This window comes from Anopheles funestus, chromosome 3RL, assembly GCF_943734845.2.
Source record: "Anopheles funestus chromosome 3RL, idAnoFuneDA-416_04, whole genome shotgun sequence".
Lineage (NCBI taxonomy): Eukaryota > Metazoa > Arthropoda > Insecta > Diptera > Culicidae > Anopheles > Anopheles funestus.
The window spans coordinates 49,788,028-49,932,206 of NC_064599.1; the positions used below are offsets into that span (position 1 = coordinate 49,788,028).

Below are 144,179 nucleotides of genomic sequence, written 5' to 3' on the forward strand. Positions count from 1 at the left end.
CTAAACTCACCACGGTTCTAACCGTTTTGATCGAATGACAAGATCTACACATTTATGTCGACATTAGAAACCGCAGTGACAGCGGCGGTCGGTGTAAATACCGTTTGTTTACAACATTGCCCCCTGCAGTGAGAAAACCGATCTTTATATCTCACTCAACTTCCTGTCGCTGTCATTAATGTTTTCGTTGTCAATTTTCGCACGCGCTTACTATCGTACTAATCTCTCTCCTCATCGGTAAGTATTTTGCTGTCGATATTTAAATAACGCTAGTTTCGTTGCAGGACGTTTGTAAATGCCGCTAGTAGTTCGAACGCTCGCCTATCTCACTTTACCATCTTCGGCCCTAAATACCGCGATCACACGAGCTTTTGGCCAACTGTTGCGCGGTAAACAGTTATCGATTGCTACTACTGTGTCACCCAGCTGGATTGGCCGCACGTTTTCGAACCACTTCGATCAACGGGTCAACCTAGAAAGATATTCGGCTATCCACCTCTTCCAGAATAAGCCGGCGAAGTGCTGAGCGGCTCGCCAAGCTGATTTCACGACGGCACCACCCTCGGTAAATACGACGGGCGGCTTCGATGGTACGTATGTCAGTAGTCTCGAATTGATGACAACCTCGATTTCGGTGAACGCGGACATCAGGACTTCATCCGTCGGGTTCCGTGGTAAATTGAACTGACCTAGAACCTTCTTTACAGAGCGGAACAACCGCGTGGCAGCCGGCGGGTTGAAGGTCCACTTCATATCCAGGCCAGCAAATTCAGCCATCAGCGCGTCGACATCAACAGCTTGAAGTGCCTCTTCCAGTTCCCGTGCCGAACCGACGAAATTCGAAATCATCTCCCAGGGTTTTCCACGTCGAACAAAACGTCGAATCGCCATGATACAGGAAGCCGCGGTCAGTGAATGAGCCATCTCCAGGTGTTACGCTGACATTCAAGGTACCGGCTAGTCGTCCTCGCATCCTCACTACTTCGTGCGCGTCGAGTACCGGCGAAAGTTTGTAAAACGGGCTGCTTTTCTCCACTCCGCTCTTCCATGGCTGCGATCGGGGTGGCTCCTTTTTCAGGCAACATATCTCGCGTGCATAAACATCGGCTTGTATTCTGCTAAACAGAGTACACTCAGCTTGCGCCAGTTCCTCCTGCGTTAGAGGTCCTCCTAAAAAGATGTGTCTCCGCATGGCACGACGGACGTTAGCAATGAATCTTACCACATATCTTACTGCTCGCAGAAGCCTTTTCCATCTGGAAAAGCGGTTGAATTCTATTAGCTGATCAACGATGCTGTGATGTACCACGTTGGGACGTAGTTCCTCGGCTGTACTCGTAGTAGGTACTTCATACAGCGGCCAGTTCGACTCTGGGTCCCATTGGAAACTCGGCTCGTTGCACCTGCGACTTGGTTTTAGATCCGGTGTTTTTGTCAACTTCAGGATCACGTGGCGTTTCAAGGCTGTAGCTTTGTTACACGGCAAGTGGTTGTCGTCGTATTTCCAGCGTTGTCCTGTTTCGAACCTGTCACCCTGCAGCTTCGTTTCCTTGCTAAGTATCGCCAACGCCTGTTCATCGTGCTTGGATTTGAGAGGACGCGGAAGTTTAATGATACCGAGCGAATCCAGAGAGGGATATGCCTTGACCTCAGCCGTCATCAGATCATCGTTGTTTCCCTCGCATCTGCAAATATGAAAGTTTCTGTGACCTCCAGTCACATTAGCGGTTGCTATTGGACACGGTCCGTATATAATCCACCCCAGGCGCGTTTTTGATGCAATTGGTTCGTTCGTCCTTCCTTCTATACATTTTAGAGATTTTCCCAATCTACAGTTGTCTACACCAATTAGAAGTCGAGGTACAGCATTTGTGTAAGAAGTTAACTGCAAACGTTTCAGGTGTGGGTACGCTGCTTCCAATTGTTGCATATCAATCGACTGTGAGGGTAACGCCAGATTGCTAACGGTGTGCACCTTAGCCAAGTCGTGTACGGGAGCCCCTTTGTACGCACCAGAGATCTGCACCGCTAATTGAACGGAGGCCTTTTCATCTTTTGTTGTATCTCCTGTCCACTTGAGACACAACGGCCGGGACATACCACTCAAACCCAACTCTTCCATCAGACTGTGGTCCATGAAGGTCGACGATGATCCTTCGTCGAGAAACGCGTAGGTGTGAACCACTCTGCCGTCTTTACCACGTACCATTACCGGGACATAACGGAACAAGGTGCGATCATTTGAACCGGAATGTGTTAAACAGTGCTTCTCCGGCGCGTTACTGGTACTCAAGGCCCCATGAAGCAGCTTGTGATGCATCGCCTCGCAGCCGTTCAAACCACAGCGCGTTTTAAGATGGCACCACCCCTTATGACATTTTAAACATTTCCGGCACAATTTACATTCACTTACGTGTTCCTTTCTTGCAGCTACCGTCATCTCGAGGAAACGTTGACAATCAACTAGGCTTGCACACTCTCCCTGGCATGCGGAACATTTAGGTGTAGGAGGAGTGTACTTACCGCTCGGGGCTGTAGCGTACATGTTCATGTGCGTGGTGGTCGGATGACGCTGCTCTGGTCGTGAAGGTTTCCCACTGCGCCGGCGGTCTGTGTCTGACGGTCCGTCAGATCTTACGGGAACCACTCTACTAAGAGCCTCTGCTAGGTCGCTGATCCAACTCCCGAACTCCGTCAACGTTACGCTGGGTAACCGCTGTTGATGTCTCGCCCACTCGAGGTCGTCGACGGCAATTTCGATACCAGCTCCTTCATCAGGACTACGTTGCATGTGTATTCGGGCGAAGTACCGGCGAAAGTTTGTAAAACGGGCTGCTTTTCTCCACTCCGCTCTTCCATGGCTGCGATCGGGGTGGCTCCTTTTTCAGGCAACATATCTCGCGTGCATAAACATCGGCTTGTATTCTGCTAAACAGAGTACACTCAGCTTGCTCAGTGGTTCACACTCGTAGTAGGTACTTCATACAGCGGCCAGTTCGACTCTGGGTCCCATTGGAAACTCGGCTCGTTGCACCTGCGACTTGGTTTTAGATCCGGTGTTTTTGTCAACTTCAGGATCACGTGGCGTTTCAAGGCTGTAGCTTTGTTACACGGCAAGTGGTTGTCGTCGTATTTCCAGCGTTGTCCTGTTTCGAACCTGTCACCCTGCAGCTTCGTTTCCTTGCTAAGTATCGCCAACGCCTGTTCATCGTGCTTGGATTTGAGAGGACGCGGAAGTTTAATGATACCGAGCAAATCCAGAGAGGGATATGCCTTGACCTCAGCCGTCATCAGATCATCGTTGTTTCCCTCGCATCTGCAAATATGAAAGTTTCTGTGACCTCCAGTCACATTAGCGGTTGCTATTGGACACGGTCCGTATATAATCCACCCCAGGCGCGTTTTTGATGCAATTGGTTCGTTCGTCCTTCCTTCTATACATTTTAGAGATTTTCCCAATCTACAGTTGTCTACACCAATTAGAAGTCGAGGTACAGCATTTGTGTAAGAAGTTAACTGCAAACGTTTCAGGTGTGGGTACGCTGCTTCCAATTGTTGCATATCAATCGACTGTGAGGGTAACGCCAGATTGCTAACGGTGTGCACCTTAGCCAAGTCGTGTACGGGAGCCCCTTTGTACGCACCAGAGATCTGCACCGCTAATTGAACGGAGGCCTTTTCATCTTTTGTTGTATCTCCTGTCCACTTGAGACACAACGGCCGGGACATACCACTCAAACCCAACTCTTCCATCAGACTGTGGTCCATGAAGGTCGACGATGATCCTTCGTCGAGAAACGCGTAGGTGTGAACCACTCTGCCGTCTTTACCACGTACCATTACCGGGACATAACGGAACAAGGTGCGATCATTTGAACCGGAATGTGTTAAACAATGCTTCTCCGGCGCGTTACTGGTACTCAAGGCCCCATGAAGCAGCTTGTGATGCATCGCCTCGCAGCCGTTCAAACCACAGAGCGTTTTAAGATGGCACCACCCCTTATGACATTTTAAACATTTCCGGCACAATTTACATTCACTTACGTGTTCCTTTCTTGCAGCTACCGTCATCTCGAGGAAACGTTGACAATCAACTAGGCTTGCACACTCTCCCTGGCATGCGGAACATTTAGGTGTAGGAGGAGTGTACTTACCGCTCGGGGCTGTAGCGTACATGTTCATGTGCGTGGTGGTCGGATGACGCTGCTCTGGTCGTGAAGGTTTCCCACTGCGCCGGCGGTCTGTGTCTGACGGTCCGTCAGATCTTACGGGAACCACTCTACTAAGAGCCTCTGCTAGGTCGCTGATCCAACTCCCGAACTCCGTCAACGTTACGCTGGGTAACCGCTGTTGATGTCTCGCCCACTCGAGGTCGTCGACGGCAATTTCGATACCAGCTCCTTCATCAGGACTACGTTGCATGTGTATTCGGGCAGCCCAGACGCCCTGATGGTCGCACACATGTTTCGTACCGCGAATCCAAAGTCGGCCAAGGTCTCCAGTTTATCAGCTCTTGGTGCTGGCATGCTCCTCACTTTCTCTATCAACGCGTCCACAATCACATCAGGTCTACCGAAGCGCAGCTTGAGTGTGGCTATAGCGTCCTTCAATCCCGATGGCAGCAACAGCAACGAACTCACCGCTTCCAATGCAGCTCCTTTCAACGCTTTTTGCAACCTCATCAGGTTTTCATCGTCGGAATAACCGCAGACCGCCGTAGAGTGCTCGTAGCTTGCAATAAAGAGTGGCCACTGTTCTGCCGATCCTGAGAAGGTAGGCAACTCTCTTCCACTGGCCTTTCGTGCGGCAATTTGGGATTGGCTCAAGAAAGTGTATCCGGAATATCCGAACGTTCCTGCATGTCCATCAGTCAACGGGTGAGTTCCAGGTGCGATCGTGTGTGGATGTGTAAATGCGCTAGGCTGGTGAACGGGTCCCTGAGGCTGTGCGAAGGTGTTGTATCCGCGATCTTGTATGCGGGGTGGTGAAGAGGTGCTGTGTCCGTAAAATTGAGCGTGTGTTTGTGCCGATGTGCCGTGTTGATACTCGTGTCCGAATGGTTGTGCCAAAGTGCTGTGTCCAAAGTTGTTACCGTTTCTGTGCGTCGTCTTGTGCCTGTTGCGAGGATCTCGCGACAGAAGTTCATCGAGCGCGCGTTGCCACTCCCGGAAATCCGGATCACATGGCGTAGTTGCTTCGTATAACGTTGCTGGGTTTCGTGTGGCTGTGGTCGGGTTATCCGCATATCGAGAGCGTTGGACCTTTTCGAAGGATCCGATGGGCCTTTCCGCAGCGTCAGTTGAAACACCATTTTCTTTGTTCAGCAGCCATGCACTCGCCTTTTCCAATTCGGTAGGTGGTTCGCGCGTATCTACTCGACCTATTTTTAATAACTCCAGCTCACGCTCGCGGAGTTCCACTAAACGTTGTTGCACTTCGATTTTAAAACGATCAAGCTCAAGCTGCTTCCTTCGTAGTTCCTGCTCGGAGGTCATTAACCAGCTAGGGGTCACTGTCCGAAGAGTGTTCGCCATCGCTGAGTTGGATGCGCCATCATTGACGCCTCCCGCGAAGTCCGGTTGTGTATGATCGTTTTGTGCGTTTGCCGATTTCTGGTTAGGGAGTGGCCGGGCTATCTGCGGTGTCACGTTCGGCGTACCGACGTTCGTGTATCTTACCGGAAAATATCCCCACGGGGTTTGCATAGTTTGCTCGCCTCGGTGGCTTAGCCTCCCTTCGCTCTGGGGCGATCCTTCGACGGCCACGGGTACTTGAGCTGAACACGATGGCGTCGTATTCACCGCGACTACGTTGTCGTGCTCTGCCGGCCGGTCAATCGAGGGTGTTTCATGGCCCTCTCGCTGGCTCGTCATACGCCCGTCTTGCACCGTCAGATCGTCGTGTTCCATCTCGCGATTCACCTTTTACACTCGCGCGCACTGATCACAATTGCACTCCCGAAACTTTACTCGCGTTCGCGATTATCCCCGGTGGATAATACTTACACCTTTTAGCGGAATTTGTAGAAGCGCGCCCGAAATTAGTAGTTCGAAGCAAATAAGTTGCGAATAACGAATCTTACTAATTTTTTGGAATTTTAGAGTTTCCAAACTAATTTTTTGGAATGTAGCAAAACGCGGCTTTTTCAGACTTTCTTTAGGAACGCTATTGCGAACCAAAAAATTAGTTGCTTTATTCCTTGCCGATTTTCTACAAAAGAGCTTCGTTGTTTGTGATCCCGCCCATTTTATAAGTTTTTTCGCAAACCTAAACTCACCACGGTTCTAACCGTTTTGATCGAATGACAAGATCTACACATTTATGTCGACATTAGAAACCGCAGTGACAGCGGCGGTCGGTGTAAATACCGTTTGTTTACAACACTACCCTTACCCGAAGGACGAGGTGGTGCCAGCCACTTGAACCACTAAAAAAAGTAGAGACTCCTTACATATGCACTCATAGTATGCAACTCAGGAAGATGAGTGGTATGTCGATGACCGACAAGCAAAGGCAATGACCGAGGCATTGAGGGGCGCGCTAACGACAAGGAGCGTTTGTAGCGAAGAATCATCCGACACAAGACCTTAATTTTTTTAATGTTCTTGGTTCAAGACAACTGCTCGTTAAAAAAGTTTAATAAAGTGAATCGTATTAAAAAACACGAATTCCTAGTCGGATTAATTGTTGTCCTGTTGCGTTTGCAACACAATGTATGTGTGATTATTACAAATTGTCATGAACTATTAAATAGTTGGCTAAATGCAAACGGATTAGTAACAGTTGGTTACGCGTTCTCGCTGATATTCCACGAAGCTCTGTCAGAACATGCGATCTTCTCTCTCCATCATATCATATTTATACTCCTAACATCTCGATGGAATGAGAGGACAATCGTTGGTTCAAGCTCGATTACCTTTTTCAGCACTCGAAACCTGCTGGTAAGGATTTCGAATGCCATCTCAACAGTTCTTCGAGCTCACGAATGTCTTTCGTTGAAATTTTGTTCTAACGAACCTGCTTCATTTATACCGGCGAACGGTCGAATACAATATTGGGTGAAAGCGAATGCTTTATCACCCAACATAAAATAAGGGATTGGCACTGAAGGTGGATCCGAAGGCAATACCGCAGGCTCTGGAATATTCAGCAAATTATGTTTCATAAGGCTATGTTAAGGATTAAGCTAGCATCGAACTGAAGGAGTCAAGTAGAAACGATAAACGCCGCTCACGAGCGATCCCGAGTGCGTATCGGGTTAAGAATAGAATTAAGATAGAAGCTAAGAATAAATTAGTATTGTAAAAGAAACGAAACCCCACGATCGCCAATTTAATTCCTCGCCTACCTTTTTTCGCACAGGCTAAATAACGGAGTGTGACGTAAAACACCACCATCCGAAATTCGTCCTTTCGCTCCAACGTCAACGAACATGAAATTACAATTACTATCAACAACTGCTAGCAGTACAATACTGAAAAATTGTTTGTAGTTAAAATATTCCGTGCCGCTGTTGCGTGGAGCTTTTATTTCCACATGTTTGCCGTCTATAGCGCCAATAGCACGCGGCAAATTCCATTTTGTACGGAATTGTTCCCAAACTTTTAACCAATCCTCTGTCAATGATGGGAGCTGCGAAAAGTAATGAAAAGTAGTTAAGCGAATACAATCATCTGCTCGTGGAACAACACCGCCACTAGGACCATCAACGCAACGCGATGCTCCAACAGTTTCGGTATGCTTGGTTAGGCTTATACGTCATATTACTGATTAAACTCAGATGCTAATGACACTTTTGTTTTTATTTTACTCTCAAGAATTACGAAGTACAGCATTTTCGGGACTATCTAGCGTCCGTGCGAATCCCCCACCAGAGTTACCATCGCACTCCCAACCTGTGAAACATTCGTCTAGACGTTTGCCAACTCCACCGCCACACGTTGATTATCCTCGTCAACACGCGCGAGGCCCAAAACGTCGTTGGGAAGAAGCCAACCTCGCCTACAACGAGCAAGTGTTGAAGTTGTTGGAAAAGGTTTCTTCAGCTACGAAAAGGCTCACCAGCCAGACGGAGGGAGATCGATTTTGGCCATGAGTTGGCAATCTGTTGAACGAATGGTAACTCGAAATGAAGCGGATTGCGACGGTAGCTATCCGAAATTGGCGGGAATGGATGCAGCGTGATTGCGAGAAAGCTCCGGCTTAGATGTGACCAGCATATTTGACGATAACGATTAATTCGTTTTATGTTTTGCTTGACGATAACGATTAATTCGTTTTATGTTTTTTGACGATTGCATTGTATTGTTGTATTGTAATATTGTATTATTTATGTTCTAGTATTGTGATCAATCAAATGTGCAATATAAAAATGAAATTTATCCTTCTCCTTTCCTTAACGTTATTTTTGTTATACACAATACTTTAAGTTGCTAAAATCTGTTTAGTAACGCAAGTGATACCTTTTATCATACCTTAATATAATCTTGAAGCAATTGGACCAACGAATCGCAAACCTCAGGAATAAATTATGAGATTGACTGTGCAGAAACCTATAATTGAAAATTGAAAATGAATAAAATAGAAAATAAATTATTTTACCACGTAGGATAGTCAGTCCTTACTACGGGGAGACGGTCCGGAGAAATAGGAGAGACCCAAAATGAATGAAATGTTATTTATAAATATTAAATTAAATGTGCTTTTCTTACCCGGTAAGCATACTCAATGCTCTTATAGTCATCTCCTGCACAAAGAAACCTGACCTTATAATAAATTTATCCCTGGCTGTAATTGCATCACGCATGAAGGTGTCTAGTTTCAGGATCTTTGGCCTAACGAGCGAGAGTAAATATTCAAAATCTCGCCTCGACATCCTCATGAAGTTTACGATCGTATTGTCGAGCTCTTCTTCCAAAATTGTATTTAGCTTGACTATTTCTTTCGAGTAACATCGGTCGCATCCAAATGCGACCTCTATACCGGTGTAGTTGGAGCAAGTGCAATGTAACAAACGATCCCCACGCCTCTGTCCAGTTTAAAAGAGCAACTCTCGATTGCATTGTCGTTGTGCTATTGAAGAATAATAATATTCACATAATACGTAGCAACACATATACTGACTTCAATATAATTTGACCTTACTTTTATTTATTGGTTCTCAACCGAAATTATAAGTTTGTTTGCATTTCAACTGACGTCTACATTGGAGTCTTATCCTGTTGGTTATAGTTATTTTACGGGATGGGCAGATACGGTGTTTAAACCGAAGTTGTTAAAGCATGTGAAACTCCCTCCAGTTCATTGCTATTATGTTTCAAAAAAATATATACATAATATATCTTCTTCTTCTTCTTTTCTGGCCTGTTCACGGTCGAGTACGTCGCGTAGACATGGCCTGGTCGCCAATCCGTTTCCAGGAAACTCGGTCCAGGGCTGCAGTCCTCCATCCACGGCTGCATACGATCTCCGATAGGTTTGACTCCACCTGATCCAGCCAACGAGCTCGCTGTGCTCCTCTCCGCCTCGTGCCGAACGGATCGCTGACGAGCACCTTCCTCGTGAGGCATGAGTCCGGCATTCTCATCACGTGCCCCAGCCATCGTATCCTTCCGGCTTTGACCACCGTCAGGATATCTGCACCGCCAAACAGCTCAGCTAGCTCGTGGTTCATTCTCCTTCTCCACACGCCCTGCTCGCACACACCGCCAAAGATAGTCCTTAGCACCTGCCGTTCGAAAATAGCGAGTGCATTGACATCCTCCGTTAGCAAGGTCCAGGACTCGTACCCGTAGAGGATTACCGGACGTATCAGTGTGCGATATATCGTACATTTCGTGTGTTGCTGGAGCCTTCTGGATCGCAGGAGTTTGTGGTGTCCGTAGTAGGCACGATTTTCCTGAATAATGCGCCTTCGGATTTCGCTGTTCATGTTGTTGTCCGAAGTTTCGATCGTACCAAGATAGCAGAACTCCTCTACCACCTCGAGATCGTCGCCGTCAACTGATACTCTGCTCCCGAGTCGGGTTCTATCACGGTCAGAGCCTCCGGCAAGCAGGTACTTTGTCTTCCTCGCATTGATCCTCAATCCAATTCTGTATTGTTAAATCAACACCCAGAATTAAGAAACTTGACACGGCTATGGAACCAAAAGCAACAAATAAGAAAAAAGAAAGCAAAACGCTGGTTATTGTCCCTAAAGTAGATCAATCTTGTTGTTTATAAACAACGGCCCAACGTTTGACAGCCGAAATGAGCGAGCGAAATGAGGAGCGAAATGAACGAGCGAGACGGTTGCTGACAAAGTGTTAGGGATATTCATCCGATCCGAAGGATCGTGATACGGCTCGGATGAACTTCGCCAAAGTGTTACGAACGCGATCGGTAGAATGAAAAAAGAGCATAAAAGTGCGTGAGAAGGGACGCGGGTTCTCTTTTTTCGCCAGAAACAGTGTACAAAGCAACAATATTTTTTTAATATAGATTATAAATTTGTATTATAAGAATTGTTTCTTTTCTTACGGGATCTACTGCTTCGGAAAGAAAGGGCTCGTTGCTGGACGCAACACTTGTGATAAAACAAGAGCTGATTTACGCGCTAAATTGGATCCGAAGAAGCAGCAATTGTCTGAGTTCCGCAATGGTAGGGACGGTCAAGTTTATGTGTTTTATAATTTTGATGACATCAGGAAAGATGTAGAAAACATTTTAGGAGAGGAATATTCGACATCTTCACCACAGGCACGAGTGAAAATAATTGGTATGAGTGAGAAATACTCAGACTCAAATTTAATAGATCTTTTGAAATTCCAAAATGAGGGAATTTCCTGGAAAAAGGTCAAGGTTCTTGGAGTTTTTGAGAGCAAGATCTATAAGTATCAAAAATACAATGCAGTTTTGGAAATCGATAATGAAAGTTCAAAAAACTGTCTGTCAAAACTAGATAAGATCAATGTTGGTTTTGATAGATGTAAATTATCCAGGACCGTTCATGTTTTGCGTTGTTATCGATGTGGTCAATTCAGTCATAAAAGCACCGATTGCAAAAATAAGGAAGCGTGCTCAAAATGCAATGGTGAACATAGAACGTCGGATTGCACATCGTCTATCCTAAAAATGTGTAAACTGTGTGTTGGCTAACACTACCAGGAACCCTAAACTGGACATAAAACACGCGGCCAATGGTTATAATTGTCCGCTGTTTAAAAATCAGTTTGAGAAGAGAATGCAGCTTTCTCAATAGCAAGGGGGGGGGGGGGGTGGATTTAGGACGGTACGGAGAGATTTTATATTTCGATGTGACCGGCCTGTCATCCAACTATGCAATGTTTCGTGAGACGGTAGAAAAAGTCCAACCCTTGTTGGTCTTGATCTCTGAAACTCATGTACCTGAGGCAGAAGCATTCCAACAATTTTATCTGAAAGGTTACAGGGTGGTATCGTGTTTGTGACATTCACGTCACACAGGAGGAGGTGCTGTGTATGTTAGAAGCGACACTGCCATTGATTTCCAATGAATCACTGGAAGGCAATTGGTTTCTTGCCGTAGCAGTTTCTCGGGGTAAACGAGTAGGAAATAATGGGATTTTATATCATTCCCCTAGTGCAAGTGACTCAAGGTTTGTTGAAATTTTAGAAGATTGATTGGACAGATTTGTAGCGGTTTACCGTACGCACGCAACCATACGCATTTATGCCAAATGCATATTGCATACAAGTATGAACGAGGAACGCTCGATCCGCGAGCATAAACTAGACCCGTCGCGGGCCCTTCGTCGTTAAAACGAAGACAACCAATTTATGAACAACTAAGAATTAGGAATAAAATTAACTCTCTTACTTTTGGACCAAGGAACCAACCACACGTAATTGTATCCTATATTCAAAATTCCGCTCGTGACCCCATTTCCCCAAACGGGTGACCCCGACCGTTCGATTGCGCGAATTTTCCATACGAACAAGTGATTTTTTTCAACACGAAAACCACATAGTTTTCGATCGACCGCGACCGTGAAGTATTTTTTCGTATCACTGAATCGACGTGATATTCGCACCATTTACGTGTAACACAATTTGCCCGTACTTTCCGCGACGTGAATTTTATGAAAATGTTCCAGACAACGGTGATGAAACCGAAAGAGGAGGAAACTCAGATCGCTGTAACTCATTCATAAATTAACTTTCGGGATTTCGATTCCGAGGACGTCGAGACGTGGTTCGTCTGTTTAGAAGCAGCATTTTACGTGAATGGGGTCAAGCTAGACCGACACAAATTCAACGCAGTTCTTTCATTCCGTCATCGCGAAATGCAATAAATCGGAAATCTCCGATAAGTGAAACAGGCCGTCATCGAATATTTCAGGCCGACGAAAAACCAGCGTTTAACCAGCCTACTTTTCGGAGTATCATTAGGCGATCGGAAACCAAGTATGCTACTTTCTGAAATGCGTCGTCTTGGTGGAGAAGAATGTTCCGATAATGTCCTTACTAATATTTAGCTCCGTGCTTTGCCAATCACTGCACGTTCCATCATTGTCGCTATGTCTTCTGCCTCATTAAACGATCAAGCCAAGAAAGCAGACAAGATCCTTGAAGCTCCGAGCAGCACACCACCCAGCACAAGCGATACGAGTACAGTTGCATAAGCAACCACAAACACGCTTGAAGCTCGTATCGAAGCTCTCTCACGACGCTTAGATGAGGTTTTACCAGCTGATCGATGCTGCGCTTTCTCTGATCGAAATACAAGTTATGTAATTCGTGGTCGATTACTAACAAAAAAATAATTTTTATTTTATTTTTCTTTTTAATTTATTTGGGAGACACCTTTGCCTGCGACTGTAGCCTAAAGACTGAAGCTTGGTTCCTATCTGGCCCCAATTTATAATAGATTTCCTACGCACTCAGCGTTTTACCACTCAGCCAATCGCGGTCCCTCGATGTCGTCATCCGTAGATCTCGCCATCGACTTCCTGGTGGTTCCTTCGTTCGTTCCTGAGGGCTGTCTTCCGGTTGTGGGGTTGTGCTATCACTTGCTACGATGGCGACCCCACGCTGTACCGTTGAACGTTGCTACCGTGGTGGCGACCTCACGATCGTTGCTACCATGGTGGCGACCCTTCGTTGTAGATCAGGCTGGTAACACGAGTATCCTGTGTCTGCCTGACTTCCGAGGTGGAGCGAATGAGTCGACCGTTGGAATGTGTGACCAACGTCGGTGTTGCATCGTCATGTTAGAACATGTCTGGCTGTGGTATCTGCGTAACGTACACATACATCTTCCCGATCCAGACAGCGACGACACGCATCCGGATCGAGGTAACCATGGGACCAACGAACTCCAAGTTCATCGCGATCACGCACACCATCGAGGGCACCGCGCCGAGGGCTCTGTTGGTTTCACTATCGTCATGGTAACAAGGCCGAAAAGTGTGAGAAAGAGCACCCGAAGGATCCTGCCACTAAGTGCATTTTTTTTCGAAGAGCGTCTGCCGGTTTACTCCCGAAAAAAGTAGCGCGTTTCTCTCTCCGAGTTTCTAGCTATTTTGAATCTCATCTCATCGCCGATAATGATCCCGATAACCCACACACCAGCTATAATCGAACGCCACGCAGAATGAACCACGAATCACACATTACGCACCATCCTTTAGAGAAAGGATGAATCCCACACCGGCACGAAAACTTTTTGCTGCAAACGGTAGCCAGATCGCCACTTATGGCACTAAAAATATCACCCTTGATATAGGACTTAACCAGCAGTTAACCTGGCCTTTCACTATTGCAGATGTTGATTCGCACATAATAGGTGCGGACTTTCTTAAACTCTTCGACCTGCTCGTAGACATTAAACGCGACAAACTGATATCGAACGCAAAAAAAACACAGCATCGCTTTCTGTAGCTGTATGTATTATATTCGGTATTTTCAAACAATTACTAAGAGATTTCAGCGATATTACGGTACTCAATCTGAAGAATCGATCGACAAAATTTAACGTAACACATCAAATCTAAACGAAAGTTCCACCTATTTTTTGCCAACCTCGCAGATTACCGATAGAAAAGTTGAAAGCAGCCCAAACGGAATTTAAATACATGATGGAGCAAGGTATCTGTCAACCTTCTAAAAGCTCATGGGCCAGTCCGTTACACATGGTCAAGAAATCAAATGGGAAGTGGAGACCGTGTGGAGATTACAGAAACCTGAATGCAGCAACCGAACCAGACAGATACCCGATACCACATATCCAAGACTTCGGCAATATTTTACACGGCACAAGCGTATTTTCCTGCATTGATCTTCAAAGAGCTTACCATCAGATTCCTGTTGCGGAACAGGATATACAGAAGACAGCGGTAACCACACCGTTCGGTTTGTTCGAGTTTCGTTACATGACGTTCGGATTAAGAAACGCTGGCCAAACACTACAACGACACCTTCATTCTATTTTTCGCGATCTTATGTTTGTCTTCCCGTATATTGATGATCTATGTATCGCCTCGTCCAATATAGAAGAACACAAAAATCATCTACAAACGGGTTTTCAAGGTTTGCGAGAAAACGGTTTGGCAATCAACGTAGACAAGTGCCAAATAGGTAAATCTTCCGTAATTTTTCTTGATCACACGATCACACCCCAGGGTATCAAACCAAATCCAGCGAAAGTCCAAGTGATCCTCGATTTTCCACGCCCCAAGGTCGCAAAGCAGCTTAAAACGTTCATTGGAACGATAAATTTTTATCGACGTTTTATTCCTCATGCAGCAAACAACCAACAACTCTTGCAACAGATGATTCGTGAGAACGTCAAGAATGATCAAACAACGCTAAAATGGGACGAAAACACCGAAGTAGCTTTTGTGAATTGTAAAAAACTGCGACACTCCAGGCACACCCATCACCCCATGCAAATCTATGTCTACATGTCGACGCTTCGAATGTTGCAGTTGGAGGAGCATTACACCAGGTAACCAACCATAGCCTTGAACCTCTAGCGTTTTTTTTCGAAGAAGCTGACACCAACGATGCAGAAGGCTAGCACATACGATCGCGAGCTATACGCGATGTACGAGCCAGTGCGATTTTAAGGACCTGCTCGAGGCACGTGTGTTGCATTTACCCATTCTACTCCATTCCTCCAAAGATTCTTGGATTTTAGGAGAACAAATGTAATGTCAAATGTAATGAACAAATGTCGGTGACTTCAATATTGATTGGCTAAATATTGAAAAATCTGCCAAGTTGAAAAGCTTGATGGATACAGTAAATATGAAACAAAAAGTAACTGAGGTCACACGTATTGCTAGACAGAGCAGAACATTGATCGATCACGTTTATAGTAGCACGGACTTTATTAAAGTCGCTACTGATCCGTTACTAAAAATAACAGATCATGAAACTCTTGTTTTAAATATTATTGATGAACGCTGTGTGAACAAACTTGCGGAATTCGGATGCTGAATTTTCTTTCTAATAGTTACCGTACGATTGGCGGGATTTTTAAGCGAAGAAGAGGGATTTTGTTTATTTGTTTTTCCTTTTATAACCTTTTCTCTGAGTGCCCACCGAGTGCCACCGGCACTCACAATACGACAGTTGCTGAAACTTGACGAAACCAGCAAACTGTCGGTTTATACCACTATATTGTTATTCTTGTGTAAACATACTCCCCCCCATGACAGAATGTCATAACAAAGGCGAAAGGAACTAGCATGTGGTTTCACCGTCCGCTAACGGCAGTAAGCAGATTTTGTTGATCGGACGAGTGATGATCCCTTTTACCGTTTGTAGTTTTACCACACGTGTGAGCTGGTCCTCTCCAGGATGAATTGCAACGATGCGTGCTAGGGGCCATCGGGTTGTTGGTAAGGATTCATCCAGTAGTATAACCAATCGGCCGGGGAGTATATCGTTGGTTCGGTGATGTCTCATGTTGTCTTTCTGCATTTCCTGCAGATACTCCGTAGCCCAATGCTTCCAGAATCGCTGAACGATTAGCTGCCACCTTTGCAGTTCATCGAGAGTGTACGCCTTCAATTTGGTGTAGTCAGGAACAGGAACTGCGTGCATGGACGTACCGATGAGGAAATGCGCTGGGGTAAGTGCTGCCAGATCATTCGGGTCGTCGGACATAGGCAGTAAGGGTCGGGAGTTCATTGCCGCTTCGATTTGTTGAAGGATAGTGCAATATCCTTCGTATGACAGCCTCGAGCTGCCTAGATGACGATAGAGGTGTCGTTTGGCTGTTTTCACCGCTGCTTCCCATAATCCACCGAAGTGTGGAGCTTTGGGTGGAGTGAAATGCCAAGTGATACCTTTGTTGGCACAATTGGTGGCAATGATGTGCTGCTGCTGTTCGTCGTTCAGCATGTTGACTAGTTCGCTGAGCTCGTGCGCAGCGCCTTCGAAATTCTTTCCGTTGTCTGAGTGTATGTGCGCTGGTAAACCGCGACGGGATGCAAATCGATGTAACGCCGCCAGAAAACCAGCTGTGGTGAGGTCGCCCACCAGCTCTAAGTGGACCGCTTTCGTTGCGAAGCATACAAATACGCACAAGTAGCTTTTAACAGCGGCAGCTCGACGATGTGCTGGTTTCAGATAGAATGGGCCAGCGTAATCCACTCCGGTTACGGAGAACGGCCGGCTGGGAATGACCCGAGGTGGTGGAAGTTGGCCGATTTGTTGCTGTTCGAGTGTAGGATCGTGACGTATGCAACGGAAACAGTTCCGCACGATTTTTTTCACCAAGCACCTTCCGTCTAGTGGCCAATATGCTTCCCTTATTTGCGACAGCAATAATCTTCCGCCGCCATGCATAAGTTGCTCGTGATAGTGGGTTGCAATTAGATGTGCGAATTTGTGCTTCTTAGGAAGTACTATGGGATGCTGGGATTGGTAGGGAAGCTGCGACAGCTTCAATCGTCCTCCTACTCGTATTATTCCTTGCTCATCGAGGAATGGGTTGAGTCGCCGTAGTGGTGATTGTCTTCCTATTGCTTCACCTTTTGCCAATTGCCGTAGCTCCGCTGAAAATGCGTCTTGCTGTGCTAAACGACATAGCACAGTTTTAGCAGCTTCCATGTATTCGGGAGTGATGACTAAAGGTGATGTGAAGTGTGTTGGTGTTCGTTGAGTGCGTGCCTTCTCCTTAGTGTTACGTGTGAAGCGAATGCAGTATGCAACGATGCGCAACAATCGCGTGTAGCTGGAACACAACGTAAACCAAGGGTTAGTGATGGTGTTTACATAGGCAGCACTCACCTGACGAATTTCGAGATTCGTATCTTCAGCTGGTTCAGGATTACAGTTGGGCCAGTTGGATGCGGGTAGTGCTAGCCATTCCGGACCGCAACTCCACAGCTTGCTCTGCAGGAAATCTGCTGCTGACATGCCGCGTGAGACCAGATCGGCAGGGTTAGTTGAGCCGGGAACATGCCTCCACTGACGAGGATGAGTATAATGCTGCACCTCCGATACTCGGTTGCCTACGAACGTTGCCCACGTGTTAGGTGAGGCGCTGATCCACTTTAACGTGACGGTAGAATCGGACCAAAAGAATACTTCTGCTGCGTGTAGTCCCATCGCCTTCTTGACTCGATCGTAAAGATGAGCGCCTAATACTGCAGCACACAGTTCCAGTCGAGGTAGTGTGACACGCTTAAGTGGTGCCACTCGCGACTTGGATGAAAGTAAAGTGGTGCGAACTTCCCCTTGCTCACTTTCGCAACGAACATAAATGCAGGCCCCGTAAGCTGCTTCAGATGCGTCACAGAAGGTGTGTAACTGCAATTTACTACCAGGTAACAGCGCATAGCGATCGATCTTAAAACCGGATATGAGTGGCCAATCTTGCTGAATATTTTCCCATTTCTTGCAGATAGAATCAGGAACAAGATCGTCCCAACCAGCTTTCTGCAACCACAACTCCTGCATCATGATTTTGGCTCGTACGACAATGGGAGAAATCAGGCCAAGCGGATCGAACATGCGGGCTATGTTAGAGAGGATGCTTCTTTTAGTAGGACTTGCTGTGTCGGTGTCGATTGCGGACTCGAATGACAGAACATCATGTTCTGGCTCCCACGAAACTCCAAGAGTCTTTACCGTTTCGTCGGGTATAAACTGTAGCGCTGACTGTGTGCCGATCTGATCCGCAGTTAGACCGGTAAGCACCTCTAATCGGTTTGAAGTCCACTTCCGTAATTCAAAACCACCCCTTGAAAGTAATTCATTTAACTCTACTCGTAGACGCCGAGCGCTTTCGATCGAATCCGCACCGCCTATGAAGTCGTCCACGTAGAAATTGCTCTTCAGAGCGGATGCGGCAACAGGATATGTGGTTCCCTCATCGTTTGCAAGCTGCTGCAGGGTTCGAGTTGCAAGGAAGGATGATGGGGACAACCCATAGGTTACGGTGTTCAGCTCGTAATACTGGATCGGTGAATGCGCATCAAACCGGAAACAAATGCGGGCATACTTCCTATCGTCTGGATGCAGTAGTATTTGGCGGTACATTTTAGCAATGTCTCCAACAACCGCCACCTTATACGTGCGGAATCGTAGAATGATGTCCAACAAATCATCCTGAACTGCAGGGCCGACACATAGCGCTTCGTTGAGCGAGTATCCCGATGATGTTTTCGCTGATCCATCAAACACCACCCCGGTTTTTGTTGTTGTGCTCGAAGCCTTGAATACGGGATGGTGCGGCAGATAATATGCTGATTCGTCGTCAGCTGGAGCTTGTATCAGCGACATGTGCCCTAGCTCTAAATATTCATGCATGAATTCATGGTATGCCGCTTTAATGTGAGAATCGCGTTCTAGGCGCCTTTCGAGCATTGTAAAACGTCGTAGAGCTGATAATTTCGAAAGACCCAGCTTTTCTTCAAAGTCAGGCTGCTTTGGTAAACGAACAATATAACGACCAGTATCGTCTCGTTGTGTTGTATCTTGGTATAATTTTTCGCAATACCTTTCTTCGGGGGAGTAACCATCTCTTATTTGTAATTCTTCCACTTTCCAGAATCGCTCGAGTGATTCCTCAAGCGTGCTCATGCAGACGACGGAAGATGCGTTGGAAGTTTCGGTGTTGTTATTACATGCTGATGCTGAGCCGGTCACGATCCAGCCGAACACACTTTCAATGAGGACAGGAAGGTTATGCGAAATTTTATATTGCGCCCCGCTCTGGAAAAATGCATGATAATGCCGGGCACCGAGGATAAGATCGAGCGGTGCCGACTTATTAAACTGGGGGTCGGCAAGCATAAAATTTGGCGGAATTTGCCACTCGGCGGTGCGCACATCATGTGCTGGCAAATCCCCAATCAAATTGTCCACAATCAAGAAATCAGCATTCAGCTGATATTGGCCCGTTCGGGAGGAAATCTTCGCACGCACCGATTTCCGCACCGGGGTGGAAGAGTGACCCGCACCGATGAGCGTTACGTTGACCGTATCAAGTTTCAACGCTAACCTCTGAGCAAGCCTGGTGCTCATCAAATCAGGCTGCGAGGCACTATCCAATAGTGCTCGCACTGGATGCAGAGTACCATGTGAATCAGCAACGTGTACCACGGCAGTTTGCAGAAAAACATGATCATATGTTTGCTGGCTTGCGTGTGCTGCTACGTGGTGTCTTTGAGTGTTTGTGGCGTGATCGTCTTTGTTCTGTGGATGGCTTACCGGAGCATTTCGCGCAGCTGGCATGGTGTTTGCAGTGGGAAGTGCTCCTTGTGCGTTGTGTGCGTTGTGTGCGTTGTGTAACAGTGTATGGTGTGCTGAGTGACAGTGTCTGCATTTGTATTGCGAGGAGCAATCGCGCGCTCGGTGGTTGTCCCGCAAACAATTTAAGCATAACTTATTGGACATGACCTGTCGATATCGTTCTTCCGGACCCATAGTCATGAATCGCGGACATGCCAGCCGAGTGAGATTCGATTGTTTGTGTGTGAAGTGCGTGTGATTTCCGCTAGAGGGTGCGTCGGTATTGTTTACCATCAGAGTTTCGAGCACTCGCATTCGGCGTTGCAAAAATTGCACCAAGCCTTCGTAGCTTGGATTTTCATTTGTTGATGCAAATTCCTCCCAATCGCGCAACGTTGTTGTAGGCAATTTTGTGCATAGCAAATGTTCTAATACGCTACTCCAAGCATCTGTGTTTTCACCCAAGTGGTTTAGCGTTTTCTTGTGCCGCTCGAACTCATCGACAAGATGGTGAAGGGTTGAAGCACTTTCCCGTTTCATGGTGGCCATTCCGAATAAGGCTTGCAAATGACGCTTTTTTAACAGGTACTCGTTAGAGTAACGCTCCGTCAGTATTTTCCATGCTATTTCATAGTTTGCGGCACTGATGGTGATGGATTCAATAACCTTAGCGGCTTCTCCCTTTAAGGATGCGCGCAAATAGTGGAACTTTTGGATCGGCGGTAGCTCGGGGTTATCATGTATTAAGCCCTCAAAAGTGTCCCTATACGTTAGCCACTGCATGTAATCACCATCGTATTCGGGAAGCGCGATGGTGGGAAGTTTAATGCCTACTAGGGGGCTCGGGCCAGCGTTTGGTGTGGAACTAATGCTTCGCGGAACATGCACCCTTTTAGCCTTTAGCTGGGAATGTGCGCGTATCAAGCGCGGCTCAAAATCATCGCGTAAAGCGGCATTGTGCGCAATTTCTTCTTCGGTGATTGCCAAATCCTCTAGCTGACCTTGGATTTTCTCCAAGTCAATGGATAGCTGGTCGAACTTTGTTATGCGCGTTTCGACCTCGATAGCGTCTCGTTCCGGGAGAAAATCAAGGAGGAACTTCTCGTGGCGATCTAATGAGACCAGCAAAATTGCCCTTCGGGACGATAGAATGACGGCTGACGCTGGCATGATCAGACACGATGGAAATAGCTTCGTCAGCGGTAACGAAAAAACGGGAGTGTTGTGTCGCGATAAAATTTGCGTTATGCGTAGGAAAAAACAGGTCGCGAGAATCCGCAAATTAATAACCAGCAATTCGGCGTATCCTGGTCACGGCACCATGAACAAACTTGCGGAATTCGGATGCTGAATTTTCTTTCTAATAGTTACCGTACGATTGGCGGGATTTTTAAGCGAAGAAGAGGGATTTTGTTTATTTGTTTTTCCTTTTATAACCTTTTCTCTGAGTGCCCACCGAGTGCCACCGGCACTCACAATACGACAGTTGCTGAAACTTGACGAAACCAGCAAACTGTCGGTTTATACCACTATATTGTTATTCTTGTGTAAACACTGTGAAACAGTTCAACGAAAACGTAAAATGCTAGAATAAGTACTCGAAACATGCTCTTTGCATCAATGTGTCAGAAGGTCTTCAGCAGGAAACATCCAATTTGGACGAAGCTGCAGACTTGTTATGGAACATGCAACGAACGTCTTGGTAGAAGGGAAGACAACCGTAACAAGAGACTGTTATGTAAATGATATACTTTACATCTTGCACGTGCTAACCGGAAAAGAGACAAGCCATACAAGCAATTTATTAGAACAAACTCGGCTGACGATTGGTCTGACTATACTAGGCTTAGGAATATACTATAGCAGGAATCTCAAAACAACACATAGCGAATACTTTTTTAATGAGATATCTAAGCACAAAGGTAACAGTAAAGAGCTCTGGAAAGTATTGAAAAGTATGATTAAACCAGATCAGTCACGCGTTTCTATTGTTAGATTTGATAACTTGGTTGAATCGGATGATTCTATCTGTTGTGAACAAACGTTATTTACACCGACCGCCGCTGTCACTGCGGTTTTAATGTCGACATAAATGTAAAGATCTTGGCATTCGATCGGAACAGTTAGAACCGTGGTGAGTTTAGGTTTGCGAAAAAACTTATAAAATGGGCGGGATCACAAACAACGAACCTCTTTTGTAGAAAATCGGCAAGAAATAAAGTTACTAATTTTTTGGTTCGCAATAGCGTTCCTAAAGAAAGTCTGAAAAAAGCCGCGTTTTTCTACACTATCATTAGTAACAAGGTTAATTCGTTTTTTGTAAACAGTGTTTTAAATATACATGAAAAAATTAGTTCTGTCGGCGAGCCTGATTATTTATTGAGAAATAAAACACCTGTCATGGAGTCAGCTTAGCACATAAGTAAATCGTGTAACGCACCCTTTATTATAGTAAGTTAACGAAGTAGTGAGTGCCTGCGCGAGGCACTCAGTTAGGATATATAATTAGTGGCAAATAGTGGGCACGCTCTCTCTCTGTTCGTACGTCGTGGGTAACGCACGTTACCATTACAATAAAACGCGCTCGGAACAAACTAAATCGAGTTTATACGTTTATAACACACCAGAGCACCGATTCAATTTTCAGAAGATTACATTTGAGAAGCTAAAAACGATTTGTGTCAACCTGAATAAAACTGCAGGTATAGGGAATGTGAATTCTCACACAATTCAGGACTGCTTCCACGTAATAGGAGAAAATCTTCTTATAGTGGTTAATGAATCGCTAAAAAGCGGATATTTTCCTAAAGCATGGAATGAGTCATTGGTAATACCTATTCCTAAAGTAATCGGAGCTGTCAATGCGGAGGATTTTCGTCCCATCAACATGCTACATATACTCGAAAAAATTCTTGAAATTGTAGTCAAAGAACAGTTGGTACAATTTCTGAATGCACACGAGTTTTTAATTCGCGAGCAGTCAGGATATCGGCAGGGCCACTCTTGTGAAACTGCTTTGAACCTTGTTCTAGCGAGGTGGAAAGAGTTGATGGAAAAGAAGGAAACGATAATTGCTGTCTTCTTGGATCTTAAACGCCCAATCAGACAAAACGGGCAGAGTCGATACTGAAGTCGGGCCTAGAATGGGGCCCCGTTCTAGCCCCGACTTTAGGCTCACTTTCAGAACAGAACGGGGCTAAAATGAACACGTTTCAAAAGAAATGTGACGTTGCCGTATTTGCAAGGCGAAATTTGAAAAAAAAAATATAGGCGGTTCTTCCCTCTCTCTTTCACGTGGACTGTTTCATTCTCCACAGCTGATTTGAGGAGTTATACAGGGAAACACACATGATAAGCTGCGGAGAGTCCACTTTAGGAAATCGCGCAAGCGAATATGAAAGTAGGGAAGATTGATACGGAAACACCCAATATGTTGGCAAATCTCCTAATAGGAAATCGCGTGCAATCGATATAAAATGTCAGATTGGCGAGGCGGTTTGAATGTTGGGTATATATTTGTCGGTTTGAGAGTTGAAAAATGTAAACAAACATAACCCTACTTTCATATTCGCTTGCAGGATTTCCTAAAGTGGGCTCTCCGCAGCTTATCATGTGCGTTTCCCTGTAACATTGAAGGTGTTGGCTGAGAAGGTCCTCGAACGATACAGCGTGCGAGTCAGTACGACAACGATCGCAAGAGAAATGAAGGGAATTTAATTATTCCTTTAACCGAATCCACAACATACCCGAACGTCGTAACACGGAGAGCACTTTCGAAGAACGGAGATCGTAAGCTGCAACGTTTTACGAAATTTCACTGGAGATTACCGACACGGGCATCATATTCCTGGACGAAGTTGGTTTTGACCTTAGCATGCGGACATCGTAAGGACGATCGCGGAAGGGAACAACTCCTATCGTCGTTGTACCGCACTTGCGATCGGAAAACATTTCGATTATGTGCGCTATGAATAAGTATAGCATAATTCATTACCAGTCGCACAACACGGCTATGAATCGTGAACTATTTAAACAGTTTATTTTAGAGTTGAAAGACATATTAAGGATGCGCGGAATTACTCGTTCGTACATGATTATGGATAACGTGGCATTCCATAAATGTGCAGAGGTAAAAGATGCAATCGACAACGAAGAAGACAGACCAATTTATGTACCTCCCTATTCACCCTTCCTGAACCCGATAGAAAATATGTTCAGCAACCCAAGCGAACCGAGTGGGGCTAAAATGAACAAAATAGCGTGTATCCTGCTCTAATTTGAATATCTTCCTGGCTCGCACTCGTAGAATCATTTTTTGTGAAGTCACGCACTCCCGCTTCTGTTCATTTTGTTGTCATGCTTCTCGTTTTCACCCCTGTTCCGTTCTTGTTTGCACTCACATGCAAGATAGATAGGACAAAATTTGCTTCATCGGTGATTTCATTTTGTGTGTGTATATGCAAAGCTTTGAACAAATTTCCTTCTGTTCTCCATACAAGCTGCATACTGCTTTTTCACCTTTACTCCCGCGATCACCAAATACCTTTCATTTATCTCCCATACAAGCTGTAGCTCCATGATCTTTAAAGCGGTTTGAAGGAAATATGATAAAAAATGCAAATGTTTGTATTACCACAAAATAAGCAGGATATTCATTACGGACATTTAAAAATTATCAACTCACGGGTTGTGCCGACAAACATGCAATAATTAAAATTGAACATGTTTAAGCACAGAATGTTATAAATACAAATACAAGGCGGAACCATTCCCAAAGATGATAAGAAAGCACGGTTTAACTGAAGAAAGCAGCTAAACGGGGGACAGTGATGCTGCGGTGCTAGATGAAGAAATCGATCATCAAAGATTGCAGCGATCAGTAGCGCATACGTTTGCGTATGCGTGTTCCGCTAGTCAAAGATGTGAATCCATTTGCTCAAGCGGCATGATTGTTTAACATTTGACTAGTCAAAACCAAAATGATTGTCCCGATTTGTGTATTTTAACGCAGCAACAATTATTGACAAGATTTTTTGAAATGATGTTTATAACTTCAAACCAAAAACATTTGCAAATTGTATGTAATTGCAGTTACCGACGCAGCGAAACAACAATTGAATAATCAAACCCCTAACCCCGACATTTCAACAACAGAATAACCCACAGAAAAAAATAGATTGCGTCGAGATTCTAACTCAGGCCGGGCATGTTGTAGAAACTTGCAAGGTGTTTCGGTGTGCCTAAAATAAAACTCACTAATAATGATGTTCCGCCATATTGAACCCAACAGCCTGATTGTAACGCCGACGAAACAAATGCAACGGTAATTATCTAATTGAATTAAATATAAGATCGAATCTCTTCCTCACTCATAATTACAGCAGCAGAAAGAAGCTCCCCGGGAATTCCTAAAGATTAATATCTGTCACCGCATTCTAACCAAAACAATGACGCGTTGTTATTCACAACATACTCCCCTCCAGTGCAGCAACCCGGTGCTTCATTTAACGAACGTCATTGTAGACCACGCGGTCTCTAATACTGAACTTTCTCTTTGGTTACCGCTTAATCCATCCGCGTTTCTACGTCTAACACTGCGATTTTAGTAGCGGGTCGTTCGATTGTACCGCTGTTAGTCTGTACCGTCGCGCGTCTATCCTGACCGACTCTTGCCCTAACTATTGCGATTACACGTCCTTTCGGATAGCAACTGCGAGGTCCGTCGATAATCCACACGATGTCGCCGACCGCGATTGGTTCTACTGGTTCGAACCGCTTCGTTCGCCGGGTTAGCGTTGGCAAGTAGTCTTCGGCCCATTTCTTCCAGAATAGCTGCGCGTTACGTTATGCAGCACACCACGATGCCGTCACAGCTACCGGCGAATCATCCAAGAACGCTTCTGGCTTAGCTCCGTCCGAGCTACACGACAGGAGGTGGTTTGGCGTTATCGGAGAATCCATCTCGTCTCCGAGGTATGTACGTCAGTGATCTGAAATAAATAATAATCAGTTCTATTTCCGTTAGGGTTGATGTCAGCTGCTCGTCGCTCGGAGTTTTGGATAAATCCAGGTTGCTTAGCGTCTTCTTGACCGATTGGACCAGACGCTCCCAAGATCCACCAAAGTGAGGCGCGGATGGTGGGTTGAAAATCCAATTCATTACCGGACTCGAAAACCTTTCCATTAACACTTCCGTGTCGTCCTTCAAGGCTCGTCGACGTCCTCGTAGCTCTCGCGCTGCTCCGACGAAATTAGTATCCTGGTCACTGCTGATCTTACGTGGTGATCCACGTCTCGCGATGAATCGGCGGATCGTCAGAATGCAGGAGGCTGTTGTAAGCGAGTGGACCACCTCCAAATGAATCGCTCGCGTTGTCAGGCAGGTGAAGATCGCTCTAGATCGTTTCTCATGGCGACGTCCAACGGTGATACGTATCGGTCCAAAATAGTCCTTCATCTTTTGGGTGATAGCATTCGCTAATTCGGGATCTTTCTCCATCTTTTTCCTTAGGTCCGTATATCTTCTCAAGGCCATGTTTCTGTTACACGGTAGCCGTACGTCGTATTTCCACAGTAACCCCGGCTCTAAACGCTTAGCAATTGTCGCGTTTGCGAACGCGAATCAGAAAAATTTTGCGAAACTCCATATAAAAAAAATTGTGAAAAGTCGCTATACGTGTATTTTCAGCGAAAAATCGCGATTCGAAGCGCGACTTGACGCCATGACAGTTTTCTGTAATAACAAGGTAAACATGGCAATACCAAGGTAAACTAATACAAATTAAAAAATTAAATATTTTGAGTGTTATTAAATATTGTAAATTAAATTAACAAATCGAGTGCTATTTATTTTTTAAAAGTACGCAGGATTTGTATATAATTATTGTGAATGTCAACATTATTTTTAAAACAGAAGAATCGTTGTTAATTCAAAACAAAAATCCCATATCGTGGACAAAGGCTTCAGAAAATAGAAGAAGAAGAAGACAAATGCATGGCTGCATTGTTTATGAATTTATTACTTGTATGTTGAACTTGCTTGAACAATAAAAATTAATTAATAATTAATTAATAATTAATTAAATTAATTAATTAGCAAAAATATTAGAGTTAAAAAAATAGAGTTAAAAAATATTAGATAGTCCACAGCACAGTGTTCGATCCCTTTTGGAAGCTGTGTTGGAATCGTGGTTATGAATAGCTGTATATTGATGGTAGTTTGGAAGCTGTGTTGGAATCGTGGTTATGAATACCTGTATATTGAGGGTACGGTGACGGTCATGAAATGAGAAAAAAGCCATACACGTTTGATTACCCGTATTCGAAGATTTTTACCTTCATGCTACTCGAAACTGCCGATCCCAATTCTCCTGGTTCCCCGGATCCCGGTGTATGACACGGTAGGCAAACACATCTTCGTTCACCTATTTATCTTGTTACAATTCTTTCTGGCTACCGGAAAAAATTATAACAAGATTTTCCAGCGTTAAACACACAAGAAAACAAAACGAAACAAATCTGCAACTGTACTGTTAGCAACAGCCGTTATTTGTATCACAGGAGTTAGCAGCATCCTGCCACGAGCTTTCTTGATGGTCCATTGTTTTGAAACATCGTCACTGGAGTTAAAAAACTTGCCTTTCTCATCAACTTCATCAAAACAATAAATTTACTATTTATTATAATTTTCTTTGTTTAAATTAATTTAATTTAATTCGAAATTAATTTCCCGCTACCGGCCAGATTGAAAACATAAACAAACCTTGCACGAGAAAACTTAAACAACCTTGAAGTCGCGCCGAAAGTCGCAAAATTTTTTGGGAAAACTGTGCTACGATTGTCGCGTTCGCAAACGCGACAATTGCTAAGCATGTAGGCACGGGGTAAGGCTGTTTGGTAACGATAATCCAGCAATCAGGTTTCCGAGGCAAGGATTGCATTGGCCCTTTCATTTTCCTTCGGAATAACGTTCCTTGTGCTACGGATTCCCAGCGATTCAATGGGATAGTGTGTCTTCGATGCGTTGTGTAGATGGTCCCTCGAAACACCATCGCATATGCTCGCATGGTAGCAGCTACGAGCCGCTTCTCCACGTGACGATCCACCGCGTGCCCCAAAAACAGTCCAACCTAGCTTCGTCTTCGTAACGAGCGGCTTTCTACTCCCGCCTTCGGCGTACTTGAGAGGCCTGCCTAGGCACCAGTTGTCCACGCCAATCAAGATACGGGGTCTTGCCTTGTAGTACGAGGCGACAGGCAGTCCCCTCAGATGAATATACCTTGCACTTAGTTCTTCCATGCTTACTGATTGTTCTGGAAGAGATAAAATCGTTAACAGAGTGTACTACTTTTAGATGGAACGCCTTGGACCCTTCGCGCACGCCTGAGATGCTAAGTGCCACACGAACTGAGCCAACCTCCTGACGTGTGATGCCACCCGTCCACCTCAAACTTATTGGATCCGGTCTGCCATCAACATCGAGCTCTTCGATCAAACTATGCTCTATAAATGTCCTGCTTGTGCTTGTGTGTACGTTACATCGTATAGTGTCTTGTGTGGTGTCGTGTTTAGTGCTGTGTGCGTTGCCTGATCTTCCCGTAGTGCTACTTCTCTCGTGCAACAGTGCGTGATGGTGTAATTTGCACCCTTCGATATTACACACCGTCTTTATAAAGCACACACCCCGGTGCGCTGCTAAACATCGTACGCATAAACTCTCGTTTCGGACGTATGCGCGTCGTTCCGACAACGATAACTCCCGGAACATTTCGCAGTCTACCAGTTTGTGCCACGCGTCGTGACATAATTTACACTCACGACTGGTAGATGGTTCGGTTGTGTGTACGGTTACATGCGATTGTCGAGTGTTTGGTGATTCACGGCGATCAAGTATTGGCCCCTTTTTTGATACCTCTACTATTAACCTGGCAGCCGTTGCGATTTCTCCAATCCACTTGCCGAATTCGCTGACGGTAGCCTCTGGCAATTGCACCTTGTACCGTGCCCATTCCAGCAGCCGTTACGGGGGTAATTTCGCCGCCAGCTCGTCGAGTAAGGCGACATCGCAGTCATATTGCCGCAGTCCCGATATTTGAATCGTTGCCCACATTTTCTGCACGCCCTTCCCGAAAACTGCTATGGTCTCCAGATTTTCCGCTCTAGGCGCGGACATTTTTCTCACCTTTTGGATCAGGCTCTCCACGATGAGTCCCGGCCTTCCGTACTCGGACCTGAGAATGTCCAACGCCTTCTGCAGCCCCGAGGGATCTCGGGGTAACAGGTTCTCCTGATCGTCGATGCCGCATGCCGCGGACGATCGCTGGTAGCTGGCATAAAACATCGGCCATTGCTCTGGCACCCCGGAAAAGGTAGGGAGCTCCCTACTGACGATCTTGCGCGCTGCCTTTTGACGGACAGTCAAAATGTCGTCCCCTAGCGTCACGTTCAACGGCTTGGCCATCTGAAACGAAACACCACGCTCACCCGTTGCCGCTTCTCCATATTTCTCTTGCTATCTACGCTGGGCATCACGGTGCGTCGCGAGGGATTTGTTCACAGCGCGACGCCAATCACCATACTCCTGGTCCAGCGCTGCGGCTTGGTCGATGGCCACCGTATGATCGTAGCCTGGTGGTGCGGCGGCCATTGTAGCGTCGAATGGCCGCCAGCGTCGTGGGTTGTCCGCCATCGTGCTACTATTCGGCTGCAACACTCGCGTCCCGTACCCGTCCGGGTTCGAAACTAGGGTTGAAGGGTGATGAACCCGCCGGTCCTCAGTCGCCATTGCAGCTGCAGTCCGCTTTGGCGTCGTCACTCCCAGCCGCTCCGTGTCTTGCAGCCAACCCTCCATCTTGTCCGCCTAACCATCGGGTACACCTTGCAAACTGGGATTGATGCGTTCTCGTTCGCGTGCGAGTTCTCGCCGCTCCAGCTCAAGCTCCCGACGCTCCAACTCAAGTTCTTTCCGCGCCAGCTTGAGCTCTCTGTCATCCAGGCTGGGAAGATTTGTCCTCCACGAACTAATGGACTCTTCGTCCACCGATGGTGTACGAGTTCCCGTACGCCTTTCTGAAGGCTCCTCGAGTGCTTCCGACTGGTACTGCCGCTCCACACTCGCACTTTTAGAGCCTCTTGCTCCTTCCATTCTATCTACAACTTCTTTCACTTTAGGCGAGTCTACAAAAAATCACTTCCCGACTTTTCACTTTTTCGTGGCTTATCGCGCGCGTACCGACACTTTACATACGATCGAACGAATAGCACTTACTTCGCGAGTGACCGAATTGCGTGGATTGTGAACAAGTAAGACTAGTGAATTACGTTCCAGCAATTTGTGGAATGTTGTAAATAATTGCGGTTTTGTAAAGGTTTTGTTGGTTCAGCTATGAGCGACCACAAATTGGTCTTTATTGCCGCGTATTTGGAATGTAAGAGGCCGAAAGCGTGCCTTTTGGCCCCTATTTATACAATTTTCCATTTTCATTAACGGCCATCATTTTCCCAACTTTGTCGAATTTTCACAGCGTTCCGTCCCGGAAACCTGCCGAGGCGATCTGAGGGAAGGAAGTTCCGGTGAACCGGTTGAGGCGATCTGAGGGACGGAAGATCCGGCAAACCCGAAGAGGCGTTCCGAAGGAGGTTCCGGCAAACCTGCCGAGGCGATCCAAGGGAAGGAAGTTCCGGCCAACCGGCCGAGGCAACCCGAAGTCCTGCAGTGTCAGTGTAGTGTTTCGGTGCGGTTAGTGTGATTTCGTAGTAAGTAGTTGAAGTTACAGTATATGTGCGACAAAAAGTGAGTGAAGTGCGACAGGAAGTGAAAAAAGTAAGTGATGCGATTGAAGCCTAAGATGTTTGCAAGCGGTCTACGAGTACGAGGTTAGTAACAAAAAAAAATCATTTTATTATACGACCAAGGATTAGGATAGGGAATAATTGTGAAGGTCTCATTACGCATTCGTTCTTTATTGTTTTACAAACGTTGATTGCCTGAAGACTGTGATTTTTTAACTGGATTTTAATTGGATTTTACCTAGATCAACCTTAATCCAAACAATCATGTCCATTCAGAAACGCACGACTAGGGAGGGGGGTCAAGACCTACTAGCAATGATTATGGACCTCAAGCAACAACTTGAGGATTCAAAGCAACAGCAGCTAGAGACAGAGAAACGTATGAAGGATGTGCAAAGGGGGGCTACTGCAGACGTTGCTAAACTTACGGCCGAACTGATAGAAGTTCGATCATTGTTGAATGACCGTAAGATGGAAGAGAGTGTGTCTAAACCGGAAGCCGTTGAGAGGCTGTCCAATTTTGGAAATTCGGATTTAAATGAAATACTGCGTTTCGTCTCGCAAATCTTGAAAGACGGGCCAAGAAAACCGGTTGTTGGGTTACCGTAGTTCGATGGCAAGTATCAGGACTGGGCCAAGTTTAAAACGGCGTATGACCAAACCAGTCAAAATGAGGGCCTCACTCCAATTGAGAATCTCATAAGACTACAGCGCAGTTTGAAGGGAGATGCTGCGCAGTGTGTTAATCGGCTATTAACCCACAAAATTTTTTGCAAAATCATGGAACGGCTAGAAAGGGAATACGGAAGTCCTGACCTTGTCTACGCCAGACTCCTAAATGATCTGCTAGCGGTGTCCAAGCCGACGCTCGATGAACCTAAGACAGTAATCAATTTTATGAGACTGCTCGAAATAGAATTGCAGGATCACGAGCCCATTGTTTGATTTGTTTTGCTAGTCATAGGACTACAGATTGTAGGCGACGGAAGTGTAAATGAACGATGGGATATAGTAAGGCGCCTACGTATATGCGCCAACTGTTGTCTGCAAGATAATCATGGAGCGTATAATTGTACTTTAGCCCTCAATGCAGAGAATACAATTGTCGAATGAGGCATCATACCATGCTACACCGCCGAGCAACGCGTCCCAAACTAACTTCCTCCGGCACAGTTAATGTTCATAAACGGCTCGCCGAAACCTATTATCAAATATTGCCTGTCACTTTAAGTCACGGTCAACCGACGAGTGAAACATTTGCCTTCCTACATTCCGGAGCATCTGTAAGTCTCCTTCTACAGGAAGAAAAGGAAAAACTCGGTGTGTCAGGTATCAAACGTCCACTTACGATGTCATGGGTTATCACAGGAGGAACCCGAAAGCGAGGTAGTGAATATAAAAATAGAAGGAAAGGAAGGGTCACTTCATAGACTAGACGGAATACGAACGGTCAACCGCATGGATTTGCCGACACAATCCGTGGATATGTCGCAATTGCAATCCCAATATCATCATTTAAGGAACCTAGATATGCCAAACTATCACCAAGCACGACCAACCATTCTACTGGACTTACCTCATGCCCACTTGATATGTGGGTTTCAGAACAGAATAGGTAAGCTTGGGGAACCAACCGCGGTGCAACTAGGCTAGGTTGGACTATCATAGGAGGACAAGATGGAGGACGAAACACAAGACCCATTTTTTCGGCATTTGAAGACGAGAGTAAAGAAGAGCTGTCCATGGATAAAATGATGAAAGAATATTTCAATGCTGATACCTTTGCCAAAGACCAAAGATATTGCCAAAGACGAGGAGAGAGCAATAAAAATAATGGAATCTACAATGAAGAGAAACGAACCGGCATATGAAATAGGGTTGTTGTGGAAATGGGACATTATCAAACTTCCAGAAAGTTAACATCCTCAAGCCTTGCGCCGTTTGGCAAGCTTTGAATCAAAGATGGAGTGTGTTCGTTACTAAGACGTTATAACGAAGATTTTGAACTGACTCAGACGTCACGCGGACGTCTGACGTTAGAAACGCTGAAACGTCAAAACAAAAAAACGTCAAACTAACGTGAGGGAGGAAGGAAGTTTCCGGTGAACCTGGCGGAAGAAACACGCGCTTGTGAACTAAAAAACGTGAATAAAACAACTGAGCTAATCATTGGTCCTTCGAACCGGATTGTTCATACGGCAGTTCAAGTTTCTTAAGTACAATGGCTGAAGCACGTCGGATTAAAGGTTTTAAACAAACCCTAAAAACGCACCGCGCATCGCTTAACGCACTTGCCACGTTCAGCATCGATTACAACCGCGATACTCAAAGTGGTGAAGTGGAAGTGCGCTTTAAACACCTAGAAGCGTTGTGGTCAAAGGTGGAAGCCATCCAAGAACAACTCGATGCAAGCGATGAGGAAGGATACAACGAAAACCTCACCATATATGCAGAGATGGAGCAGCTGTACTACCAAGCATACAGTTTCCTCTCGTCAGAGGTCAAACAACAGGTTAAGCAGCTTCCGGTAACTTCATCTTCCACACCTGCGGTTCCACAGATGCGGCTTCCGAAATTATCACTCCCTGTGTTCGATGGCAAATACGAAAACTGGCTGAACTTTCATGACTCGTTCATGTCAATGGTTCATAACGCGCCAGGGCTGTCAAACATCCAGAGATTTCATTATCTTCGCGTGTCACTAACCAACACGGCCTTACAACTTGTTCAAGGCATAAGCATCAGCGAGGAAAACTACTCCATCGCATGGGAGCTGCTGCTGAAGCATTACAATGATCCTAACAGACTAAAGGCCAAACATGTCGAGCAACTTTTCGAATACACGGCACTGAAGCGAGAGTCGGCTGCAGAACTTCGTACGTTGGTGGAGAAATTTGGAATCAACGTAAAGGTATTGAAGCAGCTTGGTGAACCAACGGAGCATTGGGACACTTTGCTTGTCTTTATGCTGAGCCGCAGTCTCGATCCCAAGACTCGCAGAGATTGGGAAGAACACATTTCTTCGGATGCTAAGATAAGCTTTGCAGAATTAACAAATTTCATCCTACGACGGGCCTTAGTGCTAGACAAGATACCAGCAAAAGCAGAGATTCCAACTCCCAAGAAAGGCATCCAACGTCCACTAGCCAGCAACACCGCTACCAAGTCGTACCGTAAATGTGCATCTTGTGAAGGAGATCATCTCATCTACTCTTGCGTGCAGTTCAGCCAACTACCCTCAGCAGACAAGGAAACCATAGTTCGAAACGGTCAACTATGTCGGAACTGTTTGCGACCCGGGCATGTCTCCAACAACTGCAAATCATCAAGCAATTGCCGTAAGTGTGGTAGTCGTCATCACACTCAATTATGTCATTCTTCTACAGGTTCTTCTGGTGATAACAACCAACATCGTCCTACTTTCGCGAACCGTAACACGAATCCTCCGCCCTCATCATCGAATGCATCGGGTGTCGAGTCGATTAGCTGTACGTCATCAAGTCAATCACACAAGCCAGTGCTGCTTGCTACTGCAGTCGTCATTCTTGTTGACAAAATCGGACGTGAACACATCGGGCGTGCGCTTTTAGATTCCGGAAGCGAGTGCTGTTTTATAACCGAAAGTTTTGCGCAACGCATGAACGTTCGTCGTGAAAGAACATATCTTCCCATATCCGGAATTGGCCACGCATTAACGCAAGCAAAACAAAAATTCACCGCAACATTACGATCGCGCGTAGGTCAATACTCTATTGACACCGAATTTCTTATCCTACCAAAGGTCACTATCGACCTCCCTACCGCTCGCATTGATTGTTCATCATGGAACATACCTCCTAACCTTCATCTAGCAGATCCAGCTTTCTTCACATCAAGAAATATATATCATATTTCTATATCAAATTGATATACTAATAGGTGCAGGAGTATTTTTCGATTTGTTCAAGCTGCCGGGCAGAATAGCACTCGGGCCCAATCTTCCAACGCTTATCAACTCAGAGCTGGGTTGGGTTGTTTCAGGGTTATCTTCTAAATCTGCAGCTGCACAGAACCACACTATCACCGTGAATTTCGCAACGACCAGCATCGTGCAGATTGAAAACATGATTGAAAGATTCTGGTCAATCGAAGAAGACACTCCAAACTCGTCACTTTCAGCTGAAGAAAGAAACTGCGAAGAACACTTTCTACGAAATGTTCAACGTTCTCCAGAGGGACGTTACATCGTACGATTGCCTGTCAAGGAGAAGGTTCTAGACAAGCTAACTGATAATCGTCAGACAGCTATTCGGCGTTTTTATTCCTTACAAGGTCGTCTTAACCAACATCCGGAACTAAAAACCCAATATAAACAATTCATCGACGAATATTCCACTCTTGAGCACATGCAGCGAGTAGACAACATTGAACAGTCTGGAAGAAAGCGATATTATCTTCCTCATCACGCCGTATTACGCGAAGATTCTACTACGACCAAACTGCGTGTAGTGTTTGATGCTTCCTGCGCGACACCAGGTGGGCCGTCATTAAACGACGCATTGATGGTTGGTCCCACCATCCAGGAAGATATACGTTCCATCATATTACGTGCTAGAAAACATCAGGTAATGATCGTAGCGGACATTAAAATGATGTATCGCCAGATATTGGTAGATTCCAGAGACTCATCGCTTCAAATGATAATCTGGAAGCCCGCTCCTGATCAGCCGTTGGAAACACATGAGCTACGTACCGTGACATACGGCACTGCGTGCGCGCCATTTCTAGCTACAAGAACGCTGTTTCAACTAGCAGTCGATGAGGGATCAGCCTTTCCTGAAGCAGCGTCACTCCTTCAAAAGGACTTTTACGTCGACGATCTGTTCTCCGGTGGTTCCTCAGTAGCCGAGGTTATTCAGCTCATCGAACAGCTTACCAAGCTTCTACATAAAGGAGGTTTCGAGCTTCGGAAATGGGCTTCGAATAAGATAACTGCTCTTCATCACATTTCACCTGAAAATCTAGCAATCGATACGTCGGTAGATCTTCATCGAGATCAAGTAATAAAAACATTAGGACTCCACTGGGAACCGAATTCGGATACATTACGCTACAAGATCGAGATACCTTCACCGCTCCAGCCAGCTGTGATTACAAGAAGATCTGTACTATCATCAATAGCACGGTTATTTGACCCTCTTGGATTGGTCGGTCCAGTTATCACTATCGCGAAGATATTTTTGCAACGTCTGTGGACACTCAAATCCGATTCCGGTGTCGTCCTGAATTGGGATAACGAACTACCTGAAGATCAACGGAGGCAATGGATTTGTTTCCAATCCAAGCTGCCTGTCTTAAATCAGCTACGCATCAATCGCTGCATTTTGCTGCCTGAACCCGTTTCTATTCAACTCCACATATTTGCAGACGCGTCCCAGGTGGCGTACGGATCGTGTGCATATCTGCGGTCAACGGATAAAGACGGTTCAATTCAGGTATCATTAATTACCGCTAAGTCACGAGTAGCTCCGCTCAAGGTGCAAAGCATTCCGCGCTTAGAGCTTTGCGGAGCATTGTTAGCTTCAGAAATGTATTCGAAGATACATACAGCATTGGATATCAAGGCCGATTGTTACTTTTGGCTGGACAGCACAGTCGCTTTGAGCTGGATCAAAGAATCTCCATCCAAGTGGAATACGTTCGTCGGTAATCGTGTTTCCAAAATCCAACAAGCAACGAGTGGATGTCATTGGAATCATATCGCCGGTGTGGAAAATCCTGCTGACTGCATTTCTCGAGGCCTATCAGCAGATGTGCTTATCGATTACGAATTATGGTGGCAGGGTCCATCATGGTTGCAGAAACATTCCGATGACTGGCCAAAACCTGCACCTCTCCCTTCTTCATGTCCCGAAATCATGACAGAAGCAAAATCAACAAAACCAACCGCTGTTGGCATGTCTTCTACTACAGAGACTTCATTTATAGATGAGATCATCGAACGTCGCTCATCCTACCAGCAGCTACTCCGAGTAGTAGCATATTGTCGTCGTGTGATTGGCTACAGGCACAAACATTCAACATCCACTGTATCTCAGCTCAGTGTAGATGAGCTTCGAGAAGCTGAACACTACATTGTTCGCACGATTCAGCAGCAATTCTTCAAAAGGGAATGGAATCAACTAAAGGATGGTAGAACTGTGTCATCGAGCTCTCCTCTTAAGTGGTTCAACGTGTTTATATCGTCCAACAACATCATGCGAATCGGTGGTCGCCTTACAAACGCCGCTCTATCGTATGATAGTAAGCACCCGATACTACTTCCCTCATCTCATCGAATTGCTGTGCTGATTATGCGTGAATATCACCTTAAATATCTCCATGCTGCTCCCCAGTTATTGTTAACGCTTGTACGACAAAGATACTGGATCATCGGGGCCAGATCTTTGGCTCGTCACACCGTTCACCAATGCATCATCTGTTGTCGAGCTCGCCCATCCAGAATTCAGCAATTCATGGCTGAGCTTCCGTCATTCAGAGTCACTCCAAGTCGCCCATTTTCAATCGTTGGCGTTGACTATTGGGGTCCGATCACCTTATCTCCACCACATCGACGAGCTGCTCCTGTAAAGGCATTCGTCGCAGTCTTCGTGTGCTTCACTTCAAAGGCCGTACACTTAGAACTGGTTGCCGACCTCAGCACTGCGAAGTTCATTCAGTGTTTTCGCAGATTCGTTTCTCGGCGCGGTTTAAGCTCAGACGTATATAGCGACAACGGGAGAAATTTCGTCGGGGCTGCCAACGAAATCAAGGCCCTTATGTCTAGTAACAGCTTTCGCGAACGAATCATTCAAGAATGCAACTCTCAAGGTATTCGTTGGCACTTTAACCCACCGCGGGCTTCTCATTTCGGTGGGTTGTGGGAGGCTGCAATTAACTCTGCACAGAAACATTTCATCCGAGTTTTAGGAAAAACTACTCTATCGTACGACAACATGCATACGTTGCTGTGCCAGATTGAATGCTGCCTCAACTCTCGACCAATAGTGCCACTTACTGACGATTCTTCCGACTACGAAGTACTGACTCCAGGTCATTTTCTAACGGGCAAGGCTTTAACGGCCTTACCAGATGCTGACTACCAAAACATCCCGATGAATCGACTGAGACAATGGCAGTTGGTCCAACAACTCCATCAACATATGTGGAAACGATGGTCTAACGAATATCTCACTACCCTCCAATCCCGAACAAAGTGGTTGAAGCCTGCTGTAAAGCAATAATTCTTCAAGAAGACAACACTAAACCAATGCACTGGCCAATTGCTCGAATCGTTCAACTACATCCAGGCTCCGACGGGATCACTCGCGTAGTGACAGTTCAAACACCTACCGGACGCTACAAGCGGCCTGTCGCTAAGGTCTGTTTACTACCTGTTACGGACGAGAAGGAAATAGTTCAGAGCTAGTCTGAAAGGGCCAGTATGTTCGTTACTAAGACGTTATAACGAAGATTTTGAACTGACTCAGACGTCACGCGGACGTCTGACGTTAGAAACGCTGAAACGTCAAAACAAAAAAACGTCAAACTAACGTGAGGGAGGAAGGAAGCTTCCGGTGAACCTGGCGGAAGAAACACGCGCTTGTGAACTAAAAAACGTGAATAAAACAACTGAGCTAATCAGAGTGTAATCAGTATTTAAAGGATTGGTTTCATGCTGAAATATCCTCGTATTGTGAAAAAGGATACGCTGCTCCTATCGGATATCATGAAGAGGTACCTCAAAATGGCCGCTGCAACTACATTCCATATTTTACAGTAGTTAACCATAATAAGCAGAATCCTAAACCAAGATTGGTTTTCGACGCTGCTGCGAAAAACAACGGAGTATCACTAAACTCCCAGCTACTATCAGGGCCCGACGCAGTAGCCTCTTTGTCTGGAGTTTTATTACGCTTTAGGGAAAATTCTTTTGGAGTTTCGGGCGATATACGGGAAATGTTCCACAGAGTAAAAATTCGCCGAGAGGATCAATGCGCTCAACGCTTCCTCTATAGGAGGACACCTAAAAAAGGGCTAAAGTTTTCGTGATGAAGATGATGATCTTTGGAGCCACATGCTCACCTGCCTGCGCGCAGTACGTTAAAAATACAAATGCATCATCCTACAAACATATCTATCCTGAGGCAGTAGAGAGCATAGTCAGAAATCATTATGTGGATGACTATTTAGCTAGTTTTACATCAGAGCAAGAGGGAATTAAACACGTTAATGAGGTAATCAAAATTCATGCGAAAGATAATTTCTTTATCAGAAATTTTATCTCCAACTCCGCCCATACTTTAAGGGGCCTACCTAAGGATCGTGTTTCGTAAGAACACAAGTTAGAAATATGTAGCAAATCACAGGAATTCGAAAAGGTTCTTGGGCAGTATTGGGATAGATCGAGTGATACGTTGTATTACTCACTAAAATTTCTCCAGAAAAAGGACACAGAAGTAACGAAAAGGGTGGTTCTGTCTACCACCATGAGAATATACGATCCAATGGGACTGTTAGCCAACTATCTAATTGAATCTAAATTGTTGTTGCAAGATATATGGCGCTTAGGCGTGCAATGGAACGCCAAATTACCCGCCATAGTAAGGAAACGGTGGTATGAATGGTTGCAGAGCTTAAAAGCGTTAAACACTTGGGAAATGCCAAAATGTTACTCTACAGCGTATGACATAAAAACAAGCGAGCTTTACGTTTTTGTAGACGCCTCCGAGCGTGCCTTTGCAGCGGTGGTCTATCTTAAAACTATCCACGCATACGGTGTCGATATTGGATTGGTGGCTGCAAAATCGCGCATAGCGCCTACTAAGCCAATGTTAATACCAAGACTGGAACTACAAGCCGCTGTGTTAGGCGTAAGACTTGTCAAAACAATTAAAAAGGAACTCCGATCAACTATACATGAGGAGATATATTGGTCCGATTCTAAAACCGTGCTCGCATGGTGTTGCGAAGCGTATATCGCAACTCGTTTGTTTACGTAGTATAGCGTAGTATAGCAGCAGGGCCTTACAACAGCGATATCGTTGTAGGGTTTCGCAATGGGGGCGATGGTGGGACAGTGCCCACCATCATTATAGCAGCGGTTAGGATGGCGATGAAGGAAAACCCGATAAATAGGGCCGAAGGACGCGCCTTCGGCCTCTTTTAAGCGCGACAGTAGAGAACGAAACTAATTTGTGATCTCCCCTTTTCTAACTACACCGATAATAAATAGCTAGAAAACAGATCTACATTTTATGATCTCTCTGTGGCTGTAATCATTCACAACATTTCACAAATTAGTTTCGTTCTCTACTGTCGCGCTTAAAAGAGTCGCGATACCGTGCGGAACGAGTCCGATTCAAGAGAGGTCCAGCTGCGGATATCAGGCGCGCATCAGGGAGCAGTGGTGTTTAACATACGAAAGGCGCACACCTTGCAGGACCTGACGTTACCGGCGCAGACGCTACCGATCGCGAAGTTGGTGGAGCTTTATCCGTACCTAAAAGGACTCCCCATTACATCCTATACTAATGTGGTACCGCGTGTTCTGATCGGCATCAACAATATTCACCTGGGTAAGCCGTTACGATGTGTGGAAGGTAATTTCAACGAACCAATCGCCGCCAAGACCAGACTGGGATGGACAGTGTTTGGTCCATGCCGCATACCGACATCCTCGAGCGCCACGACATACCATAACTTTCACCTATGTGTCTGTAATGATAAAAATGATCAGAACCTCAACATGGCGCTTACGGAATACTTCTCTTTGGAGTCCATCGGGGTCAGCGCTCCGCGTAAACTTATGCCGAAAGAGGAAGAACGAGCGAACACAATGTTGAAAACCGGAACGCGCCTACTGGGAGATCGGTACGAGACCTGTTTGCTGTGGAAGTATGACGACGTGCGTCTTCCATGCAACCGCGAGATGGCACTCAAACGTCACATGTGCCTGAAAAGGAAATGCGATAAGGACCCGGGATTAGCTAAGGCAATTAGCGAGAAGATGCGTGAGTACGCAAACAAGGGGTACATTCGACGTGTACCGGAAGAGGAGATCGTAGAAAGGAAGGAAAGGGACTGGTATTTACCAATTTTCCCAGTTTACAACCCGAACAAGCCCGGAAAGCTGCGTATGGTGTTTGACGCTGCTGCACAGGTACACGGGGTGAGCCTGAATACGTTCCTACTAGCCGGTCCGGACCAACTAGTGGGGCTGGTACATGTGTTATATAAGTTCCGGGAGAATCGAATCGCCGTAACGGGAGACATCCGCGAAATGTTCTTCCAGGTAAGAATGAACCCCGCGGACCAACGAAGTCAACTGGTGTTCTGGGATGATGGCAGCAAGCGGAATGGTGAACCTAGCGTGTACGCCGTTTCTGTGATGACCTTTGGTGCAGCTTGCTCGCCTGCTGGGGCACACTTCGTTAAGAACCTGAATGCGGAGAGGTTCGCTGACCGTTTTCCACGAGCAGCGGAATGCATCAAATTCGAGCATTATGTGGACGATATGCTGTCCAGCGTTGAAACCGTGGAGGAGGCAGTTACCCTGGCGGAAGACGTACGATACGTCCATTCGCAGGGCGGGTTCGAGATCCGGAACTGGCTCTCTAATGCCAAGGAGGTCGTGCATAAGCTCCGGTGGGGAGCTAACAACAAAATGTGTGTGGACATGAGTGCAGGACAAGGTACCGAGAAGGTTCTGGGTATGTGGTGGAATACCGAGAGTGATGTGTTTACCTTCCGTATAAATCCGCGCATCGATGAGAAGCTGCTAACGGGTGGTAGACTCCCGACAAGACGCGAAGTGTTGAGCATCCTGATGATGATTTACGACCCTCTAGGACTTATTGGCCATTTCTTAATGTTCCTTAAGATACTCTTGCAGGACCTGTGGAGATCCGGAATCCATTGGGACAAAACCGTTGAAGGCGAAGCTGCAAAGAAATGGTTAAGGTGGACTGGGTTACTACCGGAACTAGAGAAGCTGGCGATAAGGAGATGCTATCGGAACATAACATCATCAGATGTTCCATGCGTGCAATTGCATGTATTTACCGATGCGAGTCAAAACGGGATGGCCGCAGTTGCTTACCTACGTTTCGAGGAAAACAACACAGTGGAGTGCGCGCTGATCGGTTCAAAAACACGTGTGGCCCCACTGAAGCTTCTGTCGATACCGCGTCTGGAGCTTCAAGCAGCCGTGATTGGAGCGCGTTTTGCGGACCACATCGCGAAAACACATCGATTGAGGATCAGCAAGAGGGTTTTCTGGACGGACTCTCGAAACGTCGTGAGCTGGATAAGGTCGGACCACAGGCGTTACACTCCCTTTGTCGCCTTCCGGGTGAGCGAACTTTTGGAACTAACCAGTGTTAACGATTGGCGATGGCTCTCTACTAAGGTTAACGTAGCGGACGACGGAACGAAGTGGCAAGGAGACCCTGGTCTGACATCATCCAGCAGATGGTTCCGTGGTCCAGAGTTCCTGTGGGAAGCAGAAGAAAAATGGCCTACAAATAAAGATAACCCAGGCGAGTCAACGGAGGAAATACACAAGAGCGTATTGCACCATTCTGTAATCCGTAATGCGGTGGTCAACTTCTCCCGGTTTTCACGCTGGAAGAAGTTGTTGAGGACAGTGGGCTACATTCACCGATATGCTGGCAACCTTCGTCGACGAGCTAGGCGAGCTGATAAGGTTGTAGGACCACTGACGCAGGAGGAACTACTGGCGGCTGAGCGGTCACTATACATCTAGGTGCAGTTGGATGGGTTCGCTGGCGATATCAAACGGCTGAAAGGTGATGTGAAGAAGAAGCATCCCTGGAAGAAGGTGGTAAAACGAGATAGCGTACTGTTCAAGTTATCACCTGAAATAGACGGAGAAGGTGTATTAAGGATGCAGGGACGATTAGACAATCGTTCAGCGCTAGGTGCTTCGCTGGGGAAGCCCGTTATCTTACCTAGACGACACCCGGTCACGGATCTGATTATTAAGGACTTCCATGAGCGATATTGTCATCAGAGCCATGGAACGGTGGTGAGCCAACTCCGATCGCGGTACTATATACCGAAGATTTTGGTGGAGTTCAATCGGGTTAGGCGCGGCTGCCAGAGCTGCAAGATTAGGAACGCCGTACCTAATCCACCCCTGATGGGGAACATTCCCCGGCAGAGAATTGCGGTGAACCAGCGAGCGTTCACATACACCGGGCTGGATTATTTCGGACCAATACTCGTGGTCGTGGGACGACATTCCGAGAAGCGCTGGGGAGCGCTATTCACTTGCCTCACGACAAGAGCCATTCACCTCGAATTGGCATACACACTAACGACTGCTTCATGTATTTTAGCGATCCGTCGATTTATCGCCAGAAGAGGTCCTCCTAGGGAAATAATCAGCGATCGGGGCACTAATTTCGTGGGCGCGGCGAGAGAACTCAACATCGCCCTGAAGGATGTGGACGAAGACGCTCTTAAAACGAGATTCAGCGGGCCAGTGCTGAAGTGGAGATTCAACCCGCCGGCAGCACCTCATTTCGGCGGCACTTGGGAGCGTCTTGTGCAATCGGTAAAGAAGATACTGTGCAGTTTCAATTTACCGCGTCTACCAACGGATGAGATATTGATGTCAACGTTAACGGAGGTGGAAATGATGATCAACTCAAGGCCACTTACCTACGTGCCGCTCGACGAGGAATGGGACTGTCCAATAACGCCGAACCACCTGCTACTAGGAAGCCCTGACGGGAGCAAACAAGCCGTTTGTTTGGACGACTCACCGACAGCGATACGGACGTCGTGGGGTGCCCTGCAAGTGAACGCGGATATATTCTGGAAGCGGTGGATTGCAGACTACCTACCAACGCTCACCCGCAGGACGAAATGGTTCCACCCGGTGCCACCGATTAAAGAGGGAGACGTGGTGGTGGTCGTGGATGGGAACCTGCCTCGGAACACTTGGCCGATGGGACGTGTACTAGAAGTGACCCGTGCGAAGGACGGCCAGGTTAGGCGAGCGAAAGTGCGAACGGCAAGCGGGATTTTAGAAAGACCGGCAACGAAATTAGCGGTGCTAGATATTGTAGGGAGCAGTTCTTCTTCTTCTTTAAAGGTGATAGTGATTTTCCTCCTATGTTGGGTTCCCCGAACATAATCAGAGGCTTGACTATCGTTACAAGAGGAAGCCTTTCGGCTTATTTCTCTTTTCGTCTCACAGTTGCTCGGTTGTCATCTCGTCTATATCACAGGGTTTAGGTATCACAGCTTGTAGTTTTCGTTTGTCTTGTATCATGTGTCTATTTTGTTTTGTCTTTGGTTTAGTTTAAGTTTGGTCGTTTAGAGGCTGGCGTCACGTTGGGGGTTACCCTCTTTTCCTACTGCAAAACAGCCTTATTCCAACAGCCAGTACCGTGGGCCGCGCCGTACTCCGCCGTCGTCCACGAGCGCCAAAAGACCCCGGAAAGAGGTACGTGACAAACTGACGTTCGCGCTCCGCCGGCGGACCCCCGCGTGAGACACCCCCGTCCCACCTTGACAAGGACATCAATTTGTCGATTTCATTGTCGGACCCGAATGTCTCCAGCCGGGAGTCCCGCCGTCGGATGGCCGACCCCAGTCGGGCACACCCCAGTCCAGAAACCCGGCAACCCAAGATCCCGCCGTCAGTCCACGCGCCCCACCCCACCCGCCGGAGGAGGAGCCGTCCAAAGGGACGCCCCCCCCGTGACGTCCTTTTTCTCCCGTCTTCGTCTCTCCTCAATCTGGTTGTTTCTGATGTTTTGTATTCTTTGATCTTTTGCTCTGCGTCTATTGTCTCTGAATGTGTCTTTGGTTGTTTTCCTGCATCTATTCTGTTTTTTGCCCTGCAAAAATCAGATAGTTTCGTACTGTCGTGTCATATATTGTTTGTCTGTGTTATGCTTTGTTTTCCGGTAATTAACTTTTGTTTTTCTTTTTTCCTCTTCCTGTTTTCGATTTGATAGATGTAGATGGGGATTTCTTTCTTATTCCTGTCTTTTCCTTACAAAAAGACGGATAAGGTCCCTCCTCCTATCCACTTCTATCCAAACTATTATATTTCTATGTTTTTTGATTGTATGTACTTAATGATTTTTTTAATTGTATCGCCTGATGTTTCTGTCCAATTTTTTTGAAGTTCCATTAGTGTTGGTCTATTGTTGTCTTGAAATTTTCTACAATCAAATATCATGTGCCACCCGTTGTTAGGTACTAGGCATGAGGTACATATTCCATTTTCTTTTATTTTCATAATAGCGAGCCAGTGATCAGAGTAATCGTGCCCCGATATAATCCTGTTGGCTATCCTTATTTGTTTTCCGTTTAGAGCTTTGTTCTTATGCCAGATTTCTTTGGGAAATTCCTTCTGAAAAGCGACGTATGTTTTTCCTTTTGTAAGTGTTGTCTTTTTATACCAGTCTTTTGATTCCTCTGTCATTTGTTTTCTGTATATGTCTATTGCGTCTGTATACCTTATCTTATTTTCTAAAATAATATCACAGATGGTTCCCTTATTTGCTAATTCGTCTGCGACCTCATTCCCTGCTATTCCGATGTGTGACGGAATCCAAGTGATTTTTATATTTGACTTTTCACATATTTTTAATATGTTATAGTTAATTTCTTCTATTATCAGTTCATTCTTCGCTTTTTTTAAGATTTTACATGAGGTTAAGCTATCGGTGTATAAAACCGCATCTTTTAGATTATTTTCTTCTGCTATTTCTAGTGCCTTTCCTATTGCAACTAGTTCTATGGTCGTAATTGAGGCGTTATTTTTTATTCTGAAGTCTCGGTAGATATGAAGGGAGCAGTTAAGTGTACCGCGTGGGTTTTGACAGATCGATAGGAGAAACAAACGTTAGTTGAGTGTAACGCCCGGAGCGCTACACTGGTGGGGAGAATGTTGCGAAGCGTATATCGCAACTCGTTTGTTTACGTTGTAGTATAGCAGCAGGGCCTTACAACAGCGATATCGTTGTAGGGTTTCGCAATGGGGGCGATGGTGGGACAGTGCCCACCATCATTATAGCAGCGGTTAGGATGGCGATGAAGGAAAACCCGATAAATAGGGCCGAAGGACGCGCCTTCGGCCTCTTTTAAGCGCGACAGTAGAGAACGAAACTAATTTGTGATCTCCCCTTTTCTAACTACACCGATAATAAATAGCTAGAAAAACAGATCTACATTTTATGATCTCTCTGTGGCTGTAATCATTCACAACACATGGATTGCATCGGAGCCTCGCAAAATATAAGCAATTCGTAGCCTTACTAATAGGGGAAATATTAAGCCTGAGCAGCGTCAATCAATGGCATTGGGTGGCTTCAGGGGATAATCCCGCAGATGAAGCCACTAAGTTTACCACGACCACTAAACTTACTGGATCAATTTGGAAACATGGTCCTGGTTTCCTGAAAGACCCAACGCTAGTAGCTCCAGAACTCGATTTGGTTACAGTTGAAGAGTGGCGTCCCATTCTTGTTCTAAAAGCCAATGATACGTGAGACTGGTGGTGGTCTATGGTCTATAATTAATGTAGCATGGACCTCCGATTGGAAAAACTAAGAAAATCGTTAGCCATCGGATTATTGTACTTGGAATGGTTAAAATCAAAAGTTAAACATACGCCATTTTCCACCGTGATCGACAAACAACTCCTCGATAGGGCCGAATCTATTCTTTTTCAAAAGGCTCAATGGGAGGGTTTCAATGATGAAATGTGGACCTTAGTTACAGAAGGTGAAGTTAAGCGTCAAAGCCCAATTCGAAATCTAAACCCTACACTTAGTACGGAGGCCGTTCTAAAGGTGAGCGGCAGGTTAAGCGCCAGCCACCATATTGCAGAAACCATAAGGTGCCCAATCATACTCCCCAAGCGCCACAATGTAACTCGTTTGCTCGTGAAGGGCTATCATGAGAAATTCTTTCACAAAAAATTTGAAGCTGCCTTGGCAGCGATTCGACAACGATATTGGGTGATCGATCTTAGGGCCGAACTAAAGCGAGTTAAAGCGAATTACCAATGGTGTAAAAATGAAAGTTCTTGCCTAAAAGGCACAAATGTATTATTATTGGACAACTGCAAATGTGCTAACACGACACCCGTATAGCCGTGAGGCAAGCATGGAGTACTGCACATACATAATCGGTAAGAGTTCAACATTTGTTCGTACTAACCAGCCAATTTGTCCACAGATTCACGAAAAAGATGAGACAACGCGATAGACAGCAATTACCCTACAGAATGAAAAGGAAAGATCCTCTCAAACCAGTGTTGTTGCACAAGAAGCTAACTAGCAAGCTAGCCAGAAGAGAAAAAACCGATTCAATTATATACATAATAAATCTGCTTCACATACGTGTACATTTCATTTTTGGACGCCATGACACATTTTTATGGTCGCGATCAAAGTGGGTAAAGAGACTAGGTGGGCTCATAGGTTTGACGCGGTAGACATGCGGAAAACCAATTAGAAGTTTGTGGGTTCGATTGTGATACGTATATTTTCACTTACACACATAGCACATTCCAAAGGATTCAAACACATACATTGACAAAAAATCGAACCCATAAACGTCAAATTTTAATCCATTTTTCTACAGCGCAGCTGTCAAATCGTTAGGGATAAGACCACCTGATATCTATACCCACTTTGGTCGCGATTGGTCACGAACTTTTTTGAAGACCCCAATCGATGCAGGAAAAGAAATTTGTACGGCGTCAGGTGGACAATTATGGTACCAAGGAATTCAAAACTCTCTGCAGTACCATTTTAGGTAATATTTTGTTTGTGTATGCATTTAATTGACTAAATTATTCAACATTTATCATTATTATATCTTTGTTACATTTTATTACAGAACCCTCATGCCTGCTGTGAATGAGATTTCATTGAATTTGTTCGTAGATGGTCTGCCGCTACATCGCAGTGGACCAACTCAGCTATGGCCGATAATGATCCAGCTGCACGAGTTGCCGGAAGTACCTATCCTGACGATAGGGATATTGTAGGCACGCGGAGCGCAATATAAAAATGCGGTTTTCGTAGTTTTCGCTTTACTTAACAAATCTTGAAAAAAAAGGTCCGCCTTGGTTCTGTTCGCTCCCGTGTCCCTAGCTGTACTGCACGCATACTTAGCCGCGCTCGGCTACGCACTCTGAGTGCCACGCACCTTTCATCCGGGTACTCACGGTCCATTGGATCTTTTCTACTTTTCGCCCCGTTGCAGGGTTTACCTTATGCTTATCGAATTCTAACATCTTCCCGCCCGTGACCAACTAAGTATGGTCACCCGAAACTACCTCCAGTACCGCCAACTTAGCTACTGGTCGGCTATATGTGCCGCTAGAGGTACGCACCCACGCCTGCCTCACACGTCCATGCGCACCCGATATCGTTCGTTCCACGATTCCCCGTCTCCACATGTTCCTCACATTACCGTCTACTACTAGCACTAGGTCACCCACCTTTACCTCACGTACGTTTCCAAACCATTTACACTGCCGCGTAATTACCGGCAAATATTCTTTAATCCATCTGCCCCACATGCCGTCAAGAATGTGTTGCGCCAACTTGTAGTTGCTCTTCAATCCGTCCCTATAGTTCGTGGGCAACACCGGTTGTTGCTTTATACCTGAAGAGCTGCCCAACAAGAAGGTATTCGAGTTCGCGGCGCGGCGCTTCTTGGTTTTCCGGGTCCACGGGAATGTATGTTAGAGGTCGCGTGTTGATCATAGCCTCAGCGTCCAGCAGAACCGTCTCGAACGTCTCATCGTCAAGTGTACTCTTGACCTCCATCACCGTGCAAATCGCCGCCTTTACCGACCGCACCATACGCTCCCACACACCGCCCATGTGTGGAGCACCTGGCGGGTTGAAGGTCCAACGAGTGTTTGCGTTGGTGAAAGTCGCCGCCAGAACTTCGTTGCGCTTTTCGATCTCCTTCTGCAGTTGCCGACTGGCCCCCAGGAAGTTCGTTCCGTTATCGCTAAACATCTCCACCGGAGCACCCCGTCTAGCCACGAATCGTCTGACCGCCATGACACACGACTCGGTCGACAAACTGTGAACTACCTCCAGATGAATGGCACGTATCGTCAAACACGTAAATAGCGCCACCCATCGTTTTTCATTCGCCCTTCCTCGCTTCACCATTACCCGAAATATTCCAGACCCGTGTAGCTAAACGGTCTGATGTATGGGGTTAGCCTCTCCCTTGGTAATGGTGCCATCGGTGGAACCTGTGGCAATGACCGCCGTACCTTACAATACGCACAGTTTCTCATTACTTTGTTTATCAAAGTCCTCAACTTCGGTATCTGGTAGTGTTGCCGCACTTCATTCACTACCGTTTCCTTGTTCGCATGATGAAAGACTCGGTGGTACCGTTCCACTACCAGCTCGGCGAGGTTAGAGGTTCCGGGAAGTATTACAGGATATTTCGCTGAGTAAGGTACGCCCGCCGCTGCCCCTATTCTACCTCTCATTCGTAATACTCCTTCTTCATCCATAAATGGCAATAGTTTGTATATATGACTCTGCTTAGCCACCGTGAGTTTTCCAGACCGTTCGTTGCCATCGACGCCTCGTAGTGTCTGTACTTCGTCCGCATAACAATTTAGTTGGGTTTGCCGCCACAAAATGTTATCCGTCTTAACTAGTTCCTCCTGCCTGAGAACTCCACTTAATGCTGATTCGCCATGCACCCGCCGCCGTAAGTTATCCACGTACCTTACAACCCATCCAACAGTCCTCTGCAATCTTTCCAGTCTACTGAACCGTTCCATTTGAACAGGTAGGCTCTTCGCGTTTGACACCTCTACATGCAGGTCCACTCTTCGTAATTCTTCTGAGGTTTCGTTGTTGGAGCTGCATCGTTGTGTTGGCCACTGCCTCTCGGGGTGGAGTAAGAAAGTTGGTCCCTGGAACCAAATACTGTCCCAATCGCAATTCGACCTTCCCTTCCACTTCGTAGCTTCATCTGCCGGATTGTGATCGGTCGGTACCCATCGCCACTCCTTCGTCGAAGTACTTTCTAAAATTTCGGCTACTCTGTGGGCTACGAACGGTTTATACTTTCTTGGATCCGCCCTTATCCACGCTAGCGCGACAGTACTGTCCGTCCAGAGCACACGTCTTCTAATCCCGAGCGGATGATGGTTTTGCGTATACTGCAGCATTCGAGCACCCAACACGCAAGCTTGCAGTTCCAGTTTGGGTATGGAAAGTGGCTTTAACGGTGCGACCTTGGCCTTCCCACTAACCAGCGTACATTGCGGTTCAACTGCAGCATCGATTATCCGTAGGTACAAGGCACACGCGTAGGCGTACTGACTGGCATCAACGAACACGTGCCATTCGCTGCTTTCGTACATCGTCTTCGATGCATCCGTGAAATAAGCGCGAGGAATCCGAAATTGCCCAATCGCATGAAGCAACTCAATCCACCTGCGCCAGTCTCGCAATTGGGTGTCATTCACCTCCTCATCCCACTGCGTTCCCGATCGCCACAGTTCCTGGATCAATATTTTCCCATGGACCACAAACATCGCTAGCAAACCCCCCCGTTCCGGAATATCTCCTTTACCTCTCTCGACACCTGTCACGCTTCCTCTACCGACTCGAAGCTGTCAATGAAGTCGTCTACGTACGTACTCTGTAAAATTCCCTCCACCGCTCTTGGGAATTGCGCCGAATGATCCCTGGCATTCCTGTTTTTAACATATTGGGCCGTCGCGGGTGAACATGCTGACCCAAACGTTACAACATCTACCATATATGTATCCAACTCATCCGCTGGATCAAACCGCCATAAGAATCTCTGCGCATGCCGATCTTCCTTGCGTATTCTTATCTGTAAGAACATTTCTTTAACGTCCGCACAGGCAGCCACTCCGTACAGACGAAAGCGAAAGAGCACACTCGGTAAAGGCAACAAATCATCCGGTCCCTTCAACAGATGATCGTTAAGCGATCTTAAATGCGCCTTCGCCGCTGCGTCCCAAATTAATCGCACCTTACCGGGTTTATTTGGGTTGGTAACTACCCCTATTGGTAGATACCATACGCGGTTCTCATTACACTGAGCAAGCTCTTGTGTGGTACTCTTGTGAATGTAACCCTACTCGAGCATGTCGTTGATCTGCCGGTGTACTTGCGCCTTCAAAACACTATCCCGCTTCATGCGTTGCTCCAGGCATGCGAACCTACGTTGCGCCATTCCCAAGCTTGGAGGAAGTTCAACCTTGTCGTCTTTCCACAACAATCCTGCTTCAAACCGTTTACGAATGCGAACCGTCGATTCATCTAACAGTCGTTGTGCACGTTGTACATCGGGATGTTGTTCGATGACTGGTGTTACACCCAACTGCTCGATGTCATAAAACCTGCGGATCACATCGTGAATGCTTTCCTGACTGTTGCACTCGCACACATGCATCAACCGTTCGCATTCAGCATCCAAGGATTTGCCGTAAACACACCATCCAAGCCGAGTTTTCGCGGCAACGGGTTCCCCCATCTTTCCTTCTTTGGTCCTGAGAGGCACCGCGAAATGTAAATTGTCCAATCCAATGAGAAGCCTCGGCACCGCATCGCGATATTGTCGAATCGGTAGGTTCTGTAGATGCTTTCCCGTTCCGTCATCCATTTGGAAGGTTTGCCGCGGAAGATTCAGGTTAGATATTGTCCGTACCGAGTTAAGTGCAAACTGTCTTGAAGACCCTGTGGGTCCCACCTTGAGGCTTACACGTCTGGACTAGTGATGGGACATACGATTCATTTCATGGCTCGACCCGGAGTCGGGTGCAACAAAATCGGAATCGATTCCGACCCGTGGGTGCAGCGGGTTCGGCCGACCCGTAAACATAGGTAGGTTCAGTAGTTCCGACCCGAACTCGCTGCACCCACGGGTCGGAGTCGCTTATGGCAGCTTGCACCTACCGGAATTGTTGCACCTACTGGACCTACTGAACCTACTTCGACCCGAGTCCGACCCGAACTCGCTGCACCCACGGGTCGGAGTCGCTTATGGCAGCATGCACCTGCCGGAATCGTTGCACCTACTGGACCTACTGAACCTACTTCGACCCGAGTCCGACCCGAACTCGCTGCACCCACGGGTCGGAGTCGCTTATGGCAGCTTGCACCTACCGGAATCGTTGCACCTACTGGACCTACTTGTATCTACGGGTCGACCCGAACGGGTTCGGGTCGCCTGTGGATGGCTCCGACCCGGTAGGTTCGGGTCGACCCGCACATCACTAGTCTGGACCCCTTTTCAACCCGCGTCGTGTCACCTGTCCATCGCATACAAAGAGGTTCCACCACGCCCTCAACACTCAACTGCACCGCCAAATCCTCGTCCACTAGCGTCACAGACGACCCTTCGTCCAAGAAAGCGAATGTAAATACGTTAGTCGCTGGGCCATACAACATTACCGGAACAATACGAAATAATGCCGTTGAGGACGATGCCACGGACTGATGGTGATTGCTCTCAGCAACAATTCCGCCTTCCAATCTCCCAGCACCACCGCTCGATACCATCTTATCGTGTAACAAAGCATGGTGTCGGTACGTACAGCCATTGATTCCGCACACGGTTTTGTTCCGGCAATTCCGCCAGTTGTGCTTCCCCAAACAACCAAAGCACAACGACAACTCTCGTGCCCTTTGCCATGGGTCCTTCACAGGCAGGGTTTTGAACTTATGGCACGCGGTTAATCCATGGCCTGTGGCATGACACAACAAACAGCTTCCCTCCGACACTACTAACGTTGTATCGCTATCTGATTCCACGTGCGTGTTGACAATACCCCTCTTCCCCTTAAAGGTTCCACGCATTGATGGAGAGTCTATCGTCGTTAATCTAGCAGCATCTTCGGCCAGTTATTCCATATAATCGCTGAACATAACCAGATCGACCGCGTCCTCATCCACTCCTCGAATGTGGTGTGACCAAAGCAACTGCTGGTCCTTTGGCAGCTTGCCTACCACTTCTTCCAGAAGCATCGGATTGGTTAAATGGGCCCGTGCGTCAGCTGCCTCCATGTGGTCCACCATACACTGCACTGCTTCGCCGTATTCGATAAGGGTCTCCAGCTTGTCGACTTGAGGAGGTGGAATCTTGCGTACCTTTGCTATCAGGGTCTTAATGAGAAGCACCGATCTGCCATACCTTGACCTAAGTTTCTCGATGACTCGCGGTACCGCTTCCGGCAACATCAAGCGACTACGCACTGCTTCCAATGCAGGTCCCTTTAAACACTTCTGCAGCCGCAGCATGTTTTCCCAATTTGAATAACTACATTGCCTGGTGGTGTGCTCGTAGTGAGAAATAAATATCGGCCACTCAGCGGGATCACCTGTGAAGGTCGGGAGTTCCTTCGAAACCGTCTTCCGTGCAACTGCTTGTCGAGGAGTAATGTTGGAACTAGAGGTGTGCTTAAAGAATCAGAACCGTACGGTTCGTTCAGTTCATTGCAAAGAACGAACGACCTACGTTCATTTGATCAAGGTACAACAGTTCTTCAGTTCACAGTAGGTCGTTCAACGAATGAGCGACCTACCCGTCGAATTTAAGAACGTCCAGTACTAGTAGGTCGTTCTTCTCGGAAGTTCTTCAGTTCAAAGTAGGTCGTTCAATGAATGAGCGACCTACACGTCGAATTTAAGAACGTCCAGCACTAGTAGGTCGTTCTTCTCGCCAGTTCTTCAGTTCACAGTAGGTCGTTCCACGAATGAACGACCTAGCCGTCGATTTTAATAACGTCCAGTACTAGTAGGTCGTTCTTCTCGCCGTCACACTTTGAGAACGAGATGCATAGATACGCAGAACGTTCTTTCTACCGCAACAAAATATGAACTGCACTATCACGAGAAACTCTAGAAAGACAGAAATACATTGCTAATGAGAAGCTTGTATGCTCTTTCTTTCTTACATTCGCATTGTTCTAGATATCCCAATTTGTGAAAAAAGGACAGGTACATGACACTACATATATGTGCAATTTCAAACACTCAAACAAGTATATTCGTTCGTTGGTTGAGTTAGTATTTTTGACGGTTATTTTAAAAATATTAGAACTTTGAATGTATTGTACCCTTGATATCAAGAATGTTGGTAAGACGGTGTTCGTATTGGTTATATATCTAATTTTGATTTAGTATTTTTGACGGTTATTTTTAAAGTATTAAAAATCTTTAAATGTATTGTAGTCTTGCTATCAAGAACGTTTATAAGACGATGTTCGTATTTGTAATTTGTCAAATGTTTCCTGTATTGAACTTCACTTCGCTTTGAGTCTGTGAACAGTTAACTGTGCATTGAGCTGCGTTGAATTTCTGGATACAAACGAAATAAATTATAGCTACGATACGTTAAAAGGTAATATTATTGAAATAGGATCATAGAAAAGGTTCAAAGGATATAATAAACCAATTTTTCAGATCTGATGGCGCCCATAAATACCACAACCAGCCCTATTTGGGATCATTTTACCCAGGTGGAATCGGGAGCGAAATGCTTTTACTGCCTGAAAGTATTTTCTTTCTCCAAAGGCAGTACTTCTAATTTGAAGCGGCTATTTAAAGTGAACGGAAGAACCACGATTCACGTTCAGTTCATCTAAATGAAAGAACTGGTTCGTTCACGTTCATGTGAAAGAACCGAATTGCCCAAGCCTAGTTGGAACCTTCTTCGCCGTTTTTCACCGCTCTCTCTTTCGGCTGAAAAGAATCAAACTGGGGTGAAAATGTCGAAAATTCCACTTTACCAAACCTTAACAACTCCTCTTCCTCACGCACGAACTTTAGCTGGAGTTCTAGTTCCAACCGCCTTTTTTCCAGATCCTGTCGATGCTTCAGCAGAACCAGCTGCGCTGTTACTTCATCACTGGCAGGATCATTGTTGAGGTTATGAACTGCGTCTCTGGCCTCGTGGGTTGCTCCTTCCAACGTGCTCAACTCGTCAGCTCCTGCGAGCGATAAACGTGCTCGTCGTTTTGAGATCGCCGACGCTGTCTCTTTCTCACCTACAATGTCCACCTTCACTTTGGGCTTAGGAAGGGCTTTCGATGCACATGGTCTGGGCTCGCCCGCTTGCGGTGCTGCTTGCACCTTCAATGCCCCTTGGACGCAATCGTCACAAATCCACGCACGCTGTTGCACGGATTAGACAGATTCTGTTATTCCAACGCATGTAAAGTGCCACCATTTATCACATGCGTCGCACTGCACGTATTGAGTGTCCTCCATTTTTTCACTGCACGCCTCGCAACCACGTTTTTTTGGTCCCATGATTTTTCTCCTGTGGGCACCTTTTTATACGCACAAATGAACTTTTTTTTTTGAAGGCAAAGCTGTAGGCACGCGGAGCGCAATATAAAAATGCGGTTTTCGTAGTTTTCGCTTTATTTAACAAATCTTGAAAAAAAAGGTCCGCCTTGGTTCTGTTCGCTCCCGTGTCCCTAGCTGTACTGCACGCATACTTAGCAGCGCTCGGCTACGCACTCTGAGTGCCACGCACCTTTTATCCGGGTACTCACGGACATCGGATCTTTTCTACTTTTCGCCCCGTTGCAGGGTTTACCTTATGCTTATCGAATTCTAACAGATATATTGTGGCTTGGGGAAACCAAACAACGTGGAAGAGTATTTGAGGCCACTAGCGACGGATTTGACCCACGTTTTGGAGAATGGAATTGTTATCCACAACAAGAAAATCAATGTCATCATAAGAGCGTTCATTGCAGATTCTCCAGCTCGAGCTTTCATCAAAGGTAAGCTGTCTTAGAAGCATGTTTGATTTATATGAAATAAGATTGGAAACAGTGAAGAAAACATAACAACGATATATACATTTTTTCATTTTTAGGAGTTGCCAATTACAATGTTGCAAATGGCTGCATAAAATGCAAAATATTGGGGAAACGCGTAAGAAACAGAATGATTTTTGAAGGAGTAGCAGCCGAAAGGACCGACGCGGAATTCAGAAGCGGAAAATATTCCATTAGGCACCAGAAACAAGATACACCACTTTTAGATGTTCCAGGGTTCGATATGGTGAAAACAATAACAGTAGCTGACGATCTGCATATACTTCACTTAGGAATTATGAAGAGGTTATTGCAAGGATATGTAGAAGGTAGCTTGGAACCAGTTTTGAAATGGACATTAGCAGAACAGAACGAAATATCGTTTATATTAGTTAACACACAATTGCCAGTCGAGATACCTCGAGTAATGAGGTCTCTCAAGTCTTTAGCATATTGGAAGGGGTCCGAATTACGCTCTTTTCTTAACCATATTAGTGTCCCATTCTTCAAAGGGCGAATCCACGATGAGGAATATCACCATTTTAAGCTTTTGTATGTCGGAGTCACTTTACTATCTAGTAAGCATTTTGAGCAATATTGGAGTTTTGCGGCAACCCTATTAGAAAAATTTGTTCTAGAATTTAGTTTGCATTATGATAGGTCTTATATAAACAGTAACGTACATAATCTTCTCCATTTAGCCGCTGATGTACGCGAATTCGGGCCTCTTCCAACTTTATCTTCCTATCCCTTTGAAGGGAAATTACAATTTATAAAAGGATTGGTCAGGACAGGTCATAGAACATTGGCACAAGTAGTCTGTAGACTAACAGAACTTAGAGAACTAGAGGCAAGTAGCAGAAAGGAAAATAAAGATTACCCATTAATAATACATAAAAAAGATGAGGTAAAGTTTCATATTTCAGAAAGATTTTTATTAAGAAAAGGTGATAGGTTGGTTTTTAACAAAAGACAATAAGATCATAAGGTATAAAAGCGTTACTAAAGATCTTGAAGATCATTTATCATTGAAGGGCATCACTTAGCTGAAACGCAGCCACGGTTTAGTTTTCAGACCAGTTCAGAGCTAATTTATAATTTTCAAGGCAGAGCTGCAGATATTCCAAATGATACAGTTAAGATAGACTTAAGTAATGTTAAAGTAAAGCTTGTAGCAATCTCAGTAGATGAAAAAGAAACCTTTTATTTTAGTCCTCTTCTGCACACATTGTTAGAATAGAACATATTAATAAGAATAAGAAAAGAAATATATAAAATATAAATAAAATTCATCACATTATATAAATGCTATAAACATGTTTAATAACATACTAGTTTTGAGAGATCGAAAAATTTTATTCTTCTTTTTTATAATTCATATCACACTTCATATATCTTAAGTTTAAATTTCACAATGGCCATCACAATCGTTTCTTCATTATTTGTGAAACACCATATTCTTAACATAAACGTCCTATCATTCAAAAATATCTGTTTGTGACAGAGGTCGTTTTTTAATTGTGGAAGAATTCCCTGGCTTAATATTATATAACTTTTTAATAAAGAAAATCTTCACATATTCGTCTGTTAGTTGGCTCATTCGGTTTCCTACAACGAATTTAAAAAGGCATAAAACATGTGTATATTTAGATAAGCAAATTTTTGGACCCTGTTTGCCTTGTCCAGTCCAGCTACATGACTTTAAGAAATCCCTATCGAAAAGGAGATCTAGCGAAATTGTTAATCGTTTGTCTATATCAGTAACATCTGTTAGTATGTGTACAATTTGACAAACCATGCCAACCATAAATGTTCCATTTTCCAGCGATTTTTCTAAATCTTTCAAACCTTTTTCGTATTCAATCCTGTCTACGTTAAAACTAAACGGGATGGTATAATCATTTCTAACCACGGTATTCAAAACTACAGAAAGCTGTGGTGCCATCTTTTGTAACATTTTTATGATTATATATATTTTCCTTCTTTCTCTATCATTTTTTTCCATTGAAGAGTATTCTTTTGCTGTTTGTTCTGGTTCCGATACTGGTGCTATTGTAGGTTTTGGTGGAACTGTAGGTTTTGGTGGTAGTGTAGGTTTAAGTGCTATTGAAGGTTTTGGAGCCATTGGAAGTTTGAGAGCAGTATTGGATGTGAGTTTTGGTTTTGGAGGTATAGCAGGTTTCGTGGAAACTAGTGGTTGATGTGGACTAGTGATGTGCGGGTCGACCCGAACCTACCGGGTCGGAGCCATCCACAGGCGACCCGAACCCGTTCGGGTCGACCCGTAGATACAAGTAGGTCCAGTAGGTGCAACGATTCCGGTAGGTGCAAGCTGCCATAAGCGACTCCGACCCGTGGGTGCAGCGAGTTCGGGTCGGACTCGGGTCGAAGTAGGTTCAGTAGGTCCAGTAGGTGCAACGATTCCGGCAGGTGCATGCTGCCATAAGCGACTCCGACCCGTGGGTGCAGCGAGTTCGGGTCGGACTCGGGTCGAAGTAGGTTCAGTAGGTCCAGTAGGTGCAACGATTCCGGTAGGTGCAAGCTGCCATAAGCGACTCCGACCCGTGGGTGCAGCGAGTTCGGGTCGGAACTACTGAACCTACCTATGTTTACGGGTCGGCCGAACCCGCTGCACCCACGGGTCGGAATCGATTCCGATTTTGTTGCACCCGACTCCGGGTCGAGCCATGAAATGAATCGTATGTCCCATCACTAATGTGGACGGTTATGTTCTATTGTTGTACTTGTACTTCCACTAGCGGATATTGAAGAATGGAACGGAGTATTACTATGTAAGAGTGGAGGCGGGGATGAGGATCGGGATATGTTAAGATGAACGGGTCTGGCTGGAACAAGTAGCTTATTTTCCAGTATCTTAACGGAACGAGAAGAAGCTGGTGCAATTGGTATAGCAGGAACTGAAGAATAGTTATCGTGATGATTATCATCGTGATGATTTTTTGCCCCACAATTGTTGTTAACATCCATTCCTAAAAATTGATAAAGTAATTTCATTATATATTGGATATCAACGCTTACTTTCGTAACACACCTGAATAGCCGTATGACTAGGCGGTTGGTGTTACGATTCGAATATCACAATTTCAATTCTAGTTCTCACCGTCTTCAATTTGTTCACAGGAAAAGCCACAGGAGAAAGAAAGAATCGCACAACTATAGAAGGCGGCGAATACCCGAATACGGCGAACATACGTTAGAAAAAGACGACAACAACACAACAGCAACCCGGCGGCGGGCAGACATGCAGACAAAAGACGCGTGGAAGTATGAGCAATTGATGAAGACAGACGGACGGACACGATGAAAAAACACAACTAAACTTTTTTTTGACAGTTTTCCTTCCACCTAAACACATACCTAACAAGGTTCGCCCTGTTTTTTAAACCCAGGGCGCCATGAAAGTCGGCCATTTTGAATTTTAAAATTGAACTTTTTTTGACAGCATTGAATTGAAATCAATTGAATTTGACAGCATTGTCAAACATGATAGTACCGTCCCTCCAAATGCTGAAAAAGAGGGAAAATGGTGAATTTGGCCGTGGTGAATTTGGCCGTGGTGAATTGTTACTTGTGTGTAATCTCTTCTCCGCAGCAGTTCGTGGTGAATTAGGCCGTGGTGAATTGTTACTTGTGTCATATTTGACAGTTCCAAATCTAGTCGAAGTAAAGCCAAGAACAGACGGAACATACTTGTATGCGCAGACAACTGACAGCTCCAATTTTTTTTGATTTCTTGTCGCCGGCTCGTAACCCACATATTTGGGTTACGAGCCGGCGACGCAGTGACGTTCGGCTATCGCCAGAGTTTGTACCTTTATGAGTTGGAGAGTTGAATCACAGCGATACTCCTGGTTTTGAATTTTAGCCGTTATGTATCCGAAAATATTTTTTTTTGCTTTAGCAAGGCGGTATTCAAGGGGATATAACGTTTAGAAAAATTGATTTAGATGTAAACTGTTTACTTTGAATAATACACATACAAAATATTCCTGTACTTATCGACTACTGCGTACTGCGGGATCTTGCTGTATATTCTGCAAGCATATTAATGTCTGATTTTAGCTACGCAAGAATGTTTAAATCACGATTTAATGGTGCTTCTTCTTCTTCTTGGCGTGGCTTCCTCTGAGGTCATGCCGACCATTTCTGGCTTGCGAGACTTATTTTACTACCTAGCTGAATAGTCAGTCCTTGCTACGGGGGAACGGTCCGGAAGGGATTTGATCGCTGGTCCTGCTGTGTAGAGCGGCGCCGTTTATCACATGCACCAACGGGCCAATTTAATGGTGTTGAATGTGTAAAATTTTGTTTTACTAATAATTTTTAACATAATTATTGAAAAATATTAACAAATCGATACCATCATCGAATCCATAAACACCATTATAAACACAACGAAACTTCTTATGATACATGCCCAATCGGACGTTTTGAATGAGTTTCGGCCAAAGGTGCGTCCTATTTTTCGTATACCGAAACGTTTGCCGCTATTTGTTCCGACAATCAGTCGGTTTCGTCCAAACAGCAGGAGGACTGCAGGATTTTTGCTGTCATCGTGCGGATGTCTAGCAAAAAGCTCAACTTCAAAATTAAAGCAAGAAAGCTTGCCACAGCCGTTGCCACATTACTTTTTTACTATGTGTGGCGATCGATCGTCTTTTTTTCTCCTGCTTGCTCCTGCTTATTCTACAATTTGTTCGATTCGCGAGTTCTGTTCTGCGCTGGTGTGTCTTGCATCGCATTCGTTCGTTCGTTCTGCCTATGGCTTGTCGGTTTGTTTCGTTTTGACTAGTGGTATAGGATTTAGACCGTACTATTATTTCAAGGTTAGGGTATCCTCGCGTCATGTGCGCAAGGGTAAGTATGATTAGTCATATACTGGAGTGATATTGCCAGCTCGCCCATGTGTGTTTTCTGCAAAGATAGTACCATAACAAAGATTTCCTACCATAAATATCGGGAATCGATCCCAGACTTACATTTGGAGGCAATTTACCGTGGTGTTTCAAGCGTCCGCGAACCAATGGTACCAACAATTTGGCGCCAAAAGGATTGATACGGACCAGGTTTTGTTTTACGTGCAGTGCCTCGAACGAAGTACCATCAGCTGTTCTGTTATGGTTCTATTGTTGGTGGTGCTTCGTGCGCGATGCATCAACATGTTGTGGACTGATCTGAGCAATAATGATTTTTAGGTTGGTTTTTGTGGTACGAGTGTTTTTATTTTTCAACATAGAATGGCGATCCTCGCACACGGACCGTTTTTACGTAGCTTTAGTTTGACGATTTTACAATGATATTTGTTGAATTATAAACATACCTTTTTTTAGGCTTTCGTGACATGTAATATGCAAAGCCGTACCAGAACATTATCTTGGCTCAAACATATTCTTGGCTCTTGCTTGATACCGAATAGGATCATTACAGATGTCGCGAAGTACATTCATGTACAGTGCACTGTTAAATGTTTCATTGCGTTTCAATTTCTACATGCGCCTTTTATTTAAAGTGCCTGAGCATCTTTCGAACGGCATCGATTGCTGGTAACAAGGGAACGCTAGAGAATGTTCCATGTGTTACGTTCAGCTGTGTTGTGATATGTTTTGTACTTAATATTATTTTTCCAGGAAGTGTCGCTACGGTCGCATCCTACAGAAACAGTTTGGCTCACGGGCTTAGCTGGTGCAATGCAATGCAATGAGCAATTGAATGAAAGGATCGATGGCAAATGAAATGTTGTGATCAGCAACTCTGGCTGGCAAAGACAAGCATTAGAAGAATGTTTCGCGGAACACCGGCCACGCAATCGGTTTGATGTTAAGAGAAATGCAAACAGAATTATTAGGCATATGAAACTGATTAAGCTGTTTATTTTTCACAATACAAAGAAAGCTGCAACGTGTTCCAAAATATGCTATGAAACATAAACATAGCTACATTAACACAACATAGCTGTGTGTAGATATTTCAATTCACAATCAATTCCAATGTTGTTTTAATTGTATTGTTCAGTCTATTATGACTATTATTCCACAACCGTGTGAAGCTGTGGTATGTTCGTCAGAACGTCTTGTCACACATAGTTTGCGCATTATTTCATCGGTTCATCATTTGACGATGGGTCTGAACGACAAGCCATGCATACATTCCTTAAGATAAAAATATCGTTTGAATCATTGGGATCACCATGCATATGCTTCCATTCATATGATACGACGTATACGTCGTATAATCAAATCGGATTCCAACGCCCAAAACGTCTATTAGCTCATAACAAAATCGTGGTAGAAAACAGCAACAGCTTCGACACATGAGCATGAGCTGTTGTTTTATTTTTGTGTGATGCCTTTGTGCATTCGCCTCTCTTAATATGGACTAATAATTATGTTAATAATAATGATAAAAATTAGAAAAGCAAACGTACAGCGATTCATCAGCGATTCTGTATACGATCCCGCGAACAACTCGGGTAGCTTCGATTTGTTGTAAACCAATGCATTTGTTGGTGTTTGGAGCAGTCTGACAACCGCTCGGATTGTACACTTTTGTATCGACGGTAGAACGAGCTTGAGTACGAGCAAGAGGGCATAACCCAAGAGAAGCGAATAGCATGAGAAAACTCATCAGACTCGACTCGAGCTTTCTGACCGTCTTTCGCTCAGTGTCAGTGCGAGCAGGCACGGAATATTTTTTAGAGGGAGACACTTCGGCATTTGCTCCTGTCAAGTCGAAACTGTCTGCTTGGGATGCTTCATGTCATGTGTTAGCTACAGCTATACGAGCGACGCCTCGCCAAGAACAAAAGAAATTCCAAGAAAAACGGTGTCTGTCAGTTGTCGCCGCATACAAGTATGCATTATGTATTCTGGGCTTAAACGATCGCTTCACATTTAACGACTATCAATTCATCCCCGCGGGCAAAATCTTCGTTAAGCGGGCTTCTTACTGGCTCCTTAAAGACGTTAAGAAGCCACTAAGAAGCCGCTTAACGAAGAACTTTTTTGCGCATGTGTTAGTGTGTAGTGCCGCGTAGGTATGGGTGCGTTATTGGCTATGCATAGTGGAAAGTTGTCATCAATTAAAAAGGACATAAAATGAAATGTTTTTTTAAAGTTATTATATTTTTTTATTCACAAATTTCTCGCTTACACTTCACTTGCTGGAAAATGTGGGCAAATGTGTTGGTCTGTAAACAGAAAATAGTTGATATTAGCAATTATTTCATTAAGTTATCTGTAATATTTCGAAGTACGTACTTATGGTGTAAAATTTTGTCCTCTCTGCGTGGTACTTTGTACACTGTGTTTGCGTGGTTTTCTGCGGTCCGTCCAATAAATTTTTCGGATGTACCTGAAATTGTACAAGCGTAATGTAAATAACATTTAATTGATATAATTCATTGTATTAAACGTCTTACCAGACTCTCAGCAGCCATGAAACAGTTTCAGCACCACCTTGTTCCAGAGGCATGCTGGTCAACTTCAGTTGCGATATCGAGTCGTACCAAAAGAGAAACAAAGACAGATACAGTCATTAAGAGCGAAGATGAACGTCAGGTTGATTCTCCTTGTGAGGAGGAATATGTAGATGCAGAAAGCAATAGCAATGACGATTGCGATAACAATGATTACGAACAACCTATCTAAGTAATCGGAAAAAACTAACCTAATCGGAAAAAACAAATGAGTAACAACTTCAAAGTATGATTGACGCCATGCATGTACATATATAACATAAAATTTATATATGTTTGCTGGTGGCTGGCGAGATTCCTGTGTATCGTACTGTTGTTTCTGCTCAAGAAAGTACTGTTAATGTTACTACCTCTGTCGTTGCATGGTAACCGCAGAATGGCCCAGCGCACAGGAAGGGGCATCAGGTTAACGTTCAATAGCACCGAACGCCAGTAACTTCTTTGACATTCAAAAGCATATAATTACATATGTATAATTGTATGTTGTCACTCATAACACTTCATATTTTTAGGACTACCCAGGAGCCACGCACATCCAGGGTGCAATACCAGCACTTGGTAGAAAAGATGTCCCCGACATAGCGCGGTAATGTGTAAGGGAGACCAGACCGCATTCTGGGAGGAAGTGGCCCAATATCTCAACGCCCTTGGACCGCCAATTAGAACGGGTGCAACGTGGAAGAGGGAAAGTTTACTAGTGCAACATAATTCTCTTCATTTTTTTTAAATATTCCCTTTCTGTTTTACAGGCGTGGTTCGACTACAAATGCGCCGTAAAAAAAACGCTGCGCCAGAATCGGGCTTCGTTGTTGGCGACTGGTGGCGGTCCTTTCCATCAAAAGCCCTTGAACGACATCGAGGAAAGGGTAGCCAGCCTCACCATCCTGAAGGCTACAATTCAGGCTACAGGCTAAAATTTAACAAAGAAAACCATGAATTTAACTGTTTGCCATCTGCCTTTTTTTAATCAGAACTTGGCTCTTCCATTCCATACGCAATACACATGTTGTGTAAGATACAACATACGTTCGTATTTTGAGTTGCTTTTACCGGAGTGTAGTGCAACTGTTGAGCACCTAACAAACATCTAAATCTATTTTTAAGCAATCCAATGGTGCGCTCTACTATTTCCCTACCGGTACCAAAAAAAAGAAGTACACACCAAAAGACACAAAACGTTACCTTTACTTACAATAATCGCATTTAAGCAGTAATAACCCTTTCGGTTAAAATGCTGGTCGTAATCGTCCGCCGGTGCAATAATTTTGATGTGTGTACCGTCAACACACATCACAACACCAGGGATGCCACTTTTGGAGAATAAGTATCGTCGCGCATCTTGTTGCTCATTTGGTTCCATCACTAAAGAGATCCATTTGTTTCCAAGGGTTTCTTCCATTACATTCAAGCACTTTGCAAAGGCCACGGAGAAGTAGACTCAGCAATAGCTATGTTGAAATCATTCCGAGTTCCATTTTGATAGCTGCCTTCAGCGAGAAATCGCAGAGTAGCAGTCAAAATTTCTTTTGGTGTAAGCCCTTTTCCCTTAACCGGTGGAAACTTTGGCTCGATCTCCGAAAGAATGTCGAGGAAAATTTGCTTCGACACATGAAAATTTTCTTAAATCTAAAAATAACAACCACGAAATGAAACATGTTTAATACGATTTGCACAAGTGATGGGTTTGTGTAACTCACGCTTGGCTAGTAAGCTGTAAGGGGTCGAAATCACTTCGAAGGAGTCGGCGTTGTTTTGCCAGATCTACCGTTGCTTCTTCTTCACTGCTACTATCGTCACTTACGTAGTAAGAGAAAATCATTATTAATGTTTAAATTTTTTATTTAAACCACAATCTTTTTTCAAGCTAACAGTAACTGGTGGTGGTAACGGAAGTGTTTAGGTTTTTTGTTTTGATTTTGAACAGTTTGACACATCGGTGGTTCCCAGCGGTCAAGCTTTCATGCGTTTCACCTCGTTTCAACCCCTTCCAACCCTCGTTGGCCTATACTTTTGCGTGTCAACACAAGCTATCTCTGTTTTTTCGTTCGTCATGCATGTTCTTGTCTCGCTCTTTTCACACTTTGCCGAAGTTCGACGTGCTCCGCGTTGTGTATTTACACACCGAGCTCATGGAATATCTTTGTGTGTGTAGAAAACCATTCTGACAGCACCGTCACTCTTTGGCCGTCATATTTTGTGTTGCTTTCGAAGTGCAAGGTTTGGTTAGTTGATTGCATAGAATAGGGACATAAAATGGTTATATAAGGTTAAAAATGGCTTCGAATCGAAAGAGCACGCCTTTTTGAAGTGACTGGTTAGTTTAGTTAGGGATATGGAGTTACTTGGAAATAGGGAAGATGCTTGACCAGCGTGCCTCCGGAACAAAGTGGTGCTGAAACTGTTTCATGGCTGCTGAGAGTATGGTAAGGCTTTTAATACAACGAATTATATCAATTACATCTTATTTACATTACGCTTTAAAGATTTCAGCTAACAATTTATTGCCACGGACTGCAGAAAATCACGCAAACACAGTGTACAAAGTATGTTACCACGCAGAGAGGACAAAATGTTACACCAGTTAAGTACGTATTTCGAAATATTACAGAAAACTTATTAAAATAACTGCTAATTTCAACTATTTTCTGTTTACAGACCAACACATTTGCCCACATTTTCCAACAAGTGAAGTGTAAGCGAGAAATTTGTAAATGGAATTATAATAACTTAAAAAAACATTTCATTTTATGTCCTTTTTAATTGATGACAACTTTCCACTATGCATAGCCAATAACGCACCCATACCTACGCGGCACTACCCTGCGGGCAAAATAGCTCGGTTTTAGCATGTTGCCTCTGTTACTCCTACACGAAAAAAATTTGTATTCGTGTAGGAGTAACAGAGGCAGCATGCTAAAACTGAGCTATTTTGCCCGCAGGGTACACACTAACACATGCGCAAAAAAGTTCTTCGTTAAGCGGCTTCTTAATGGCTTCTTAATGTCCTTAAGAAGCCACTAAGAAGGCCGCTTAACGAAGATTTTGCACGCGGGGTTGCTTTGATTCTGTTTTAACGAAAGAAAAAAATTGACGAATCTTGTGTTTAAAAAGAATGGTTAAATGATCCAAATCTAAATTCCGTTTGTCTTGGCTCACTTGTCTTGTCAAAAATCCGTATGTGTATAAAGATTGACCCAGCGGTCAAGCTTTCATGCGTTTCACCTCTTTTCATCCCCTTCCAACCCTCGTTGGCCTATACTTTTGCGTGTCAACACAAGCTATCTCTGTTTTTTCGTTCGTCATGCATGTTCTTGTTTCTCTCTTTTCAAACTTTGCCGAAGTTCGACGTGCTCCGCGTTGTGTATTTACACACCGAGCTCATGGAATATCTTTGTGTGTGTAGAAAACCATTTTGACAGCACCGTGATTCTTCGGCCATCAAATTTTGTTTTGCTTTCGAAGTGCAAGGTTTGGTTAGTTTATTGCATTGAACAGGGACATAAAATGCCTATAAAAGGGTAAAAATGGGTTCGAGTCAAAAGAGCACGCGTTTTTCAAGTGACTGGATAGTTTAGTTAGGGATATGGAGTGAAAAAACACATGGAAATAAGGAGGATGCTTGACCAGCGTGCCTCCGGAACAAAGTGGTGCTGAAACTGTTTCATGGCTGCTGAGAGTCTGGTAAGGCGTTTAATGCAACGAATTATATCAATTACATGTTATTTACATTACGCTTTTACAATTTCAGGTACATCCGAAACAATTTATTGGCACGGACCGCAGGAAACCAAACAGCAAACACAGTGTACAAAGTACCATGCAGAGAGGACAAAATTTTACACTACATAAGTAAGTACTTCGAAATATTACAGAAAACTTATTGAAATAACTGCTAATTTCAACTATTTTCTGTTTACAGACCAACACATTTGCCCGCATTTTTCAGCAAGTGAAGTGTAAGCGAGAAATTTGTGAATAAAATTATAATAATAAAAAAAACATTTCATTTTATGTCCTTTTTAATTGATGACAACTTTCCACTATGCATAGCCCATAACGCACCCATACCTACGCGGCACTACACACTAACACATGCGCAAAAAAGTTCTTCGTTAAGCTGCTTCTTAGTGGCTTCTTAATGTCCTTAAGAAGCCACTAAGAAGCCCGCTTAACGAAGAATTTGACCGCTGGGGATACTCATGTATGGCCTGAAACAAAGCGGACGTTGCTAGAACAAGTGCCTTGATGAAGTATGATTATCGTTCGACCTCAATAGATCAGCCGAAGATCCTTGCGTCTATTACAATAGCAACAGCAGTCTGATAGTTGCTATATATGTCGAAAATAATTTGGTTTTAATATTTTGGTCAGATGCACAGATACATAATAAACTCAAGGCTAAACTCTCGGAAACTTTCTAAATGAAAGATTTAGGCCGAGCTCGCTCATGTGTAGGTATGACGATCACCTATGATGAAGATATGATCAGTATTGATGAAACGAATTACGCAACAGAGATAGTTCATCGTTTTGGCATGCAAAACTGCTATGCAGTGTCTTCACCGTGTGATGCTTCACACAAGTTAACCGCAGTATCAGCTGAAGAAGAAGAGTAAGAAGCTGAAGATGATGTACCATATCGCGAAGCAGTTGGAGCTTTACTTTAGCTGGTACAGGGAACCAGACCGGATTTGGCCTTTGCAGTTAGTAACGTGAGCCGATACAATGATCGCCATGACAGCACCCATTGGTCAGCGGTCAAGAGCATCTTGAGATATCTCAAAGGGACCGTAAATTACAAAATTAGCTATCGTCGTGGAAACGGGTGGATACATCAGCGGCTACGTCGACGCAGATTGGGCCAGCGAACGTGACAGTTGCAAATCATATTCCGGTTACGTCTTTAAGTTAGCCGGAGGAGATGTGTCGTGGTCGTGTAAACGATAGGCTTCAGTCGCAGTTTCCAGTACTGAAGCGGAGTATGTTGCTATGGCTATGCAACAAAAGAGGCGATTTGGTTACTTCGGTTTATTAACCAATACAGAAAGCAGAAGAGTATTAAAATGTACTGTGACAATCAGAGCGCGATGGTAATGGCTAGCAGGGAAGCGTATAGTCCCAGGGCTAAACACATCGATGTAAGCTACCATTTCATTCGCGAACATGTTAGTAGCGGATTAATACAGCTTGAGTACGTTCCATCCGCAAGCAATGTAGCAGACGCGTTAACGAAGGGTGTGAACGGTTCTAAAATGAAGTCCTGTAGAGAAGGATTCAGGATAGACTCTATCGGATAGTTAGGATATGGTATGGCCCGAGTTGGGGTGTTGAATTGTAACGTCCCATAGTCCAATCCCACTAAGGTATACTAATCTTGAGCGCTGTCAAGACTTGCGTTTTTGCGTTAGGCTATGAGACATGAGACCGGAACCTCATGTTTTCCTTTTTACTCGCGCTATAACTCTTGCTGAATAAACATCTAATTACAACAAAATGGCATCCAGTTTTTAACGACCTTTGTTTAATTCTAACGACTGTTACATTTTAACGACTTTTTTTCGCGATCCCGGTTACTATTGACAGTAAGGCACGAAGATTCACAGAGGCGAAAATGGTTTAGCGCGAGGCGATACGGTCGCGCTGTTGTAATATAGCGTTATTACAAGATTAACACAACGTAGGAGAAGGAGCTACAATTCGCGTAACAAAATAATTACAAATTTCTCGCAATTAAGCGGCGTTCCTCGAGTAGCGCGCGAACAGTACACGATTAAAATAAATTTTAAAATACTGAATGCATTATTAAATAAACGTCACAAATGGTATAAACCATTGGTACCAAGAATGTTGCGCGCGAAAGCTGCGCTATCTATGTGCTATTGTATGAATTATTGGCGCTGCGCGGAATTATTTTACAAATAAAAATGTGTCATGTAATGATATGTAGCCAACCCATACGTTTCTTCACCCGCAAATGCGTACATTGTACTAAAATGGCCACGTCATAGAGTGTGTGAAATTGAAAAAAAAATTACACGTCGGTAGTAGGTCGCAGTGAAGCATAGATTTAGGTTTTTTTTTATTACGACAATATACTATATTAATATCATCAAAATGGCTGTAAGTATATGAAATGTGGATTGTTAGATGTCATAATAAGTTTCAAAAACAAATATTCACCCCATTTAAGGATAGTTGCAAAACAACTACCAAACATCTATTTGAGGTTCTTGTATTGCTGATTGAAAAAAAAACGAATGTTGCAGGAGACCGCCATAAGGGAACCAATAAATTTTGGCAGGAAATGACCACGACTCTCAACGATTTGGATACTCCAACTAAAGATGCGGCGGGATGGAAAAAGGTATGTTATTATAAATGAACTATTTTTCCATCAATTGCTCAATAAATCAGCTTTAAAAAAGGATCTGGCACATAACAAAAATGAGTTTAGATCTACAGGGGGAGGGCCGTGCTCAATGCGTTTTCGCATTTCACTCAATTCACTCGAGCAAAAAATTATAAAAGTGTTGGACCTACAACGTTCGATAGTTGGCAATCCAAATGTACCAACTTTGGGTGCTGTACTGCCGGAGGAAAATCGGTCAATTATAAATACGGTAGAATCCGAACCTGCATCTGGATTGCAGAATGAGAGTCTGCAGAAGAAAGAGAAGAAGAACCAAATAAATAATGAAGTAGAAGCAGAAGTAATAGTAGAAGAAGTAGTAGTAGAAGTAGTAGTAGAAGAGCCAAGCTATACTAAATGAACGTCATGGTAAAAAACGAACTATGGCGGAGCAACACTCCGCTTCAGCAATTCAACAGAAGATGTTACTTTTAAAACGGAGAAGCACGAGACAATTAAACAAAGGTTAGAATTAGAAAGAGAAAACTCGATTAAGGAATTTGACCTAAAAAAGCAGAAATTAGAAATGATTAAGGGGTTGACTCAAAACAATAGAATTAGAATATGCTAAGCTAGAAATAGAAAAAACGGCTAATTCAACTAGAAAAAAATCAACTTGTTCGAAATAGGAATCCTTTAGTTTAGGGATGAGCAACCTTTTAGAGCTTCAGACCACATTCAAAATCAAAAACTGGTTGACGGTCCACATTGCAGGATGCATTGATATAGTAATGAATGTAGTAAAGCTGCGTTTATCCGGACTTTTTCGGACTAGATGCAGTGCTGTATTTTTGAAAAGTGAATTAGGATTAAATTAAATTAAATTTGTTTTAGTTTTCAGTGTTGTATTAAGAGGGTAATTTGCACTTTTAATTCTTAATAGATAGATTTGATCTAAAATTTGCTATTGGCTATTCGCGGGCCGCATAAAACCACTTCGAGGGCCGTATGCGGGCCCCAGGTTGGTTATGCCTGCTTTAGTTAATCATAAACATAATAACATACATAATCAATACATAATCAATAAACGAATAAATATATGTGTGCACTAAATCTTGTACATAGGTAAAAAAAAACTCGTCTGACCTGATTCTTCTGCATATATTCAACAAAATGATTTTCAAATAAAACATTAATAATACTGAACCAAAAACAGTTTGTGTTAGCACGGCCTGTAGTGAATTTTTGTTTTTATTAAATGTATATTATTTAATTAAATTTCCTTTAACAGAGCTGCTGTAAAAGAATGTTGTCACTGGAAGTTTTCTTCAATACACATGTTGTGCAAAGCACATAATTGTGCAAATTATTAGTCCACTGGTTGTCGGGTTCATACAGGGTATCCGCAATTTTTTGACACGTTCCCAGATATTTTTGATTTCGTACCACAATTTGAAACGCTTCCCAGAATTTTTTTGATTTCGTCCCACAATCTTTTGAACGCGTTCCAGAAATTTAATATCTGGGAAAGTGTCAAAAAATTGCGGGATACCCTGTGATCGTCCTGACGAGGAAGAGGACATGCCCGGTGTGCAGAGAGCGAGAGAAACGGACCAAAAAATGAAGGGGGAAATGGTACGAAGAGCCATGCAAAAAATGGTCCGAAGGAAGAGATGTTCGGACCATTTCCTATTTGCTAGCATAGGGCAAAAAAGAGAAACGGTCCATTCCTAGCATTCCATTGCAGAGCGCGCTCTCCGTATTTCTGTTGTTGTGTGCGTGTAGGTTCAAGCAGTGATCTTCGGTTCACACGTACGAATGATTTCGAAGAGGATGACGAAAACACGATCTTTCGCTGCACATAGGAATACAGTGCATACGATACGGGCAAACCCCACAAGAAGATGACATCCCCCAGTCATGCAAAAGCGAGTTCATGCGGTCGAGTTTCTTTTGTTCTCATGGTCCCTAACGGGTCTGTTCGGAATCCACCGCGGAGTCCCGGAGGAAGACATTTAGCGACCACACGCACACACTCAAACCGGGTTGGTATATAAAGCCCCGCGTAGCCACGCCCGCTTCAGTCGCCCGCGAGCGTTCGTAGCGTGTGGATCTATGCCGGATTTTAGCAAAAAAAATGAATGAATTCCAGAAAATAAAATCGCCAGGGGGGTTCCTCAAATTCACTCTCTCGTGAGAGCGTGAGAGAATCTTTTTTCCCCATACAACTTCCTTGGAGCTTTTGCTGAAATGATAGAGAACATTGGATTAGAAATTGGTGTAGAAGAAAGTCATGCTTACATTTGCGCCATCCGACCAGTCGTTGAGGGGGTACGTTGTGTACCGTATATAAATGAAGCTGAATGGGAATGGATTTCACTGCACGTATGATGCAAAAAATAATTCTTTCGTGCTTTTAGATATTTTTGGGGAAAAATATTGCATGACAGGTTTGTTTTCTACGGCCGTTCCGATAAAAAATATTAGGCGCTGTTTGGACCTTTTTAACTACCCTCAAGATGTGGCTTTATGGAAAATTTCTATAAACGCACAGAAATACGAGGTAGCTGCTACACAAGCTAATTTTTTCCCATGAGCGTTCAGACAGACGACAGGTAACTAGCACTGTTCGTTGTCGCTACGCGCCTATGCATGCGGAAGGTGTTACTGGTTGTTGTAGACAGGTAATGAACACAGGATGTTATGTAGGTGCGACTAGGGGAAACCGAATACCTTTGATCAGAATTGAGTCATACCACAAAGCATTGCTTAGCCAAGTAATGTTTACCGGCTAAACACCGACTCGCTTACCAGTGATGCGTTCGGGTACATAGGTAAAGAATATGAATGTAACAGGATGCGTCGATTAGGTGTCGAACGATGGGACTACAGGCAGTGAACGATCAATTAAAAAGCTGTTCAGAAGTCCTAAATTTTTCATAACAGTTGTTCATAAGTAGGTCAACACTGTCTTTTACACTTTTATCCAAATCGTATGTTTGAAAGAATTTAAAAATTAAATTTGTGACGCTAAAGCAATCCCCGATATATTTAATCAAATTAACATGGTTAATCATTTGTATAAAAATCTATAAAAATCTTTAAAAGATGCAAAATGTTATTCTTTACAACTTTATAGAACATCATTTTCGTCTAGCTCTTCAACTTTTTTAGTTATTCGATAAAAACCAAAGCCAGTACGTTACGGACGGCCGCGAGGAAATAGCTAAAGCAAGGCATAGAATTGTAGCGAAAAATACCTCGGTTTTGTAATTGAAATATAATACTATTTTATTTAAATATCTCACGGGAAAATCTTGCAACTATTAGCCCAAAGTGAGGTCAACATATTGTAATCGGTGGTTTGTAAATAAATAATGATTTTAATACAAATAAATGAAGAAAAGTGAATGCGCTTTTGCACGCTACGACCACCGCGTACGCTGCGGACGCGTTGCTTTCCACATGGACTCATTCACCGGCATTAAACATTCACCCGCAAGGATCGTGCAAGCGCCCGTACACTGCGAGGGCTAGCGTTGCTTTCCACATGGACGCCGTGATGGATTACGACAGGATTCCACATGGACTCGAAAGCTTCCATATTCATCCGCCAGGATCGTGTATGCGCCCGTACGCTGCGAGCAATCCCGATGCGTTCCACATGGATTCCACATCGACCCGCGTCACGCCCCTAGGATCGTGCAGGCGCTCGTACGCTGTGTACACGCATGGTGTCTTTGAATGTGTTAGTGCGTATCGACGCGCGATCTCAACACGCATTCTCGCTTTAGCAGGATGATCGTTAGTTAGGTAGAGGGAGAAAGGGCTAATTGGGATCGCCAGCGTACCGTGTATATGCGTATGTGCACGTTTTTTATCTCACTTCGCCTGTAGGCCAGAACATAGCGGCAATAGTATTTATTAGCAGGCGTGGTTGAATTGCACATTGGGAAATTTCGTTGGAAAACATTTCTGTTTTCACAAACAAAAATTTTGTTTATTTTTTCGTAAGGAACTATCAAATGTCGCTTGAACACCCTGTATATTGTAAAAGTAGTTGTGCCAGCAGCCTGATGAAGCGCGCACTTCTCAAAATGAAACCAAATTTTCTAAGAAACAGGTTGAATAGAATCACCTGAGAAGCTGTGATTTAGCTTGTGATGTGTTTGCGCGTGCAAAACATTTGGTTGGTTTGCTTTAATGTTGATTTGATTTTGGAATTGTCGTAATGGCTGTGAGTATTTGCAAATTATGAAATATTGGGCTTCGAGATTATTTTCATGACAATTGTGTTTCAGGATAAACGTAAAACTACCACTAAACAACAGTTTGAGGTGCTTGTTTCTTTGATTGAAAGGAACGGGTCCGTAGCGGAGAATCGGGACAAGGGGTCCAACAAATTTTGGCATGAAGTAGCCACAAATCTGAACGACTTGGGCCCTCCGACAAAAGACGTATCTGGTTGGAAAAAGGTAAAAGGCTGTTTAATAACCAGTGTAATATTTTTTATCACTTCTTTTACAATCGTAGGTTTGGGCTGATTATAAATCAGGCTTGAAGAAGAAGCAAGCTCACAATAGGAGCGAATATCGTGCTACGGGAGGAGGCCCATGCTCGTTGCGAAACTTCAATGCGCTCGAACGGAAAGTGATTGAGGTTTTAGATTTGCAACGTGCTGTTGACGGTACTCGTAATGTACCTGCATTGGGTACTGTGGAGCCCGTGAATTCTGCACCAACGCATATTGGTAGCTCGTCGCAATTAAATGCATGTGGACAGCAGCAACACAACACTGACTCTGAAGTTGAGACCGCTGCTTGTTCTCAAGTAACAGAGCATAACGTAGTTGCTGAAGATTGTGAAACCATACCTGAGACGAGAACAAATCGACGAGTAAAAAGGAAAACGATTGCGGAGCAACAATTGCTGGAGCTTCGCAAGTACAACCTACCTCAACAAAAGTTGCTTCGTGTCAAGACTCGTGTCAAGAGGAGCAAGAAACAAACAGAGCAAGATTTGAAATGGAGCAAGAAAATTCGAAAAGGATATTTGAACTAAAAAAAATGAAATTAGAAATGAAGAAAGAAATAGCCGATAGAGAGTTTGTACTAAGGAAGGAAATTGCCGAAAAAAAATTAAAGCTACAGTATGCGAAATTAGAATTGGAAAGATCCAGGAAGAATTCTAATAATTAAAAATAACACCAAAATTATGCTTTGATTCATTTCATTCATTTCAAGTTCTGTAAGTATATCAGTCATACTTTCTTGCCACTCCAATCTATTTTCTATGCACATATTGTGCAATGCACAGCACGTATTAATAATGAAACCAGATTTTTCTGGATCATAGTTCAACGATCTGTCTATTCCAGCTTAACACCTAAACCGTGATTTCAAGACACCGATCGCCTGTTCCACTATAATACGACCAGAAGAGTGTTTTATGTTGAATTCAGATTCAACAGTTCCTTCTTCTGGGTCTCTATGGGGCCTAACCAACCACGGCTCAGATGGATAGCCTGCGTCACCTGAAATATAAAGATGAAATATACATTAAAACTATTTTTTCGAATGACAAAGTAACTTTTACCTAAAAGCTTATCGTTTTGCTCTACATTGTGAAGATTAGCAAAGTAATTTCGGACACTGCTCACTCGCCAAATATGTGCATCGTGGTGCGACCCGGGAAATCTAGCATCAACAACTCTTATACGCAATTTATGATCGCAAACCTAAACAGTAAAGAATTTTTAGTCAATTATGATTCAAGCACATGTTTTTTTTTTTTTCATTATATACTCACAATCATTACATTTATGCTGTAGAAAGATTTCTTGTTCAGGTACAGCAGTGGACGTATTACTGGCTTTTTTATTTTTATGTGTGTCCCATCAACACACATCACTACGTCCTGGATGCCTGTTTTGCTATTAAAATAGTTCTTGGCAGCCGCTCTGTCTTCTTGCGTCATACTCAGGCAAATCCAATCCGCATTCAAAGTATGAAACGGTTTTAAGGTGCCTCGCAGAACTTTACTAAAAGTTGTTTGCGCCATCGCAATATGGAAATCTTTACCAACCCCATGTTGGTAGCGGCCGAATGCAAAGAATGTCAAACAAGCAGCCAACTTTTCTTTCTTAGAGATTCCATGCGCTCTTAGAGATTCAACAGAAGAATCTAGTCCATCCAGTAAATCCATGAAAATTGATTTAGAAATTCTAAAGTTTTCAACAACCTGCAATATGATAACCATTAAAGTGTATAAACAAACCAAAAGCATCTCCAATCATTCCGCTTACGCATTATCGGACAAAGCCAGGGGATCTGTGTTGTACCGAAGATTCCTGCGATGTCTTATTAATTTCACTTTTGCCTCATTTTCACCATTAAAAGCATTATAAAAAAATAACATTTCAATAACGCTTTTTACAAACCAAAACTCTATTTACAAACAATGGCTGTACACCGAAGACGCACAGAAAATGTACACTTTCCAACACATAAATGACAAAGTATAAACGTTTGCAGATGACACATGGCATAGCAAAGATATATTGAGCATTAAAAATAAACACTTGAGCTTTGTAGTCTAGACAGGTTTTTAAAGGGCAAATAACTCATTTTAAAGTGAGCGTCGATCGAATCTCGGCGAATGATGTCCGCGCTGCGCGCGAAGGTATTTTTTACTGAATCAAAATATGAAGAAAATAAATGAAATCTTGAAATCTGGATCTGAATGGTAAACGCAACGGTATTAGTCAAAGTAAAGTACTGCATGATGCACAAAAGGTTAGGTTGGATGCTGCTGTTGTATGATAAAGAATGAGAACATCTCTGAAATATACGTAGCAGAAAACAGAAGCATACAGTAGCGCAAAGGTTCGTAGTTTGAAAGCACAGTTTACATACATCATGTGTTGTTTAATACCGTTTTAATACATTTAACACCGTTGCGTTTACCATTCAGATCCATATTTCAAATCCCATTCGGACCAAACCCCCGTGGCAAGGAATCCGGCTACGTGGTAAAAAAATAAATAAATACGGCCAGGTCGTTCTAACGAAAAAAAAATAATAATTTAAATTAATTCATTTTAACAACACATTACATGTTGAAACGTGTTAAATTTATGTGCATTTATGGATATTTGTTGATTTGTTTACATTTACAGCATATGGGTAACATGGCCTTACCCTGTTTTTAACCGCTTGTAAATTGGTTTGTTTACATATTTGTCGAGCAGCTGATCGAGCTAATCGAGTAGTTTTCATTAGGAAAACTTTCTAATCCATATTTCCTAGGCTGAACTTGGCTGCCGATTTGTATGGGGAACTGACAGCGGATAAGCCAAAATGCATACAAAAAAAAAGCTTAAGCCATGATCTGCACCATTGCTGGACGAAGAAATAGCCAAACGACTGGAGATAAACGAACCCGAAGAAACGTTGAAAATGATGTGGACTGGATAAGTAGCGCGTACGGAGAGACATTCAATGAAGGTCAATGATCTAACTATTTTCGACCAACTGTACCATAGATACCAAGTAAAAGGTGTGAGAACGGTAGCAAGTTTGCAAATTTAGGAGCAACCGTTATGCTATCATGAACTAGTTTCTAAATATCTCCATTTAAGTGGCCTACCAATCACGGATTACAACAAGATAGTGCCAAAAATGTTAATTGGATTGGATAACGTAAATCTAATAGTCCCGTCGAATGTCCGCGAAGTTGCGTGGAGTGATCCTATACCCTCCAAATGTAAGCTAGGTTGGGGCATCTACGGACGGACGAACTCAACAACAATAACGAATATTGTAGGTTATCATTCTGAAGCTATGTTGGACAGCTTAACGCGGTTAGTGCTGGAGTTCAAAATTTAGGATAAAATAAATATATCCATCCCAACAACACCAATTGTGCCAGACGAAAACAAAAGAGCTCGAGCACTGCTGGTTAGCACAACTAAAAGAATAGAAAGACGTTTTGAAACGGGTTTATTGTGGAAGACAGATGAGCGAAAGTTTCCACCAAGCTACGATATGGCATATAAAAGATTTCTTGCGTTGGAAAGACGATTGCAAAAAGATATAGTCTGTATGAAAAAGTCCGATCTTTAATATGAGAGTATGAATGGAAAGGGTATTCACACGAAGCAACGACCAATGAACTAGGAGGAACGAAACCGGAAAAATGTTGGTACTTACCGATTGGGAAGCGGCAGCTACCATACAAGGAGTGTCTATGAACTCAGCACTGTTAAAAGGTCCGGATCTATTAAACTCACTGATAGGAGTATTGTACAACTTCAGAAAGTACACGTATGTCTTAACCGGAGACATAAGAGAAATGTTTCATCGTTTAGTAATTCGGCCAGCGGATCGTCAGTATCAGCGATATTTATGGAGAGACGACGCCACGCAAACCATCAAAGTATACGTGTTGGATGTGGCTATGTTTCTAGCAGCCTGTTCTCCAACGTCGGCACAACACGTAAAAACCCGTAACGCAAGAGCAGTGTTGTGAACGGTGACGTTCATTGACATGCAATTGTTGACATTCACTCTGTTCGAAGATTCGCATTCGCATCCAGCTCTTTCATTTGACATTCACGTTAAAAAATGTCATTCGACACAATGGCATTTTTTGAATCCATTCATTTGACTATTCGTTTGACCATTAATGGGGTCTATGATACCTTCCACTAGTTTTTTTATATGGACTTTGACGTTTGGCGGCTTATTTGCTGCATGTTTTCCATACAAACAGCTCAGCAAAATAAGCCTGCGTATTTCAGATTAGAAAATTTTTCTAATGTTAGTTTCGATCAGCTGCTCGACAAATGTCAAAACAAGGCATTTTTCTAGCAGGTCTGAAACAGGTTAGGCCATATTTGATTCGGCTGAATGTTGATTGAATTAGGATTTAAAACAAAAATGAAATTACATGAGTTTAATTAGGTTAAGCTTTTTATGAAAAGTAATACAAATTTTTACTTGTGCTATGCCTATATTTCGAACTACATTTCGACGCTGTAATTCCTGTTTCGTCAAAACGCGGTTCTACAAAACTGCAGCCTAATGTAATTCTTTATGTCAAAATGCTAGGTCCTTGAGGAATCCTTGCATGATGATATTACCTGTCAACAATTTCCCGCTCGATTCTGCTCGATGTTTTGACAGATCCGGGCTAAAAGTTTTAGCTTTCTAACTTAAGGTATCATAGACCCCAATAGTAGGCTACGCAAACCTTATAGTTTGTCTTGTAATTGTGTTCACGTTATTCGTAATTTACCAGTGTGATATTTCGTTGAATTTTAGATCATAAAAAGATGGCTTGCACATCAGGATAGAAGCGGAAGCTGCGTGATATCCTAATTGAAAACTGCGTTTCTTCAGAAAATGGTGTAATGATATGCACTATTGACACTGTCAATGTTTGCAGATATCGACAAAAATCTGAGAAGTTTGATCCGGGAAATTTTATTCGCCACATAAGAACGGCACATCCAACGTTGGCTACAGCCCATGGATTACAGCAAGAAGATTCTTCAGCTCCCGGAAAACAAACAAAAATAATGAAAGTTCCAGTAGCTTTGGACCAGCAAAAGCTACTAGAGGGCATAATTAAACTGGTCTGTTTGCACAACGTGCCCATGATGTGCGTAGAATGGGAAGGTTTTAAGATTATCCTGCAACCCATATGTGATGCCCTGAAAGTACAATTAAATCGCAAAAATCTTGTCTGCCACCTGGGAGCTGCTGTTGAAAAGATTCGATCTGCGATATTTTCTGCCGTCCAAGGAAACCTTCTTTGCCTTAAAATAGATAGTGCAACACGTCTCGGACGGCATATATTGGGTGTTAATATCCAGTTTTACGATACAGAACAAGAAGATATTGTTATTTATACCATCGGTAATGTATCTTCAATGGTTATAACTTTTCCGAAAATGTTTTTACAGTCTGAAAAATATCCCTTGTAAAGACTTTTAACATTCTCATTATCATGTAAATTGTTAGTAATAATCAAAACCATATATTTCAACAGGAATGATAGAATTGAACCAAAGGCATACTGGAAAGTATCTAAAAAGCAAAATTTTGGAAATCCTGGGCATGTACCAAGTGACGTTAGATCAAATTTTTGCGGTTACTTGTGACAACGGTGCAAATATGATCGCTACCGTCAAACAAATGCAATCAGATCTTGAAAACTCTTTTAGTTTACCAACGGACGAAGACGATCACACGGATACCACCGAGCAGTTGGACTGGATGAGTTCCCTTGAAAAGGAATTTTCTAGCACAATTACGTTGGTGAGATGCGCCGTGCATACTTTGCAACTTTCGGTAGCAGATGTCGTGAAGAAATTTGATACTGAAATACGCAAATGTACTGCAGTGTCGAACAATTGTCGAAAAATTGCGTATAAAGCCATTTTCAACGAAGAGTCTCTCTCACCACTGTACTCCAAAACAAGATGGGGTGGTATCTTTGAGATGCTCAAACATTTTTGTGACCACGAAGATTTATTTACCGACCTTGGTCAACAGTACCCGGAGCTAGGTAAAATATTTTGAAATTTACCCTTTTTCTTTATACTAAAATAGTACTTCAAATTTAGATCTTATGGAACAATGGTCATTTATTAAGGAGTATGTGGAGGCATTTAAACCTGTATATATATGTAACCACAAAAAAAAATGCAAGCTAAACATACTTCTCTTAATGAGTTTTAGCTATTATGGATGAAGACCATAATTGAAATTAGCCCCATTCAAGGGAATCGCTTCGTTGATATACTAACTCGGGCCCTTAAACAACGGCTTGAAGTTTTAAAGGAGAATATGGTATTTAAGACGGCGCTTCTTATAGATCCTAGGTTTAACTACTTGAATTCCCGGTTTTTTAATTCGGAAGAAAAAGAAGAAATTCGTGTAAGTGCAATGGATCAATCTAGATGCGTTACAATTGCAGAATTATTGATTACATTATTTATTTTTTTTTTTCATTTTACTGTAAGCAACTGTAGGTATCATTTTACTGTAGGTATCATTGCAACTTCCGAACGCATGAAAAAGATAAAATCTAAGATCCTTATACCTATGGCACCTTCTTCATCCACCGAAACTCATACGACGCATAATAGCCCAACCGATTTCGACGTATTTTTTACCCAACTATACGGAGGTTCACTACCAGAATCATATATAGAAACGGAACAAACATCATCAAACAGATTTTACCGACAACTTAATGCATTGGATTTAGAGACACACCAAAACTCGTCATCTGAAGCCCGCTTAACGAAGAATTTGACCGCTGGGAACCATCTGTGTCAAACTGTTCAAAATTAAAACAAAAAACGTAAACACTTCCCTTACCTCCACCAGTTACTGTTAGCTTGAGAAAAGATTGTGGTTAGAATAAAAAAATAAACATTAAAAATGATTTTCTTCTACTACGTAAGTGACGATAGTAGCAGTGAAGAAGAAGCAACGGAAGATCTGGCAAAACAACGCCGACTCCTTCGAAGTGTGGATCTCTTTAGCGATGGAACCAAATGAGCAACAAGATGCGCGACGATACTTTTTCTCCAAAAGTGGCATCCCTGGTGTTGTGATGTGTGTTGATGGTACACACATCAAAATTATTGCACCGGTGGACGATTACGACCAGCATTTTAACCGAAAGGGATATTACAGCTTAAACGCGATTATTGTAAGTAAAGGTTACGTTTTGTGTCTTTTGATGTGTACTTTATATTTTTTTGGTACCGGTAGATTTGACAATTCGTTGCGTGAATGCCAAATTCGGAGGAGCCAATCACGATTATTTGGAATGTATCCGGAATTGATGCTTTTTTCGAAAGAAAATATCGATGTGGAGAAACTACATTCAAGCTACTAGGTAATACATTAAATTATCCTGTAAACAATTGTTGTGGACACGTCTTGTGTCACGCGACATCGTCATCTGGGCTGTTCGCGACGTGCGACATCCTTAGATGACAAGAGATGTCATCCCAGCGATCCCACGTGCTAGGCTCGTGGGCGCAACCATTTTTCCCCCATTTTGCATCCGAGCAAGGACGTTGGCACGGGACGGCCGTACGATCACCGGGCATTGGTGTTAGTACCGTACGAGCATGCGGAGCTCGCGTCGCGTGAAGGTTCTTGTATTAAAATAAATAAAGATAGTATTTTGTATATGTTATATTTGTGTTACGTAACTACCCGTGAACATTATCACAGTGCGTGAGAACACAAAAGTGGCGACGAGGATTACAAGTTACAGTGAAAGCGTGAACCAAATATAATAAATCTAGTCATAGGGACAAGCGACATACAGTGGAACACAGTGAAACGCGTACGTACACATTAGCAAAATTACGCGCAAACGACGGAGAATGACCAACCCGGGAACATCCGCTGCAGACGAGCAGCGACGTTTATCTCAGCAGTGGCCAACCGATATAGACGCCGCCACTGCACAGCACCACCACCTGCCACCCGCGCAGAGCATCAACGTGCCAGCAGCACAAAATGGAAGCTTTCCGCTATCTCAAACTGCAGCTCAGACGCCATTGCTCTCATTCATCAATGCGGCGTCATCTGCCAGCGACGGAAATTCCATGCTCCAAGTCCTGCAACAACTCCAGCAGCAAATGGCACAACAGCAGCAGCAAATGGCTCAGCAACAGCAATCTATAGCCCAGCTGTTGAAACAGCAACCCCAGGTTCATCCGCAACCCGCAATAATCAGCAATCCAGAGTCGATAAGTGCCGGCATAGCGAAACAAATCAACGAGTTTCGATTCGAACCCGAACCTGGTATAACGTTTGAGGCGTGATACTCGCGTTACGAGGGTTTGCTCACCAAGGATGCCGCTCAACTCGACGAAGCAGCCAGACTTAGATTGTTACTGCGTAAGTTAGGTCCTATGGAGCACGAAAGATTAATCAATTTCATTTTGCCTAGCTTGCCACATGATTTTTCGTTCGACGCCATCTTGGATAAACTGAAGCAGCTTTTCGGCAAATCGGAATCACTCCTTAGCAGACGTTTCAAGTGTTTCAACGTTACAAGACCGAAATCGGAAGACATGCTAGCTTATGCATCTCGAGTAAATCGTGCCTGCATTGATTTCGAGCTTGGGAAATTGACGGAGGATCAACTGAAATGTTTAGTTTTCGTTTGTGGACTTAGAGAAGAAGAAGATACAGATATCCGCACCCGACTCCTGGCTCGCATCGAAGACAAACGCGACATGTCTCTAGACCAGTTGGCTGCCGAATGTAAGCGTTTGGATACCATCAAAAAACAAGGTGCCATGATCACACGTCCGACTGAACAGGTCCTAGCGGTGAAAAGCGGAGAACAGCAACAGTCTGCAGCGATGCCACATCAGCAGCCATTCCAACAACGCTCCACATTTAGCGCACGCGGAAGACGCACACAGCAAAACAATGAGAACGTGTCGTTCGCCAAACCAAAAAATCCCTGCTGGCTGTGCGGTGCGCTACATTGGATGAGGGAATGCACGTTTACAAACCATACATGCACAGACTGTGGTCGTACCGGACATCGTGATGGATTTTGCAACACGGCTAACCGACGTCGTGTCAAAAGAGAAACTATCTACAATCGAGTTGTAACAGTAAATGTATGCCGGGTTAAACAGAAACGGAAATATGTCAACGCACTTATAAACGGCGTAACTACGCAACTACAACTAGACACTGGGTCCGACATTACCATCATAAACCAGAATCTATGGGAACGTCTGGGGAAACCACGGTTACGAAAACCAACAGTTAGAGCAAGATCAGCAGCAGGTAGCAATCTCCAATTAGAAGGTGAATTCGAAGCAGATATCAGTATCGGGAGTACATCTCGTCAGGCAACAGTTCGGGTCATCAGAGCTGACCTGTTATTGCTGGGAGCCGATCTAGTGGACCTCTTTGACCTTGGGTCAGTACCAATGAACACATTTTGCAATCGCGTCTCTGCAGATTCTGTTTCCAAAAGTCTAGAAGGCAAATTTCCTGCCGTTTTTACTGGAGTTGGATTGTGTACTAAGGCCTGCATTAAACTTCAATTGAAGCCGGATGCTCGGCCGGTTTTCCGTCCAAAAAGACCGGTCGCTTACGCGGTGCTAGAATCTGTCGACAAGGAGCTAGATCGATTGGAAAAATTGAAAATAATCTCACCGGTGGATTACTCGGAGTGGGCCGCCCCCATCGTTATCGTTCGAAAGAGCAATGGTAATTTACGTATATGCGGAGATTACTCGACAGGGTTAAACGCTGCTCTTCTCCCTTATGAATATCCGCTTCCGTTGCCTGATGACATTTTCGCTAAGTTGGCTGGATGCAAAATGGGGGAAAAATGGTTGCGCCCACGAGCCTAGCACGTGGGATCGCTGGGATGACATCTCTTGTCATCTAAGGATGTCGCACGTCGCGAACAGCCCAGATGACGATGTCGCGTGACACAAGACGTGTCCACAACAACAATCTTTTAAATGTTCTCAGGTGATGCTAGATACCGATCAAAACCGTGGTTGATAAACCCCAAACGTAATCCTGCTCCAAGCACACCAGATGCTGCTTTTAATAAAAACCATTCTTTAGGTAGGGAAATAGTAGAGCGCACCATTGGATTGCTTTGAAATAGATTTAGATGTTTGTTAGGTGCTCGACAGTTGCACTACACTCCAGTAAAAGCAACTCAAATAACGAACGTATGTTGTATCTTACCCCGTGCCTACATGCTTAGCAATTGTCGCGTTTGCGAACGCGACAATCGTAGCACAGTTTTCCCAAAAAATTTTGCGACTTTCGGCGCGACTTCAAGGTTGTTTAAGTTTTCTCGTGCAAGGTTTGTTTATGTTTTCAATCTGGCCGGTAGCGGGAAATTAATTTCGAATTAAATTAAATTAATTTAAACAAAGAAAATTATAATAAATAGTAAATTTATTGTTTTGATGAAGTTGATGAGAAAGGCAAGTTTTTAACCCCAGTGACGATGTTTCAAAGCAATGGACCATCAAGAAAGCTCGTAACAGGATGCTGGTAACTCCTGTGATACAAATAACGGCTGTTGCTAACAGTACCGCAGATTTGTCCGTTTTGTTTTCTTGTGTGTTTAACGCTGGAAAATCTTGTTATAATTTTTTCCGGTAGCCAGAAAGAATTGTAACAAGATAAATAGGTGAACGAAGATGTGTTTGCCCACCGCGTCATACACTGGGCAAAATAGAATTGGGATCGACAGCTTCGAGTAGCATAAAGGTAAAAATCTTCGAATACGGGTAATCAAACGTGTATGGCTTTTTTCTCATTTCATGACCGCCACCGTACCCTCAATATACAGGTATTCATAACCACGATTCCAACACAGCTTGCAAACTACCATCAATATACATGTATTCATAACCACGATTTCAACACAGCTTCCAAAAGGGATCGAACACTGTGCTGTGGACTATCTAATATTTTTTAACTCTAATATTTTTTCTAATTAATTAATTTAATTAGTAATTAATTAATTATTAATTAATTTATCTTGTTCAAACAAGTTCAACATACAAGTAATAAATTCATAAGCTATGCAGCCATGTATTTGTCCACGATATGGGATTTTTGTTTTGAATTAACAGCGATTCTTCTTTTTTAAAATAATATTGACATTCACAATAATTATATACAAATCCTGCGTACTTTTAAAAAATAAATAGCACTCGATTTGTTAATTTAATTTACAATATTTAATAACACTCAAAATATTTAATTTTTTAATTTGTATTAGTTTACCTTGGTATTGCCATGTTTACCTTGTTATTACAGAAAACTGTCATGGCGTCAAGTCGCGCTTCGAATCGCGATTTTTCGCTGAAAATACACGTATAGCGACTTTTCACATTTTTTTTTATATGGAGTTTCGCAAAAATTTTCTGATTCGCGTTCGCAAACGCGACAATTGCTAAGCGTTTAGAGCCGGGGTTACACAACATGTGTTGAGATACAACTATTCTGCTTCAGTATTGGTTGATATGTAACGAGAAGTAAAATGATTAAAGTCGTCTGTTCTCTGCAACCACAACGAGCAGTCGTGAGTGTCGTTTGTTCTGCATTACTGAAACATATCTTTATAGGTTATAGGCCCAGTTCCATGCTAAAGATCTCAGTTTTGTTATAAAAAAGAGTGAATTTCCTACGAATCCCAGTTCCTTTTTCTTCTGAAGATTTCCTTTGTTGATCGTGATTGACCATGAATACGATGCAAGAAGAAAGGAAAATCTACCTGTTCGACGGAACGAATTTTGCCAACTGGAGCTTCCGGATAGAGGTGCATTTGGAGGAGTTAGGACTTCTGCCATGCATTCAGATGAAGCCGGAAGAAGTTGAAGATTTCCGTGTGATTGACTCTGATTCTGCAGAGGTCAAGCAGGTAAAAGCAAAGGGACTTGCGGAATGGAAAAAGTCGGATGTTCGATGTAAAGCACTTTTGATCGAAAATATCGCGGATTCTCAACTGGAATATGTGAAAGAGAAGAGGTATGCGTTGGATGTTTGGAAGGCTTTACAGAACACATTTGCTCGAAAACATTTGCTCTGGGCATTTTTTTTTTTGTTAAAAAAATTGTTGGCACTCAAGTACGACGAAACCAGTGCAATGGATGAGCATTTGGTGCTGTTTGGTAAAACCGTTCGGGAGTTGGAATCAGCTGGCATAAGGATGGATGAACGATTGATTGTATTTTTTTTGTGCAATCGATGCCATGTTCATATTGTCAACTGGTTACGGTACTAGAAACGCTCTCGGAAGACCAATGTACTTTGGAATTTGTCAGCGCTCGGTTGCTTAATGAAAGCGTAAAACGCATGAATAGTGGTGAAGTAGAGGATGTTACATCGACAGCGTTTTCTGGCAGAAGAAAGAAGAAGTTCAAGTGCTATGCTTGTGGAAAAGAAGGACATAAGCAAAGTAATTGTCCTAATACACCGTTTTCGAGCCCAAGTAAACATTCTTCAGCTGCATCTAAACACTGTTCAACCGTAAGTAAACATTTGACGTCCAACTGAAATGTTGTTGCCTATCTGAACATTGTTCAAACGCAACTAAACATTTATCAATCGCAACTAAACATTTGACACCTCCAAGCAGGTACGTTTACATGAAAGAGGTTGAACTTTGTTTGGTTTCTTTGATTTGCAAAGAACATTGGAATAAAAATAAACAAAATTTAATTCACATAATTTTTTTTATGTATGTAATTCATTATAAAATTCCTTTATTTCTTTTCAGTCTTGTGGTAGGAACATATTTTACTCCCACTTGTAGGATTAAACATTTTTAAATAGTTCATTGTTTGAATAACAAAAAGTGGCCTATTGCCGAACTAATCATTAATTGGTTCTTCTCTCAAGCACCGTGGAATGTAGCTGTACATATGCAAAAAATAATTCTCGCAATCGGAAGATGTTATTAGAGATTTCCCATTTTCTATGGCGTTCATAACGTCCTCCTCTGTTTCTGGATTCGCTCGTTTGCATATTTCCTTCCACTTACTGAATAGATTTTCGATCGGATTCAGAAATGGCGAGTAGGGAGGTAAATATTTAATCCGATCTGGCCCCTCGGCGAATAATTCTTTAATCTCAGAACATTTGTGAAATGGAACGTTGTCCATTACAACAATTGAGCTGGTAATATTTTGAGATCGCAATTTTTCCTTTAGCTCTACCATGAATATCATAAAGAACGATCTGTCGATCGCCTTATTGCGTGTTTTGTAGTGAACAATGCCTGTCTTGTTCATTGCACATACTACTGAAATGTTGCGAGTTCTTATTTGTGGCACTATTTTCACAGCTCTTGTTCCTACACTAGATCTACCCCGCGTTACTCTCATGCTAATCTTAAAACCGACCTCGTCAACAAATACGATAGAATTTTCAGTTACGCTGTTACGAAGTGCAGTGAAATCTATAGCATAATCTTTTCGCACTGTTAAATTATCTCCTGCATTCCGTCGTTCTGGGTATAAGTACAACCTTTTGAGAGAATAATTGAAATCAGAAATCTCTTTGGCCACTGTAGAACGACAAACATTAACTTGAAATTCTTCGGAAATTTTAGCTGTTATTTTCTGCAATGATATTCCACAATCTTCATCAATCCACTCTTGGATTTTCTGCCGTATCAGTGGTGATATTTTTTTTTCCATGATTTTTCCTCGCTTGTCTGCTTCTATTTTCATGGTATTGTGATACTTTCGTAACACATTATACACTGTGGCCCTGTTAATATTTAATGTCTCAGAAATTGTAGCAACGCTGCTGCCTTTTTCTCTTGCCAGCACAATACGTTCGCGATCTTCGTTGGAAGTTGTTTTCAGTTTTCGTGGATTTCGGGACGGTGTTTCTTCAATATTTTCATCTGCCATATCTAAAACGGGACAAACAAATTTGTTTTAAAGTATCCATCGACTGCAATATTCGCAAAAAACTTACTTGAAATACAAAAAATGCTCGTTCTGCTCAACAGCTAAATGTTTACTTTCTGATTTGCACTCAATGATTGTTTACCGTCGATTTTGACAATCGCGCGAACAAGCGAACACATAACAAGAAACGAGCCCGGGCAATATAAACTTACATTGGCATAGCGGATAGCAAATGTTTAGTTGCGATTGATAAATGTTTAGTTGCGTTTGAACAATGTTCAGATAGGCAACAACATTTCAGTTGGACGTCAAATGTTTACTTACGGTTGAACAGTGTTTAGATGCAGCTGAAGAATGTTTACTTGGGCTCGAAAACGGTGTAAGAGAGGTCAGAAGCCAAGAAGCTTGAAAAAAGGATCAAGTAAAGAAAGAGTGTTCATAGGCCATTCGACAGCAACGGTAGCAAATGATTCGCAGAATGATTCGTGGATAATTGATTCCGGCGCTTCTGATCATATGGTTGATTGGCTGATCCGCCCGTTGGTACTGTTGATTGGTTGCGTGACGTGAAAAAATTGGATAAGCCAGTTTTCATTATAGTGGCTTCTGGACAATTATTGAAAAGTAACTACTCTGGATGTGTGAAAGCAGTGTCAAGGATTGGTAAGCAAAAATTGAACTGCCGTATAACTGATGTGCTTTATGTTCCCGGCCTACACTACAATTTATTTTCCATCCAACGTATTGGAAAGTTGGGGATGGAAGTGATTTTCGGAAGGAGTAGAGCCGAAATTTTGAATAATGGCGAAGTCCTTTGTACTGGAAGAAAGAAAAAAAAACCTGTACGTACTGGATGTGGAAATTGTGCGAGTTAAAGAACCAATCGCATTAGCATCGAAGGATGCTATGAACACTGAAGAATTATGGCATAGGCGATTTGGACATATTGGCAAAAATGGACTGCTAAGAATGGTGAACACGGAAATGGTGAAGGGTTTGATGTTGAACAAACGGGATATAATGGAGCGCATAGTCTGTGAGCCATGTCTCAAAGCGAAACAGATGAGAAAACCGTTCATTACTATACCGTTACCTAGAAGTTCTCGTCCTCTTGAGTTAGTCCATAGTGATGTGTGTGGACCCATAACGCCGACATCTTACAATGGTAAACGATATTTTGTTTGTTTCATTGATGATTTTTCGCATTTTACTGCAGTGTATATGCTGCGTAAAAAGGACGAAGTTATGGAGGCGTTCCAGACGTATACTGCCATGGCGGAGTCACACTTCGACAGTCGCATTTCTCGTTTACGATGTGATAATGGAGGCGAGTATATTGGAGCAGTTTTTCGTGATTTCTACCGATTACGAGGTATACAGCTTGAATACACTGTACCGTATACACTGCAACAAAATGGTGTAAGTGAGCGGTTCAATAGGACGGTAATGGAAAAATCAAGAGCTATGATTGAAGACTCTGGAATGTCGAAAACAATTTGGTGTGAAGCAGTTTTAGCGGCAGTCTTCATAATAAACCGAAGTCCAACAGCGGCGTTAACCAACGACAAAACGTCATATGAAATGCTATCGTCTATGGCAGTGGTCCCCAACCTATGGTCCGCGGACCACTTGTGGTCCGTGGCTTAAGTAGAAGTGGTCCGCGGAAGAAATTTTCGGTCGTTGGGCCGATCATTTTAATACGTATTGTTTACCATTTCAAGCGTTTTTACGTGACGAAATCGTTCTACACCCCTCAATGTGTCAGATTGCGGACAATTACATTTTTTGCTAATGTTTTATTTAAAAAAATCCGTTCTTAGATGTCTCATGTGGGCCGCGATATACTTATGTCGAACAAAAAGTAGTCCGCGGTACTAAAAAGGTTGGGGAGCACTGGTCTATTGGATGGTCGAAAGGTTTTTGTCGCCCGAGATGTCGTAGTTGAAGAGCTGCCGTTATCTAGTGAGATGAAATTTCAAACTTCTGTTTCGAAATGCAGCAGTTCCGGTGTTGAACTGGCTGGTCCCTCGTCCAACTCATCTGAGTTTTCTCCGCTTAATATTTTAGAAAACCATTCATCAAATTCGGGTTCTCGTATGGATGCTTCAGTAGAGTCATTGTCACCAAGTGAGGCTGTAGCTGAAGAGTTGCAAGTGGATGAGGTTCAAGAAGAATTTAGTGACTGCTTAGATGGCGACACGAATGTAGAAGAGTTCGTTCAAGAGCTGCGTCGGAGCAATCGCAAATCCAAACCTCCAACTTGGTTGAGTCAATACTCATGTGTTGCTTTTGCACTCAACGCGGAAAGTTATGTAGGAAACATTCCTGAGAATGTAAAAGAGCTGAAGTTGCAACCCGATTGGCCCGAATGGATAGAAGCTATAGATGATGAGTTGAAGTCATTGTCCGAGAATGACACGTGGCAGCTGGTGAAGCTACCCAGTGGTAGAAAGCCCGTCGAATGCAAGTGGGTATTTCAATTGAAGAAAGATCCTGAAAGTGCTATTATCAAAAGAAAAGCAAGATTGGTTGCAAAACGTTTCACGCAACGATACGGATATGATTTTTTCGAAACCTATTCACCTGTCATAAAGATATCGACAGTTCGTATGATGCTCGCTTTAGTGAAAAAGTCAATCTTGTTGTTCATCAAATGGACGTGAAGACCGCGTTTCTTAATGGGCGGCTTAACGAAGACATATACATGAGACAGCCCAAAGGATTTGAGGAGGGTGATATGGTGTGCAAACTGAACAAATCAATTTATGGGCTGAAACAAGCATCTAGAACATGGAACGAAAGATTTAATGAATTCACGAACAGAATTGGTTTTCGGCGTTGCCTGGAGGATAGATGTCTCTACATATTGGATAGTGATACTGGTCCGATATATCTCTTGCTCTATGTAGATGATATTCTCATTATCGGTAAGAAATTGGCGATGGTACAGAAAATGAAAGATATTTTGCAACGTGAATTTCGTATGGTGGATCTTGGCGAAGCAAACAGATTTCTGGGGATCAAAATTGAACGAGATGTTTCAGCCAGGTTATACTGAAGCCATCCTTCGTCGTTTTGGAATGGAATCCTGTAAGCCAGCAATGACTCCAATGTGTGCCAAATTACAGCTGCAGAGGTTGGAAGAACAGCAGAATTTAGAGAAACCATATCGTGAATTGATAGACTGTCTTACCTATCTTACAGGGTTTTCCAGCCCAGTTCAAATATATAATGGGAGGTTTCAAATTCGTAAAACGCAAAGTGAAAGAAGCACGACAGTATTCAAGTCTGGAAAGCCAATTCAAAGTAGTAAGATAGCACCTTAAAATCGTAACACCAAATCTCAAATTCAGCAGTTGTTTACCTCTACTGACGTTTTGGCGGTTCTTCGAAACTATGGGATAGAGGTAGCGATAGTTACGTCAAAATATTTGTTGTATATTAATTATGATAACTCTAACAACAAAATATGCATTTTTGTATGCCTATAGTACATCAGTATTTTCTAGTGTTGTGCTTAATGAATCTTCTGAATAGAGTCATTCATATGAATCTTCAGTGAAGAATCATTCAATTCATGAGTCGACTCCCAACAGATTCATGAATCTTCGAAGATTCATGAATCTTCGAAGATTCATGAATCTTCGAAGATTCATGAATCCTCAAAGATTCATGAATCCTCAAAGATTCATGAATCCTCGAAGATTCATGAATCCTCAAAGATTCATGAATCTCCGAAGATTCATGAATCCTTGAAGATCCAAGGGTCCTCGATGATTTATGAATCCTTAAAGATTCATGATTTTGCGTATTCTTTACGCACATTGACTTCTTCTTCTTCTTGTTCGGTGAGAACGGCCTGGCCGTATCAAGACTTATTTTACCACGTAACAGGATAGTCAGTCTACGGGGAGACAGTCCGGATGGGATTTGATACCCAGTCCTGCAGTGTGTACCGGCGCCGTTTATCACATACACCATCGGGCCGCCCCAAGGCGCAGCAAAGCGCAGCTACACTACCGCATTAAATAATTTGCTCTAAACTTTCCCACCTGCTAACAACCTGGGAAAAATAATCATAAAAAATGCAAACCGACTTCCATTCACAAAATGGTTACAATTGAAGTCAAGATGCGTAAAGAATACGCAAAATCATGAATCTTTGAGGATTCATAAATCGTCGAAGACTCATGGATCTTCAAGGATTCATGAATCTTCGAGGATTCATGAATCATTGAGGATTCATGAATCTTTGAGGATTTATAAATCTTTGAGGATTCATGAATCTTTGAGGATTCATGAATTTTTGAGGATTCATGAATCTTTGAGGATTCATGAATCTTTGAGGATTCATGAACCGTTGAGGATTCATGAATCTTCGAAGATTCATGAATCTTCGAAAATTCATGAATCTTTGACATTCAGATTCAGAATCATTCATTCAGTTCAAAGATTCATTCAGATTCATGAATCTGAATCAGATTTACCCAACACTAGTATTTTCCAAAAAATATTAAAATAACAATGACAGTTACAACAGTACAGAATAGGGCAAAACTGAATGGAAATTAATAAATATTTTTAGATTTTTTAATTAAGCACTTGAAATTTATTTTAAAAAAATATGTTGACTTATTATCGCTACCTTTATCCCATAGTTTCGAAGAACCGCCAAAACGTCAGTAGAGGTAAACAACTGCTGAATTTGAGATTTGGTGTTACGATTTTGAGGTGCTATTTTACTACTTTGAATTGGCTTTCCAGACTTGAATACTGTCGTGCTTCTTTCACTTTGCGTTTTACGAATTTGAAACCTCTCATTATATATTTGAGCTGGGCTGGAAAACCCTGTATGGTGACAACGCGTCCTGATTTGAGTTCGGCTGTGACTTATTTCAGCCTATTTCAATCGTATTTATCGCAGCAACATTGGACACATTTAAAAAGAATTTTACGATACCTTCGAGGAACAACACTAAAACGCTTAGTTTATACTCGAAGTGAATCTGCTGAGCAGATAGTAGGTTTTGTTGACGCAAACTGGGCGTCAGATTCTGGTCACCGTCACTCTGCACGTTTTCCAAATTTATGGGTCGACTGTGTCTTGGAGTTCGAGGAAACAGAAGACAGTTGCACTTTCTTCAACCGAATCAGAATGTAGTGCTTTAGCTGATTGCATTTGTGAAGCGCTTTGGATCAACAAATTATTTGAGGAACTTAGGCTGCGGAAAAATCAGGTAGTGGTCATATACGAAGACAATCAATCAGCGATTGCTATAGCTGAATCGGATACGCCGTCAAAGAAGCTGAAGCATATTCAAGTAAAGCTTCAGTTTATTAAGGAATGTGTATAAGAAAACAAGATCAGCGTACGATACAAGAATAGTATTGATCAACCTGCAGATCTGTTTACAAAGGCTCTTTCTCCACCTACGTTTAAAAAGCATTGTACATCTTTCGGGTTGCAATAGTGAATAGCTTGAGGAGGGGTGTTGAGATACAACTATTCTGCTTCAGTATGGGTTGATATGTAACGAGATGTAAAATGATTAAAGTCGTCTGTTGTCTGAAACCACAACGAGCAGTCGTGAGTGTCGTTTGTTCTGCATTACTGAAACATATCTTTATAACATGTGTATTGCGTATGGAATGGAAGAGCCAAGTTCTGATTAAAAAAGGCAGATGACAAATAGTTAAATTCATGGTTTTCTTTGTGAAATATAGTTATGTGCCTATGACAAGCGACCGTCATACGACACCTAGAGCAGTGCAACATTTCCCACGGTTGTCGTCCAGACCGAACCAGACGACAACTCAGCAGTTCTGGACCCCGTTCGCCATCCGACACCATCATGCCACGCTGCACCAAACACCATCGGTTAGGCACAACAAGTAGGATTAGCTTAGAACTAAAATTTTAGTTTGTATCGAGCAACTCAACTGTAAGCAACGAGTCATCATTAATAAAAAGTTTTGTACTTTAAACTAATGAACACGCGTCGCCTACATAATTATATATCACATATTAGTTCATCACAAAATTCCTGTAATTATACTAATTGGACTAACTAAAACTAGAGCAACTAAACTATACTAACTAAAACTAAACTAATAAATTCATGGAAACACTAAACTATACTAACTAAAACTAAACTAATAAATTCATGGAAGCAGTTCATTTGATTTCAATAAACTATACTAACTAAACTAACTAACAAACTAAAAAACTAATACTACTTAGAAATATTTTTAAATAATTCTGTTATTTTTTCTATGGCGCTTTTGGCATTTCTCAGGGCCTCTGTTTGTTGGTTTTGGGCCTCAATGCTCTGCCGCATGAGGTCTATCATTTATTGATTTTGCCGCAACACCTCCTCCGTGTTTTTACGCTTAACGCGTCTTTTTCGCGCCGGTGGAGGTGTTCCGGCCCGCTCTTCAGACAGATCTTCGTCCGGCTGGTGGTTGTTGTTGCTTTCGATGTAGCAGTCGTTGTTGTTGCTGTCGTTTTTGTTGCTATCGTTGTTGTTGCTGATAGCTGTTGCTTTTGGCATGCCGTAAGAACGACCCGAGTTGCCCGCTATTGTAGCCTTCAGGTTGGTGAGGCTGGCTACCCTTTCCTCGATGTCGTTCAAGGGCTTTTGTTGGAAAGGACCGCTAAATATTACATAAATATACATATAATTATTCATATGTAATTATATGCTTTTGAATGTCGAAGAAGTTACTGGCGTTCGGTGCTATTGAACGTTAACCTGATGCCCCTTCCTGTGCGCCGGGTCATTCTGCGGTTACCATGCAACGACAGAGGTAGTAACAACAGTACTTTCTTGAGCAGAAACAACAGTACGATATACTGTAATCTCGCCTGTCACCAGCAAACATATTTAAGTTTTATGTTATATATGTTACTCATTTGTTTTTTTTTTCGATAGTTTCCGAAGTAAAATACTTACATTTTGGTTCGAACTGCAACAGAAAAAGATTCACACGTTCTACAACTGGCGCCTTTCCGTGACGAAAAGCTTACAGTTTCGGCTTTCCGTTTGTGTATAATGATCCAAATCTTGGCAGTTTGTTTGTAAGCTTGCCTTACGTCAAATTTTATTTTTCCAACAGATCACAAACACGACTTTCATGATTCAAACCATCCGTTTTTGAGAACTTGGCTAGACAATTTGTGTATGAAGGTTGATATTATGGAAAAGATAATCGAAGTGGATAAGAGTATAGAGTCAGTACTAGGGATGAAATGGCAACCGGAAAGTGATGTTCTGACGTATGCATTTATAGTAAAACCAGAAATGGCGATCGAACGAAAAGAGAAGTGCTACGAGCAACCTGAGTTTATTTGATCCTCTCGGATTGCTGTCATTCTTCCTAATACATTGACGCATATCGCTACAAGACATATAGGCAGCTGGAACGGATTGGGACGAAAGTATAGGAGAAACCCAAAATCAACAGTGGGGACGTTGGGTCGAGATGTTACCCTTATTACCTGAAGTCAAGATACAACGGTGCTAGTTCCGAGAAGGTAACTACGAAACGTATAACAATTTAGAAAACCATATATTTGTAGATGCAAGCAAATCTGCCTACGCAGCAGTAGCATACTTCAGAATGGTAATTGATGATGAACCCGCCGTAACACTCGTAGCTGCTGAAGCGAAGGTCGCCCCTCTGAAGCTGATGTCCATACCGCGTTTGGAGCTGCAAGGGGCAGTATTGGGCGTACGGCTCCTAAATAGTATCGAGGAAAACCATCGGCTCAAAGTAAAACGACGGGCAGTATGGACTGACTCCGAAATAGTATTGGCCTGGTTGAAAGTCGATCACAGAAGGTATCAACAGTGTTAACTGGTAACAATTTTATTTTACCTAACAACATTTCTCCTAGCACCGTATATTCACGTGAGCTTAAAAATTGTCTTGCTTTCCTCGTGTTCACTTGGCTACTGCTCGATGACCAGCGTTGACCCTTATTTAAAGTTCGTGACCTACACGTGTACCTATATTTCTCTCGTTCTGTGTCTTTCTCTATGCTTTCTCTTTCTGTTAACTTGGATTCTAAACGTTTTTATGTATGATTAGCGCCACCTAGCGTAGGCACACTTTTCTAGGATCATGACAACTACCTCGATCAAAACAACCCAAACATTAGGCTGTCAACAGGTCCGCATGGCGAACGTGTCAACAAACAGTTTATGGGATTTCGAGTAGCGAAGATCCTTAGTTCCACTGATGTGCGTGAGTGGCGAAAGGTGGAATCCAAGTTAAATGTGGCAGATTTAGCTACCAAATGGAGCAAGGAACCCTGTTTTGATAAAGAGTCTGTCTGGTTCTAAGGAGCAGGGTTTTTAAAACAAATGGAAGAATGTTGGCAAACACAAAAACGAGAAGCATACACAACAGAAAACGAGCTAAGGGCAGTAAACGTACATGTTAGAGAGCAGCAGATGGTTGCAGCAGAACGATTCTCAACTTGGGAAAAACTAGTAGGAAGTATAGCTCGCATTCATCAGTTCACAAACGTAAAAGCGCAAACGCCAGGGTGATCGAATCAGTGACCATGCAGTGACTCAAGAACAATATGTCAAAGCGGAAACTACTTTATTCCTATGGGCCCCGCAGGAAAATTATGCCGAAAAGATTTAACAACTATGCAAGACGTTCCTTAATCTCAAAGTCGAGTAGCGTGTACAAATTGTCTCCGTTTTTGGACGAACACGGCATAACGGGGATGAGAACTAGAATAGCCGCATCAACATACATACCGTATAATACAAAATATCCCATTGTTAGAGATAGAAGCTGACGAGAGCTAGATTTTGGTATTTTAGGCAGGCACGATTTATTTATTCTTTTAGGCGCGTGTTTACGTGCGCCAAAATATTAGTCCTTTTCTCTACTAGACTAGCTACTAGCTACTAGAAGTAGCTTGCTACTGATCCTTGACCTCTCACGCACTGCCCTACTATCCCACACTCACTCTCCCTCGTATCGCTCTCTGCGATCGTGAGTGCTGGGTCCCGCTGACAACAAGTGTCGGAATACAGCGGTACGCATGTATTCCAACACCCATCATACTTCCACAAAGGTCTAGGATTACATTTCGATTGGTAGATAAATTCCATCGCAGATATAAACAAGGCAATCGAGAGACAGTTGTAAATGAGCTACGACAACAATATTATGTTACAAAGCTAAGGGTATTGATAGCTCGCGTTATTCGAGAGTGCATGATATGTCTTATAAAACATGCCAAATCATGTGCAGACCCGATGGCACCGCTTCCTATAGAAAGGGTCACGCCATTCATCCGACCCTTCACGAATGTAGGAGACGATTGTAGGCAGAAGTAACGCAAAGCGATGGCATTATTCACATGTCTGAGTATAAGAACAGTACATATTTATGGAGGTGGTTCATAGCCTATCCACAGAATCTTGCGTGATGGCAGTGCGAAGATTTGTGGCTAGAAGAGGAGCGCCAGCAGAAATATTTAGCGACAATGGCACTAACTTCCAAGGTGTCAATAAGCAGTTACGCTCAGAATTACAGCAACGATACAGAGAGCTATCATCGGTATTTACAAACGCAAGCACACGCTGGAATTTCAATCCACCAGGAGCAACCCATATGGGTGGAGTATGGGAGAGAATGGTGAGATCAATGAAAACTGCTATAGGCACAGTCATAGATGCCCCGCGAAACCCAGATGACGAGACCCTGGAAACCATTGTATAAGAAGCAGAATTCATGATAAACATACGGCCATTAACATATATTCTTCTGGAATCAGCGGATCAAGAGGCATTGACTCCCAATCATTTTTTGTTGGAAAATTCGTCAGGTGTGAAACAATTGGAGGTTCAGCCTACCGATGTGAAGAACACGCTAAAAAGTAGCTGGAATCTGGCACAACATCTATTGGATGGTTTTTGGAGGAGATGGTTAAAAGAATATCTTCCTGTATTATCACGGCAACCCAAATGGTTTGAGCATGTGAAGCCCTTAGAAGCAGGAGATATCGTATTTATACTAGGCGGCGCGACAAGAAATTCATGGAAAAGAGGAAAAATTGTAACGGTTGTGAAAGGCAAAGATGATCGCGTCCGGCAAGCATGGGTGAAAATTAGTAACAGAATCATAAAAAGGCCGGAAATTAAACTAGCAGTGATAGATGTATCCACAAGTTAGATATAAGTGAACGCAAGCGGATCACGCGCGGGGGAATGTTGCAACAAATTGTCAATAGAGACTACGGACGAAAAGGGCGAACTAGATAATAGCAAAGTTGATAGTCCTGTTTCGTTCGGGCGAAAGAGGAACGCAGTATCCGGAGTTCAATTATGGAGAGAATAAGGTTAGAAGCAGAAGAGAAGAGACTAACTTTTTAAACCAGTCAGTCTGGAATCACAATTTAAAGTAAATACTGCGCTATAAAAAGAGTCTAGTGTAAAAAACCTTATTCTGTGTTAACAATGGCGAAAACATGATAGATAAAGAACCGGAACATGCACTACTCACTTGCATAATCGTACGTCGGTAATGTTCCCGCGAGATTATTTTCATTAATTGTAACCTAAAATGAAATGTATAGCATTAAAGTTACGACTCCATCCTTACGAACTTACGAACATCCTGTTCAATCCACAAAACGTGGAACCAACTTACTTTCATTCAATGGTAGCTATCCTTTCATCAATTTGCAGCGATGGGAATACCATCTTCGAACTACACAGCTTCGAATGAAGCTCTTGATTTTCACTACAACGTTTTGTAGAGAAGCGGACTTCGTACATCTGCTAAACGACTGCATGAATCTAAAACAGCTTAAGAATAAAACTATTACAACGAAACTTTGGTTAATTATCGGTTAACTTACAGCATTCCATCTTGTATCAAGTCCAGCAAGTCCGGAATCGTATCAGTACAACGATTGAACGATTTCCTAAGCAATCATCAGATAACTTTTATATATTTTTCTCGAACCAATCGGCTTTACTTCACACTATATAAAAAGCACCATATCACTACATGCACAGCACCACACATCCAACTACACTATTTTCCATCACTAGAACGTAACTTTGTTTTTCTTCATTTGTAAGCACGTACTACAGCAAATCGTCTGGCTTCTTGTGAATCAGACGTTTCGATTTGCTGCAGCGCTGCCAGACAAATATTGACGTTAACATGACGTTCAACGATAGTTCGATATGTTCGAAAAACGCCCAGCGCCTAAGTGGCAACTACACGTAAATTTTCGCTTTTAGCTGATTTTATTGATTACATGATTTGGTTATTACATTTATACAGGTATTCCGGCTAAAGTCTGAAACACGACCCCCCCACTCACGGGCACTCATTTGAGTGACTTTTTTTCGTGCAGGGTGGTTCGAAATCGGTTGCGTGTTTTTTAATTATGTTTCGAGACACAGACACCTGAGGGCATGGCCGTCCAAGAAGAAAATGTAGCAATTGGTGCCATCTATCGACCACAGGTCAAAGATTGGCGATCCGTTGGAGCTTTCGCGAATAGCTCTGGCCACAGACATGGTAGCGATTAGTGGTGCATGGACGAAATCTAGCCACAAGTGCCATCTAGCCATGGCCAGAAGAAAGTTTGGCGATATCTTGGATACCGGCGGAGCTATGGGGCAAAGTTGGGCCAAAAATGAGGAAAATTTTACTGTTTCACAAACAGCGTATGGAACTTGGTTCCTCGATGTTATTCATCACTTTTCACTATGCGAAAACCTCCTTACAATTTAATAGTAATTGTAAAAAAAATCAAATTCAGGCCACATTGCATAGTCTCCGAACCACCCTGTACGAAAAATTGACACGCAGATGAGTGACCGTGAGTGGGGGGGGTCGTGTTTCAGACTTTAGCCATCTAGGAATACCTGTATAAATGTAATAACCAAATCATGTAATCAATAAAATCAGCTAAAAGCGAAAATTTACGTGTAGTTGCCACTTAGGCGCTGAGCGTTTTTCGAACATATCGAACTATCGTTGAACGTCATGTTAACGTCAATATTTGTCTGGCAGCGCTGCAGCAAATCGAAACGTCTGATTCACAAGAAGCCAGACGATTTGCTGTAGTACGTGCTTACAAATGAAGAAAAACAAAGTTACGTTCTAGTGATGGAAAATAGTGTAGTTGGATGTGTGGTGCTGTGCATGTAGTGATATGGTGCTTTTTATATAGTGTGAAGTAAAGCCGATTGGTTCGAGAAAAAAATATATAAAAGTTATCTGATGATTGCTTAGGAAATCGTTCAATCGTTGTACTGATACGATTCCGGACTTCAAGATGGAATGCTGTAAGTTAACCGATAATTAACCAAAGTTTCGTTGTAATAGTTTTATTCTTAAGCTGTTTTAGATTCATGCAGTCGTTTAGCAGATGTACGAAGTCCGCTTCTTTACAAAACGTTGTAGTGAAAATCAAGAGCTTCATTCGAAGCTGTGTAGTTCGAAGATGGTATTCCCAACGCTGCAAATTGATGAAAGGATAGCTAGCATTGAATGAAAGTAAGTTGGTTCCACGTTTTGTGGATTGAACAGGATGTTCGTAAGTTCGTAAGGATGGAGTCGTAAGTTTAATGCAATACATTTCATTTTAGGTTACAATTAATGAAAATAATCTCGCGGGAACATTACCGACGTACGATTACGCAAGTGAGTTTTTTTTTCACGTTTTCATGATTATTATGAAAATGTTTCCATTTATTTCTATACGGTTCTTCTGTTCGCTTTGCATACAATGGATGGTCCTTTCTTTCAACTGTTCACAGTCAAAGATATATTATAAAACATGCTTATCAGTTCGTTACGATGAAGTTTGTGTAGATTTATCTATAGTTTTAACAATATGGTCCAGATGTCATAATTTTTTGTGGAGTTGCAAAGGAAGCACCGAGTTAATGATAAATGATATACTGAATGAATCTAAGATATTTTACAGCTAGCTGGTAGTGAATCTCCATCGTGGCCAATTGCGCTGTATTATCCGCGTATAATTCAACTCAAAATGATGATAAATGATGTTCATATCCAGCTTTCTGATGAAAAAGGCTTTAGGAAGACAGATATGGTTAATTAGGGAAAACATGTTTCAACTTTGTTATGGGGTTTCTTGCAACCTCAAGCCTCAAGTGATCTTGGCCTGTCATTTCTAGTCTACCTGGACATTTAAACACTTGTGGATGGCATTTGATATCCGGTTTTTTTATCAACATTTCAATGAATAGCTTTTAATTTTAATATGCATTACCGCATGACCACCAGAAATGCCAAAGTCTCATGTCCATGAATTTGCTCAGGGGACTAGATAAATCATTTTGTAAAAAAATTACTAAGCATATAATTACCCTAGCTAGGATTTCTACTGCCATTGGATGCGATGCTTTCCCTTCACGCACTTGTTCTTGGAGACATCTCGTTGCCAAATATGGTGCCGATTACGAACCATGTTTTTATACCTAAATCCTTTCATCGTTTTGTCCCCACCTTAGTTTTTTTTTGTTTTTCGATGTCAATGATCATGGAAATCTTTGCATTCGAAATATTATCAAGATGATCAAAAGATTGGTTTGAACAGAAGGCATTCTTAAACTGAAGGTTTGCCAACAAATAGAGTAAATCAAAGTTACGATCTAGTGATGGAAAATGGTGTCGTTGGATGTGTTGTGCAGTGCAAGCAGTGATATGGTGCTTGTGGTATAGTGTGAAGAAAAAATATTAAGTGGAACTGTGTGATTTACCTGATGATTGTTTAGAAAATCGTTCACCGGTTGCACTGATACGGTTTCGGAACATGGAATATTGTAAGTTAAACGATAATTAACCCAATTTCCATTATAATGGTTGTATTCTAAAGCTGTTTTTGGTTTATGCAACCGTTTAGCTACGAAGTACGTTTGCCTACAAAAAATCAAGGACGAGTTCCAAAATGATATTCTCGTCGCTACGGTAGCATCGAACGAGAGGATTGCAATGGATGAAGGTAAGTTGGTTCCATGCTTTGTGGATTGAATTGGATGTTCAATTAAATAATTTCACTCGCCAGAATATTCTCGATGAACGATTACCCATGTGAACAGTGCATGTTATGGTTGTTTGTTTTGACACGTTTTCAATATTAATATTTATGATGTTAATAAGTCCCACCTCATACCCCAACACAGGTTTAAGAAAGACGGCATGCAAGGCCCCGATTTCAATTCCTTGTCTCGGCAGCGGGCCTACGCATCTTAACTGATTAAAATTCCGTGGGATGCCTGTACAGATGTATCATTCAGCCACTTCTATGTAGAAGCGAGCGAGACATGTAGAAGCGACTCTGGCTGTCCTCCTCCGCTCAGATTCTGCTGTTCATATTAAATAACATTAACATATTAAAATAACAGAAAATCTTTGAATTATTAATTTAAAGATATTCTGTTATTTTTATTTTTAATTAATATGAACAGCAGAATCTTCCTTAACGGTTTTTATGCCTCAAACCCGGAAAAAAATTTATGGAAATTTTAAAACACACTTGACAGCTCGATAAAAATAATATGTAAAGGTGACGAAATTCAACTTGACAAAATAAAGTTTTAGAACCACGGAAACGAATTATTCACAGGACGATGAAATAGTCCTTTACAGAAATTAAAATGTCAGTTGAATGAAAAAAATAGCCTGAAAAACGCTGTATAATTTACTAGCTTAGCCGGCAAACCTAGCTTTGCCTTTAAACATGCCTTTTGTAATTAAAGCAAACATTCTGAGTGTTCAATCTTGATTCGTGTGGTATTATTAGAGTAGCGATTAGAGAATATCGTTGATTATTTGAAAATTCTTTAATTATGACCATTCTTAATCCAAATGATGTTCCCAATCAAATTTTTATTCTTCTTTTGTTCGTTTCTGACACTTCAGGAGGCATGATCAAACATTTTGCCAACAATTATAATACGTGGGACATCAGGCATCGGAAATGACATCTCGAACTAAAACAATGAAAAAGGGTATTACAAAAGTATACAATTTTAAAAATTAACACATAAATCAAGTGGTTTCTTTTGACTGTAAATTTCGGTATTAGTAAAGCAACGTCTATCAGCACGAAGCCTGCGAGGGAAAGCAGTTAGTTAATGTTCGCTTTGATGATGCGCAAAAGAGTTTCTGTAGTATTATTAAACATCGTGAATCGCCATTGAACTATTATGACTCTTGAAATTTTGCAGGTGCGCTCTAATAGAAACCTTACTTTAACCCACGTAACTTACATCAATCCAATCAATTATTCCATTTAATAATTTAATTGATTTACGATTATTTATTATTACGGATTTTATTATTACGGATTTAATTTACGCGATTCATCCTCTTTGTGGTCGTCTTCACGGGTTCGCTTGACTCCTCTGATAGAATTTTTTTTCCCGGACGACGCACAGCGATTTAATCAGGTCATTTTTAATGAACTTGAAATCCAGTCGATATTTTTCCAATATTTTTGGTTGGATTATATTCCACATATCTTCGAATTAACCAGCAGTTAGATTGATCAATTCGAACTCGAAAGAGATCTGAAAAATATCAATTTGAGCAAATATATTCCTACTTCTTACGGGCATTTACATACCAATTCTCCTTTGAAGGCTGAAGCTGCAGAGCAGAAGGCCATAAATTGGGAAAAATCCCTCTAGCACGCTTTTCGTGGCGGTACTTCAAGGTTTGTTTCCACAAATCTTTAATTTTTAAGATAGAATGTTCCGAAAGAACAATTGTTTCCAGTTCAAATACCTATGAAGAAAGTTAATATTAATAAAAAAATAAATAAATATAACAAACTTCGTATCTGATCCTACCAAATCATCAATGCTTTCTTCACGTGCGTCACGTTCGTTGGTATTTTTGAAGTAGACGGAGTTTTGTCATCGTTCCTCGTTCTGTGGAATACCCGACTACTGGATTTTTTGGAAAGGGTTTCCATTCGATAATGAATAGAACCAGCATGCCGTCCTGATCCTCGTCCACCTTTGTGAAACCACGCTGCCTGCAAAGTATCTTAAGTTTAAACGGAATTCGTTTTATCTTTTTTCTATCTTTATTAATTACACTGCTGTGCAGTATAAAATTCAATCAAAGTGATAGAAGGAGATAGCACGAGATTCAAATGCGCGGGTGTAAATTTTAAATTGGCAGGGCTATTATGAAACGCAGACATCTTTTCAAACGTCACACAAAGTTGCTTTTCGTGTTATGTCATTCCGTTTGACTTTCTGTTTGGCTCGAAAGAAGTTTAAAAATCAATGTAGGCTTGTCGTGAAACGGAATGTCAATTTGCGTTACAAGAGCCAAACGGAAGCAAACATTACTCAAGCGACTTTCCGTCATTTGGTTGCTACGGAAATTACTACCACCAGTAGAAAATCGTATAACATGTAAGTTTAGAACGGAACGAATAAATAGGAGCGTGTTCATAACAGACAGAATACCTTTTTAATCAATATTTTATATTCGATTTTCAGGGAAAACGATGAGGGACGCACTACTACAGTGTAATATGAAAAAAAATGGTCGATATGATGGAAACTGCTCCAGACATCGCCAGATCATTCAAACCCGATTCTGGACCGACTTGGCGGAAAATCTAAATGCATTAGGGCCGCTAGTTAGACCCACTGTCACATGGAAACGTGTTTGGTTTGACTACAAGTGTGCTATGAAGAAAAAATTGCGGCTTAACAACAATTCCATTCATGCAACTGGTGGTGGGCCGGAGCGCCTTAAGCCTCTGAATGAGTTGAAAGAGAGAGTTTCAAACCTCACTAACTTAAATTTAACAATAGTGGGCAATACAGGCAAATCACATGGCTACCATCCACCGCCAACAGAGATAAATAACAACCAGAGCTGTTAGCTGAGCAAATGTTAAGAAATGAACACATATAACTTATCTAAGTAGTTGTAGAGCATTTAATAAGAACTGAAATAAGCGCCGTGAATTTTTACTAAATTAATTTCCAAATTTATTTTCCATGGATCTATGCGTAAACGTGTCGCATTTTCACACACATAAATATGTTCTAAAGCTTCAAATAGGAAATGATTTTAAGAAATAACAAAAGAAAGTTAAGTAGGTACCATCAATTAACTTAAATTATCTTAAATAAGATAAATAATTAATATCAATTTGGCATGGCTCACAAATTGGCATTTAGTGCGCTCGAAGTATGTATTCTCTTACCGCAGCAGAAGATGGTAGGGAGTTTAAGGCTATTTTCATATACTGCTATAAGTTTACGGTCTAGACAAGAATGGTCATTGAAATATCATTGAACATCCCACAAGCTTTCACTCATCTCACAATGAATGCTGAGGTACCATGTGTGTTTGTACCTGGTACGACAGTGCAGAATTCTTCCACTCTACTATAGTGCAGAACTCACTTGCATTGGAAATTCTTCTATTTTATATGCAATGCACATATTGTACAAAGCACAGCACACATTAATGATTTGAGTTGCTTTCTCCGGAGTATAATGTAACTGTCTAGCTCCCAATAGACATCGAAAGCGGTTCTTTAGGACACCAAAGGTACGTTCAATAATCTCACGACCTTCGCGTGGTATGTATTAAACGTCGCTTCTGGTGAATCTGGAACAGCGTTACGTTTTGGTATCACAAACCAGGGTTTAGATGGATATGCTGAGTCACCTATAAAAAAATAAATTGTCACGCCCGTTTACATCATACGGCGGGTTATAAGTGACCTAATACTCTGTAGCTGGGCTGCCCAATTTCGTTTTTTTGTGCAAAAAAGTTGTCGAACTGCGCATCGTGATTTGCCCCGCTGTACTTCGCGTTTACATACCGTATGCGCATCAAATGATCGCACACCTAAAAATATATTTCACATGAATGGCGTCAGAAAGTGTGGATATCACTTCTGGATAAGAAGTATCGCCGCGCCTCTTGCTGCTCTTCACTACTCATTTCTACATTTATCCATTTAGAGCACAAAGTGTCTTCTAAAATTTTTAAAGTTTTTGCAAAAACGACTGAAAATGTCGGTTGAGCAATTGCTACGTTGAAGCTCCGTCCTGCACCACGTTGATAGCTTCCTTCGGCTAAGAACCGCAACGTTGCAGCAAACATTTCCCCATGATTCAAACCTTTTCCTTTTGTTGGAGGAAACTTGGGAGCAATCTTAGTAAGGATGTCCTTAAACATCTCCTTAGAAATGCGGAAATCTTTCGTAAAACTAGAATGAAAAGAAAAGAATAAGGGTTAACTTATCCCATTTCAATAAACTTCTAGTACGCATGGTTCGGTAGTTGCAAGGGTTCGGCCATACTGCGTAGCAATCGTCGCTGCGGGACAAGATTTTCCACTTTTTCGTTATCACTGCTTTGATAGCTCATATGTCTAAATAAAATCGATGAAACTTTCGTCGACTCCAACGAGCAACCATAATGCAAATTTGCTTTCCGTTTGAATTGTGACATTCCGTTTGTGAAATCTCCGTTTGAGTTTCATAATAAGGCTTTTGGTGTCATGACAGTATTGCTATTTGTAATGCCGGTAGTACATACGGTACATCTGAAACGTTTGAGGCCAAAATTGGATACGTTTTCACCAATGATTTAGCAAGCATTACTTTAAGATCCGTTTGTGGACACCTGAAAAATATGAAATTAGTATATCAACAAACACTTTTCATTATTTTTCAATAATACTTACACGCCGTAATTACTTGCTAGCCAATCAAAAATTATGTGATTAATTTTTTTGTTGGTGATTCTCGTTAGGTTTGATGCCTTCTGTCAATAATTCGTGAATTTGTTTTCCTTCGTCACATAGCAGAAGGAGAAGGCTTACGTCTATTTCCTTAACGAGAAAAAATGGAACATGGTAGGTACTTCTTTGCATGTAAAACACACCGTAACTAGTGTTGTGCTTAATGAATCTTCTGAATAGAGTCATTCATATGAATCTTCAGTGAAGAATCATTCAATTCATGAGTCGACTCCCAACAGATTCATGAATCTTCGAAGATTCATGAATCTTCGAAGATTCATAAATCCTCAAAGATTCATGAATCCTCAAAGATTCATGAATCCTCAAAGATTCATGAATCCTCGAAGATTCATGAATCCTCAAAGATTCATGAATCCTCAAAGATACATGAATCTCCGAAGATTCATGAATCCTTGAAGGTCCATGGGTCCTCGATGATTTATGAATCCTTAAAGATTCACGATTTTGCGTATTCTTTACGCATATTGACTTCTTCTTCTTCTTCTTGTTCGGTTAGAACGGCCTGGCCGTATCAAGACTTATTTTACCACGTAGCAGGATAGTCAGTCTACGGGGAGACGGTCCGGATGGGATTTGATACCCAGTCATTCAGTGTATACCGGCGCCGTTTATCACATACACCATCGGGTCGCCCAAAGGCGCAGCAAGGCGCAGCTACACTACCGCATTAAATAATTTGCTCTAAACCTTCCCACCTGCTAACAACCTGGGAAAAATAATCATAAAAAATGCAAACCGACTTCCATTCACAAAATGGTTACAATTGAAGTCAAGTTGCGTAAAGAATACGCAAAATCATGAATCTTTGAGGATTCATAAACCGTCGAAGACTCATGGATCTTCAAGGATTCATGAATCTTCGAGGATTCATGAATCTTTGAGGATTCATAAATCTTTGAGGATTCATGAATCTTTGAGGATTCATGAATTTTGGAGGATTCATGAATCGTTGAGGATTCATGAATCTTCGAAGATTCATGAATCTTCGAAAATTCATGAATCTTTGACATTCAGATTCAGAATCATTCATTCAGTTCAAAGATTCATTCAGATTCATGAATCTGAATCAGATTTACCCAACACTAACCGTAACTGATAATACTCACCGTGTCAAGATTGCATGTGTTAAGAGTAGGACTAAAGCTTCTCGTTGGTCCTTCATGCTTCTGCGTTTCTTGTTCATCTTTGTTGGGATACATTTCTACGTCCATTGTCCAAAACAGTATGAAGCGAAAGTGATATGTGAATGTATTTGTTCAAACGAAACAAATTTTTCGCATCGTTCTACTGCAACTTCATACGCTTCTAGGAAATCATCATATTCATTGGTTTTGCATAACTTAAGTAGCAGAAAGATTGCAGTATTTATAACCACTATCTCCACGATAATGGCATACGACGGATAATATTCATCATCGTGGTTTTTCCACTAGCAAGTTTTTCTTGAAGTCGATCCAATTTATCGTTACTTTGTTGGGAACAAAAACATATGGAACACACAAATCTATGTAGCGAGCACTGCAACAATGTTCTCGCTTAATTAAGTTTCTTCCATAATATGTAATACTATCAGTAAATGGATTATCCAGTAGATCTATGGCCATTGTAAAACATTGTCGTTGTGCTAAGCTTTTACATATATTTTTGAAATTCCGGCAAGTTGAAGATTGGTTTTTGTTTGGCTTGTTCTTTTGCTCGAACACTAAACAGTTATACAGACGAATGAGTTCCTCTAAAGTAACTAACATATGATCAGGTATAATTGTGGACATCAAAATACGGGCTATGGCAAATGACCGATCATACGCATATATTTGCAATCTGCGGGGACCTTGTCGATAAACAAAAATGAGAATAAACGGAGCAGTAGCAGGTTTTGTGATGCAGTCTGTTTGAGTTTGTGAGTACTGGGTTTAGATAGCATTCCATAAGTAAAGTTCGCACATGGTCTATTCTTTCTGTCGATGTATTCATAGGCAAATAAATGTATGCGATCATTGATGAATGATGCATTGAAACCCAACGACTTATTTTTATGATAGTGGCCTAATACTAGCTAAATAGTTGTTGGCACTAATCCTTCTGCTATGTCATGCATCGTGTCCAAAGCAAAATTTTGTGTAATGTTATAGTATTGCAGATCATTCAATATACAATTACCACGTTTCAATCCGCAATCTGAAGGCTTGATTTCTCCGGAATTGACCTTATTTAAGTTGTGATCATACCACTCTTTCGTACGCGTAGGAACATGTTGGAACGGATTCTCATGAAAACGCTGGTCTTGGCATAGTGCAACATGTGCAGAAGAACTTTACCATGGGCCCCAATAGTTCGAAAACCTCATGTACAGCCAGAGTATCACCGCAGAATATCGATACTACAGCTCGTAGGGTATATTTTTCTTTTCCATAGAAAACATCTACTCCATGTTCCAGTTTTTTGAGGTCATGAATAAGAGGTTCCAGTATCTTGTTGAAACCATGCTTTTTGGTGTCAATAGAGGTACAGTAGATTAGCGGAAAAATTGTTTTTGGAGAACTATTCCACTTGCATGGAAAATTTTCTATTTTCAAATCGAAGACTGATACTTTGTTTATGCCTGCCCTAGAGCTCAGTGCGTTCCCGAGTTCCACATCGTCTTGATACAAGTTGAGTCGTATGGCGTCGGGGAATTTTTCAAAATATTCACTATTTTGGTATGTTTCTCTAGATCGAAAATTTGAGTATTCTTTGACGGTTGCGTTTGGCGGCAAATTATCCTTCATTAGTTCCCTGTTCTGGGGATTTCTCAAAATCAGCTTCAATGTCTCAGTGATCGGTATATACATGAAGGTTTCGTTAACCGTCACTTTTGTTGTGATACCTGCAACATGGCGAATATCTTCTCGATTTTGAAGCACTTTTTCAACTGGGGTTGGCATACTAATCGCAAAATTGTTCAAAAACTTGGTTTGTTTTGAAAGCGTTGAAACCTCCGAAAATATATATTCTACGTGGAACTTATTTAAAAAGCTTATACTTTCAGGAGCTGCCAAATCAATTTTACGGTCCTTCAAAAATATCCTTGTTTTTTCTTCAAAGTAATCACCAAGCATTTGAACTAGATGTTGACAAAGTTTTATCATTTGCGAAACTTTGGTTTGAGGTAGTGACACATCTGCCGTCAATCTGCATAACCCTAGAGCAACGGTTTTTTTTATTTGATCCAAAGTGATTTTTTCTTCTAAAAATGCATCCTGTTCTTCAATTATCGGCATGCAATTGATGACAAAATTAGTTTCCATTTCCATAAGGTTCGATTTTTGTGTAACGGAATCGTCCGCGATCTTATCGAGAGTTTCTCCGACAGTTCTGTTGGCACCGTGTGTTTTCAGCGCAATTGGGTGTTGCTTCATTATGTGCCGTTTTAATGATTTAAAATGATTGTATGTCGATCGGCATTTTGGCATCATACAATCATAATACACTTTATCCGGATCAAAGTGCTTTTGCCGGATATGTGCATTTGTATGCAGCTGTAGCTCTTCGACATAGCCAAATACTTTTTCCCGGCAGAAGAAGCATATTAGAGCTGGTACCGTAAACTTAAATGGAAAAAATTGTCATTTAAACAAACTTACTAAAAATGTCGTAGATTCTTACACCCTCCTGCTGCAGCACGTTTAAAAGATCATCCATTTTGGAAATTATTTTAGGAAATTTTCACTTGTTACACAGAATCACTCCAAAACCTGTTCGTTTCACTAATAACACAAAATGGCCATGACAGCAAACGGAGTCTCGGCTAACACGATGGTTAAAGCCCAAAGTGGGTAAAGAGACTAGGTGGGCTCATAGGTTTGACGCGGTAGACATGCTGAAAACCAATTAGAAGTTTGTGGGTTCGATTGTGATACGTATATTTTCACTCACACAGATAGCACGTTCCAAAGGATTCACACACGTACATTGACAAAAGATCGAACCCATAAACTTCAAATTTTAATTCATTTTTCTACTGCGCAGCTGTCAAATCGTTAGGGATAAGCCCACCTGATATCTATACCCACTTTGGTTAAAGTCGATACCTCGGTTATTTTGACAGTTGAGCTCGGTGACAGTTGTGTTAACGTATGTGCTCGGCATGCAGTGTTGCCGAGTTTCGGTTGAAATGTATATTTAACTCATATTTCAGTTGTTAATTGTACTGATTTTCGGCAATGGCAAATTTTCAACTGACATATCCGCAAAACATAAAAGGGCCGATGAATTTCGGCAGTGTATTTAACCGAAGTCGTGAAATATTTTTAAGTGTGTATATTCTTCAAATCTTCCAATGGGGTACGAAGGTCTTTGTGGTGCTCTCCCCGCGAGCAAAATCTTCGTTAAGCGGGCTTCTTAATGTCTTCTTAAGGACATTAAGAAGCCACTAAGAAGCCGCTTAATCTCAGCAGCCATGAAACAGGTTCAGCACCACTTTGTTCCGGAGGCACGCTGGTCAAGCATCTTCCCTATTTCCAAGTATTTTTTGATCACCACATCCCTAACTAAACTATCCAGTCACTTGAAAAACGCGTGCTCTTTCGATTCGAAGCCATTTTTATCCTTCTATATCCATTTTATCTCCCTGTTCTATGCAATAAACTAACCAAACCTTGCACTTCGAAAGCAACACAAAATATGACAAAATGGTTTTCTCCACACACAAAAATATTCCATGAGCTCAGTGTGTAAATACACAACACGGAGCACGTCGAACTTCGGCGAAGTGTGAAAAGCGCGAGACAAGAACATGGTTGACGAACGAAAAAACAGAGATAGCTTGTGTTGACACGCAAAAGTATAGGCCAACGAGGGTTGGAAGAGGATGAAACGAGGTGAAACGCATGAAAGCTTGACCGCTGGGTAGAAAGATTGCTAGAACGCGTGCCTTCTGTTTCGGTGTGATCATTATTTATATCAACTGACAACTTTATTGCCATTCGTTCCTGTGGTCGAAACCCATTTGCTAAATCTTCCAAATTTTTGGTAATGTTTCCTCCCTCAGCTTCTTCCTTTAACACGAGATTATACCATTTGTGCTTCATACCGGCGGGAAGCTTTTTGACTAAATCGTTTAGCAATCGCTGATCATCAAAAAAAATTTACTGTCATAGTTGTAGTCTCAGTCTCATACAATTGATTACTGTTTTAGGTTCATCGAGCGTCGGGTTAGGCACCGATAGTAGATCATTCAAAAATCTGGCGTAGATTAGGTTAGGGCTTCCGTATTAGTTTTTTAGCCGTTCCATGATTTTGCATAGAGTTTGTGGGTCGGTTAATAGGCGATTAACACACTGCGCAGCATCTCCCTTTAAACTGCGCTGTCTTATGAGATTCGCAATTGGAGTAAGGCTCTCATTTTGACTGGTTTGATCATATGCTGTTTTAAATTTGGCCCAGTCCTGATATTTGCCATTGAACTCCGGTAACCCAACAAGCGGTTTTCTTGGCCCGTCTTTCAAGATTTGCGAGACGAAACGCAGTATTTCATTTAAATCCGAATTTGTTGGATCAGACAGCCTCTCAACGGCTTCTGGTTTAGGCACACTCTCTAGCCTCCTACATTCATTCAACAATTATCTAACTTCTACTAGTTCGGCCGTTAGTTTAGCAACGTTTTCGGTAGCCCCCTTTGTACGTCCTTCATGCCTTTTTCTGTCTCCAGCTGTTGTTGCGAGGAATCCTCAAGTTGTTGTTTGAGGCCCATAATTGATCACCTTCCCTAGTCGTGCGTTTCTGAATGGACATGATTGTTTGGATTAAGGTTGATCTAGGGTAAAATTCAATTAAAACTTGACCACAGTCTTCGGGCAATCAACGTTTAAAAATTGTAAAACAATAAAAAAACAAATGCGTAGTGATTCCTTCACAATGATTTCCTATCCTAATCTTTCAGTCGTATAATAAGAAAATGTTTTTTTTTTATTAACCTCGTAAACCCGTAGACCGCTTGCAACCTCTTAACTTCAATCGCACATCACTCATTTGTTTCACGCACTGTTATTGTTTCTGTCGCACACTTACTGTTACTTTACTTCTTACTACACATGAAACTAACACGCGCTGAAACACTTCACTGACACACCGAAACTTCGGGTTACCTCGGCCGGTTGGACAGAACTTCTGGTTACCTTGGCCGGTTGGCCGGAACTTCGGGTTACCTCAGCCGGTTGGCCGGAACTTCGGGTTACCTCAGCCGGGTGGCCGGAACATCGGGTTACTTCAGCCTGTTGCCGGAACTTCCTTCGCTCAGATCGCCTCGGCAGGTATGCCGGAACTTCCTTCCATCAGATTGCCTCGGCAGGTTTTCCGGAACCTCTTTCGGATCACCTCGGCAGATTTGTCGGAAATTCCTTCCCTCAGATCACCTCGGCAGGTTCGCCGGAACTTCTTTCCCTCGGATCGTCTCGGCAGGTTCGCCGAAACTTCCTTCCCTGAGATCGCCTCGGCAGGTTTGCCGGAACCTCGCTGAGTGATCGCCGAAGGCAATAAAAAGGTGGAGGGCTTGCTCACTCCTCTCTGAAGCCACCAAATTGTAAAGTTCAAAGGCAATATTCCTGCTCCTATTGCCTCCTCCAGTGAGCAACGCTACTCCTTTGGCCGAATCACTTTCTCTAACACATAAAAGGACATAACACAATTTGGAGTGAAGTAAAAAGGCATTTTATTAAAATTATATAATGCGTCGACGTGCGACAATAACACGCCGCGCTAGCGATGGATCATTCATTTTTTATTCTTCATTCATTTTTTATTAGGCCAAATGACCTTCGAAATAATCCCTTCCGATGCAATGCACCTCTTCCACCTCTTCTCCCACTCCTCGATAGGGTCAAAACGGTGTCTCCGAAGCTTCCGTTTTAGCTTGTTGAACAGCCAGAAGTCGGCTGGCGCCAAATCTGGTGAATACGGCGGTTGCGGAACAATATGGGTGGCAGTTATTGCGAAAACTTCCTCAAAATGATGGCCGTATGCTGCTGCATTATCGTGGTGCAGAAACCAGCTGTTGTTTTTCCACAAATCCGGCCGCTTTCGCCGTATGGAGGTCCGCAACTGCTGCATTACGCTTAGATAGTTTCACCGTTTGGCCTTTCGGAAGAAATTCCTTGTGAATCACCCCCAGGTAATTAAATAGGACCGGTACTCGCTGGTGTGGTCTGTTGTTTCCGGGTCGTATGCGTAAATCCACGTTTCGTCGCCAGTTGTAATCGATTTCAGCTTTCTAGGATAGTCTGTTATCATCGTTTTGCAGACTCTTTCGATTCGAAGCCATTTTTATCCTTCTATATCCATTTTATCTCCCTGTTCTATGCAATAAACTAACCAAACCTTGCACTTCGAAAGCAACACAAAATATGACAAAATGGTTTTCTCCACACACAAAAATATTCCATGAGCTCAGTGTGTAAATACACAACACGGAGCACGTCGAACTTCGGCGAAGTGTGAAAAGCGCGAGACAAGAACATGGTTGACGAACGAAAAAACAGAGATAGCTTGTGTTGACACGCAAAAGTATAGGCCAACGAGGGTTGGAAGAGGATGAAACGAGGTGAAACGCATGAAAGCTTGACCGCTGGGTAGAAAGATTGCTAGAACGCGTGCCTTCTGTTTCGGTGTGATCATTATTTATATCAACTGACAACTTTATTGCCATTCGTTCCTGTGGTCGAAACCCATTTGCTAAATCTTCCAAATTTTTGGTAATGTTTCCTCCCTCAGCTTCTTCCTTTAACACGAGATTATACCATTTGTGCTTCATACCGGCGGGAAGCTTTTTGACTAAATCGTTTAGCAATCGCTGATCATCAAAAAAAATTTACTGTCATAGTTGTAGTCTCAGTCTCATACAATTGATTACTGTTTTAGGTTCATCGAGCGTCGGGTTAGGCACCGATAGTAGATCATTCAAAAATCTGGCGTAGATTAGGTTAGGGCTTCCGTATTAGTTTTTTAGCCGTTCCATGATTTTGCATAGAGTTTGTGGGTCGGTTAATAGGCGATTAACACACTGCGCAGCATCTCCCTTTAAACTGCGCTGTCTTATGAGATTCGCAATTGGAGTAAGGCTCTCATTTTGACTGGTTTGATCATATGCTGTTTTAAATTTGGCCCAGTCCTGATATTTGCCATTGAACTCCGGTAACCCAACAAGCGGTTTTCTTGGCCCGTCTTTCAAGATTTGCGAGACGAAACGCAGTATTTCATTTAAATCCGAATTTGTTGGATCAGACAGCCTCTCAACGGCTTCTGGTTTAGGCACACTCTCTAGCCTCTTACATTCATTCAACAATTATCTAACTTCTACTAGTTCGGCCGTTAGTTTAGCAACGTTTTCGGTAGCCCCCTTTGTACGTCCTTCATGCCTTTTTCTGTCTCCAGCTGTTGTTGCGAGGAATCCTCAAGTTGTTGTTTGAGGCCCATAATTGATCACCTTCCCTAGTCGTGCGTTTCTGAATGGACATGATTGTTTGGATTAAGGTTGATCTAGGGTAAAATTCAATTAAAACTTGACCACAGTCTTCGGGCAATCAACGTTTAAAAATTGTAAAACAATAAAAAAAACAAATGCGTAGTGATTCCTTCACAATGATTTCCTATCCTAATCTTTCAGTCGTATAATAAGAAAATGTTTTTTTTTTATTAACCTCGTAAACCCGTAGACCGCTTGCAACCTCTTAACTTCAATCGCACATCACTCATTTGTTTCACGCACTGTTATTGTTTCTGTCGCACACTTACTGTTACTTTACTTCTTACTACACATGAAACTAACACGCGCTGAAACACTTCACTGACACACCGAAACTTCGGGTTACCTCGGCCGGTTGGACAGAACTTCTGGTTACCTTGGCCGGTTGGCCGGAACTTCGGGTTACCTCAGCCGGTTGGCCGGAACTTCGGGTTACCTCAGCCGGGTGGCCGGAACATCGGGTTACTTCAGCCTGTTGCCGGAACTTCCTTCGCTCAGATCGCCTCGGCAGGTATGCCGGAACTTCCTTCCATCAGATTGCCTCGGCAGGTTTTCCGGAACCTCTTTCGGATCACCTCGGCAGATTTGTCGGAAATTCCTTCCCTCAGATCACCTCGGCAGGTTCGCCGGAACTTCTTTCCCTCGGATCGTCTCGGCAGGTTCGCCGAAACTTCCTTCCCTGAGATCGCCTCGGCAGGTTTGCCGGAACCTCGCTGAGTGATCGCCGAAGGCAATAAAAAGGTGGAGGGCTTGCTCACTCCTCTCTGAAGCCACCAAATTGTAAAGTTCAAAGGCAATATTCCTGCTCCTATTGCCTCCTCCAGTGAGCAACGCTACTCCTTTGGCCGAATCACTTTCTCTAACACATAAAAGGACATAACACAATTTGGAGTGAAGTAAAAAGGCATTTTATTAAAATTATATAATGCGTCGACGTGCGACAATAACACGCCGCGCTAGCGATGGATCATTCATTTTTTATTCTTCATTCATTTTTTATTAGGCCAAATGACCTTCGAAATAATCCCTTCCGATGCAATGCACCTCTTCCACCTCTTCTCCCACTCCTCGATAGGGTCAAAACGGTGTCTCCGAAGCTTCCGTTTTAGCTTGTTGAACAGCCAGAAGTCGGCTGGCGCCAAATCTGGTGAATACGGCGGTTGCGGAACAATATGGGTGGCAGTTATTGCGAAAACTTCCTCAAAATGATGGCCGTATGCTGCTGCATTATCGTGGTGCAGAAACCAGCTGTTGTTTTTCCACAAATCCGGCCGCTTTCGCCGTATGGAGGTCCGCAACTGCTGCATTACGCTTAGATAGTTTCACCGTTTGGCCTTTCGGAAGAAATTCCTTGTGAATCACCCCCAGGTAATTAAATAGGACCGGTACTCGCTGGTGTGGTCTGTTGTTTCCGGGTCGTATGCGTAAATCCACGTTTCGTCGCCAGTTGTAATCGATTTCAGCTTTCTAGGATAGTCTGTTATCATCGTTTTGCAGACTTCGACGCGATCGAGGTAGGACCTAAAAAGGGAGCGGGGAAGTTGAAATACCGTCCGGCAGAGGGCGCCGGATTTGTCCGGCTCGGAGCTCGGAAATAAAGAAAATTGTAAAAGCTAAAACATCCGGTTGCGTTGTGCGACAAGCAGGTTCCGGTATCTCGACACCAGGCTAGACCTCACCCGCTTCAACCCCAAAACGTCTTTCAGGATGGTGTTGACCGAGGTTTTGGAAATCCCAACACTTTCCGAAAGGTCTCGTATCGTCAACCGACGATTGTTGACCATCAAAAACCCTTGATTTGGACGACGTGGGCGTCGTCGGTCGAGGTGGATGGTCTCCCCGGACGGTCCTTGTTGAGCGCAAAAGGGATAGCGGACTGGTTCGGATTCTCTTGGAGACGAATACATGCAACTTCGAAGGCTTCCAGCTCGAGTTCATCCTTAGTTAGCTAATAGTTCATTATAATAATTTATGCACTAGAATTCATCATTCCGGCCAGCTAAATGCAATCGGTTGTATTTTAATAAGCTAATTAACTAATTCAGTAATTTCATGCACATCCAGTTGAGTTCAACTTATTCTATAAATTCAAGTATAAAGGAAAATTCAAGTGAGTTCAAATCTATTCTATCCCGCAATAATGCAATAATGCATGGAAGTAAACATATTTTAGCAATTGGCCTTGCTATTTCTTGCTGAGTGGCAGTGCGCTATGTGGCTACTCATACAACTCCGTCCTTACCAGGATGAGTTTTAACAATACACCTCATAGGTCAACGAGAAGGACTAACATTGTCTTCATTAATGATTACTAACAACACGCCTGGCAAAATATTTAAACCTTTCTTTTTTCATTTTGTCTGCAGTTGTTGTCCTCTACATTCAAATAATCTACATTCCACCGTTTCCAAAAATGTCGCATTTTTTATGAACAACGTGCCACTGAGTTAAACGATTCTGTAGGATGTCTATCATATACATCTCAGGTACAGTTCGTAAATGAGAGCCTGTTAAGGAATGCCCTGGCGTAAGTACTTCATATGATGCCGGATCGTCTGTTATTTGAGTTAATGGTCGTGAATTAAGGCATGCTTCGATTTCTGCTTATAACGTTGTGAGATCTTCGAATGTCATGGATGACTCTCCCATGACCCTGACTAAATGATGCTTGAACGAACGGACCGCAGATGCCCAGAGTCCATCAAAATGATATAGCTCGTTGTGGTATAAACTTCCATTTAATCTCGTTCTCACTAACCCAAGAATTTATCGCTTATTGATGCTCATTGGAATGTAATAGTTTGTATATATTGTTTAGCTCATGTGCCGCACCCTGAAAGTTTGTTCCATTATCGGAATGGAGTTCGCTAACTAAACCTCGGCGCGCAACAAATCGTTTCATTGCAGCTAAGAATGCAGCTGTAGTTAAAACAGACACTAACACAGACATTCACACGGCGACACCAAATCGTCCGGTTGTGCTTTGTATCTGCTCCGGCTTTGCGTACTGTCTTTGCTGTTTTTCGTGATCAGGACATTCTGTGTGGCTAGCATTCAATGCTTAAAAGAACTCTTGGTGCACTTAACGAACTTAATTGCCTGGATCGACTTTAGTTTGTTGTGACGACGCGTATTTTGTTCGCATTGTGTTTGCTGCATTAAGGCCGCCCTAAGCGTCATTACGATTGCCGGTTGTGTTTGGATATTGGCTCATTACTCACTACGCACTCACTACTCACAATCATGTTGTGTGCTTCGTGTGATGCACCAACTGCAAACGATACTATCGTCTACTGTAGTGGTTTCTGTGGTTCAGTTCATCACACTCATTGCACTGGAATGACACGGGACTGTACGAGGGAGCTTAGCCGCAATCAACAAATCTTCTGGATGTGCTTGAAATGTGTTCAGTTTCGCAAAGGTGCTAAGTCGCTTCTCACTTGTGAGATAGCTTCTTTACTCGAACTAGTGAAGGATGACATTTTGACCTCTCTTGAATCATCGATCTCATCATTGAAATCTTTCGTTATGAGAGAGCTTAAATCGGAGTCTGCTGCTCTCTCTGACAAATTGGCTCCGTTATCTCATCTGTCGGATCATCCTGCACCTAAACTGATCACAACTACAACTACTGCAAATACTACAAACACGTCTCATCTCGATTTCATGGACACGTATACATCATTGCCACCGGCGCTACTTACCACCACACGCACTTCACTACAAAACACGATGGATAATGGAAACGATACTTACGCATCACAGGCTAAACGCCGGACATTTGTACGTCAAACCGACAACGTGGATAACACAAACTTCAACATCGGCAGGGACAACAACACACTTTCGAGTGATCAGCAACAAACGGATAACAGGCTTACTAATAATGGGCAGTTGTCTTCCCAATCGACATCAATACACCATCATGATAAGCGCAAGTTACCCATCACCAACACAACGGCTCTCCCGGTTTCACAGCTTAACAAGCGCACTAGCACTGATCCTCACAATAAAGCTTGGCTTTATTTCACCAACGTTAAGCCTAATGTCACATCAGACTCAATGCGTGTGTGGGTTACATCTATGATAGGTTCCAATGATGTAGTAGTCCATCGGCTTACAAAACGTGGTGCTAACCTTGAAAAGATGTCTTTTATCTCTTTCAAGGTTGGTATACCATTATCACTAAAAGACACTGTGTTGTCAACGATTGATTGGCCACTACCTTTAACGGTCCGTGAGTTTGTTGTCGATCCTAATCGTCGATCTTCGGAAAGGGTGCTGTTTGATCCCTCGTCACTACCTGGGTCCATTATCAACCTTCACGGAGATCCTGTTGGACTTGTTGCTGCTACTGCTCTGAATACTGCTGATACCGTTACTCTTGCGTCAAGCTTAGTGCGTCAGTGCACAATCACACCAATACATTCACCAAGCACCCCATCGCAGTCTTCGGAGCTCCTAGAATCGGTACTGCCGGATTTTTTGGACTCACCACCTCAAGCGTCACCCATGAGCACCCCGGTAACTCACAGTTTGGAAACCACGCCCGTGCCTGTTCGCACCACCAAGCAACTATCAGTATCGTCTTAAGCCACCAATTTATGGTTTATTACCAAAATGTGCGTGGGATGCGTACTAAACATGCCAACTTGCAGCTTTCATCGGAAGAAAATGATTACGATATCATCGCTTTGACTGAGACTTGGCTAAATGATTCCTTTTCTTCCAACCTATATTTTGATTGCGAAGCCTACAACGTTTTCCGTTGTGATCGAAGTGTCCAAAATAGTAATTGCTCACGTGGTGGTGGTGTGCTTCTTGCTTGCACCTCTCGTTTCTGCTCAGTGCTTATACCAATTACTCACCCCTCGCTGGAAATGTTATGGATGCGTGTATCACTAGCCGGTTGCCGTTTTTTCATCGGTGTTATATATGTACCACCATTGATGCGTTATAATCATTCGTACTTTGCTGAGATTTCTATGTGCATGAGTGATGTGATAGCGATGATGGATCCTGAAGATTACCTCTTACTGCTGGGTGACTTTAATCAAACGGATATTGTCTGGATACCAACGGGTCCTAACAATAATATTGATGTAATCAGCAATACCACGTCATCTCGCTTCGACCATTTTACCCCGCTTAGCATTTCTTCTGGCAGATCATCGTTTATGGACATAGTTAATGTGCATGGTCTTTACCAACTGAATGGTGTACCAAACCCGAACGACCATTTCTTGGACTTAGTTTTAACTAATGTTCAGGCCGCTGCGTGTTGTACTGTCTCTCCAGCTATTTCAACATTGCTGCCTGTGGATACTCATCACCCTCCTTTAGAAGTCTCCGTGGTTCTATCCACAGACCTGCATAGTTGCAGTCCTCCGTCGTGTGCGTCTAATGCGTGTAGTTTTAATTTTCGTCGTACGGACTATCGTAAGCTCAATTCTATCCTATCTCGTGCTGACTGGTCTTTTTTTTTTGATTGTACATCAGTCGATGAGGCCGTTATATCCTTTAATACCCTGGTTACCTCTGCTCTCCATTCGTGTAGTCCTTTATTTCGCCCTCCTCCTAAACCAGTTTGGTCTGATCGTCGGCTTCGTCGCTTGAAGCGTGATAGGAGAAGGTATCTACGTGCATATCGCCGATGTCCTTCCGAATACACGCTGCGTTTATTTAAATATGCCGCCTCCGCCTACCGTTTATATAATCGGGCTCGTTACGGTTCTTATATGTCAAGGCTGCAATCACGTTTCCATTCCAATCCTTCATCCTTTTGGCGCTTCGTTAAATCTCGTAGAACCTCTAATATACTGCCCATGGAAATGTCTTTTAACTCACGCTCAGCTACTACTAACAGTGATGTGTGTGAATTGTTTGCTGATTATTTTTCTGGTATGTTTGCTGATCCAGTCCGCGACCTGAATCTTTTTGATTCAGCTCTTTCATTTACACCACATAATGCTGTTGATCTAGCTAAACTTGAAATTACCAGTGAAATGATTGAGTGTGCATTAGATAAACTCAAACTTTCCTATTCTCCAGGTCCTGATGGCATTCCTGCGTCTGTTCTGAAAAACTGTCGTGATTCTCTTGCTCCAGTCCTACTAAGACTTTTTAATTTGTCTCTCTCGACTGGGACTTTTCCTATTTCGTGGAAATCATGTTGGCTTTTTCCAATTCATAAAAGAGGCTGTCGATCGTCTATACCAAATTACCGTGGAATAACAAAAACATGTGCCACGGCAAAAACTCTCGAATTATCTGTTTACCCCAGTATACTTTTTAGCGCTAGTTCTTTCATCAGCGTTAAACAACATGGATTTATGCCGGGCCGATCTACTTCCACCAGTCTCATGTGTTTTGTTGCCAAGATCTTCCGCAATTTTGATGCGGGGTTACAAGTAGACACCATATACACTGATTTCCGTGCGGCCTTTGATAGTCTTTCTCATGAGCTATTGTTAGCTAAACTATCTAAACTGGGCTTTGGTAAGGCAATAACTGTTTGGCTATCTTCTTACCTAAAGGATCGTCAATGCAGCGTAAAAATTGGTCCTTATGTATCTAGATGTTTTAACTGTTCTTCTGGTGTTCCTCAAGGTAGTGTACTCAGTCCCCTCCTGTTTGCTTTGTTTGTAAATGATGTTTGTAATGTTTTGCCTCCGGATGGTTATCTCCTTTATGCTGATGACATCAAAATCTTTTATACTATCTCCTCCTTAGACGATTGCTATCTTCTCCAGCAGTATCTGAATTCTTTCTCTTACTGGTGCTCATCTAATTTTCTTTCATTATGTCCTAATAAATGCTCTATTATTTCTTTCACTCATTCTCGTAACCCTATTTCTTATAATTACTCTCTCTCAAATGTTTCACTGGTTCGTGTTTCGTCTATTCGTGACCTTGGGGTAATACTTGACGATAGGTTAAACTTCAAGCTACATGTTGATGAAGTCCTTTCGAAATCCTACAGAACCCTGGGATTTATCCTTCGTGTTACCTCGGACTTCAAGGACCCAATATGCCTACGATCTCTGTATTGTTGTTTAGTTCGCTCTGTATTGGAGTACGCCTGTGTTGTCTGGTGCCCTTATGGCATTGATAGGTGTACCAGAATTGAAAAATTACAGAAGTACTTCACCAGAGTGTTCTATAGACGATTGTTTGGTTCTTCTTCTCTTCCGACATATGAGACACGATGTCTTCTGTTTGGGCTGGAGTCTTTAACTTTGAGACGTCACTTGGCCCAAGCTTGTTTCATTGGTGGCTTACTGAGAGGTTCTACTGATGCTCCGGAATTGCTTGCTTCTGTATGTTTATATGTTCCCTCCCGTTCCCTCCGTCCTCGTGATCCTTTGGCATTAGAAACTCGACAGACGCTTTATTGCCACAACGATCCGCTCCTTTCATGCTTCAGGTGGTTCAACCGATTCTACGACGATTATGATTTTAACTCCTCACTTGCTTCCTTTCGTACTCGTGTTTTAAACACCCCTCATGTATCTTAACGTTATCCTTGTCTCTTGTTTTATCCTTTTCCTTCACTTCCGCTTTGAGTTTACGTTAGTATTGTTAATTTTTATTGTTAATTTTTAGTATTAATTTTTGTATTAGTTCTAAGTTTATAATTAGGATCATTGTTTAGCCTAAATGGCAGATATATGTATTTATAATAAAAACATAAAAACATAAAAACTCCAAATATATGTATTGCTGGCTTAAGGAAACACACGAGTACTGATGCATATGTCTTTCTAGGGACTGCTCTTCTACATATGTGAACCATTTACGCATATCGGACCACAGTAATCAACTCCGGTAATACTAAACGCTCTAGCTTGGTTCATTCTCGCAGCTGATAAATCAGCCATCGGTTGTTCCAATGTTACTGCCTTGCATCGGAAACACTTAACGCATTCGTGCAACACCTTTCTCGAAACTTGTCGCGCTCTTAAATCCAATACAATCCAATACGGGTGCGGCACATGTCTGCACTGCTCCCTCTTCGGCGTCTGATGGATTTTGGTCACTGTATTCGCCACAAACGTCTTCCACGAATTCAGTGATGAATTCAACCAATGTAACACCGTCATAGAGTCAGTCCAAAATACCACCCGTTGCGTAAAGCTTAACGCTGCACTCACCACCTTGTATAGCCTAGTTGCCAGATAAGCGCCACATAACTCCAGACGTGCTATTGTGTGCTTGACCGATAACGATGCCACTTTAGATTTCGAAGCAAGCAAGCATGTGACAACAACGTTTTCTGCCCCTACACTTTTGAGATAGCAACATGCACCATATCCTTGCTCAGATGCATCACAAAATATGTGCATTTCCACTTCTTGATATTGCTTCGTCATGACAAATCTGGGTATTCTCAACACTTCCAGAACTGTGAGTTCCTGGTAAAATCTTTGCCATTCTTCGCTCAGACCTGAAGGCAGTTCTTCATTCCATTTCCAACTACTTCCGTTTTCTCTATTCATGCTCCAGGCCTTTTGCATGATCTGTTTAGCAGTTGCTTTTGTTGGATCTATCACCCACACTGGATCATGTATCTTTGTGTTCGCGCGCTACTCGCGGAACGCTTTATTGCGAGAAATTTGGAATGTTTTTTAATACGCGAAATTCAGCTCCTTCTCCTACGTTGTGTTAATCTTGTAATGACGCTATATTACAACAGCGCGATGGCGCTGGTCCTATCTGCCGTTTCGCCTCTGTCAATCTTCGTGCCTTACTGTCAATAGTGTTGGTAAACAACCTAGCGTCATGATTTGTTACGTGCAGCTTCTGCAATCGGTATTGCAAGGCTATGTGTCTCTACACCATCAAGAACCTTTGGATCGTTGGAGGCCCATTTTCTAATTTGGAAACCACACTTTCTATAAAGCTCCTGCACTTGTTGTCTCAGCGTTCTTGTAGTACTTTCATCCTTCTCACCAGATATCAAATCATCGGTTTAGAAATCTTTAAAGTGGCTTGATGCTACTAGATGGTATGATTGATAATCTAACATTGGGGTCTATGATACCTTAAGTTAAAAAGCTAAAATTTTTAGCCCGGATCTGTCAAAACATCGAACAGAATCGAGCGGGAAATTGTTGACAGGTAATATATTCATGCAAGGATTCCTCAAGGACCTAGCATTTTGACATAAAGAATTACATTAGGCTGCAGTTTTGTAGAACCGCGTTTTGACGAAACAGGAATTACAGCTTCGAAATTTAGTTCGATATATAGGCATGGCACAAGTAAAAATTTGTATTATTTTTCATAAAAAGCTGAACATAATTAAACTTACGTAATTTCATTGTTGTTTTAAATCCTAATTCAATCAACATTCACCCGAATCAAATATGGCCTAATATGTTTCAGACGTGCCAGAAAAATACTTTGTTTTGACATTTGTCACCTGATCGAAACTAACATTAGAAAAAATTTCTAATCTGAAATACGCAGGCTTATTTTGGTGAGCTGTTTGTATGCAGCAAATAAGCCGCCAAACGTCAAAGTCCATATAAAAAAACTACTGGAAGGTATCATAGACCCCAATATTGCAAACATGTCAAACATTCCATTCTTTATACGCTTTCCCCACAACTTTATTTCCCCACAACTAGCCATTTTCCCTTGAATAATTAGATTCAGTTCATTCAGCAGACTGAAAATGTCACACATGTAGGCTAAATTTGCCACCCATCTTCTGTCATTGAAAAACTCGGCCAGAGGCGACTCATTATCTACTAAGAATTGTTGCAAAGGATGTCGCAATTCGTACACTCTATTCAGCGATTTTCCTCGTGATAGCCACCTTACCTCGGTATATAAAAGAAGGCATTTATGATCTGCGTCCATTTCTTCAAAAAGCTGTTCAAAAAGTCGCGAGTTGAGAGTATGCATTTTTATATAATTTACCATTTTCACGACATCTTTCATAACACTGTTCAACTCCGGTGACATTTTACGACTTGCCAGCATTTCTCGATGAATCATACAATGCGTGATTTCACTGCCCGGTGCAACCGCTGTAATCCGAGTTGTTAAGCCAGATAATCATCCGGTCATGGCAGCAGCACCGTCTGTACATATTCCGACACAGAAGGACCATTTAAGTTTTCCAGTCATGAAACCATCCAGTGCCTTGAAAAGTTCCTCTCCTGTCGTATAGTTTGGCAAAGAAAGTGCACACAACATGTCCTCTTGAATTTCTCCCTGATGTAGAGGAACATACTATATTTTTTCAACAGCAGCCTCTCCCAGAAGTTCACGGCAAATGTCTTGCGCACAAGGTAGCGTCAGTTGTTCACCAAAAGTGAATGGTTTTGTAGGGTTCTACAATTTATTACGCACGTTTCTTTATTGAACTTTTATTCAAGTAACCCCGTGCCTACATGCTTAGCAATTGTCGCGTTTGCGAACGCGACAATCGTAGCACAGTTTTCCCAAAAAATTTTGCGACTTTCGGCGCGACTTCAAGGTTGTTTAAGTTTTCTCGTGCAAGGTTTGTTTATGTTTTCAATCTGGCCGGTAGCGGGAAATTAATTTCGAATTAAATTAAATTAATTTAAACAAAGAAAATTATAATAAATAGTAAATTTATTGTTTTGATGAAGTTGATGAGAAAGGCAAGTTTTTTAACCCCAGTGACGATGTTTTAAAACAATGGACCATCAAGAAAGCTCGTGGCAGGATGCTGCTAACTCCTGTGATACAAATAACGACTGTTGCTAACAGTACCGCAGATTTGTCCGTTTTGTTTTCTTGTGTGTTTAACGCTGAAAAATCTTGTTATAATTTTTTCCGGTAGCCAGAAAGAATTGTAACAAGATAAATAGGTGAACGAAGATGTGTTTGCCCACCGCGTCATACACCGGGCAAAATAGAATTGGGATCGGCAGCTTCGAGTAGCATTAAGGTAAAAATCTTCGAGTACGGGTAATCAAACGTGTATGGCTTTTTTCTCATGACATGACCGTCACCGTACCCTCAATATACAGGTATTCATAACCACGATTCCAACACAGCTTCCAAACTACCATCAATATACAGGTATTCATAACCACGATTCCAACACAGCTTCCAAAAGGGATCGAACACTGTGCTGTGGACTATCTAATATTTTTTAACTCTATTTTTTTTAACTCTAATATTTTTTCTAATTAATTAATTTAATTAATTATTAATTAATTATTAATTAATTTATCTTGTTCAAACAAGTTCAACATACAAGTAATAAATTCATAAACAATGCAGCCATGCATTTGTCCACGATATGGGATTTTTGTTTTGAATTAACAGCGATTCTTCTGTTTTAAAAATAATATTGACATTCACAATAATTATATACAAATCCTGTGTACTTTTAAAAAATAAATAGCACTCGATTTGTTAATTTAATTTACAATATTTAATAACACTCAAAATATTTAATTTTTTAATTTGTATTAGTTTACCTTGGTATTGCCATGTTTACCTTGTTATTACAGAAAACTGTCATGGCGTCAAGTCGCGCTTCGAATCGCGATTTTTCGCTGAAAATACACGTATAGCGACTTTTCACAATTTTTTTTATATGGAGTTTCGCAAAATTTTTCTGATTCGCGTTCGCAAACGCGACAATTGCTAAGCGTTTAGAGCCGGGGTAACAGTAGAGTGGTTGTTCGCGCACGTAGGAGCTGAAACCGAGAGAGAGAGCGCTTGTACGATCGGACACCTATTGTATATCTATAGCGATCTCCCTATCGTATTCTCGCTCTCTGGTAAGCTTCCGCTCACGCATCTATCCTTTCTAATGCACCTACGCTTTTCTCGCGCTAATCGTGTCCTGCCCGACTCTCCCGTTATTCGTTTACTGTCTCACTTGTGATCCTAGTTAACCCTTAATATCGCGGACCTCAAGTGATGGGCAAAAATTGTAATTTTACTTATCACTTTGTATAGGCGAACACCACAGTTTTTTAGCCTTAGCAATTCTATCAGCCACCAAATATGAAGCCTTCAGAGCATTTTCATTAATCGATACATTTTCCTTCAGAATTTTTTTCTGCAAATCTCGTTTTTTTCGTTCAAAAAATTCCACCGGTTTGTTTAGCAATGTAGGATGCTTCGAATTGATGTGGCGAAGAAGTTCCGATGGTTTCAATGACTTATTACTAAGCTGGTCACCACAAACTACACAAAGCGCTCTCGGTGTGTGCGGATCCAATAAATCCGAATTTTAAGTATGAGTCGTGGTATTGACGAGCTGGACGTTTTCGTGATGTTGTTGGTTTTTCTATAACCGTGTCACTGGGTTGAACGGATTTACTTTTTTACAATAAAACATAAGAGCGACGTTTGTTTGGTGTTCATTTTTATAATGTTAGATCGCGATAAAACATCGATCACTGGGCGGAACAGTCAAACTTAGCTGACTGGCATTCAGCAGGCGACTAATGTGTCTAATTTTGTTATCAAGACTGAGAGTATTTATTGTCAATTCCAGTAGAAACTAAGTCGAGTAACTGCATCTGCAAATTTTCTACACGAATAAAGAAAATTAAACATCAATAGATGTTTAAGCTTCTGCGACCCACTTGAAACTAAGTCACGAACCACAAGTGGTCCGCGGACTAGTGATGGGTTCTCGGAATCGCACCCACGGCTCCGAACCGCTTCTGAGCATAGCAACTCCGGCTCCGATTCCGGTTAGGTTAAAACCACGATTCTGCCTGGAGCCGCCCGGAACCGTCCCGAGCCGCTAATCGGCAGCCGGAGCCGTCCGGAGCCGTCGGAATCGTCGGAGTCGTCCGGAGCCGCTAGTCGGCAGCCGTCGAAGCCGTCCGGAGACAGCGGAGTCGTCGGAGCCGCTAGTTGAAATAAGCAAATGTTTCATTTAAACTCGTTATTTTTACCAGATTATATCAAATTTGCTGATAGTGTAATAATCTAGGTTATATCATTGTCAACTAGCAGCTCCGACGGCTCCACACGGCTCCGGAAGGTTCCGGACGGTTCCGGACGGTTCCGGACGGTTCCGGACGGTTCCGGACGGCTCCGACGGCTCCGGACGGCTCCGACGGCTCCGGATGGCTCCGGCTGCCGCCTAGCAGCTCCGGACGGTTCCGGACGGTTCCGAATTCGGAGTATTGCACCTACCTTCCGGACTCGCTTCCAAAATTTATGGAGTCATTCGGAAGCGATTCCGTTTTTTTATCAAATTTACCCATCACTACTGCGGATCACAGGTTGGGGGCCACTGCTTTAGAATACCTGTTCCAGCATTTAAATTTTCGTTGAATCGTTTTATAATGTTAATATGTAAACAAGTGTTTCATGATCAAATATTTTCAATAACGGATCTGTAGCGGCTTTGACTATGTCCGTGCTACTGTAAACATGGTCAACCAATGTTCTGCTTTGCCTTGTAATTCGTGTAACTTAATCATCTTTTTGTCTCATATTTACTGAATCCATCAAACCTTTGGGGAATGTGGTTCGGATGTTGCACTTTGACGATAAGCGATACGTCGGGTCGTGATGGCTGGTAAAAATCTAATAAATTTTATTTCCAACTTCGGCAGTTTTCTCGTACTTGCCTCGTAAGTTTATAATTAGGGGTCTATTCCGCTACATCACATCCTCCCTTCTTTTAAAAATTCCTTGGCCGGTAAATATTTCTTCCGTAACGCGTTTGGTGTATAGGTTTCCTGTCTATCACTGTATCCTGTTGATTCTGTATGATTACTCCTGATGCGCTCTTTTCGCTCGACGCATTTGTGTACGCGGGCTTCAACCGGTCTATCGATAGGCTGAACTCACACGTGACGCCCACGCCCTGCCCACGTCCACAAGTAACTTCGTAGAAAGCCGAAACAAACCCTCTATGCTTACTGCACGTCGCCATAGGTTGCGTACACACGACGGCTCATGAGGCGTCCAAAAAAGCCGAAGTCATACAAAATTTCAAAAAAATTGGGTCCTGTCCTGGACGCGTCCACAAATCGCGAAGCGAAAGAGGGTCCGGAAATTATACCTGGGATCTACGCGAAGTGAAAGAGGATTCGGAAATTATACCTGAGATCCGCATTAGAATACCACGTACGCTGCATTCGGGGTAGCACTCGGTAAAGCGTTGTTTTGCTTAAGCGTGCAGTAAGCATAGAGGGTTTGTTTCGGCTTTCTACGAAGTTACTAGTGGACGTGGGCAGGGCGTGGGCGTCACTTGTGAGTTCGGCCATAAGGTCCATGTGGACGTGTTGGAATCTTTGTTCGGGTACTACAATGTGTTCCGCTTTGGTGATGTTATGCCTCGTTATTTTGCTCTTTTGACAAATTCTTTACAGTACTTCCTCAATGCTGGCCAAACGTATCGTTGCGCCACCAAATATGTTGTGCCTCGTATACCAGGATGCGATGTGCTGTGAAGCTTTTCAATTACCAGATTACGAAGCACTCGGATTCCTTTTGTTGAGACGTCGCAGTAAAGTGTGCCCTTTTTTGATGGTAACTCCAGCTCCTTCAAAACGATTGTGCTGGTTTCAGGAGGTTTGTGCATAAAGGCTTGTAAATCTTCGTTCAACCTTTGTAGTTCTGCCATCTTATCGTAGTCGATCGGTGCAGACGATATTGTTTCCATGCGACTCAGCATATCTGCAAAGTTGTTATCATTTCCAGGAATGTGGCGTATGTTTGTTGTATATTCGCTAATGAAAGCTAACCTACGTTGCTGCGTAGGATTAGCTCGTTCAGGTCGCTGGTTAAATGCCATAACTAATGGTTTGTGATCCGTATAAATGCAGAATGTTCGGCCCTCGAGGAAATCACGGAAATATCGAACCGCTTCGTACATAGCATAGAGTTCTCGATCATATGTGCTAGCTTTTAACATACTGGAGCCTAGTTTTTTCTAGAAAAATGCAAGAGGCTGAAGCCCTTTGTCTGTCGTTTGATGAAGTGCTCCTCCAACAGTCACGTTTGACGCGTCAACATATAAACTAAGCTTAGCGGTCGAAGACGGGTGTGCAAGTAATGTTGCATTGCTTAACTGTTTCTTACAGTTTTTGAAAGCCTCATTTGTTGTTTTATCCCATATAAGAGGGGTGTTGTCATTGCGCACGTTTCCGGTGATCATGGCTTGCAGTTTACGCTGATTGCTTGCTGCTTTCGGTATAAAACGACGGTAAAAATTTGTAGTTCCCAAAAATGTTTTAGCTGTTAAGCGACCTTCGGTCTCAGAAAATCTAATATCGCTTGTACTTTGGCTGGGTTCGGTTTTATGCCCTGCGGTGTTATCAGATGACCCAGGAAAATCATCTGTGATTGGCATTTTTCTGCATTTATAGCTAACCCGTTTTCTCTTAATCTGTTGAACACAGTTTCCAGGTGTTGTTTGTGTTCTTCTACATTGGCTAATCATCTATGTATGGGAACACAAATGGGAGATCACCAAATATTGCATGTAGATGCCGCTGCAATGTTTGTCCAGCGTTCCATAACCCGAACGTCATGTAGTTGAATTCGTACAAGCCAAAAGGAGTAGTTATTGCTGGTTTTGGTATGTCCTGCTTTGCCACGGGTATTTGGTGGTAAGCGCGCTGCAGATCAATACACGAAAAAACGTGAGTGCCGTGTAGGATGCTGCTTACATCTTGTATGTGTGGAATCGGATACCGATCTGGTTCAGTTACGGCGTTCAAGCCTCTGTAGTTTCCGCAGGGTCTCCATTTGCCGTTTGGCTTTTTAACTTCGCTGAATCGGACTCAATCCGTTTGCAGACAAACATCCCCACACCCAGTGGCGGATCAAGCTTGTCGGAGGCCCTAAGCGAAATGGCAATTGGGGTCCCAAAAGTATTGCCGCACTGTCGATAAACTGAATTTTGAAAAAAGTGACCGGGGAGTTAAGCGTTTTCTTCATATCATTGCTTGGAAAACGTTTGTTCTCGGTTTAAAGGGGCCCCTAGCTGGGCTAGGGCCTTCCAAGAAAATATTAAATACAATCGCTGCTTCGAGGCCCCCCGCGGCCGCTTACTTTGCGTACCGCTTGACTCGCCCCTGCCCACACCATAACATTGTCACCGCCATACTTGGCGGTTTTTTTTTTACAGTATCGCGAATCCAACCGTTTTCCAGCTGGGCAACGTACTCGGTTTATTCCATCACTTCCGATGATGTTGAACTTCAATTCATCTCTGAACACTATGTTATGCCATTCTTGAATACTCCAGGTTAATTGAGATTGAGCAAACATAAGCCGTTTCTTTTGGTTCTGTAACGAAATCAAAGGCTTCTTCGCAGGACGCCGATAAAATAGTCCGGCTTCAACGGCACGTCGTCTGAATGTTCGGTCCGACACTTGTAGTTGTAATTCTTTCTGTATTTTGAAGGATGACTTGAATGGGTCTTTCTTAATACTTCTGGCAATCATCAAGTTGTCTCTGAAAGTAGTGGAAGAACGTAATCATCGATTATTTTCTTTCTGAGTTCCAATCCAAGGCTCTCCTGAGCCATTTTTGAACTTGCTGTAACGAATATGAATATGCTTGAAGTTTTAGCAGTTTTTTAATGCAATTTGTACAAAGCCTACCTTGACGTTGCCGTTTAATGTTGGAAACGAATGTAATGCAATAAACCGATTTTTTGAGCGTATTTATGACATTAACATTTGTTATTTATTTATTTATTAACACCCTGACAGCACACAACAATAGAAACCGCAAGCCCATCTGGCAGAAAGACACTCACGGAACCCATAAAAACTAATCGACTAATCGTACGACCAGCTAAACGACTAAACGAAGTTAGTCGAGCAATTTAACCGAAGCGACCCGACCGCGCGTCGTTGAATCCGAAGCGACACGATCGTGGGCCGATTAACCCAAAGCGAGCCAATCGCGTACGCCGATTATCCTGAGCGACCCGATCGTGCGCCATTTCTTTCTCTCATCGTTTCTTTCGACAGTCACGTACACAACAATATACACTTGAAATATTCTTTTTTATTTCGCAATATTTTTGCGCAATATTAACAAGTGTTGTTAATTCACCTTTTTTATTATTTTTAACTACTATAAAGTATTAAATTAATCACATTTATCACTTTAAAAGAACAAAAAAACTTCAAAACACATACATACATGATGAATATATAGTATATAGTATATTTTTCAACACTTTTACATACCTTTGAGGACACAGTTCGTAAATAATTCATTATTTTAAACCTCCTCAAGTCAACGCGTCCATTTTGCACTCTCTCGGATCACGAAATCCAGCAACGCGGACTATGTGCATGTGCGTGTTCCGCGTTTGCTTCTTCCTTTTTTCTTTGTTAACTGTTTGAAAATCTCATTCGGGTTGCTCGGTCGGCACAATCAACACCAACCCATTGACAAAACCACTCAAAAATAGCGAGAAGAAATGATGAAAAAGCGAGAGGTCAATATGAAATCTTTGGAAATGTCATGTGGGAAGTTGCATTAGTTCTGTCCAACACTCTTAACTGTTAATTAAGAGCTGGTTAATCATTCAACTATGCTGTCTTATACTAGACCCCTGGTCCGTCATTTGTAGTATGTTACTTCGTTTCGGTTGTGCAATTTTGCACTTTGGCGCCAATTCGCCTTTTGTTTAGAGCTTCACACTTCGTAGGCGGTGCATCCGATGGCGAAAAAACGCGCAACACACTTAATTAGCTATCCAAGAAAAATCTCCACAGAAGCACCACAGCTCACAAATCAGCTTCAGTAAAACAATGTTTGTGATATATGTTCAATTAAACTAAATAACATGATAAATTTTTGTGAATCAAACGTTCAAGAGAACGTTTGATCAACATAGGGGTCTATGATACCTTAAGTTAGAAAGCTAAAATTTTTAGCCGGGATCAGTCAAAACATCGAGCAGAATCGAGCGGGAAATTGTTGACAGGTAATATATTCATGCAAGGATACCTCAAGGACCTAGCATTTTGACATAAAGAATTACATTAGGCTGCAGTTTTGTAGAACCGCGTTCTGAAGAAACAGGAATTACAGCTTCGAAATGTAGTTCGAAATATAGGCATGGCACAAGTAAAAATTGTATTATTTTTCATAAAAAGCTTAACATAAATAAACCTATGTAATTTCATTTTTGTTTTAAATCCTAATTCAATCAACATTCACCCGAATCAAATATGGCCTAACCTGTTTCAAACGTGCTAGAAAAATGCCTTGTTTTGACATTTGTCGAGCAGCTGATCGAAACTAACATTAGAACAAATTTCTAATCTGAAATACGCAGGCTTATTTTACTGAGCTGTTCGTGTGGAAAACATGCAGCAAATAAGCTGCCAAACGTCAAAGTCCATATAAAAATGCTAGTGGAAGGTATCATAGACCCCAATGTTGGAAAAGAGAAACATTTTTTTAAACGGTTTTATTTTTCTGATAAAATGATCTTTAGTAGAAATTTTGTCAAACTTGTAAAGTGTACTACACTTCTTTCTGGCCAATTCTTCTATAGTTTTTTTCCTTGTCTAGTTTGTCCATTAAATCTTGTTCGGTGTACAACATTGCTAAACTGTTCAATTTACTTTCACCCATAGAATTTCGCAAATAATTTTTCACTCGTTTTAAAACCGAAAAATATCTTTCCCCTAATGCGTTGGAAATTGGAATAGTTAGAAAAATTTTCAATAACGTCTCCATGTTTGGAAACGTGCATGACATGTCTTTAGCTATTGTATAGATAGTTCTCAACTCAACTTTAGCATTCATTTCCTTGTTATCATCTACATATGCCTCGGTTAACTCTGTATTGTCTTTGAGAAAGATTAAAAATTGATCTAATTCGTCCTGCAAATAGTTAGCATCAATATCATTTTTATAAATTTCTAACAGAATATTAAGATAATTTTTTCTATTTTCTAGTGACAAATTCCAATCGTAAAAAACTTTGAATGGCTCTAAAATTGATTCATATTTTTCAGCCCTTTGCGTAATCTGTGCTTTAATGTTATCTTTAATGTGCTTAATGTTTAATGTTAATAACGTGAAATGAATTCACTATAAATTCGTCTCTTGCAGTACAAAACTGATGTTCATTTTCTCGAGTTTCTTCATGAAAAAGTTTCCCTTTTGCGCACACGCTTTTCTTCGGAAACAAATGAAGACAAATCAGATAGCTCTTTAGCTCCTTCTTCAACATTTGCAAAATCCGCTCTAAAATGATCAATGAATTTAATCAATGAATTCATTAATGCCGCGCCTTCCAGTAGTTCACATTCAACGGTCTGAAGTGATTTACTGGTAGCATTAATCCTTTGCAGAAGAGGGTTCCATATCGCAGTCATCAGAGCTTTGTGATTTGCTTATGGAGTGCATTTGCCTCGTCTAATGTGGCTAGTTTTTCGTCTTTATCATCACAAATTTTAGACAATGCATCTTCAATATTTTTAAAACCCACTTTTATTGCCAAAACTGCATCTGCTCTGGCAGACAATTTGGTAACTGAGCATCGTTTCAAAAACACAGGTGTTTCATTCTTTTGTAAGCACTCAGTTAAAATTTTCCATCGGTGGGTTGAAGAGGAAAAAAAATTGTACAATTTTTGTAAAAAATTGAAATAGTGTACAGCGTTTTCACAATTTTCGGCCGCGAAATTGGCTACTAGATTTAAGGAATGATTAGCACAGGGGATAAAAACTGCACTTGCACTGTTTTGTTTAATGCGAGCTTGTAATCCTGAGTATTTGCCAGCCATGTTTGACGCATTATCAAATGATTGGCCTCGACAATTAGAAATATTTAATCCTAATGTATTGAGTTTATTTAAAACTTCTTTTTCGAGATAGGCAGCATAATGCCTATCAATTGGAATAAATCCCAAAGATAAATATAAATATATATTTATAAAGATAAATAAATCCCGTTCTACTACTTTTCCACTCGATGCAACATACCTTAATATAAAAGTAAGTTGATCTATGTGAGCTATATCCGGAGTAGAATCTATTATAATACTGTAGTATGTAGCTGATTTTACATCTTCAACTATTTTGTTCTCAATGTTTTTACTTATTATTTCTAAAAATTCATCGCAAATGTGATGCGACAAGTAGTTTACATTTCCACGGCCCTGGTGACCATATTTTTCTAAATGTAATTTTAAAAATTCATCGTATTCACTCAAATACTCTAAACATGACAGGTAATTTCCCTTTCGGTTGCTTTGTTCACTTTCATCATGTCCTGTAAAAGCTATCCCTATCGACAAACTGCTCGCCTGAGAGTGAATTTCGAGTAAAATTCACGGCTTCACAAGCGGCTTCACAAAAGCTTCACAGCAGATCTTGTGAAGCCGTTTTTTGAGAGTGTGTGCGTGAGATTCATTATTTCATGAGCGCGTTTTCGTAAGGTTCATTTTAACGCTGTAATGTTCATTTTCAATCGTTCTTTCCGCACCGTTGATTTCCAACGGTGCAATGAAAACATTTTTTGTTTTTAGCAAATAAAATATTATTTTTTTTATTTTTCCTGATTTTATGGCAAGCGTAAAAAGACAACAATTAACATGTACTGATTTAGACCCGTAACAATATTTTTCATCTTACGCTTCATACTTTTTTTTCATTCTTATTATCTACATAGTTTATACTATACCATTCCATCCAGGCAGCGTACAATTTTCAACGCTCGTACTCTGCGCCAGCTTAGCCAGGGATTTCTAATCCTGTTCCACATGATACCGCCCACGATTTGTTATCGTTTTTCATTATCACGCGGCCAGTTTCGATCGGTGCAACGTAAACATAAAATAAACAAGGACATTTGCTCCCTTCCAAGATCAAGTTTCGAAGAGATTCATATCCTGTATCAATCAAAGGTCCACGCGAAAACTTTCAATGGAATTGCCAGCGTGTTTCGAAACAAATTAACATCGTGTGTTTGAGTTTAGTATCGTGTGCGATCTCGATTTCATTTTGACCGCATTAACACGCGTTTTTTTGCATCTTTCACTCCATTTTGTATCTACAAATGGAATCTAAGACCGATATAGAAGAGATAAAAATACGTATGTCAGTTAAGTATTAACAAACGTTTTATTTAGGCATACTTACGTATAACAAACGACGAAAAACAAGGTTGGAACCTTGTATTATTGGAACCAATAATATTCTCGTATCGAGTGGCGATTCCTGTCATACAAGAAAAAACAAGATTATTAATTAATTTTTCTATAATTTGCTAAAAGTATAACATATTACTTACTCGAGTTAGTTTATGATTCGACCGACCTTCAACTTTGGCGCAGTATAGTAACCTAGACGAAGGTTCAAAGGCTAGCTTTATCGGTCACGGTTTGTAGAGGTGCTAGGTGGCGATAGAACATTGTCTCCTTCGAATTTGAGGCGTAATTCTTACGGAAATCAGATGTGTACGGAGGACTGAAGGTGTTTTGCCTGAAAAAGTATGCTTCATTAGATATACATACGAAAAACAATACAACAATCGTCCATAAGAATGGACAATACTTTCCTGAAGGGAATGTTAGTTGACTGATAGAATGCCACAATAAACCAAGGTCACGCACTGTGAGCAGAGCGAAGAAAAATCCAATCCAGCGCCTATGTAGAGTGTCAACAAGAGCGGTTTCCACTATCCTGTTTGTTGAGCAATGAAAATAAGGAAGATTAGGACACTGACACTTCTTCGAGAATCGTTAGCTGCGATACAAACCGATTTAGAACCGATCAGCAGCAAAAACAACCAATACTAAGGTTGGCTTGTCTTTCACTTCCATTGGCAGGTGCATCATAGAACTGAATAATCACGAGCATGTCCAATAATTTGTTCCTTTCAAATGATGCGAAAAAGATGTGGCCGTCAATTCATACGCCGTATTCGAGGGCGACCAACAAGAAGTATGAGTCAGTTGCAAGAGGAAGAGGATGCAGAATGTTCAAACGACCGCGTTAGACGCCATGGCATTGATTGTAGAGGGTAGCCTACCTTTGAAGCAGTAGGCCAAAGGGACGTGTGGGCACAGTTGTAAGAAAACACGCGCTTTTCTCCTTTGACGAAGTATTTCACACTACGGCACTTGAATCCAGCTTCTTGATCCTTCCTGCTTCCTGATTTTTGTACACAAAAGCCTCTACTAGATATGAGGACCGGCAACTGTGGTCCTATGTCCGCGTTGCTTTCAAAAAAACACCAAACAACTTGTCCTGCTTCTGCATCGTCGTATTCAGCCGAAAGCAGCGCCAGCAGGTCATCACGCTGGCGGTACAACTTACCAGTGCCGGCACAGGAACATCCTTTTAGAACTAGAACTGGAACAACTTGGCAAACACTATTCCACAATCGAATACACAGTCCACGAACTGACGCAATCCACAATTCACTAACTATTCCCGTATGAAAATGTACAGCGACCGAGCGAAAACAGAAAGACAGATTTTTAGCCTACTACGACCATTTTGAACATTCATTCGACACACGCCGAACTCTATCGCGATACAGCGAGCCACGCACACACTCTCATTTTGGGGTGATTCGAGCAAAATTTTCACCCCCTTTTCTAAAAATTCATCCATCGATGAACACTTTGTCGATAGGGTTGCTGTATCGCGATAGAGTTCGGCGTGTGTCGAATGAATGTTCAAAAAGGTCGTAGTAAGCTAAAAACCTGTCTTTCTGTTTTCGCTCGGTCACTGTCTAGTTTCATGCGGGAATAGTTCGTGAATTGTGGATTGTGCCAGTTCGTGGACTGTTTATTCGATTGTGGAATAGTGTTTGCCAAGTTGTTCCAGTTCTAGTTCTAAAAGGATGTTCCTGTGACGGCACTGGTAAGTTGTACCGCCAGCGTGATATCCTGTTGGAGCAGACTTCGGCTGAATACGACGATGCAGAGGCAGGACAAACTGTTTCAAGACATTTGAAAAGCGACGCGTGGGGACATATGGCTACAGTTAACGGTCCTCATATCTAGAGGTTTTTGTGTACACAAATTCAGGAAGCAGGAAGGATTCAAGTGCCGTAGTGTGAAATACTCCGTCAACAGAGAAAAACGCGTGTTTTCTTATTTACAACTGCGCCCACGCGTCCCTTTGGCCTACTGCTTCAAAGGTAGGCTACCCTCTACAATCAATGCCATGGCGTCTAACGCGGTCGTTTGAACATTCTGCATCCTCTTCCTCTTGCAGCTGACTCATACTTCTTGTTGGTCGAAAACGGCGTATGAATTGACGGCCACATCTTTTTCGCATCATTTGAAAGGAACAAATTATTGGACATGGTCGTGATTATCCAGTTCTATGATGCACCTGCCAATGGAAGCGAAAGACAAGCCAACCTTAGTATTGGTTGTTTTTGTTGCTGATCGGTTCTAAATCGGTTTGTATCGCAGCTAACGATTCTCGACGAAGTGTCAGTGTCCTAATCTTCTTTATTTTCATTGCTCAACAATCAGGATAGTGGAAACCGCTCTTGTTGACACTCTACATAGGCGCTGGATTGGATTTTTCTTCGCTCTGCTCACAGTGCGTGACCTTGGTTTGTTGTGGCAATCTATCAGTCAATTAACAGTCCCTTCAGGTAAGTATTGTCCATTCTTTTGGACGATTGTTGTATTGTTTTACGTATGTATATCTAATGAAGCATACTTTTTCAGGCAAAACACGTTCAGTCCTCCGTACACATCTGATTTCCGTAAAAATTATGCCTCAAATTCGAAGGAGACAATGTTCTATCTGCACCTAGCACCTCTACAAACCGTGACCGATAAAGCTAGCCTTTGATCCTCCGTCTAGGATAATATACTGCGCCAAAGTTGAAGGTCGGTCTACTAACTAAACTAACTAAGGTAAGTAATATGTTATACTTTTAAAAAATTGTAGAGAAAATAATCAATAATTTTATTTCTTCTTGCACATGTATAGGAATCGCCACTCGTTACGAGATTATTATTGGTTGGAACCTTGTTTTTCGCCGTTTGTTATACGTAGGTATGCCTAAATAAAACGTTTGTTAATGCTTAACTAACATACGTATGTTTATCTCTTCCATATCGTTGTTAGATTCCATTTGCAGATACAAAATGGAGGGAAAGATGAAAAAAATCGCGTGTTAATGCGGTCAAAATTAAATCGAGATCGCACACGATACCAAACTCAAACACACAATGTTAGTTTGTTTCGAAACACACTGGCAATTCCATTGAAAGTTTTCGCCAGGACCTATTTGATTGATACAGGATATGAATCTCTTCGTAACTTGATCTTGGAAGGGGGAAATGTCCACGATTATGTATTGTTTACGCTGCACCGATCGAAATTGGCCGCGTGATTATGAAAAACGGTAACAAATCGTGGGCGGAATCATGTGGACCAGGATTAGAAATCCCTGGCTAAGTACGAGCGTTGAAAATTGTACGCTGTTTGGATGGATGCTGCATTTTTTCTGGGGTATGGCATGTGAATTGTTATCTTTTTACGCTTTCCATAAACCAGGAAAAATAAAAAAATAATATAACATTTGTTAAAAACAAAAAATGTTTTCATTACTCCGTTGAAAATCAACGGTGTGGAAAGAACGATTGAAAATGAACTTACAGCGTAAAAATGAACCTAACGAAAACGCGCTCATGAAATAATGAATCTCACGCACACACTCTCAAAAAACGGCTTCACAAGATCTGCTGTGAAGCTTTTGTGAAGCCGCTTGTGAAGTCGTGAATTTTACTCGAAATTCACTCTCAGGCGAGCAGTTTGTCGATAGGGATTCCTAAGGCGCTGCTCTGGGATTTGTCGTATACGACGACGAACGACAACGACAAGTTTTATGGGTGCTCTAGAATTTGTCGTCACACAAACTGTCAAACAGAGAAGGGACGTCAAACTGTAATAATAAGAAGAAAAACATCAAATCATCAAACAATCATCAACAATAAAGTATCCTCAAATCTGAGTTCCATTGCCTAAACTTGTTAGACTGGCCGCTTTAATTAAAATTCAGTTAGAAATGATGCACATTGGACAACTTACGCCCATTTAATTTCTGCTGCAACAATTTGTTCTGTTTTGACAACCAAGATGCACGTTTTGAAAGATGTGCCTACGACAAGTTTTACGAGGTTTATAGAAAAAACAAATTGATTTGTATAACGACAGATGTATGATCATGTTTTACAGGATTTGACAGAGCACCTTCATACAGCTCCATACGTTTGTATTTGTCGTTTGTCGTATACGACAAATCCCAGAGCAGTGCCTAAGCGGCTTAATAATTTTACTGTGCTAACTACACGCTTCAGCACTTCTCGTCAATATTTTTCTTCCTTTTCCATTTCTAATACTAACTCACTATCGACTCTATTACATGCATTAGATCTTTTATATAAAATGCACATGGATGCAATGTGCTCCTTTGCAGTTTCATGGCTCGAAAGAAGGGTGGTAATAGACTTCCAGTTATTTAAACCTGTTATAAACTTAGATGACACATTCGAAAAAAGCAAGCAAGGGTAACAATAGACACATTTTGTTGTTTCAGAAAACACGAGCCATGTTCGTTCTTCCAAAACGCCATATTTTTCCTATAAAAATGATCTTTACTAAGGCTTCTATAGTACACATCATCTTTATCCTTGTACAATGTTTTCGAATTTTGTATGTTTCCATAGCTTGTCGGTTTGTTTCTTAATACTTGATCAATAAATTCATCCAAGAACGGCCGTTTCCACAGGGAAATATATTGCAGAACTAACGAGCCACTCGATGAACCCGATTGTTGTGGTTCCTCGTTGCTTGGTTTCTTCTGACAAGTCACTTCAGGACTGCACTGTAAATTAGCTGGCAAATTATCTGATGCCATTGTTGTGATACCGGATGTTTTATTATTTTGTTGGAAAAATTTGTCCAACGCATTTTTTTGTGAGGCCAAAAAATCGTGCTCCTTTTTTATCTTTTTCCGCTTTTCTGCACCGCTTTGGTATTGTTTCGTTTTGATTGATTGTTCACTACACTTGACAATTGCCACTCACTTGACAATTAAAATATAATGAATCACACGAAAAAATTCTAACGCGTTGTAGATAGATATAATAATATGTGAATTAAAATGTGAATTTAGAATGGAATGAATAGATGAATAGCACTAAATAAACTAATAAAAAAGACAACTTAAAACTATAAACAATAAAGACAATGATTAATTAACTAACACTAAGCCTACCACTACCACTAAGATTAGGACTACCACTACCACTACCACTAAGACTACCACTTAAAACTAGTTTTTACCAATACCAAATAAAATAATAAAAACGATGAAAATGATAATGCACACGAGTAGATATTGAAACAAATTAAACCAGCACTTGAACCCTTTTTTATCAACCCCACTTTTATCAATCTCTATCACTTGAACAAAACGGAATCGCTATCACCTGTTCTTTCGAACGATCAGACACCTTCTGAAATTGGTTGGTTGTGATCGACACCTTCTTACATGGTTGAGGCATGTCATTCACAAAGAAAGTGAACTTAAGTAGAGGAGGAGCTCTCAACAAAAAAATCGGTATTGACTCCATTTATGAGTTCGAGGTGTAGGAATAAGAAAGTCTAACTTTGCTTAGTCGTGAAACAGAGAAGAAACATCATGACATAACGAAAAGTACAGACACTATTCTATCACAAACCTGTGCATATGGTTTGCGAGGAAAAAAATCGCATTGGCGACCTGGGGCTCGGCTACCCGTATGATTCCTAGGAAACAGTTCGTTTTGGATTTTAAAGAGGCCCCTGATGTTTGAGTTGCTGGCAATAGCAATAGAAAGCCCGGGGGGCTGCAGAGGTTTTCTTCCCAGCTGCCCCCCTGGGGCCCTAGCTTTCCATTTCGGTACGCATGTATTCCAACAATGTCCCTGGAGTGCATCACTGTTCGCAACTGTGGATGCACTTTTGTTTTGTTGTCAGTGTATCTGCCTTACTTGTTATACATTAGGTCACGCGTCAAGCGTCTATCCGCTTTCTTCGCCCGGATACTCGCATTCCCTGAACTACTATGTCTAGCTTCGCGATTTTGTGAGTAGGTCCCACATACGTTCCGTTCACCGTTTCGATTGTCGCCTGTCTCACCGACACCGTCTTTGGCTCTCACGATCGATAGGCCAAACTCGTATAAATTTACTTCACGTAAGTGTTTACGACGACGCGCCCATTCGATGCACAACACTGAAGGTAGCTTTTTTACGAGTTCTTTCAACAAAGCCACATCATACATGTAGCCCCTAAGCCCCGACGCATGCACCGCTGCTATTAATCGCTTGACTGCAAACCCAAATTCTACTAACGTCTCCAGCCTATCTATCTTCGGTGTGACCATTCTACGGATTTTTTCCACCATCGATTCCACAATCAAATCCGGCCATCCGAATCGCGCCTGTAGTGTGTTTATCGCTTCCTTCAGTCCATCAGGGAACGCCAATAGATGGCCAACCGTTTCCTTTGCAACACCACGCAACGCGTGTTGCAATCGAACCAAATTCTCATCGTCGGTTTACCCACACATAGCAGTTGTCCGCGTGTAAGTTGCGATGAAAAGGGGCCAGTCGTCTACAGCGCCTGAGAATAGCGGTAAATCACGTGGAACGCCTTGACGAGCCGAAATTTGCCTAGCTGAAATTTGACTTTGGCTAAGGAACTGCGATTACGTGAGAGGATTAGTAGTCGTATAGGGTGCTGGGTAATAATTACTTGAACCTATAGCTCGATCAGTGTAAGTGTACATAGAATAGCTGTGCCTTACGTTCGTAGTGTGCGTGCGATCCTCGTGCACTGTGTGCCCGCCATCAAACGGGGGCACGTGTGCGCCATCATGTAACACGTCACAACCTCGTGGCAAAGGTGCCTGACGCCGTGAAGGGCCATTTTGTTTTGAATGACCACGTTGCATGGATTCCTCCATGCCTTTTACCCATTCCTCGAACTCCGGCTCGCGTGCCCACCGATCATCATAACCTGGAGGCCGTGAGAATGATGCTCCTAAACGATCCGTTGCTCGGCACCATTCTTCCGCTTTTTCGAGCTCTTGAAGCTCGCGCTGAAGTTCGATTCTCCTTTGTCGCCGCTCTTCCGACGGCGTCCACGTAATCGCTCGTTCTTGCACGTGGTCGTTGTATCCCATGGAATCGCGGTACGATTCACCAATAAACCTTGTGGTTACTGCTACGGATGCCGCTGACCCGTCCTGCACTTGCCTTTGTGGTATCGCGTCACAGTCCGTGACACACCTGCTCGTGCCGGCCATCGGCGTGGATTCTCCTGCAGTCTCGTATGGCAGTCCCGAGACAGACGACTCTCTGTTAGGAGTTCGGACGCCCTCGCGCCCCGCCGCCGGTCTCGTCACGGGAGTGGATTGTGCGTCCCGTGGCACATGAACACTTCACTTTTACTTCGCGCACACAAATGTATGACGTTACTAAAGTAAAGTCCACTGACAAACGATCACTCGAACGATTAGGAGTAATATTTTGGAATGTTAGAGATAGAAGCTGACGAGAGCTAGATTCTGGTATTTTAGGCAAGCACGATTTATTTGTTCTTTTAGGCGCGTGTTTACGTGCGCCAAAATATTAGTCCTTTTCTCTACTCTTCTAGCTTGCTACTGATCTTCCTTGATCTCTCACGCACTACGCTACTATCCCACACTCACTCTCCCTCGTATCGTGAGTGCTGGGTCCCGCTGACAACAAGTGTCGGAATACAGCGGTACGCATGTATTCCAACATGTGTAGAACATCACTTTTATCTATCTCTTCAACTTTTTCTCTTGTTCTTGAAAAACTAGGTGTTTTATAGTTATGTATGTATATTACGGACTCTAGTAGGATGGAAGAACCTAGCAACTTCGAAGATTGGCTTCAATTAAGGAACACTATTTGAACGAACAAGGAATAGATTATGGTGAGGTTGGTTTAGGTTTGCAAATTCAAAAATAACATTTAAAACGTAATTATGATTATAGATATAATATGAATTAATTTTCTCTAAAGCTATAACTACTAGGTAGTACATGTGATATCAAACAATTCAATATAAAGAATATTTTATTCAAACTTTGTTCAATCAATTTCTTTATTCTTCAATAACGTTTTTTTTCAGGTATAAAGCTAATACTAAATGATTTCAAATTCTCCAAAATTT

At 42.5% G+C, this 144,179-nt stretch overlaps 5 protein-coding genes and 1 long non-coding RNA gene across 6 annotated transcripts; 1 reads left to right on the plus strand and 5 right to left on the minus strand.

Moving 5' to 3' along the window:
• Positions 1-17,155: 17,155 nt before the first annotated feature.
• Positions 17,156-120,242, minus strand: LOC125769473 (uncharacterized). Its single transcript, XM_049438207.1, has 3 exons — positions 120,233-120,242; positions 17,263-21,264; positions 17,156-17,206 (listed from the first exon to the last, which is right to left on the minus strand). The coding sequence occupies exons 2-3, from the start codon at positions 20,878-20,880 to the stop codon at positions 17,156-17,158; spliced, it is 3,669 nt and encodes a 1,222-aa protein (XP_049294164.1). The 5' UTR covers positions 20,881-21,264; positions 120,233-120,242.
• Positions 25,631-26,245, minus strand: LOC125769474 (uncharacterized). The gene has a single exon (XM_049438208.1). It carries the CDS (start codon positions 26,243-26,245, stop codon positions 25,631-25,633), a length of 615 nt encoding a protein of 204 aa, XP_049294165.1.
• Positions 73,801-77,894, minus strand: LOC125769720 (putative nuclease HARBI1). Its single transcript, XM_049438525.1, has 3 exons — positions 75,022-77,894; positions 74,809-74,950; positions 73,801-74,746 (listed from the first exon to the last, which is right to left on the minus strand). The coding sequence occupies exons 1-3, from the start codon at positions 75,496-75,498 to the stop codon at positions 74,592-74,594; spliced, it is 774 nt and encodes a 257-aa protein (XP_049294482.1). The 5' UTR covers positions 75,499-77,894; the 3' UTR covers positions 73,801-74,591.
• LOC125769475 (uncharacterized) lies at positions 77,890-80,066 on the plus strand. Its single transcript, XM_049438209.1, has 2 exons — positions 77,890-79,193; positions 79,267-80,066. Exons 1-2 carry the CDS (start codon positions 78,626-78,628, stop codon positions 79,797-79,799), a joined length of 1,101 nt encoding a protein of 366 aa, XP_049294166.1. The 5' UTR covers positions 77,890-78,625; the 3' UTR covers positions 79,800-80,066.
• Positions 107,586-117,934, minus strand: LOC125769644 (uncharacterized). The gene is made up of 3 exons (XM_049438451.1): positions 115,465-117,934; positions 115,405-115,434; positions 107,586-112,716 (listed from the first exon to the last, which is right to left on the minus strand). Exon 3 carries the CDS (start codon positions 109,954-109,956, stop codon positions 108,769-108,771), a length of 1,188 nt encoding a protein of 395 aa, XP_049294408.1. The 5' UTR covers positions 109,957-112,716; positions 115,405-115,434; positions 115,465-117,934; the 3' UTR covers positions 107,586-108,768.
• Positions 120,243-135,237: 14,995 nt separating the features above from the next.
• Positions 135,238-137,593, minus strand: LOC125769727 (uncharacterized). Its single transcript, XR_007419093.1, has 3 exons — positions 136,243-137,593; positions 136,092-136,169; positions 135,238-136,015 (listed from the first exon to the last, which is right to left on the minus strand). It is a non-coding gene; the product is annotated as an uncharacterized LOC125769727 (long non-coding RNA).
• Between the last annotated feature and the right edge of the window lie 6,586 nt (positions 137,594-144,179).

Coding starts and splice junctions, on each gene's coding strand:
- LOC125769473 (XM_049438207.1), bottom strand. CDS start 20,880: ATGCCAGCGTCAGCCGTCATTCTATCGTCCCGAAGGGCAATTTTGCTG. Junction 17,207..17,262: donor CGAATCTCGAAATTCGTCAG/GTGAGTGCTGCC, acceptor GTTGTGTTCCAG/CTACACGCGATTGTTGCGCA.
- LOC125769474 (XM_049438208.1), bottom strand. CDS start 26,245: ATGGCCTTGAGAAGATATACGGACCTAAGGAAAAAGATGGAGAAAGAT.
- LOC125769720 (XM_049438525.1), bottom strand. CDS start 75,498: ATGCTTTTGGTTTGTTTATACACTTTAATGGTTATCATATTGCAGGTT. Junction 74,951..75,021: donor ACAGCATAAATGTAATGATT/GTGAGTATATAA, acceptor TTTACTGTTTAG/GTTTGCGATCATAAATTGCG. Junction 74,747..74,808: donor GCAAAACGATAAGCTTTTAG/GTAAAAGTTACT, acceptor TTTATATTTCAG/GTGACGCAGGCTATCCATCT.
- LOC125769475 (XM_049438209.1), top strand. CDS start 78,626: ATGATATGCACTATTGACACTGTCAATGTTTGCAGATATCGACAAAAA. Junction 79,194..79,266: donor TTTACAGTCTGAAAAATATC/CCTTGTAAAGAC, acceptor ATATTTCAACAG/GAATGATAGAATTGAACCAA.
- LOC125769644 (XM_049438451.1), bottom strand. CDS start 109,956: ATGATGCCAAAATGCCGATCGACATACAATCATTTTAAATCATTAAAA.